At 44.9% G+C, this 144,179-nt stretch overlaps 1 protein-coding gene across 1 annotated transcript; it reads right to left on the reverse strand.

The window, feature by feature from the left end:
- Positions 1 to 29,644: 29,644 nt before the first annotated feature.
- On the reverse strand, positions 29,645 to 108,130 carry TNR (tenascin R). The gene is made up of 21 exons (XM_046683020.1): positions 107,632 to 108,130; positions 104,667 to 105,143; positions 98,392 to 98,655; positions 94,973 to 95,088; positions 92,550 to 92,700; positions 87,132 to 87,401; positions 81,347 to 81,532; positions 69,571 to 69,660; positions 68,208 to 68,471; positions 67,351 to 67,620; positions 66,056 to 66,175; positions 64,996 to 65,142; positions 62,312 to 62,431; positions 59,160 to 59,303; positions 58,327 to 58,457; positions 57,310 to 57,442; positions 41,413 to 41,564; positions 39,879 to 39,975; positions 35,192 to 35,353; positions 30,881 to 31,044; positions 29,645 to 29,956 (listed from the first exon to the last, which is right to left on the reverse strand). Exons 1-21 carry the CDS (start codon positions 108,128 to 108,130, stop codon positions 29,837 to 29,839), a joined length of 4,077 nt encoding a protein of 1,358 aa, XP_046538976.1. The 3' UTR covers positions 29,645 to 29,836.
- Positions 108,131 to 144,179: the final 36,049 nt, after the last annotated feature.

The following is a 144,179-nucleotide window of genomic DNA, read 5'->3' on the forward strand; positions in this document are numbered from 1 at the left end:
TTTTTAAATCATTATTCCAGAGTGTATGCTTTCTATTTATAAAAAAATGTTTACTGTAAATCAGTATGCTGTGTTAAGCTGACAGCAGCTTCATACATCCATGTTTACTGCATTTCTTGACTGCATCGTTTTCTCTTGTGCTTGGTTTAATCTCGTGTTCTTGTGTTCATCATGGCCCCTAGCCATACAAAATCCACTGTGCGTGCTGCCAGTAAGAGGCCATGTCAAATGAATGACCTGGAAACAAAATTAAAAGTGAGTAAGGATTACAAAAGCAGAAAATCAGCGATGGTTATTGCTCCCCAGTCAGGCATGTCCTCTTCCACCATAGCTAAGATCTTGAAAAACAAGAACAAAGTGATGGAAGCTGTTAATGGATCAGCTTCATTGAAGCCAATGAGACTAACAAAAATTTGAGAAAGGCCTATATCAGACATGGAGAAACTTCTGATGACCTGGATTGAAGACCAGGCACAGAAGCGTATTCCTCTCAGCACCATGATGATCACGGGCAAAGCAAAAAGTTTGTTTGTGATATTGAAAGAAAAGGCCGGATTCGACTACAATGTTGAATTTACTGCCATCTCTGAGTGGTTTAAATGATTCAAGAATTGTTATTCATTCCAAAAGGTGAAGGTGAGTGGTGAGTCTGTGAGTGCTGATGTGAAGGCAGCTGAAGAATTTTTAGAAACTCTAGATAATCTGATCTTGGAGGAAAATTAGTTGCCAGAGCAAATATTCAATATAAGTGAAAACTCTCTATTCTGAAAACAAATGCCTGAAGGGACTCATCGATAAGAAGACCAAGTCAATGCCAGGTTTCAAGACTTTTAAGGACAGGAAAACAGTCTTGCTTGGGGGCAATGTTGCAGGCTGCAAATTGAAACCCTTTGTGATCAGTGAGAAACCCAGGGCCTTCAAGGATATCAATAAGCACACACTGCCAGTGTACTGTAGGAGGAATAAGAAGTCATGGATGACCCGGCTTCTCTTCCAAGATGTCGCCTAAATTGCTACCCCACTGAAATGGAGAAATACTGTTTGAGGAAAAATATACCTTTCAAGACTTTGCTTATTGTTGATAATGCTTCTAGACAACCTCCTTTTATTGGTTACCTTCCTTCCAATATCAAAGTGATGTTTCTATCTTGAAACACCATCTCTTTCATCCAACCAATGGATCAAGAAATTATAGTAGCTTTTAAGACCTACTACCTGAGGAGAACCTTGGCCAAGCCTACTGCTGCAACTGAAGAAGACACTGAGAAGACAATGAGGCAATTCTGGAAGGATTACAACATTTGTGACCGCATCAAGAACCTTGTTTGGGCTGGGGGTGATGTCACCAAGGAATGTGTGAATGGGATCTGGAAGAAGGTACTCAAGAGGTTCATCCATGACTTCAAAGGATTTGCCAAGGATGAGGAGGTTGCAAAAATCAACAAGGCTGTGGTTGAGAAGGCAGACAACTTTACCCTGGGTGTGGATGAAGATGACACTGAGGAACTCCTGGAGGTGGCTCCTGAGGAATTGCCCAATGAGGAGTTGTTGAAACTGTAACAGGAATGCATAGCTGAAGAAGAGACAAGAGAAAAGGAAACTGCAGGAGAAGAAAAAGAAGAACTCCCCTCCCCTCTAAGAAAATTCACATGGAAGGTTTAGCTGAAGCTTTTGCAGATCTCAATAAGCTCCTTAAAAGTTTGAAAACATGGACCCCAACACTGAAAGGTTTTCATTAATAGAGAGGAATGTTTGTGGTGCATTATCTGCTTATATGCAAATCTATGATGAAAAAAAGAAACAAACCGTGCAAATCACCATGGACATATTTCTGAAAAGAGCGACACTTCCTTAAGAAGAGCCTCAGGCGGGTCCTTCAGGAGGTATTCCAGAAGAAGGCATTGTTATCATAGGAGATGACAGCTCCATGCATGTTATTGCCCCTGAAGACCTTCCAGTGAGACAAGATGTGAAGGTAGATGACAGTGATATTAATGATCATGACCGTGTGTAGGCCTAGGCTAACGTGTGGGCTTGTGTCTTAGTTTTTAACAAAAAAGCTGAAAAAGTAAAAGAAAATAAAAAATTAAAAAAGCATTTTAAAGAGTTACAGAATGAGGATATAAAGACAGAAAATATTTTTGTACAGCTGTGCAATGTATTTGTGTTTTAATCTAAGTGTTATTAAAAAGAGTCAAAGAGTTAAAAAAGTAAAAATGTTTATAAAGTAAGAAAGTTACAATAAGCTAAGATTAATTAAAATATTTGTAATAAATTTAGTGTAGCCTAAGTGTCCGATGCCGATAAAGTCTACAGTAGTGTACGGTAAGGTCCCAGGCCTTCACATGCACTCACCAATCACTCACTCATTCAGAGCCACTTCTGGTCCTGTATGCTCCATTCATGGTAAGTGCCCTGTACAGGTGTACCATTTTTAAAAGTCTTTTATACTATATTTTTACTGTACCTTTGCTATGTTTAGATATGGTTAGATACACAAATACTTACCATTGTATTACAATTGCCTACGGTATTCAGTATAGTAACATGCTGTGCAGGTTTGTAGCCTAGGAGCGATAGGCTATACCATGCAGCCTAGGTGTGTAGTAGGCTATACCATCCAGGTTTGTGTAAGTATACTCTCTGATGTTTGCATCATGGTGAAATCACCTAAAGACACATTTCTCAGAATGTATCCCCATCATTAAGTGATGCTTGACTGTAATTTCCAAGCTCAGTGATCCTCAGCTATAAAGCAAACCCATTGTGGGGAGAGAAGCCCTCTGGCCTCCTCCATGGGGCTTGGACCAAGGAAAATCAATGCGCCTGTTGCTTGCTGTGAGAAATAAGAGTTTTCATCTCTACAGGATCCTTGTGTCTTCTACCAGCACTCATGAACCAATAATAGGCTAACTTATTAGCTTGTAAGTTGAGTAAAATCAAATCTCATGCTCAAAAAGTACCTGGAAGTAAATCTAATAAAAGACATGTAAAACCTATCAGGAGAAAATTATCATCCTTTATTGAGAGACATTAAAGAAGATATAATAAGTTGATAGATATTCTGTGTTCATTAACTGGAGGGCTCAGCATTGTGAAGAGGTCCATTCTTCCAAACTGATGCATGCAGTCAATGCAATTCCAATAAAATTCCAAAATTTCTTTTGGTTAAACTTGACAAGCTGATCCTAAGATTTATTTGGGAGTGCAAAGAGTCAAGAAGAACCAAACTCTCTTGAAGAAAAAGAGCCATGTGAGAGGTCTCGCCCTACAGAACTCACGTTGTTTTAAAGCCATAATAATTGAGGTGATATAGCCCTGGGGCTGGGATTGACAAAAAGACCTACATTAGCAAGATGGCATGGCAGATCAGTGGGCAAGGATAGACTTTCAGATAAACAGTACTGGGAAAATTTATTATTCATATGAAAAAATGGAAAATCCTGCCTCACTTCATGTATTGTGTTCAATCATACAGAACTCTCATTTTGTAGGTCAAAAAGAGTCAAATATAAGACAATTCATGTAATTCAACCTAATAAAAACTTCCTTCCAGGTAGATTAAAAACCTAAATGTGAAAGATAGAAATTAAGATAGGAGAATATATTCATGCCATCAAGGGAAAGATGATAAATTTGATTACATTGAAACAAGAAACTCTCTTTATTTCAAAGACACCATCAAGGAAGTGGAAAGACAAGCAACAGAGTATAACAAGATATTTTAAATGCACATAACTGACAAAGGCTTCCTATCTAGAATATATAAAAACAACTCCTAAAATCAATAAGTAAATGACAGGCAAACTAATAGAAAAACCATTCAATGTGTTCTGTAGATCTTCCAAATTTGACATATTTTATTGTACAAAATCAAAAAATCACATTTTTAAACATCACTACTGATCTCATCAGAAAAGTTTTTAAGTATTGGGAAGCTGTCAAGCTTAGCATAGTGGATGCAAGTTTTTCAGACTTCTCATTTTTTTCAAGAGCTCAAATTTTATCACTAGTTACAAATACTGTCAATGGATTTCCTTGAAATGACAGGCTTACTTGGCTTATTTTTGAGACGATGCCTGCCAAATACCCAAACCTAAAAGCCATAGTTTGTCTGTCAGTTATTCTTTCAAGTAAAAATGGTGTTTCCACGAAAAAAGCAACTAGTTCAGCTGGCGACTCAAACAATCGCACAAATTCTTTTCCTCAAGACGATTGTTGTACTTGGATGTGCTGCAGGAGGCTTTCAGCATTCTTCCCATTGATTCACATAGAATGAAAAAGACGTGCATGCAGGGTCAAGATATAATAAAATTAATAAGTTTTACTTTTTCGTCAAGGACATTCTTAAGTGGCTTTTTTTTTTTTTACTGTGAGTAAAAAGTACGACAATGAGTATAGTAGTTGCCATTGCCTTTTTTTGTGCTAAAGTGCCTGCAGTTTCACCACCATCGGTGTAAAGTTAATGCAGTGAAAAAGGTAAATATTGTCTTAGCATTTTTGTAAACATAGTTTGGATTTTGTGGGTCCCTTGGAAAGGTCTCATGGACACCTGAGGATCTATGGACCACAGTTTGACAACTGCTGCCCTGGGTGGGCAACAGCAAGGCAATACTGGGAACGCCTAGAGTCCAAGTGTTCAGTTGTCTTCCTTTTCTGTCGCAGGCTCTCTCAGGACCATTCTGGCTGAGTTGGTAATCAAAGACATTTTGATGGGGGCCGTATGATGAAACTCCTTTGACATCACCCATTTGGGTACACAACTGACATGACTTTGGAGATGAATGTGGTGAAGTCAAAGATGGAAAGAGGTAATTTCGACTTTTCTTAAAATTTTTTTTCAAAACTGGAAGTTAATGATAGGTTATTTTTTAGACTGGGTCAAAAATTTCCTGAGGTCTAAATGGCATGAACCTACTTATGTTTTATAGGTTAAGATTCTTTTGGTATCAAGTAACAGAAAACTCAAGTGAAACTGTCTTAAACAACAACAAAAGGATGCATTCATAAATCCAGGTCAGATTGGATTCAGTAGCTTAACAGTGTAATCAGAACCCAGTTTCTTTCAGTGTCTCTGTTTAGCCTCGTGTGGTGTCAGCTTCATTCTGAGCCCGACTTTTTTCAAGGAGAGAAAATGGATGCACTGGTTTCAAGAGTTTCATCCATATATCACATAGTTCAGAGGGAATGAGAGTTTCATTCCTTGAAGCCACCAAAAAATGTTTGCTCTAATCTTCTAGGACTGAATTGGGACTCGTGTTCACCACTGAACTAATAACTGTGGGCCAGAATAGGACTGAGCTGAATTGCTTAGGCTGGAACTCCTGTGCCCTATCCCCAGAGCAGTGATTTTCATGAGGTGATGATTTTGCCCCCAGGTGACATTTTTGGTTGTCGTAACTGGTGTGCGTGTGCAACTAGTATCTAGTGAGTAGAGGCCAAGGATGATTCTAAGCATCCTACAACGCTACAATGCACAGGATAGCGTGATTCTCCTCTCCCCTGCAAAAAAGGGAATTATCTGGCTTCAGCTGTCAAGGTTGAGAAACTTTGCGTTAGAGGAAGTGTTACCGAAACCAAAGTGGGTTCGCCTCCTGCTGAGTTAAATCAGACTCTCCACCAGAAGTAGTTGTCTCACAAAGTCAGGTATATTTGTAGCAAATAGGAGACCATGAGGAATCATTTCCTGAGTCATGGTGTCCCCAAACTAAGGGAAGCAGGGACCTTTTATTTCAGATGGGGAATGAATATTTAAATAGGAGAGGTGGGTATTTGCTTGTGCAGGCTCTGTTGGAAAACATGCTTCCACGTGCACTGCAGTTAAGGCAATGAGGCCTAAGCTCCTCCTGGAGAGATCTTAGCATTGAAAATAAGGCAAAGGTTATAAACGTAGCTCTGGGTGAGTCTTGGTCTGGTTCAGGGTGGTTGGTGACCGCATCTGCTTAACATAACAAAAGGAAAAAAAAACAATTTGGAAAAAGAGTTAAATGCTTCTAAACTCACTCCTGAGTTCTTTGGGGCAATTAATCTGTGACAGAAGGTGTAGATATTAGAATAAAATTGGTGTATTAGCAAGGGAAAAGGGAATGCACGTTGGAGGGGCAAGTATGTCTATTACAGGCATATTTTCCTGTTTCTGGTCTGTTGGAAATCCTTTCCTGTGGAAAACTAACTATCTTCCATTTGGTCTCAATTTCCATTTGGGAAATTGGGAATAATTTTTTCTCTTCATTAGGAATATGAAGGAATTCAATTGTTGTTGATTGTCGTTGAATATCTTACATTAAAAACTGAGTAAGTATAATAGTATCTGAAGTGGAATTCAAAAAACAACAACTCCTGTCTTAGGTAGATACCAAATGTAATTTTGTGATTTATAATAAGAAATATATATGATATTTGGTCTTCTTCCTGTTCCTGGCACAGAGCTCCTAAAATCCTTGGAATTTCCTAAGTGATGAGAGCAAGAGTGATAAAGATGTTTTGTGCTATTCATAGCAAGCCCCTTTCAACCACAACTGAGTTTATGTTAATCTGGTGACGTTTGGAAAGCCCGTAAGGATGGGGGCTGGTTGCCAGGGAAACCACCAGTCTGATTAAAGGGTTGGAACTTTCAGAACTAGGGACCCCCTCCCTCACCCCCGAGGGAGGAGAGAAGGATTCGAGGTTGAATCAATCACCAATGGCCAATGATTTAATCAATCATAGCTATGTAATAAAGCCTTCATAAAAATCCCTGGATATGGGGCTTGGAGAGTGCTCATGTTGGTGAACAAGAATGCATCCACACGTCCAGAGGGTGGCACACCACAAACTCCACAAGGACAGAAGCTCCTGTGCTCAGGACCCTTCCAGAACTTGCCCTATGTATTTCTTCATCTGACTGTTCATTCATATTTTTTAATATTATTTGTAATAAACCAATCATCTAGTAAGTAAATTGTTTTCTCAAGTTCTGTGAGTGGCCCAAGCAAATTAATCGAACCCAGGGCGAGGTGTTGTGGTAACCTCTGATTAATAGGCAGTTGGTCAGAATCACAGGTAACAACCTGGACTTGAGATTGACATCCAAAGTGATGGTGGTGGTGTCTTCCTGACACTCCGGTTAGAAAGTGTCAGAATTGAGTTAAATTGTAGGACACACAGCTGGTGTCACAGAATTGCTAGTGTGGGAAAAACCCCCACACATGTGGTGTCAGAAGTAGTGTGGTAATAGTGTGAGAATAAAGGAGACATACAGAAGTGTTTTTTCTTTACGTAAGATATTATGATTTCCCTGAATTAGCAGGTGTTACCGCACCAGGTTCGTTTTTACCCACTGCTGGGAAAGCCAAACACCATGACGATGAGATTGCAGCAGAGAGAAGGTTTTAATCACAAGGCAGCCATGCGAGGAAGCGAGAGCATGTCTCAGATCTGCTTCCTTGAAAATAGGGACTCAGGGATATTTATGGTGTAGGGGGCAAGGTGGTCTGAAATGCAGAGACAGATGATTGGAGGTGAGGAGAGGTGAGGTAATTGAAGATCTGCGCAAGTGTAGTCAGACTTCACGGCTCTTCCTGGGACGCATGCTCACAAAATGGCGACATTAGTATGGTCTGAGGGTGGAGTTTTTAGCTTCTTGTCATCAAAAGGTCGCTTACTGGACATCTACATGGGCCCAGTTGATGGGTTGGTGGTCTCAACTGGCCTGGAGTGGACAAAGGAGTTCTAATTCCTGAAGAACAGCTCAAACGCCCATTACCATGGTTGCTCAGGATCCAGGGAGATGTTATCTATAGGAACCCAGTGGGAGTCAGATAGCATACTGCCTGAACAGCAAAGTTAATAACGGGTGGGGGAACAGCTAAAAGTGATGATAATCAGTAATTGCAAAAAGGAAATAAAAAAAACCCTTTAGTTCCTAGCTACTTAATCATCAATGGCTAACTGTTTGCCAGTTCCACAGGTATTCTGATTTCCTGGCTTCCAGGTCCCTAGGTGGATGCTGTGGCCAAGCTAACTGTATATATAGAAGGCCTTCCAAATAGTTTTCTCAAACTAGTATATACTATGAAGTGAAAAGCCTAAAAGATTTGCAAAAGTCTATATGACTCTGCTTCTCAGACAGGAAAGAGAGAACTCAGACTACTGAAATCCATCCAGTCCTCTATACACAAGCGTTATTTCTTTCATTTGATTTGACTTCTTATGGAAAGAAGAGGCAAGGAATCTGAAATGGCTCTTCCTTTTGCAATCTGACTTCTTTTAGGTTCTCCTTGAAATAGACCACCTATTTTCCCCTAGAGGTTTCACTCATTCTGGTCAGGCTTTCGCACCACTACTACCAGTCCTCCAAACTGCCTTTGTCAAGGTTAGCTTCTTGTCCTATCTCCTTTCTCAGTGGTATTCAACACAGTTGATCATTCCCGTCTCCTTGACTATTTTCCTTACTTGGCTTTCAGGACACCACACACTCCTGGGTTTTCATCTTTTCTCAGTACTTTCTCCTTTTCAGGCTCCTCTTTTCTTCATCCTCTTAAAGTCCCAACTGTTCACCATAAACCCCAGGAAAACCATTAAAAAAATTTGAAAAATATAGTAAAAGAAATGAAAAGAGAATTGAGGTGGTACACTAGAAAATATTTGCTTAACACAAAAGAAAGCAGGAATGGATTAATAGAGGAGCAAAAACAATATAAGACATATAGAAAAGAATAAAATGGCATAGGTAAATCCTGACTTATCAGTAATTACATTAAATATAAATAGATTAACCACTAATCAAAAGGCAGAAACTGTAAGAATGGATAAAAAACATGATACCACTATATGCAGTCTACAAGAGACATGTTTTAGATTCAGAGAGACAAATAGGCTGAAAGTAAAAAGAAGAAAAGATGTACCATGCTAATAGTAATCTAAAGAGAAGAAATTGTTACTAGAGAGAAAGAAAGATATTTTATCATGATAAAAGGGTCAATCCATCAAGAAGATAGAACAACTATAAACATATATGCACCTAACAATAAAGCCCAAAAACATGATGCAAAATCTAACAGAATTGTAGGAAGAAATAAACAATTCAACCATAGTACTGTAGAATCCAATGCCCCATTTTCAATAATGGATAGAACAACTAAAAAGAAGATCAAGAAGGACATAGAAGACTGGACAACACTATTAACTATCTAGAACTAATGGACATCTATAGAAAATGCCACCCAAACCAGCAGAACACACATTATCTCAAATGCACATGGAACATTCTCCAGGATAGACCTATATTAGGCCATAAAACAAGTCTTAATAAATTTAAAAGGATTTAAGTCATACAAAATATATCCTCTGACTACAGTGGGAATCAGTAACAGAAGGAAATTTGGGAAATTCACATATACATGAAAATTAAACAAAACACTTCTAAATAATCAATAGTTTAAAGAAATAATCAGAAGGGAAATTAGAAAATACTTTGAGATGAATGAAAATGAAAACACAATATACCAAAATTTTTGGGATGTGGCTAAAGGAGTGTTTAGAGGGAAATTTATAGCTATCAATACCTATATGAAACAAGTGAAAGATCTCACATTAATAAGTTAAACTTCACCTTAAAAAACTAGAGAAATAAGGGCAAATAAAACCCAAAGACACTAGAAGTAAGGAAGGAATAAAGATTAAAGCAGAAATAAATGAAATATAGAATGAAAACTAATGCAGAAAAATCAATGAAACCAAATTTTCTTTTTTGAAAAGAGCAACAATATTGACAAACTTTTAGCTAGACTGACCAACAGCCCAAACAAAAGAAAAAAAATGAGAGAGAGAAAATTCAAATTACCTAAATCAGGAATGAAAGAGGGGACATCACTACTGACCTCACAAAAATAAAAAGGATTATAGAAACATATTATAAATAATTATATGCCAACAAATTTGATGGCCTAGATAAAATGGACAAATTTACAAACACACAAACTACTGAAACTGGCTCGAAAAGAAATAGAAAATCTGAATAGACATATAACAAGTAAACAAACTGAATTAGTTGTAAAAAACCTACCCACAAAGAAAATGCCAGGCCCAAATAGCTTCACTGGTAAATTCTACCAACTCTTTAAAGAAGAATTAACAACAACTCTTTACAAACTCTTCCAAAATAAATTGAGGAGGAAACACTTCCCAACTGATTCTATGGGTCCAATACTACCCTGATACCAACACCTAATAAAGGTATCACAAGAAAAAATACTACAGACCAAATTCCTTATGAAGATACATAAAAAGTTCTCAACAAAATGTTAACAAAGTGAATGCAGAAACATAGAAAATTGTTATACGTTATGATTAAATGGGATTTAATCCGTGAATGCAGGGTTAGTTCAACATATGAAAATTCAGCAATGTAGCACACAATATTAGTAGAATAAAGGACATAAACCACAGGATCATCTCGATGGTTGCAGGAAAAGCATTTGACAAAATTGAATACTAAAAGTACAAGCAACCAAAGTAAAATAGATAAATTGAACTTCACCAAAATTAAAAACATTTGTGCTCCAAAGGACACTATCAAGAAAGTGAAACGATAACCCATAGAATGATAGAAAACATTGCAATTAATATATGTGATAAGGGACTGGTATGCAGAAGATATAAAGAACTTACAGGGCTTAGCAATAAAAAGACAAATAACTCAATCAAAAACTGGGCAAAAGATTTAATAGGCATTTCTCCAAAGATAAACAAGTGGCAATAAGCATGTGAAATGATACTCAACATCGTTACTTATTAGGGAAATGCAAATTTCCACAATGAGATATCACTTTATACCTACTACAATGGCTATAATAAAAAAGATGGAACATAACAAGAATTCGTGAGTGTATAGAGAAATTGGAACACTCATACATTGCTTTGTGATACAAAATGGTGCAACTGCTTTGGGAAAATAATTAGCTCTAAGTTAGATTTAGAGCTACCACGTCACTTAGCAGCTCCACTCCTATGCATATTCTTAAGGGAAACAAAAACATCTCCATACAAAAAACTTGCACATGAATTTTCATAGCAGTATTATTTATAACAGCCAAAAAGTGGAAACGATCCATATGTCCCTCAATTGATGAGTAGATGAACAAAAATGTGGTATATCTATACAATAAAATATTATCCAGCCATAACAAGGAATGAAGTACTGACACGTGCTACAATGTGGACGCACATTGAAAATATTATGCTAAGTGAAAGAAGACAGACACAAAGGCCACATATTGTATGATTCCATTTATATGAAATGTCCACAAAGGCAAGTCTGTGGAGACATAAAGTAGATTCGTGGTTGTCAAAGGCTGGAGGAGGGGGAAATTAGGAATAACTGCTAACGGGTATGGAGTTTCTTTGTAGGGTGATGAAAAGTTTTAGAATTAGTGGATTGTGCAACTTTGTGAATATAATAAAAACCACCGCAATGCATACTTTAAAAAGGTGAATTTTCTGGCATATGAATTATATCTCAATTTAAAAAAATCTCATGAAAAAGTCCAGTGTGGGGGGAGCCTTGGAGTCATTCTTGACCCTTAACATCCCACATCCAGTCTGTCAGAAAATCCTGTCTGCTATTCCTTCAAAATATATCCAGAAACAGACCACTTCTCACTGCCTCCGTTGCTACTATCTTGACCCAAGCCACTGTCATCTCTTCCTCAACTGTTGTACTAGCCCCCTCATTGGACTTTCTGCTTCCCTGCTTCCCCCTACTCTGTTCTTAGCATAGAAGCCAGTGTGACCATATCACTCTTCTGCTCAAAAATCTCTCATGTCTTTATACTTCATTTAGAGTAAAAGCCAAAGTTGTTATTATGGCCCATAATCATATATTATTATGACCCATAACCCTCCAGCCTGGTAGCTACTAACTATATGAGGCTATTGAGCACTTGAAATGGAGCTTCAGCCAATAAGGAACTTTTAAGTGAGTGTGGAACAACTTGGACGCATGTATCTCCTATTCCAACTGTGAATTTTATGCAGTTTTAGATTTAGAAATCTAAATGTAGGTTTATTAGTTCGCTGGAGCTGCCGTAACAAAGTACCACAGACTGGTTCAAACAACAGAAATTATTTTCTCACAGTTGTGGATGCGAGAAGCCTGAGATCAAGGTGTCGCAGGGCTGATTTCATCTGAGGCCTCTCTCCTTGTCTTGTAGATGACTGTGACTTCTGGTTTCATCACATGGCCTTCCCTCCGTGTGTGCCTGTGTCCTCACCTCCTCTTCTTAGGAAGACACTGGCTTTATTGGATCAGGGCCCACACGTATGACCTCACTTTATCTTAATCACCTCTTTAAAGACCCTATCTCCAAATACAATCACATTCTGAAGTGCTGGGGCTGAGGGCTTCTACATATGAATTTTAGGGGAACACAGTTCAGCCCATGACACAGGCTAGGTACGTCTGATGGAAATGTAGCATCCCAATTGACATGTGCAGTAAGTGTAAAATATATACCAAAGTTTGAAGATACAGTATAAAAAAAGAATATAATATCTTTCCAACAATTTCTTTTATACTGATTACATGTTGAAAAATAGTATTTTGGATATATTGGAATAAATAAAATACATTACTATACCTATTTTGCCTGTTTTGATGTGGCTATGAGAAAGTTGAAAATTATGCACGTGGCTCGGGTCCTAATTCTCCAGGCCAGCACTACTCTCCACAATGGCCTCCCATTAGCTAGCCGATCTCATTTCCTGCTGCTCTTCCCCGGCCTCTATACCAGCCTCACTGGTGCAGCTAGAACTTGAGTTAGCTCCACCTCGAGGTCCTTGTCCTTGCCATTCTCTCTGCCTGGAACACTTTAGCTCCAGATGTCCCCGTGGCTTGCTCCCCCACCTTCTTCATGGGACATTATTCAAATGTCACTTTCTCACCGAGGCCTTATATATATACTTTAAATTGAAAACGCCTATCTTAATTTGGGTTCTCCTGAAAGCAGACCTTGAGACAACGAGTGCAAGTGGTTATTTTTAGGAGGTGGCCTCAGGAAGTATAACGAGGTAGCAGGGAACTGAAAAAGGGAAGGGATGACCAGCAATGAGAAGTGGATTAATAAGTGGCTCACTGCTGTGGGCACCAGGAGACCTCCTGAGAAACTTTGTAAAACACACGCCTCAGAATTGCCCTGCTCAGGAGCAAGGCAGCTGCGGCATATCCATCATATCTTTTCCCTGTTTATTTGAAGATTGCTGCTGGGGGCATTAATTCCTTAACATTTCTGTAGAAAAACAGTGGAGTTTGAGGTAAAATGTTAGCATCGATGGTAACAGTCATGGAAACTGCAGGTGACCCCAGAGGTGGGTTGAGGAGACAAAGGTAGAGAGCTGATAGCTTCTGCTATACCCCCAACACTCCCTACCCCTTGTTATGGACCGAATGGCATACTTCCCTCCCCACCCCCCCATCCATATGTTGAAGTCTTAACGCACAACGTGACTGTATTTGGAGATAGGGCCCTTAAAGAGGTAATTCAGGTTAAATGAGGTCACAAGAGTGGGATTGTGGTACAACAAGACCGGTGGTCTTCTAAGAAGAGACTCCAGATCCCTCTCTTCTCTCCCCCACCCCTGCCCTGTGCACACAGAGAAACGGCCATGTGAGGGTGCAGTGAGAAGGTGTCTGTCTGCAAGCTAGGAAGAGAGGCCTCATAAGAAATGGAATTTTCCAGCACATTGATCTTGAACTTCTAGCCTCCAGAACTGTGAGAAAATACATTTCTCTTGTTTAAGCCACCCAGACTGGGATGTTTTGTTATGGCGGCCCTAGCAGACTAATACATCCCCCTTATTTATTTATTTATCTTCAGAGGCTTATCATCATCTCACACACTCTACATTACACTCATTTATCTTGTTTGTTGATTTCGCCACCTACTATTAAACAAGGCCCACCAGGGTAGGTATTTTTGTGTCTTTTGTTCTCTGCTATATTCTCAGTGCATAGAACAATGTTTGGAACACATTGAGTGCTCATGGAATGAATGAATGAATCCATGTCTATAACTTCAATTACTATCCGTATCCTTATTGATATTATGTTATATGTTCAGAATCAGCTACACAACTTTCTGGGCTTTGTGCAAAATAAAAATGTGGGACCCCTTCTTCAAAGATTTGAAGGTGGTGACAGCAGAGCATTAAACCAAGCGTGGGGCCCTGTGTGACTGTGTAGGTCACATGACCATGAAGTTGGTCTTGTATGTGACCCCCAAATAACTCTAGTGTGGCCTCTCCTTGAACTTCAGGCCAATATGTACAGCTGCCCTCTTGCTTGGATATCTCAGAGTGCCTTTAGCTGATGTTCAAAATGGAGTTCCTGGCTTCGGCTCTCACTGAGTCTCTCTTCCCGTCCTGGTGGCCACTGCCTGTCCAGTTGTGTCATCCAGAATCCTGTGAACTCGTGTCCCTCATCCACATGTTCAAGTTCTGTCAATTTACCTCCTAAATATCTCTTGAACATGTCTGTCTCCCCAGTTGTACTAAAAGCACCTGGGTCCACGTTATTCTGTTTCTCATCTGAACCAATCCTGAATTTCCCCCCAAATCTTACGCAACCCCTCACCATCTACACTACACCCACAGCCAACTCTTTCAAATGCATACGTGATCATCCCACTCTCTTGTTTAGAATCCTCTTGTGGCTTCCCACCACTCTTACAATAGCTCAGAATTCATGCCTGGCTTGCAAGGCCCTGTCTGATTAGGTCCTGCTCTCCTTCCCAGCTGTATCTCTGTTACCCACTCACCACCAATCTGTGCTCCAGCCACCCTTGCTTTCCACCAGTTCCCTGCACAGTGCAGGCAGACATGGGTATTGAACGACTCTTGGTTGAGTGAGTGAATAAATAAATGATTGCATGAACAAGTGAACGAATGAGGGAATGAATGCTCTAGGTCAGGAATGCCTGGGTTGTGCAGACGAGAAGCTGCATTGAAGGGCACGGTCTTCCTCTCCGTCCTGCAGGGCTCTTTGGCAGTGGGTGCTATGTGAGGAGGCGTGCTCTTGCTTTTGCTGTGCAATCTCATGCCTTGACGGGGAAAATGGCAGCAGAGAGGCTCCAGTGCCCCACCACATCTGTCACAGTCCATATGATACCACCAGAGTGAAAACAACTGGCTCAATGAACTGCAAATTTGTCTGCATCCCCAGAGTGCAAGCAGGAGCTAAAGACTGAGAGTGAATGTGATCATTTCTGTTCCTCTTCTTTTTATAGGTCAGGACCTGGGACAGGTCAGTGGCTTCGAAGGTGGCTCTGAGCCCTTTGTCCCCTATAGCACCAGACAGAATCAGGGCTGGAATGTGACAAGCTGTTTTCCCAGTCTCAGGCCATTGGAGAGGGTTGGGGAGAGGTGAGTGCCCAGCTCCTGGCTCACCCTCCTGGGGTGGGGTGGGGATGGGGGCAGGGCAGGGGTCTTCTCTGAGAGACCAAGCTTCTGTCCATGGGAAGTTTCAGGTCCATTCTGAGGGGCAGAAACACACACCCTTTCCTATATGGGGCTTCTGTGCAAATTTGAGGGCAATGCTGAGTTGAGACACATGGACATCCAGAGTAATTGCCTTTCAAATGAATATTCTTCAATCATTTGTTTCACATTTATGTAGAAGTGGGGCTAAGTCTCTGAACCCATGTAGGGGGAAGGTTAGGGATGGTGCTGATGGCAGCGCTCAGCCTCTCTGTCCCTTGAGTAGTTCAGTTCTGGCCCCAGACACCCTACTCAACAAAACTGAAGCCCATAGCTCCGTAGAAGCCAGACAGCAGCCCCTTCTTTATAAGCCATCATCTATACTATTGAAACATGCCCTTTGGGGGGCCAATGCCTGAACCCCGCAGGTGTGGTCTTCTGGGAGGAGTTTTGATAAATACAGGAACTCAGTGAGGAGTCCTCACCCCACACATCTGAAAGAGTACTACTAAGCATCTCTGTGGTGGCTGCTGAGTGCCTGCTGAGATCTCTCTGCTCTATGTCGCAGGGTAAGGTCGGGGTGGGAGAATGGACTGGAACCAGACCATCCTTAGACAGTCTGTAGTTCTGGCACATACTGGGCTGGCTTTCAACACAGCCTGGTCCTCTTCATCTCTCTCCTCCACAAGAGTCAACCGTGGAGCTGGCCTCAGCCGTGGCTGCTTTCTTCCATTCCTGTGTCCTCTGTTCCTTGTTCTTTGGCTCCTCATCTGCTCTCCCCCCCCACCCTTGCACCCTCCTGCTCTCAGGTAGCCATCAACTCATGCCTGATAGCAAATGGATGTTCTTTCTTTGCCCGGGCATTTTCTCAGCAGAATAAGTTGCTTTAGGAAACTAGGTTGGTGAAATTTCAGGTCAGAACACTGCTGGGAAGGTATTGGAGATTTAAGGATGATTTTCAACATCCTTTACCTTTCACCAAGTTAACATGCTCCCAGTAGTGACAACACCTACTTCAAAGCATTTTCTGAACATGTTGAAGTTTGCCCCTCACAGCAGTCTGTGAAGAAGGAAGGACAGTTATGCTTGCTCCCATTTTAAAGATAAGGACACTAAGCTTCGGAGATGAAAGGACTTACCCAGCGTGCATTGCAGGTAAGTGGCAGAAATAGATTGATCACATATGCCTTTGACTTGAAGTCCAGCATCCCTTCCTCTGCTCCTCGGATAGTCTCAAACATCCTATTTTAGGGATCTATCCTAAATTTTGACATGATAAAAGCTGTGAATTGAGTCTCTTTCATGGACATGAGATAGAATTGATTCAATCCCGTTTACATCAATTCTGTGTTGAGTCCATACAGGGTGCTGGGCTAAATATTGGGAATAGAAATGGAAAACCCACTCTCTGTCTTCAAGGAGCCCACGTACAAGGAGAAGGCTCTTTTCATTGGTACTTTCCCAATTCCCTCCAGTCCTTTGGAAAGAGAATAAGCCCTTTACTCTGCCAAACAGGAGGGCTTGACTCTTCAAAGTGGCTTGGTCTTGGGAGAGAAATAACTGGTCTGGAAATCTGATAATGAGTTGTGGCCCTTAATGGTAGGGGCGCTTTCTGAGCTGCTTCAGTGACTCTTGATCTGGAGGAAGATCCTGTGGTGAAAACGATCACGATGGAGGACACATCTCCTTGGACACCAATGTGAACACCAAATATTCCTTCCTTGCTGTGAACTCTGTGGCAACACACCCCCCTGCAGGAAAGGGACCTCATCAGAGTCTCTTGAGAGACTGACCCAGACCTGTCCCATCTGACCCAGAGAAGCAAATGTGAGGGCTGTGGCTGCCAGTCACACTTGCTTGTTGATCCTCTCCTGATCCCAGATGACCTTCACAATTAACATAACGTTACAGAGATCAACTATGGTAACTGCATTTTCTAGGGACGTCTACTATAAGCATAACTGTTATAAGTAAGATCTACTACAGTGACTACATTTTCTAAGAACTAAACTAGGCCATGTGGCCCAACAGCCACGGCTGGGACAATAGGAAAGAAAAGTCAATATGGTGATTTCTCTGAAAAACCTGGAAGTAAAAATGGCGTCCGTCCTTACATCTCCCTTCCTGTGTTCTGGAAGAGCTTGTTTGGGAGGGTGAACTGAGTAAAGGGGTTTGGTGGTAGGTGTGCTTCTCTGCCACATGCTGAGGCTGCAGTAGACTTCTTCTAGACAGCTATCTATTTTTCCCGTTTGCTGCATTTTTATTCTTGTGACACAATTAAAGTTTTCCTTGGCTGGGGCTCTAGTTAACCGTTTGCTCTCCCTAACACTGTGGAGCACTCTCTTAGGCACGTGACTTTGATATCCACATTCTCCTGGGGAGAATACTGGCCTTCTTTGTTCAGTTGACCAGAATCCTGGACCTAGGCAGAATATGGGGACAAAGCCTTCCCTTCCTCCTGTCTTTGGTGTATAATTTACCCTTGACTTCTCTTTTCTTAAGAAACCTTCAGGACATGTGAGATTGTGAGGTATTTGGGGATGTTAAACAATCAATACCATTTATTATTGTCCATCAGGTGAAGCAACAGAGCCAAAGGTCTAACTTACAAGTGACCCTTGATTGGAGACTTAATTGATTCCAGGAGCGCCGTGAAAAATTGAACCATTGTAAGTCGAGCTCTCATTTTCTGTAAGCACCATCCTACACATTCTACTCCCTCCCTTGGAATCTAATCTCATACCATAAAAATACCCAGAGTAATTCCAACAAAATGAAACTGAGATAAAACACAGACATACGCTTTTCAAACATCTACAGACTACATAAAAAGAAATTCAATAGGAAAATCTGTAGCAGGGCCCTAATTGGGGAGCTCTCTTGTCTTTGGGACCGAAATGGGCTGGATGAAGTTTCTTAAAATGTTACTTCGATGAAGTCTGGATTGAAGTCATCTTCTTTTTGTGATAAATGTCCCTGTCACAGTGGCTTTCAACTGAGGGTGACTTTGTCCCCAAGGGTAAAATTGCATTTGGCAATGTCTGGAGATAGTTTTGGTTGTTACCACTTGGAGGGGGCGGTGGTCCTATTGGAATTCAAAGGGTAGAAGCCAGGGGTGCTGCTAAGTATTCTAGAATGCACAGGACAGTTTCCCTCAAAAGAGAATTCTCTCACCAAAATGTCAATAGTACTGCCGTATTAAAACCCTGCCCCACAGTAAGCATGGGCATTTCAATCTGAATTAAAATTCAGGTCATTTCTCTGGAAAAGGAAAATTGAAATCTAGATTTACACGAACGCCTCTCCAAGTCTTTAAATGGTACATGATAGGGAGGCGAGTAGGGTAGGAGGTCAGGTGGTTCCATCTTGACTTCTCCAGCGATCCTGTGCTCTTCTGTGTCAGTAAGTCAGCTGAGCTGCCTTTCATAGCAAGCCAGGTTGTCATTGTTGCCAATTGTCTCAATTGTGTGTAGCTTTGGTTGTAAATATAAGTTTTGGTCATTACTCTGTGGGTTTTACTTATGGAAAAAAAGTCATAAAAAGTGAGTATGGGTCACAAATCATTCCAGGTATTGCCTGTACACAGACATAATTTACACATTTCCTCACAGTTATTGCTGTTTTTCTTGGATCTTTAAATTTCCTGTACAGCTAGCATATTGAATTTTTGTAATTGCTACTGCATTTCTTGTAATTTATACTCATTTCCTAGAAATCTCTAAAGGGCTGATTGTTTGTCATGAAGAGCAGACCCAGAGCTTTCACACAAACTGTGAATGAGTGCTTAGCAATGATCTCTGATCACAGCAATTCTTACTTAAGATATTAAAGGACATACCAGAACCTTTTTGAATGCCCTTCCTCTCCCCAGCTGCCCCCTCCAACGAAGATTCTATAGTAATCAGTCCTTTGTGAAGGTTCTGTTAGCTTTTTGGATTCAAGAAGCTCCTTAATTGCCACTTTTCTCAGTGTTTGAAATATGTCTGAGTTAAAAAAAATATTGTCAATATTGAAATGACAACCTCATCCTAATTAACTGAATTCTTTTACTGTGTATCTCTTTCCAGTTCCTCACGAACACATAAACAGAAATTTGGAAATTTTACTCTGTTCTATTTTAAAACCTTTGAAGTGAGGGCCCTTATTCACATACTTGTGGCATATCTGGATTGGGGAGTAGGGAGTTTGGTACAAGTGGATGGAAACAGAAAGAGGCAAAAAGAGATTAAGTCTCTTCAAGGAAGGACCAGGCCTTTTGTCTCTGCACATCCAGAGCCAGCACTGGGTCTGGTCCATAGTATGTGCTCATTGAACTCAGATGGTGCGATGAGGGAAGAGGAGCAAGAGACTCAGTTATATGTGGATTTATGAGGCTAATGCACACTCTTTCTATAATTCCTTGAAAGCCTGGGCAATGGAGTGTATCGTACATATCACAGGAGAGGAGATACACAGGACCCAAGGGCCCTTATTCTATGATGATGTCTTCGTGCTGACTAGCAAAGAGGTTGCTGTTGAGGCATGTGTCCCCAGGGCCACTAGGGTCCTTACAGAAGAGAAGATGCTACTGTGTTTAGGTCAAGTTCTTGATAATTGCACTGATTACTAATGCTGCTAATATTTCTCTTGCTTAACAATCCATTTTTAATTTTACCCGTGGCAATCCTTAGTTCCCACAACACAGCAATAATTAAATCTTCGTTCAGATGGTTGTAAATGCACCCAGAGGTCTTAAGCAATGGATGAATTATACTCATTTAAGTTAAGACATAATGTTAGCATTCAGTTACCTCAGGAATAACTACTAATTACTGAAATTCCTTTAAGTTCCACTATATCCTTTTAGTTTCTGCTTCCTACATAACATGCAGGATCAGATTCAGGTGGTTTTATCTGCACCTTACAACGGCCACTCCTCCGGGAACTTGATCCTGGGGTACAGGTTTCCTGGGTGGTTTATTTAAAATAGGATCAGGAAATGTGGCTATTTTTAAAGGATGGTCTCTTGTCCGATATTCCAGAAATCTGTTTCTTAAGAAATGATGAAGAAAGAGGCAAGGAGGCATGGGGGAAGGGCTAAGAAGAGTGTGCTGGCCCTGTTCGTGTAGGGTGCCTTCAGTGGGAGAGTGTCACACAGCGGGAAGCGGGAAGCGGGAAGCTGGGATTCTGTCCCTGTTTCTCACATGGCTTAGGGTTGAGAAGACCCTGCTGGTGCCTAGTAAAGACTAAGATGAATAAAACTTTAAAAAAAAATTTGTTTCCAAGGCTAGGATTCATCCCTTTTTTAAAGTACTCTCTTGGTCTCCCTTTTAATGTGGGAACGGTGGAACAAAGTCTCTCTCTCTTGGCCTTGCGATTTCACAAGGCTCAGCCTGTCCTTGGCTGCCTGTGGGGAGCTCTGTCATCACCCTCCCTCACAGGGCCCCAGGCACCCAGGCCAAGACGAACACTCACCTCTCCTGGCCCTGCTCCCACAGGGTGTGCTGTTTCATGCCCTCCACTCTTATTCATAAGGCTCCCTCCTCACCTTTCCCCCTTGGATATTTCCTGTGGTCATAAGACCCAGCCAGGTCAACCTCCCCCAGTTAGGCTGCTAATGCCCCTCCCTCCTCCAGCAGGGGGAGATCTTGTCTGTGTTTATGGCACCTATCGCGCTCTGTTACAGTGCTTCTCTCTACGTCCTGGCTCCGTGTGCCTGTGGATCTGAACTGGAGGGAAGTTTCCCTCATGACCCTCTGGTTGGCGCTGTTACCTGCTGGGTCTTACCTAATGTTACCTGGAGCTTAGAGATGATCTTACAGTGTGCACTGGGCCCATTTTCAAGGGAGAGAAAGGGAAAATGTTTTCCCAGGTGACCAAGTCTGAGAAGCAGGTAATCATGGGAGCTGGAGACTGACTGAGCCAAGGACAAGTAGGCTCAGCAAGTTAGGCCTGTTACATATTCTCCACCAGTGCCCATAGGTGGCACTAGAGCCTCGAAGATCTGGCTCCCACTGGGCATCCAAGCTTGAGGGAGGCGGGCAGTGAGTCACTCTTTGTGGCCGATCAAGGCTCAAAACCATAAACAAGACCAGTCTGGGTGGTGCTGGGGCATCCAGCGGAGGCTACCACCCATCAGTGACCTTTTCTGATGGTAAAAGCAAAGGCTGAGATGGAGAATTCAAAGTTGGTGGGAGACAGGGAAGGAAGAAAGGGGGAGAAAGAGGTGAAGAGAGAAGGAGCCGTAGGTGGGGAGAAAGAGGGAGGTAGAGAGGAGGTAATGAGAGACCAGGAAAGGGAAGGCAAGGAGGCAGATGGAGCAGCAGGACCATCAGGAATGAGAGCAGCCTACCCAAAGGGTGACGCAGGGAAGACGTTTTGGCAGAAGTGGTGGGTAAACGTTGAGGAGAAGAGGACCAGAAAAAGCAGGCCGGTCATTAAGAAAGGCACGCCCCCACAATTCCCTATAGGACTTGCAAGATGCATACCGTTCCTTCAGGATCTTTTATTAACGTATAGAAAATGTGTTTAAAAAAGGAACTATACAGAGGCTAAAAGCAATCAGGACTAAAAATACTAGTTAACAATGGTTAACAAGCAGAGATTCCGGTCTTCGAGCTACAGCGCCATGAAAGGATGGGGACGTTGGTTTGCCCTCTCTCTTCCTCTGCACGTTTGTATTTTTGTTTTAGTTCATTAAAGTGTGCATCACCTGAAGAGTATGTACTCCATTTTCTTCTTACTTTTTTCTTCCTTCCAGTCCTTCTTTTAAGTAAATGCTTTCCCAAGCATGTTGTAGCTAAAAAGTCAGTAAATTGGTCTTTGTTATTTTTACCTGAAAAGCCTGTTAAAGGTTAAAACAACAAACAGAAATTCGGAGGGATTGGAGGATTTGGTGTTTATGATTTCTCAGAACAACAATCTAGAGACCACCAGGGTGGGTTTCAGCTGCCCGAGCCCCAGGTAACATCTCCCTCAAAGTCACAGTGACTTGCTTAGGGTACCTGGGAATTCCCATGGGCCTGGAGCGTATTTGAGGTTGGAATAATTTGAAGGGTGCGTGTGTGAATGACAGGAAGGAGGAATCTGTGTGTTAACGATAACTCACATAGATTCTGAACCTTGAGTCTGTGGGGCCATGGTGTGAGTCTAGGCCTCAGAGAGGGTGCGGGTGGAGACAGAGGCTTGACAGGGGAACACTTTCTTGGCTGCCATTTTTGCAGAAATCACAGTGTCTGCTACATCTAACACATAGGTGCCCCTGCTGCCCAAGCAGCCCCCGCACGGGAGAGGCCATAACATGCAGCGTTCTCTTTCGGGGACAGCTATTCCTTTACACAGAAATGTCATTCAATTAAGAGAAAGGGGTTCATTTCTGGAGTTTGTGCCTAGCAGCTAAAAATACAAGTTACCAAGTACTGATTTCCTTCTAACCTCCCCAAAGTGGCAAAGAGAGCTGAGATTGTAGCCAACTGTCCTCTGAGACCCCACTTACTGAGGAGGGGGGAGCAGGTAGGGAGAGGAGCAAAGAAACCAGGGAACAAACAAAATTAATTTACCTCCTGTCTTCTTCTAGCCTTAGTCCTCACAAATTTCCACTGCTGTAACCCTGTAGGGGACCAGGAAGGTCTTCATACCCCTGAGATCCTAGAGGGAGGGAGCCCGAATCTGTGTGCAACCTGCTGAGTCAGCCTAAAAATTCATGGGATTTCTGCATTTGATATCATCTGTAATGGTTTGAATTAATTAACAATACAACCCTTTTCCTCCCAAATTCTGGAGTAAGAGTGACATATGCCATGTTTATTCTGTGGCTTCCCTCTCCTCAATCCTGGCTACATTGTCTGCCCCTGAGAAGAACGTATCTAGAATATCCCACTCTTCTACTGTTGGGTGAGAAAGAGGCCGCTGTATTTCCAAAGGAGCGGGGTGGGGGAAATAGTGTTTGTGTCTTGGTCTTTATCTTCCCCTCCCAACCTGCAATGGATCCTTTTCTTCACCTCCCAAATTTAAGAAAAAAAGAATGGAAAGAGCTGCCAAGATGTTTCTTACTCCTGATGATAAGGTTGAAGATCCCTTGGAGTATGTGGCAAAAACTATGCAAGAACTCCCTTTTCTTTGGAGAGGAGAGAAGTGGCATCAGAAGGCTCTTTGGGAGAACATTAGCAAAATCCAAGATGGCGGCCACTTGGCTAAATAAATATAAAGGGCAGAAGCCTCATGAAGTAGAAAAGGCAAGGGCTTTAGAATTAGACAAAGAGCTTCTGATTATGGCTCTACTTAGTAGCTGTGTGACTTTGGACATATTACCTAACCTTTCTGTGCCTCCAGTCTCTTACCAGTAAAATGGTTAAACTTGAGTCAGGGTTGTGGTGTGGATTTAACAAAGAAATATACGTAAAGCTCCTAGTACAGTATCTGGAAAATAGTAGATGTGCAATAAATACCATTTCTATTAGTTTTCATTTGGGGAGAGAAAATTAAAAAGCCTATGCCAGATCTGATGTCAGTTCTGTTACTAATTAGCTGTGTGAACTTGGGCAAGTTACCTAACCTTTCTGGGCCTCAGTTTCCTTGATTATGAAATAAGAGGGTTGGGTTAGATGATCCCCAGAGTCCCTTCCATCTCTGCAGGTGTGTTTCCAATGTTGGCCTTTTGGAGGCAGTGTTGAGCATACTAGTGTTCAATGACAGGATGTTAAAAGCAACACAGGGTCTCCCTGGGGGCTGCTAACCCAGTGATGGGAAGAAAACAGTAGCTCTCATCCATGCATTTACCTCCTGGCCGTGCACCTGGACCCAAACCCTCTCTTGTGGCTTGTGTGTTCCAGGCCTCCAGGGATGCTTGCTCTGCCTCCCCTGAGCCCATGACGCCAATGAGCCAAGGCCAGTGCCTGGGATTGCTGATCCAGGGGGACTGAAAGAGTTACATGTCTCTGAACTGGAAATTCAGCATCAGCCCAGCCTCACAGCCAGACAATGAAGAGCTGTTTTATTAAGTTAACAGAGGGGCAGAGTTTGTTGGAGGAATAAGAGCTGTGTTATTTGGATGCTCTTCAGTAGCCTCATTAAGCTTGGGGAAGGAGGGAGGATTTCCCGTTTGGAGAAAATGCAACACTGTCCAAAGACTGTGAGGTTTGCCAGGGACATTTGGACAAGGGAGTGCTGCAGGTGCAATGAAGTCATGCTTCAGGCAAGGGGTGACCTTGAAAAATTAATCAGAAATGCTGGAGATGACAAGTCAGGCTTGTGACTGTTTGTGAAGAAAAAGCGAGGTCCATGCAGGACCGGTTGAGCAAGCACAGAAAGCCCTTCGGCTTCCCATTCCCATTTCCTGTGCTGTGACAGGCCTCTCGTGCCTTAGTTTCTCCTCAGGTGAAGGGGGTGAACGGACAGGAGCCCTGGTGGAAGGCTGAATTCAAGGAACTAATGTGGACCCTTTCCCCGGGCGCCACCCACCTGGTCTCTGCACATCTACTGTGGAGCCATCTGTAGAAGGTTTGCTTTTAGTCTCTAGTGATCCGTTGTTTTCTTTTTTATATTATTTTGTATTTTGTTTTTTCTTCTTCCCAGCTGTTTTGCAAAGCTTGAAGAACACAAAAGGAACATAAGCAAATCTAGTGTGGGTACAGCTAGGATGAGCCGGAGCCACTCTTTCCAACTGGACCTGAGTCCACACCAACACACCCTGGTAAAGTATACTAGAGTCTTTTCCCTACCCGCTTTTGGAGGTTTTCATCTTGACTTCTCTTTGGCCTGCTGCTGCCAAAATGCTCCAGTACTGCTGAGGGAGACCTTATCACATCCATGTGGGGTTGGGTTATGGGGTTTAGGGAAGCATTTAGTCAAAGATCTTCAGGATCTTGGTCAAAGACCCCTGATGTACAGCCAGAGAAAGGCTACAGGCACAATCCAGAAGCCAGCCCTGTGACTCATCTTCCCTCAGGGCATAGTACGTCTCTGTCATTGTGACCTGGAGGAAAATCCCAGGAAGGTTAGACAGAGCTGAGTCAGAAGCTCCTGGGGTCTGGATCTTTGTGCAAGAGGCAGACTTCCAAACTTTACAGACTCCCCCCAGGCCTCGGAGGTCCCAAGGCCCCCTTCTTGTAGCCTTGGCAAGTTTGAGGCAAGTGAAAACAAATTACCCCACCCTCTGTGGGCTTAGTGAAACTCAACTGAAGTGTGAATCTTTCCAAGCTTCCTTATTAAAGTTTTAAGAGCGGCTAGTGAGATGCAAGTGGAGTGACCCCTTTGGAGGGAAAGAAATGGAAGTCAGGACTTAGGTTAAAGAGGAGGCTGGTGATAAGAAAGTAAGCTGTAGAAAAGTACATATCCTGAGTGAGTGGCTCCACCTTTCCTGAAATTCTGAGGAGAGGTTAAAAAAAAGGAAAAATGTTTTCAAGCCCCAGGAGTATTTACAAATCTTGGCCACCAGTTAGTCTATTTCAACCCTTTCAGCTTGGTGCAGCCACTGTTCTCATAGGTTCTAGAAGACAAAGAGGAACTGAAGCCCTTTCCCAACTGATGTTTTTAGGAGTTCTTTGAAAAGATTCCATAATGACTTTTTGTCCCTTAATCCACAGTTCTGCTCTGGGACTGGATTGTAAGTCTAAATGTGATTAAGTGTGTTTGGTTTGGTATTGAACTCATCGGCAACCTTGGTTCTTCAGGTTTGTCTTGGAAGTAACAGTTTCAGTGTAGAGGGAGCTGGTTGGTTCCCAGGTGGAAGGGGACAGAGTGTGAGGTGTCCTACCGCTTTATGAGTAGTGGAGTGGGGGAGCTCGGAGGTGAAGGGTGGGGTGGATGTGACTATAGTCATTACAGTCATGCACTGCATAAGGACATTTCGGTCAACGATGGACCACATATGTGACAGCGGTCCCATAGATTAGTACCATTAGTACTACACGTATAGGTGTGTAGTAGGCTATACCTTCCAGGTTTGTGTAAGGACACTCTGTGATGTTCATACAACAACAGAATTGCCTAACGATGCATTTCTCAGAATGTATCCTCGTCATTAAGCGACACATGACTGTATTTGTGGAAGTTTGCTCTGCATTTTCTTGCTGCCATTTTTGTTGTTGTTGTCCTTTTACAAATCAATCTCCTGTGCAAATCAGTTGGCCAGTTTTCCTGGGTCCTGGTTTGGTATGAGTTCTCCTGGAAACCTGGAGGGACTTGCTGTCCTCCACCCTATGATCAGGAGGTGGCTGGGGGCTGTGATCGCCACCTCATGGTCACACTTACCAAGTCTCCCTCCTCCAGTGAAATCTGGTCTAAAGGCCAGCAGGAGTTTTCCACAGACTTCTTGTCTCTCCAGCCCGCCCTCTCACCTTCCAGAAATAACCCTGGAGAATGTGAGTGGACAGTGTTGGAAACTATCTTTGTCTGATGGGGAAATGCAAAAAGAAGAAACTGTCTGGGTCTTGGGTCTAGGCAGTGAGTCCAGGGCAGTCATGGGTAGAGGTTTGTTGTGTTTCTAAGTACATATCCTGATGTGTCTGCCGTTAATCTGCCTCTGAGCAGGGTTCTCTTCCATTCCTTTTGAGACCCTGGAGGGAAACTTTGGTGTGCTCAGGGTGAGTGCTTTGTGAATATTGCTTACTGGGTCCCCCGTGGGAAGAGCCCATGTGCTTGGAGGAACAGGATAAACAGTAATCAGTGAGTAAAGTGACAAAGCTCTGAGTCAAGTTGACTATGGGCCTTGGGGAGATAATGGGCACAGTGTCTCTTAAATATGGTGAAAGCTTGTGAGAAAATCACTGTACTTAATAAAAGGAATTTATAAATCTTTTTATAGAAGCTTGGGTGTAGTAATCTTTGAAGTCCCTTTCCTGCTTTAAAATTCTTTAAAATAAATCTAGGCAATGCTGCTGATACTATTTATAAAAATGTTCCATAGGGTAAAACGGTTCCAAGAAAAGGCGGGTTTTGGTTTCCACTTTTACCTGAACTGACGACATGAGGACTCATAATCTTTTCCTGTTTCGGTGCCCTTGATGAGGTGGGCCGTGCTGGCACCACCCAGGTCCCTGGGCTCTGCTTTCATGGACAAAGTGAGTTCAGCCTCTTACTTGGCAGGGTCTTTTCTGTAATGTTTTGTCCTCTGTGTGTGTGTTTTACTTGCGACTTCTAAGTCAGTCTTCCTTCCTTCCTTCCCTTCTTCTTTCCTTCCTTCCTTCCTTCCTTCCTTTCATTCAAGTAAAGCAAGGATTCTGGTTAGTTCTCATTAGTTAATTGTGCTCTCTCAGCAATGCCAATTTCTATGCAGATCTCCAGCTCAGAGACTAGCATTACTGGCTGCCAAAACTGAAAGGGAAGTTAGAAGCCATTGTAGTCTAAGCTTTCATTCAGCAGGTTAGGAAACTGAGGCCCAGAGAAGTGAAGCAACCTCCCCGATGTCACATAGCCAACAAAATGGCAGTGGTGGGCCTACAGCTCAGCCCCCAAGTTCCTCCTCACTCAGTTGTTTCCCACTGTTCACTGGCGTCCCACTCTCTAGCTGAATCTTACTTAATTTAAGGTTTCTTGAAAGGATCGTTTCTGTTTCTTTCTCTTTCTCCTAGTTTTCTTGAAGCCCACAGTGAATTGAGAAGTGAAAATGTCACCTCCATTTTCAGCACCGGGTTTGTCAGTCACATCCACAGCACACCAGTGAACAAGGCCCTGGAGGCCTGCTACAGGGAGAGTGGCTACAGCAACTGGCAGCTGACTTCATCCTCATCGCATCAGAAGTGTGATCGTCCACCCAGGGACCGCCCCTTCCTGGTTATCAGAGCTTGGTTAGATCGTGGATGTTTCCATTAGAAAGGTGCCTGCTCACAGGCTCATCCAGTAACTGCTTGGGAAAGCTACAAGATGCTCCAGTTTGACTAAACACAGGCATTATAGAAGCAGACCTGGGGCTTTGAAGAGAACGAGAGGAAAGGGAGAAGGCTGCTGGGGGAACTGGGCATGGATTTTGGCAGAGCTGCAGAGACAGCTGCAGCCAACGTGATTTGGAGAAGTTGAAGGGCCATGGCTTCTAGAGCCTCCAGCTCTCTTGGGCTTAAAAACCAAATCATGCTAGTGAAGAGAGCACATCTCATAAGATGGAGGGATGCCCACAGTCTGCCACTCTTCACCTTTGGATTTCTAAATGTAATTTCCTCCAGTATTTTTCATTTTTCCTCTCAAACGCAGAATAATAAAAGAAGGTGGAGAAAGGCTTCTCATGATCTCACCTCATTAAGGAGGTCATTCCTGTTTCCCACAGAAGCAAAAAACAGAAAAAAATCCAAAAACCAAAACCCCCAAATCCCACCTCTTCCCAGGGAATGTCAGTAAGGGGATTGGCTGGCTGGTCATATAACTTCTTCTTCTGACGCTTATTAAGCCAGCCACACTAAAGAGAGCCTGGCTGAGACAGAAACGAGGCCTTCAGTCTGTAATTCAGAAAAAAACAACCCATGACAAATAGGACCAGAAATAGAGAAAATGGAGTTAGGTAAAATCCGTGTTCCCCATGGGACCTGCCATCTCAACGGCAGGTGCCCTGGTTTCCACTTCTGCTGTCCTTTCCTCAATGCCTGACCGCAAAGTGCTAAAACTCACAACCATCTTCCCCTCCCATCCCCCAAGAAAGTTGCTGTCTGACCTGAGGGAGGGGGCAGTGATTTATGACCCACAGGGACACAGCCACTGTGTAGCCCAGGGCCAGGCACGGGCAACGAATGCCTTGGGAACTAGAGGCCAAAGCAGAGCTTGGGCTTGTGGGGCCGTGGGAGTCTCAGGGTAGGATGCAAGTAGGCACAGGTCTATTGGGGCTGGAAAAGAGGCCAGTACTCTTGAAAGGTAACAGAGGACACTCGGCTGGTAAGAGTGTCAGACGATGAGAATCTTTGGCCCATGTAAGAGGACTTGGCTTGTTGGGTTGGGGTGAGGATAATCTGTTTCCTCTTAAGGGGAGTTGTTGGCAAAGCTCTCTTGCTGAGGCTTCTTCTCTGTGTCAGTGTGAGAACCTGGCCATCAAAGGCAGTGACAAGAGCACGAACACCTGGATGTGGAGGGCATCTCAGAAGGAGGGCAAGGAAAGAAGGCACGTGCCTGCCACCATGACAATCTGACTCCAGCACTTGCCTTTGAATTTGGCTTTCAAGAAAACTTCCCACTTTCATCCTTGGTGGGAAGAGGGGAAGTTTAAGGATGACTGGGCAGAAGGGAGAATGGAGACCGAGGGTCAGGGCCGGGGGCAGCAGAAACCATGAGCCGCTGTACCTCAACTGATTTCCTGCTACGTCCTGCTTCCTTTAAACACTCTTATTATGTTGCAAAGCACATTACTATTACCCCCCACCCTTTGTTTCATATTATAAAATACAAAAAAATGACAGAAAAGGTCAGTTGGCTTGCAGCCGCCCACTACTCAGAACTGCAAGGACCGCCGTTTCCTCCCCGCCGTGAGACGGTGGTTGTAGGGGCGCATCTTCATTTCCACAAAGGGGATGGAGAACTCGTGGCCTTTCCAATGGTACCAGTTGATCCCCTGGGAAGGAGAAAGGTAAGCACATCAGGTCATCCTTCTCCCTCAATGTAACCCCTAGCTTGCAAAGAAGGGGAATGATGGGAGTGGGGAGTTCAAGGTGTGGATTTTGCCATTTTCCATCAACATGAAGCTTGTGGCCAAGTTCCCAACAAAGTCAAAGGAGCAGAGTCTCTTTCCAGCTTTTCTTTTTAAACATGACTGTGAACTGGGTCTTTATTGGGAATGTGTTGCAGGTCGTTCCTTATTGCCAGCTTCATGTGTTTAGCTTTCGGGATTTGCATGCACCAGCAACCAGTGTTGAATTTCAAAATCCCAACAGTATAGAAGCATTTTGAAGAGAGTAACTGTTTGCTTACTCCTGATGGAAGAGTCAGGTGGTTTCCATCTATGGTGACCAACCATCTTGGTTTGCCCAGGACTAAGGAGTTTCCCTGGCTGCTGGCTTTTCAGTGCTAAAACTGGGAAAGTCCCTGTTGGTCCAATTGGTTAGCCTATCACCCAGCCCAGACTATGGGACTTGTAGTCTCTAAGGGGAATCACAGTCCAGTTTATACTGGTATTTCTGGTTAATCCTTTCGTAGGTCACTTCTTAGGATGAAGTTGAGCCTTCATTGATAATCTCTTCATGGGATCTTCCAGATGAGGAAATGCAATGGAACTTGACTGGTTGTCAAGGGCTTCTTGGGGTGAGTTCTAGCTCTTGAGTCCAGATGCTTTCCTTTTCTTCCTCTGCCTTCTATTCTGTCCTGTCCTATCCCAGAATTTGCATTACTTTCCTTGTCATGCTAGTCCTTTCTCAAGACTCTGAGCATTCCTTTTTAAAAGGGAAATGTAAGACCTACATGTGCATTTAAAACACAAAGCTAAGGGACCGTGGGTTCCACAGCTGTGGATCACTCATAACAGAGGCAGAACTTTACCTACCTGACTGTGCCTGGATTCCCCATATTTCCCATTGAGGTTGGTCCGGTGGCAGTTCTTATACCACCAAGCCCCCTTGTATGACATGGCGCAGTTGGTAACTGCAACATCATTGTCTCTGTCCTCTGTGGAGAAAGGGCGTCCTTGATGGTAGCTGAGGGAGTCCCCTGGAAAAAAGACACATTTGTGAGGCTGTTCTATCTGTCACTCTTTTGTCAGGATTTTCTGACATTGGACCCCCTCCCAACAAACCTGGCCTCCACTTAAGGGACCTTCCACTTGCCTCTCCTGTTTCTACCCAGTTCATCAGCCTGACTATACTGAACTCTTACTCCACCTTACTCCTGGGTTCAACTACTTCTGTGCTTCAATCTCGAACTCATTTGCTCATTCCCCTGACCTTCTGCTGAGAACTCTGTCCACTCAGCTCCACCTCACCGCCCCTGTGCACTGGGACACAGATATTCATGGTTCCTTTTGTCTCTAGCGGAGACAGTGATGAGCCATGGTGACTTGGGCCAGTCTGGGTCACCACCATGTGCCTGGCTTTCTCCGTGGCTCGTCATGCCTGGTCAGCCCACACTCAAAACCCTCCATTTAGAACTTGGTGCCACATGTGAAGAAAGACATCAGAAAACAAGAGTTCCTGTTCACAGGAAACTGGATGATGAAAAAAGTCCTAACCGTGTCAGAGGAGAAGTGGTTGGGAAAACTGGGGCTGTATCTTGGGGAAGAGCAGGCTTGAAGGGGAGACAAGGTTCATGATCATTATCTCCAATATCTGATGGGCAATTGAGTAAAAAAAAATTAAATGAACTCTCTGGTGATGTATGAGAATCAGTAGGTAGAAACTTGTAAGGAGGCATAATTTGGCTAAATATATGAGGAGAAATCACCTAAATATTAGAGCCATTCACAAATGGGATAGACTGCTTGGAGATGTGGTGAGATCTCTAATCTCAGTGGCAAACAGAGGCTGGGTCTTCTCTTCTTGGGATGCTGTGCAGGGGACTCATTTGAATTGAGTATTCGAGATGAGGGGTCAGACTATAATTAATTTATAACTCTTGACCACATTTTTGGCAGGACTTGTGCTTAGAGATGTTGTGAAGGGGCTCATGCTTTTGAGTGAAAGTTATCTTAGATGCTTCTGAGGTTGCTTTAAGCTAGGAGAGACCATAGTTCTGCTTCTGTGACTTCTAAGTCCACACCATAGTGGCCACTTAATGCCTCCAATGCTTCCAAGACAAGTAAACCCTGAGGAGGATGATCTTTATTTTATGGGGATGCCTGATCCCCTCAGCCCAGTTGGGTCCCTAACTCAGCATGTCATTGTCTTTATCCCCTCTTTTTCATCTTACCCTCTTAGTCTCCAAGGAATCAGTTTTGTGTCCATCTAGAGTTAATCTTACTACCTGCAACTCATTTTTTCCCATCTCCCCAGGTCCTAGAGAAGGCAAAAAATATTTCTTACTTTTTCTTTTTTTTAATACTTTTTTTTTTTTTTTTAGCACTTTCATCTCCTCCAATCCTAAGTCATACTCATATTCCTTATCTTAAAAAGGTCTTGGGTTAATCCTACTATCTAGTGACCTTTTCTGTGCCATCAATTCCTTGACTATGTTGCCTCTACCCACATTCCTATCTTCTCATCTCCTGCTTATCCCTCTGTAACCTAGAATTTGCCCTTATTACTCCCCTGGAACAATTGTCTCCAGCTTCCACTCTAATGCGGCCTGCCACTGTTTCATATACGATCCCAATGTTGGTCCTTAGTTCCTTCCCAAATCTTGCTCCCTGTCCCATTTCTACCTCATATATCCACCTCACATATTTAGTACATTAGCTAAGTACTGGTTGTTCCCTCTCAAACTGCTGTTCAGATTTAGACCTTTCTCTTAATTCCTGGCATTAGTCAAGGCTCCTGTTATCTCCTACTAGGATTAATGCAGCAGCTCAAACTGGTCTCTGCTCTTCTCTCAGATTTACTTTATCCTGCTCATGGCTGTCAAATGAATCCTCCTACAACCCCACCTTCATTATCTACTCAGGACCCACCATGGCTCCTACTGCCCACCATATTAATACTGAACTCTTAGTTTTAAGGCCTTTTGGGATCTGGCTCCAGCCTACTCCACCAATCTTCTATTTCTTCTGAGCTCACACCCTGCCGGGGCAGCCAGGCCCTTCACGCCTTCCCTCCCTCCACATTAACTGCTCCTTCCGTGAGTTCTCTTCCAGGCTTTGCCTTCCCTGGAGTGTCTCCCTTACCATCAGGATCCCAGCCAAATGCTGCTGGTTTCATGAAGCCTTCCTCAACCACCCAGACCCCCCCTCCTCTGGACGCCCATTAATCTGGATGTGAGTACCATTTCTTTTGAGGTGAGTTACTACCTAACTGTTTCTTTTCTTTAAATAGATATTTAGTTCTTGCAGAGGCTATGTCTTACGCCTCTTAAGTCCCCACAATTTGTACGAAGAACTTCCAGGATTTGTTCAACAACCTCTTGTTGATAACTTGATTTGGAATTTTCGGTCCTAATCCAATGAGAGTCCTGGTTAGAGATTTGGATTTCTGGAGCCTTGAGAAATGGGGGTAGGAGAAGTGGCTGAACTTGGATGAGATGCCATGGGGATGGACTGTTGCCAGCAGGGCCAGTAAAAATGAGCAACAACTAAAAATAAAGGCCCAGAGAATTGGGCAATAGTGAATGCCAGAAAGAGAGGATGGGCTCTTCCTCCCCAGAGACCTGGTCTAGAAAGAACAACCATTGTGTGGAGTTGCCTGGAGAAGTGGCAGCCTACATAAGCCCAGGTTTTCATCTTTTGAGGAAGATGAACTAAATATGTGAGGTGAGAGGTCATCAGGTTGTAATTAATTTATGATGATTGGCCAAATTTTTGGCAGGATTTGCCTCTGAGACATGAGAGTAGAACTCAATCCAGCAATTCTGACCGCTACAGGGCCTGGTAGCGAGATAGAGCTGCAAAGAGGCAGCAGCCACTGGGTCCAAGGTAAACAGTAAAAAGCAGAGACCTGGAGCAGGTGAAGAGGAAGGTAGGACACGTGAGGAAGTGGGAGGGCCTGCTCTCCTTCTGTGGGAGAAATAAGAGCTGCTTTTCCACAGGCACAATTCTAATCCCATGGAATGGTTAGCATCAGGTTATTTTTGAAACGATTTAGTCTGACATTTTGTTTAATACACTCCATTTCCATGGCTGTTTTATGCCCAAAGTGTGATCAATTGCACCTTTTATTGGGGGTGCTTCAAGCAGGTCTGATTGCCATTGGGAATGACCTCCAATATGAACAATAACAAAGGAAAGTGTGTCTTCCCTTTGGAGTAACAATACCTGGCTGAGAAGAAATAATTGGACAGATGCAGTGTTTGGAAGGGAAACACCTTGATGATCTTCTCAATTCCAAGAGGCATAAAAATGTTACTAAAATTATACACTAGCATTTAGTCCTAAAATTGGAGTTAACGAAAGGACCGATAACTCCATATATCAAAGAGCAGAATATTTGGCAAAGCAGGTTTTATGAAATGTGCTACAATAGAACTCAGGAAACAGACTGACAAAGCCTAAGAAGCAGGCTTGATATTATGTGCCAATAAAACCATTAGTGCAACAGAGCTTAGAGGGAGAGTTGTTCTATTTAGTAGAAATGTCATAAGAATCTATACAGAAAACGTGACTGTGTGTGTGGCTCTTGTGGAGGAATGAAAAGAAGTGTGGCCACTGAGGAACATTTAACTGCTGTTGTCTGGCCCTTGATGGGAGTGTCATGATGACTGCTGATGGTGAGGTGGGGTCGTCTCAGAATATGAGGGATCTGTTTTATCCTCATTAGTTCAAAGATGGTTTTCTGAGATGTCATTGCAGGGGAGATTTCTACCCAGACAATGGATGATTGTGCTCTCATTGGATAAGAGCCCATATTGATTAATCTAGACAAGAAAAATAATCCTTTGCCCTTAAATTGCGCATTTTTTTTTAACTTTAAAAGCACTTTCACTGCATTTATCGCATTTTTTTCTGACTTCTCTGAAGTACAGCAAGCATCATTATCACAGTTTTCCGGATGAGGAAACTGAAGTCCTGAGAATTTGATTTCAGGTCACCTGAGTGGTTAGGACAGCCTTGATGAGAGCTGTGATTCCCGGCCCTCTGCCCTCTTCATTGGTTAGCAGGGAATTCATGAACTCTGTGGGTGCTGCCACTGCCTGGTGCAGCTCGCGCCTACAATGTGGGCATCCTGGTCCTGCCACATGCCCATTGCCCCTGGGGTCTGCTCAGGGGCCAAGGTACCTGCAGTGCCATTGTAGCCTCCTATGCGGAGTTTGTACAGGCTTCTGCTGTCCTCCACGGAGAACTTGTCGTAGTAGGCGAAGGCGGCCTCCTGGCCGTCCCGCATGTCCACGCGCAGCTCGTAGCGGCCCTGCGACGTGATCCTGTGTATGTTGTCCAGCCCTGTGGAGAAGAGCAGAGAATGCAGTCAGCTGGCCGCAGTGGCTTTGGAAATGGGAGGGAAAAGGCAACTGTGGCCTCATAACAGAGGTTATAGAGGGGAGGTGGGATATCCAGATTGCTTTTGCCCTCAGCCCTTCCCAGGTTGTTAGCAAACAGACCCTAGGGGGCTGGCCCCGTGGCCAAGTGGTTAAGTTCACATGCTCCACTTCGGTGGCCCAGGGTTCACTGGTTCAGATCCCGGGCATGGACCTACTCCCTGCTCATCAAGCCATGCCGCGGTGGGATACCACATTGAAGAACTAGAATGACCTACAACTAGGATATAGACCTATGTACTGGAGCTTTGGGGAGGAAAAAAAAAAAAAGGAAGATTGGCAACAGATGTTAGATCATGGCCAATCAGTCTTACCAAAAAACAAAAGTCAAAACCAAAAAACCAAAAAAACCCAGACCCTGCCAGATTCTGAAATTTCGCCTGCAAAAAGGCCAGCCCAGGTCTGTTGATGAATTCCCACCACAGAGAAGGTCAGGGGTGCTAATATCTAGTCTTGACCCAGTAACTGACGAGCCCTGAGCCTCAGGATTCCTGGCCCTGTTGCCCACCGTCTCCTATTCCAAACCATGGTGTGGGGTGAAAATGACAAGAGGCATCATATGGCCATGAGTCCTTTGGTGTGGGTGATAGGAAGCAAGAGGTAGAAACACTGATCAGAGGAGGTGAGGGTGGGCCCTAGGGGTCCAGGATACCTGGACAGCCTACCGTCTCCTGGTAGCCTGTGAAGGGGGTTCTCACTTTCATTACACTGCCTCTCCTCTGCCTCCGGCCCTCCTGAGGCTCCCGTTACCAGGTTGGGGAATACTCTCGCCTGCCTCCTGACTCCACTTCCTTTCTCTCTGATACCTGCTACAGCTAGCACTGCTGCCTCTTCACTGGTCTTTCCAGGTAGTTACCCTCACTCACTCGCTCTCTTTGGCCTCTCAGCTTCCCAGGCCTTGGTCCAATAGATTCTTGTATGTGCAAACCTCTGGGAGTGCAGAGTTCAGGTAGAGCCCAGATTCTCCTTGGTGATATGTTCTCGTATGTATTTTCTTTTTTTTTTTTAAGTAATTTTTTGGGGATTATAAAGGTTTATAACATTGTGTAATTTCAGGTGTACATTATTGTTTTTATCAATTCCCAAATATACTTCATTGTGCTCAGCCCTAATAGTCTAATTTTCATCCATCACCATATCATATGTATTTTCTTGGCTGCTTGCCCTGGCTGGCTGTGCTGGGCAATTTTGACCTATTTGACCAGACTTGGAGCCACTCACCCTGCATTGCTAGTCACCTCTGAGTCCTCCTGGTCTCTGTCTGCCTACAGAACTGGGATCCTCTTGCTTTGCTGTGGCAGCTAATGTCTACTAGAGTATGCCCTGATTTAGAATCAAAGAATTGCAGAGATGGAAGGGAATTTAGAGATGACTTAGGCTAGTCTCTGTTTTGTGGAAAAGGAGGCTGGAACCCACAGAGGTGAAATGATTGGTCGAGGGTCACCTGGATCTTTCTGCTTCCCTATCCTGTTTAAGATTTAAAGCATTACCTTGACTATAAGTCAAAGGCTGTTTGACTGCTGTTTGCTGGGTTGCTGACCCTAGACTTGTGCTTGTGTGGATGAACTGGAGCCTGCTGGTGCCCTGCCCAGATGCCCTGAATTGAATGGTGGCTGCATCCCTCAGCTGATAAAAGTGTTGGCTGCTAATAACTGACAGCTGCTTCCTTATTGGATAATTGCCCTTGACCAAACGGGAGTCACTTCCCTCTGGAAGCTACACTCTCCCTCCCCCAAGCCTTGGGGCAGACTTCCATCAATGCCTGATGTGGGGGGTACAAAAGCCCGGTCCCCTTGCCCTGGTGGGGACCAACTCTGAGTAGCAATTCATGCTCCAAAGCTTCCCTGAGGATCAGACTGAAGTTAGTCTCCCACCAAGACCCTATGTTTGTACTTTCCCCTGCTCTATCCTGCCTTCCCCATTCCTCTTCTCCTGAGAGCACTCCCCCGACAAGTCACTCGAACAAGAATCCTGGTCTCAGGCTTTGCTTCAACTTACGACATAAACCATGGGTCATAATGTCACCCCCAAGCTGAGGATTGCTGCCACAGTACACATCATCAAGCTGTGCCTCTGTTTAAGAGGCCTCACTGGCTCCCTTTTACCTATGGCCGTAAGTCAAGACTTCTCTTCTGCACTTTAGAACCATAATGTGCCCTCATTCAACCCACCTACCATCATTTTCTTCTTTCCCTGACTTGCACCCTTCCTCTGGTTGGATGTTTTCTTCACTGTCCCTTTGCACAGGTCAAATGGATCCCTGCCTCCCCTCCTTTCATGTCCCCTTCCCTCTTGCATTCTTCCTACTCATCCCTCAACGCCTTCTCCATGAAGCTAAACTCTTCCTTGAATATCCATGGCTGTCTTGTTGGTAGCTCATAGGTCGGTACAGAGTTTCCCAGGGCGAGATGGCATTTCTGATGAAATGAGAAATATTTTGGGAATAGGATTAAATAATTTTGGACATATAGGGAAAAAGGTATAACCAAATTCTATCTCTTTCTTAATACATTAAGGAGAACACTTACCCCTGATCCTAATCTTAACTCTCAGTCTCAATTTGGTTCTAGTACTTTGTGGTTTAACACCCAAAACTTTCTAATCTCCATTTTTAACACCACCACCAGCAGCAACAACAACAGACTTGGAGCCTCTGTACTGATCTGTCATTTGATAATTTTAATATTGATTTGTTTTCATTGCATTTATCTTTGAGGTTCCCTTTTATTTACGGTACACGATAGTTCTCAATTTTCATAAAACAATAGATTTGATTAAATAAAACAAGTGATATATAGAAAATTTAAGTGCATGATGGTTCAGATATTTCACAGATATGACAAAAGTTGTGAGAATGTCACACGGTGGCTGAGGTTTGGGAAACGTGAGCACTGTCTGCTGTGGGGGCATTAATTCATGTGCATTACACTTGTCTCCCAAGGTGTCTGCAAACTCTTAGAAGGCAAGGATATTTTCCTATTCACTTGACATCTCTCTCTATGTTTGTGTATGATTTTTTACCTTATTTTTTAATATTTACATCAGCAAACACAGACCTGGGCATCTAATAGGTTCTTAGTAAAGTCTTGTCATTGGTCGACTGATTGATATAAATATCTTAGGGACCTACTATCTCCAGTCACCATAATAGGCAATGGGGTTAAAAGATGAATACGATGTGGTCCTAGCTCTGAAGCAAGTTTACACAGTACAGTCAAGAGAGACAGAAAGGAAAATGGACACTGTGATTGGGGCCACAAAGAGAGAGTAGCCGATTCTCCCACAGGCAAAGGGTGATAAAAATGGGTAGGATATGTTCTATGGAGGAAGAGATGTGTATTTGGGTCTCTGAATATGCACAGAACAGCAAGGTGCATAGGGGAGGGAATTGTCAGCTGGCACAGTGGTCCTCGCAGAGGCGACATTAGTAGTTCTAAGTGTTTGGAGTTTGGTGTTGGGTTGGGTTGAGGTAGTTAGTGGTGGGAGCAGGCTCCAGAGGTATGTTACAGTGGGCCTTGGACCTTAGCTAAGGTGTTTGGCCTTCACCTGGTGGTGACAAGGAGTCATTGAAAAGTTTTACAAGTGGGGTTAGCCGTCACTCAGATTTTGGGTATGAGGAAGATGATTCTAGTGGCCATGTGGACAATGGGTGGTTCTGGCGGTAGGGAGGCTAGTTAGGGGGTTGTTATAGGAGCATCCAGGAGAAAAACGATGAGGCCTGGATGAGTTAGTGACAGGGGAGACAGAGAGGAGACCACAAACATAAAACACAATTATTCGCCTTGCCTCCACCTCCCTTTATAATCACTATGAAAACCTCACCCAGAGGGAGATGCAGGTAAGAATGAATCTCTTGCTTTCTGGGATTGGCTCCACAGCTGTCTGCCTAGGGTGGGTGTGTTTACCTTCTCACACCAATTTGGTTCTCAATCGACACCTCCTGCTTGTGTGAGACCTCAAGGAAATTGCCGGTCACCTCTAATGCCATTTTCATTTTTTCCCTTCCCTTCTCAAGTCAGGTAATAACACTCCTCCAAGGAACTAGAGCAGCGTGACTGCCTCATTTCTCTCCTGACCTGCAGGCTGGCCGGCTGGGCCTGGCTTCTGAGAGCTGACCAGCCGGCCTGTTGCTCCCTGCGTCCCCTCCCCCGCCAGGCAGCTCACTCCCTTTGTAGTTGCCTCATGTCAAGATCCATCAGCATAAGAGACTATTAATGAGGATGGGAAGAGACAGAGCAAAGAGGAAAACAACACAATAAGATAAAAACAGATCAATAGTGGAGCCAAATGGAGCAAGAGGTACTGAAAGCAATTCACGAGCTGTCAACTTCTCAGCGGGGTTTCGGATAATCCCAGAGGGACACAGAGAGGAGGGAGGTGGACAAAAAGCCAGAGCTGCTCTCCAAGGGAAAGCAAAAAGGAGGCATTACCCAGCCAAAACTCATCCTCCAGGTTCCCGAAGCCAACACGGTACTCAGCCCATTTCCGGAAAAAATCTGTTTGGCCATTCTGCCGCCTCTGGAATACCTGTGAAGAGAAGGAGTAAGCCACAAAGAGATGCTAAGGAAAATAAACTCTAATGAGTAAAGTTGCTATAACTGAGTGTGATATCTGCAACGGCAATGACGCTCCCATAAGGAACAGGGCATACAGAGCTGGGGATTTTCACAGCAGCTTTTGCAGGAGATGCTCAGAGCCCTTCTCTTGAAGGGCAGAGGCCCCAGATCAATAGGCCAGGGTGTGATGTTGACACTAATTTGCATCCCTGCAATGTAGAAAGGATTCAGGGTACACATCAAACCCCCAAGCAGTCAAGGGAAATAGGCTTGGCTCACAAATTAATCTTTTTGCACCACGGAATGCACGAGAAAGCAGAAGAATGGGACCAGCCTCAAATCAGCTCGTAACTGTCGTCATCCTATTGCAGGCAAAGGAACTGCATGTCATTCACTTTCCAAGCTAAGTGCTAATTTCATTTAACCTCCAATACATCAGCCTCGGCTTCAATTTCTAATTATGTTTTAAGAAGGAGGCACAAATATGTCAGAAACATAAAAGAAAATGCCTCCCAAGAGTAGCTGTTATGAGCACAGCTACTATTTAACTCCATTCAAAAACTATCCATTTTGCATCGTGAAGAATCCGGCGCTGCGTATTAGTAGCACTGGAAGGGGGATCCACAGGAGGGCAGGCGGAGGGGCTGGCTTTCCACCCCCACCGACTCAGTTAACACTGAGCTGCTCTGGGGCCAGGCTGCCGGAACTCTCCCACCTGCACAGGGGCCAGCACTGATAGGTGGGACCATTGGTGAGGTTGCCCTTTCTCTTCTCTGTGTACTGCCCTATCAGACATGGGAGGGGGGTGGGGACAGGAAATGGTGTCTCTCTTTTCCCAACCACTAGTGTTCCCTGAAGGCTGTGACAGCTCTGGGGAAGAGCCAGGGAGGGGAGGGAAGGATGGGACCAGGGTGGCCTTTGTAACTAAAGGTGACTATCCATGTTCTGGCCCTCATCTGCTCCTCCATATGCAATCTTCCAGTAGAAAGATCCTAATCACCTCCCCACAGAGGCTCACCTCCTCCTGCAGAGGAGTTGCCTGCTCTCTTCCTTTATTATAGCTATGGTCTTCAGCAGGCAAGACCCCTGGGCCTATGTGAGCCCCTAGTCCCCTTCCCTGGCACCCTCCTGCATGAACTGTCCCGGCAGAAGGTGCAGTCTTTCTAGGGCCCCTTCATTGGGCCGGGCCAGTGCAGCCTCACTAAGCTTCTTCTTCCTGGGCCTGGCCAAAGCTAGGGTTGGGCTGCTGAACAAGAGCCCTTAGGGCAATGAAAAGCCCTAAGTTGGACATATTGGGGGTGGATGAAGGGAAGGCCAGAGGATGGTGAAGTCTGGGTCCATAGGTGCTGAGCCAGGTGGACTAGAAGGCCAAGGATGTTTGCATGCATGGGCAGCCGCATGTACTTACAATCCAGCCACCCCCGTCCGTGGTCATGTCACAGTAAACCTGTAACTTCTGGCTTAGCTCTCCATTGAGGAAGATGGTGTAAACCCCACTCAGAGTGTCTCCATTCATCAAATGCTGGGCACAGTCTTGAGGATGCGGGAATATCCGGCCCCCTGCACACAAAAAGAGGCAATTTCCAGAAAGAATCCACTTTCCCACTATGCATCAGAGCCTGTTGGATCAGAGAAGGTTTTAGAGAGCCTCGTGATGCTTCATCAAGAGCTGTAAGAAATCCTCACTGGATCTCAAACTGTGTGTGGGAAGCCTGCATCATCCTGCATCCCCCCTCTTCAACTGAGGCTGGATTTATCATGCAATATACAGTCTCATGGGATCTGAGGACCAAAGAACTGGGTTCACAGTCTGGCTCCTCCACTTACCTATTTGTCCGGCTTCGGGCAAGTGGCCTGAATTCCCTGGGCATCAGTTTTCTCACCAATAAGATGGAGATAATAAACACACTCCCCCACCCCCAACGGTAAAGGCGTGTGATTGCAGTTACTGAGTGGTTACTCAGGCCGCCATTACAGACACGTGGGCCACAATAGATCACTGTAGGGCCCACCTTTCAAGAGGACGAGAGGCCCCTCAGCCGAGCTTTCTGCCTTCTTCACAGCAGCAGTAAGGAATGCCCAAACACGCTCAGCGTTAGCAAGAAGATGGATATCTCTTCCTCATGCAAAACAATCGGACTGGACTAAACAATCAAATGGCCATGTTTCACAGTTCAGTTTAAGTTTAAGGAGAGGGCAGGGGAAATAAATTGCTCCTCATCTTTCAGAGAGAACAGCCCAATTTGTAGAACAGTATCTAATTAGCTGAAAGAGAAGCTTAAACCACGTGTCTTGAAGAGCTTAGCTTCAGGGCAAATTTTAATGCTTAGCAGGCAAGCCAAGAAGCAAAGATCTTGTGGGAGGAGCTTTTCTGGACTGCAGGAGCTCACAGAGCAAGTAAATGGCAGAGCTTGCCACGTGAGGGAAAGCAGCTTAGGTGCTCTGTAAATACCACAATCTTCTGGGTCAATGAAGAGTGTGGTGTGGTTGATGTGGTTCTGCCCCCTGCAACCAACCGTAGCAGAGTCAGGAAGAGAGGCCTGGGAGGGACCTCACGGGTCAGTCCCTACAGTCTCCCCTAGTGGCAGAATCAGCGCACTGCCGGTGTGACGGAGGGCCATTTGGAGAGTCAGTCAGTGGGTCAGAGCAGGTGACAGCATAATGCTACACAAAGAAGGTGACATAAAAATCCTGCTGAATGTCCAGGTCATCTAAGACCCCTGTCACAGATCATCAGTGAAGTAGCCTGTGTCAGGAACAGGTTGTTGGGGCTCAGTAGATTTTACGCAAGGGCCCTCCGGAGATCTGTTAACACCTCCTAGCATGAAGACAGTGCAGCCTGCTGCCACACTATGGTCAAGGGCGTTCCCATTTAAGGTAGTTTAGAACAAAGGCATCGCCTCCTTCAGGCATGGTTACACCAGGGAATAGCAATATATTTCTGTGGAACTTGCATTCTATAAAGTATGCCTTTATTTCCATTCAGTTCTTGCAAGAGACTTGAGAGGAAGGCAGATTGTTACAGATCAAAGACTTATTTTGCAGAGAAGGAAACTGCACTCAGAAAAATCACATGACTTCCTCCGGTCACTTGAGCTCAATTTTCAGACCCAAGTCAAGCGCTTCTTGCACTCTGCTAAGACAGGGAACATAACATATGATACAGTTCATTGGGTCTCCATCTCTCCACAGCAAAGGATTAATGTCTGTATCTATCTTATAAGCATATAAAACCTCAAAGGTTAAAGTTAGCTCAAAAAGTTCTAAATAAGTATCTTTACCCCCCAAAACTGATTTCCTTAATAGCTGCGGAAAAGCTCTTAACTTTCATCTTCAGCATGTCCTGGAGCTCGTTAGGGTCCCTCATCCCACCTGTCCCTAGAGGTCACGATTCCGTTTCAGGGGACAGGTGTGAGCGAGCTCCTTCCCTTCTCCCTGTTGCTTTGGGAGCTCTGTGATTATTTGGTTATTTCCTGGCTTCCAGGTCATTCTCCACCTGGTCTCCGGAGCAACCAGCCTGTCTGCCTTCCTTTCTCGCCTCGTCTCTCACTGCCTGAGTTTCTCATTTCAGAAGATCTGCACAAAATGTTCCTGGTCCTCAGCTCACTCCTACCTTATGCACGAAGAGCCCTTTCTCCTCAATCAACTCAGCCCCAAATTTCCTCCCTCTACCCAACGTGTCCCCAGCGGAATATCTTGCCCCAAACCTCAAAACGACAACTTCAGACAAATACACATACAAAAGCAAACCAAACTTCAGAATAGGTAAATAAATGATATTATACAGCCTTCTTCACATTGATAATCTAGATTATTTAACGTTTAATTATAGGTACTTTTAAAAGACTCAACGTATGAATTGCTTTAAAGGTAGACCTACCCAAGACAAAAATCTGAGATGACCCGCCCTGGAGATGAGAAGGTTTTTAAATATCTGAAGGACTGTTATGTAAAAGAGGGATTCATTTGTTAAAGTCAGAAAATGGGAATAAGATCAGTTTAAGAAAAAAGTGTGACCTAAGGGGTGTCAAAAGTTTGGACGGGATTAAGGTCCCAGACTGCACCCTGGGAGAGGAGGGTCGTGCTTCCTTCCTTCCGGCCCCGGGGTGCGCGCCCACCAAATGCGTGCGGGACCACTGTGTAGCTGCTGTGTGTGCTTGCCTTACTGTTAACAATTGCAAGGCCACCTGGTTGTGTATAGATTTGATTTACTGTAATTTAGTCTGTGGCATTAATGGGAAGACAATCAACAAGGTTTTGGCTGGTGCAGAATACCAGGAGCAGCCATCTGGGATTTTCACATCCTGGGCGTTGGGAGAAGACATGACATTTACCGTGAAACCACGCCTCTCCACCCGCCTCCAGCCCTCAGTGCTGCCAAAGTTTTGCCTCGCACCTCCAGTCCTCGATCAAATTATTATTCCTTCTCACCAGATGAGAGGCTCACTAATTGTTCCCAGATGGGAAACTTTATTAAAATTCTGATTCCTGGGTTCTGCAGTAGACCTGCTGAATCAGAATGTCAGAGGGCGGGTGTTGGGGAATCATGTTTTCCCAAAGCTCCTCGGATGAGTCTGAAGAGCAGCTGGATTTGAACTCCACTGTTTCTCTGGTACATTTTCCTCTTCTCAGAGAGGCCAAGAAGGGGAATTAGTAAGCTAGAGAGTGCCCCCAAGGGGCCCAGTAGTCTGCTTTCTCTGCTAGATGCATATGGCTGAGTGGATAAGTAGACTGAGTGTCTCGGTCCCATTCTCTCTCTCTCTCTTTCTCCTCTTTCCTCCTTTCTTTCCCTTTCTCCCTTTCCTTCTTTCTCCCTGTCCTTCCCTCTCACTTTCTCAGTAGGTATGTTTCGAGTGGGCTGGTCCCCAAATTTAGACTGGGTGAGAGGGGGTAAGAGACTCTATTTATCCTTGAGTTTAAGCCTGTGTTCCAGTTTTTACCGTGAAGTTCTGCCTTGGGGTTGTTGGGTTTGGGCTTAGTTATTAATGGAGAACACCCTGACTCCTGTTCTACTGTGCTCACTGCATGTCTTCAGACATTTTTAGGGGATGGTCAGGACAGATTTCAGGCATCCCTGGCTCTCTGGATGTCATACTCTCTCATATCATCAGAAACTCACCTTTAACCTTAACATAGATCATCCCACTAATTTTTCCCAAGGCAGAAATGTTAGGCCCAAGAGCAAAACTGAGAGGCTTTCTTTCTTTTTCTAGTACAGGCTGTGGTGATCACCAAGTTAAGGGGAAAGCAATGCCAAGTGATCAGTGCCCTCAAATGTCTCACAGTTAAGTGTTTCTAGAGGTAATTGTGAGATCAACAGGACTGGGGCACTCACCAGAAGAATTGCTCAGAAATTGGTTTGTTTTGGGCATCTGGAGGCTGGATGCTGATTAGAGTGAAGTGCGCTACGTGACCAACAGCAAAAACAGATAGTCCCCAGCCGGCTGGGAGTGAAGGAAGAGACTTTCTCTGTCCCTATCCTGACCCTGACTTGCTTTGTATTCTTGGATGCACTCTTTAAAATGGTCAGAGTCAGTGGCTTTGGCGAGTGTCTGCCCACTTCCCACTCTTATGGCCTTAGCATCAGGACCGAAGCCGTGATGTCAGTGTCTGTTTCTGAGAACAGCCTTGGCAGGCCTCTCTGCAACTGCAGAGTGAAGTCTGCTGCTCCATAGAAGCCCAGGTGAGACCACCTCTGGCCACCAGCACTTGGATTTTTCCCCCAGAAGTGAGTTTGTGGTTGGCAGGTTTGTGGGGCACAGTCTGAGGCTGTGGACAGGGCAAAGGTATCAGTTCAGCCCACATGGGCTGTCCAGCCTAACACCTTAGGCTCCTTCACAGCATCTTCCAGTTCATTTGCCTGTTTGTTATTTTGTGTATTCATTCAACAAGCATATAGGAAGTGTCTGTTGGATTCTAATTACTGGGCTAAGAGATGGGAATATAAAGAAGAGAAAGACACAGTCCCCTCTTTCAGGTTGCTCATACTCTGGTAGGAGTAACAGACAAATACACTCCTAAGTTCGAATGCTCTGGAAAAGAGATAAACATAGAGAGCTATCAAGACATGGAAGTGCACATGCAATGAAGCCTGGGGCTGGGAGGGTGGGGGTGAGCAGTGGAGCTGAGATTAGCAAGTGTGAATCAGAAAGTGCTTCTTCTTTAGGAATGATGTAGAAGTTAGCCAAAAAATTGGTGGAAGAAGGGTGTTCCAGGCCTGTGGAAAAGCATGGCCCATTTGGGAAACTGCAGGTTTAGGCAGGAGACAAGAGCAAGAGGTGGGTTGGATGGATGAGGGAGAGCCTTGGGGAGGTAAGAGCAACTGGATCACAGCATTTAAGAAGTTGGACCTTCTCTTGAAAGAAACAGGATGGAGAGTCCATTGATGGACTTTAAGCTCAAGTTTATAGAAAGATCATTCTCACTGTGGTGTGGAGAATAAACTAGGCAGAGGTAAGGCTGGAGGTAAGACCTCATGCAGGAGGTATAGGGGGAATCCAGGAAGGAAAGTGACAACAGTCTTTATGGAGGTAATGGGAATGGAGAATCTGTGGAGAAATAGACAGCATAGATGTCTTCATGTTGAGCAGAGTTGCTGAGGAAGGTCTTTAAGCTCTGCAGACGGCCTGCCTTCTATTCACCAAGCGCAAATGCAACAGGCTTCCAAATCTTCCCTTTGAAGATCAGCTAAAGGCACCCAAATAGCAGAGAAATGTTCTGACAAAATTTGCCTTCCTATTCCTCGGACTCACTTATATCAGGAGACTCAATTCCATGGCAGATTAGTTGGTCACAGACTGGCAGCTGCCAGCCTGACCCTTCTCTGTGGTTCTTGATTCAATATGGCGGAGAGGGCTGGGTGATGGTAATGCCTCCTACCTGCTCTCTCTCTGCCATTCTGGCAACACTTGCATCCATTCTCCATATTTTAACCAGAATGATCTTTTTATAATGCAGATGTGATCCTGTCTCATCCTGTCTCTCACTTGCCGAAAACCCTCTACTGGCTTCTCCAATGTAATGGCTCCAATTAGAATAAAACCTAAATTAGAACAAAATCTAAAATCCTTACCATGGCCTACAAAGCTCTGCATGCTCTGGCTCTGCCTTGTACTCCCCCTTTCTCACTGGCTTTCTTTTAATCTGTTGAACAAGCCAAATTTATTCCTCCCTGGGGGTAAGTAATGACCCTTCCCTGGGCCGGAAATGCCCTCTTTGTGTGATTCAGTCTCGTCATTCAAGTCCGGGCTCAAATGTCTCAGCCTTTTCTGACTGCTCTAGTTGAAGTCAGGGTTAGGATGGGGGTAGGAAGTAGCAGGTGACAATCAGGAAAGTCTTCCTGTCGTAGGAGTTAGCTCTTCACACCCGTTTCTATTCCATTACTCTGTTTATTTATTTTTTTATAGTGTTACCACTATTTGAAATGACCTTACTTCCTTCTTTCGTCTATTTCTCACTGCCTCATCTCCTTGAATGTAAGTTTCAGGGGGGCAGTCATCTGGCTTATCTTGTTCATCCCTCTATCCTCAGCACTTAGAAGAGTGTCTGACCTACAGTAGATGCTCAACTCATATTTTTAAATGATGCCATGTGAGCACTATATCCCCCAATGATTATCCAAAGGGGAATTAAAGTTAGATTTTCTGAAAAAATTTGGGACAACATGATTAAAAATGAGACAGATCAAATTCTGCATATAGTGACATATAAGGTCCTTCTATAAAATTCACAATGTCATCTTGTAACCTATGGCAGATTGTATTACTGTTTGACAAAATTCATTGCCCTCCCTGTAGAGGGATTGCACATCCCTTCCTATTGAATAGTATGAACAACTCCATATAAATAAATTCAACAGCTTAGGCGAAATGGACCAACTCCTTAAAAATCCCCATTTACCAGAAGTCACCCAAGATGAAATGGATGACCTGGGTAGTACTATAACTATTAAAGAAATTGGATCTGTAGTTAAAACCCTTAGAAAAAGAATCTCCAGGTCCAGGTGGCTTCACTGGTAATTCTACAAACATTAAAAAAAAATATATCACCAATACGATCCCTTATACAATTTCTTCCTGAAAATAGAAGAGGAGGGAGCATTTTCTAACTCGGTCAATAAGGTCAGCATTACTCTGATACCAAAACCAGATAAAAACAGTACAAAAAGGAGAGAGGGTAAGTTAGAAGATAGTCTTGAAGTTCTGTTCTTGCTTCTCCCCTGGTCAGTCACAGAGTAATCATTACCTACCCCTTCACATGTACTTGCTTCTTCTCTAATACACACATTACCAGAGAGAGCAGCTGAGAACCCCAAAGGAACATGAGCTCACAGGCCAGAATATCCATTCATTAAACAGTAAGACTACTGTGAAAGAAAGACCACAGGCAGTCTGACATCAATCATCTGAGGAAGAATTATTAGAATAGATGGACCAAGTTTAAATTAAGCATGATAATTTTTTAAATTTAATTAATTTATTTAAGGAGGTAAGGAAAGATATTAACAATATGAAAAAAGAACAGAAATCTTAAGGAATTAAGTAGAAATAGTAGGTATGAACAATGTAAGAGTTGAAAGTAAGAATACAACAGATGGGATGAATGAGGGAGATAGATATGGCTGAAAATAAATAAATGAATTGGATGATCAGACTGAAGTACTCTGAAAAGACTAAAAGTAAAGATAAAGAGAAAAAAAACATAAAGAAAAAGCTAAGCTATTTGGAGGATAGAATACACATTCCAACATCTAATTAACAGAAGTCCTGAAAAGGGAAAATAAAAACAAGAGGAAATGTTTAAAGAAATATGTCTCAGAATTAAAGATAAAACACTTCAGATTTAAAGGACTAATAGAGTGTGAAACTGGAGATGAAAAGATAAATGAACTCCAAGACATATATTGAAGTGTAGATTGTCAAAAAGAAAGAAAAACATTCTAAAAGCTTCTAGAAAGAAAGAGCAGACTGCCTACAGAAGAACAAAGATCAGATTAACATAGACTTCTTAATAGCAATACTCCATATGAGAAGACAATGGAATAAAATTTTAAAATATGAAGGAAACAAATATTTGAACCTAACATTTTATATCTCTGATCAAATTGCAATTCAAATGTGAGGATACGGTAAAAAAAAAAAAAAAGAACAACTTCCTCAGGCATATGAGATTTCAGAAGTTTTGCCTTACAAAATCCTGTACTGAAAATGTAGAGTAAGCACACAGCTAAGAAGTGACAAATGCTGAGATATGAAAAGTAAGGGTGAGTAAACACTTGAGTAATATTTATTATTTTTGTCTTAAACCAAAGGCTATAATAAAAGAAGAGAAAAAAGAAAGCCTATTCATGACAATCCAGAGCCAAAATGTAAACGTGGTTTGTCTGGGTGGAGGTGAAAGGGATGGGTAGTAAGGAGGAGTCCAAAGGGATTTGAAAGCATGCTCAGGTATTCGGATTGTTAGAGGGAAGATATTATGTTGATATGTTTAAGAAATCAAGAGAGATAAATAAAACTGAATATGGATCTTAAATCTAAAAGCTGGTTCTCTTAAAATATTTAAGAGAAATAAATCACTGGCAAGATTGATCAAGAAATGAAGAAGGAAGTTGGAAAAACCAAAATGAAAAAGGGAAAATAGCTATAGATACAGTAGAGAATAAAAAGTCTTTTGAAGATTTTTATGCTACTAAAATCTAAAACTCAGATGAAAGGAATAAATATCTAGAAAGTTATAAAGGGTCAAAACTGGTGCAAGAAGAAACCAAGAATTGGATAAATAATTAGCTAAAAAACTTCTAAGTATTAATCAGACATCTCACATTTCAAAAACAAACAAAGAAACAAAAGAAAACAAACAAACCAACAACAAAATATGCCCAAGTGGTTTTAGGAATGAGTTCTGTCTTAAGTTATTCCAAAAAAGTGGAAAAAAGAGTGAAAGCTGTCCAGTTTTTTTTAATGAAGTTAGTGAAACATGGATTTCAAAACGCAATAAGTGGGGCCAGCCCCATGGCTGAGTGGTTAAATTCATGTCCTCTGCTTTAGTGGCCCAGGGTTTTGCTGGTTTGGATCCTGGGCAAAGACCTAGCACCACTCATCAAGCCATGCTGAAGTGGCGTCCCACATAGCAGAACCAGAAGGACCTACAACTAGAATATACCACTATGTACTGGGGGGCTTTGGGGAGAAGAGGAGAAAAAAAGAGATTGGCAACAGATGTTAGCTCAGGTGCCAATCTTTAAAAAACAAAACAAAACAGAACAAACACAATAGGGAGGTATGTACAAGAAAAAATTATAAATTTCATTTATGATTGTAGATGTGAACAGCAAACAAAATACTAGCTAATCAAATCCAATGGTGCATTAAAAATCATATCCAGGTGAGGTTTCTCCTAGTGATGTAAAAAAAACTATCAAAAAAAATCTATCCATGTAATTCACCTCATCAGTAAGCTAAATAATAAAAATCATGTTATTAATTAAATTGATGAAGAAAAAAGAGATTGATGAAATTTAACAACAAAATTCATGACAAAAACTCTTAGAATAGAAAAAAATTCTGTAACAACACATATTTTGAATTTCAAACCTAAGCAAATAATATTCTTGTTTATTTAAGGTTAGCTAATTATATATTTATTTTATTTTGGAAAAGGTTAAATAACTTTTTTTTAATCAAAAAGGAGTTTAAAAATGAATACTTAGCAAAAATTATGCAACATGAAGCTTTAGTTGCATTCTCTTTAAGAATGGGAACAGGGCAATGTTACCTAATATCTCTGTTACTGTTTAATATAGTTCTGGAGGTCCTAGCTAATGTGATAAGAAAAGAAAAGTAAATAAGAGGTATACGAATTAGAAATACAGAGATAAGACTATTGTTATTTGTAACTGATGTAAAACATTTACCTAAAATATTAACATGAATAAAATAGATAATTAGGATTAATAAGAGAGTTCAGCAGCGTTGCTAGATATGGGATCAATATACAAAAACCCATAGCATTTTTCCATATCAGCAATAACCAACTAGAAAATATTTTTAAAATTAAGTAAAAGTCATCAAGCAATAAAAAATTACAAAGTGTTCAGAAAATAGCCAAGAACATAAAGAATGTTATATAGAAAAACAAAATCCTATTCAAGAATGTAAAGATGATTTGAATAAGTGAAGATACATCATATACTTGTAGAAGAGATGACTTAATATTATAAAGATGTCAGTTCTCCCCAAATTAATTTACAAATTCATTGCAATTCCAATCTAAATTCAAGTTGAAGTTTCTTTCAGGGAAGTCGATAAACTTATTCTGAGATGCCTATGAAAAAATAAAGGCCACCAAACAGCTAAGTCAACTTTGAAAAAGAAAAGTGAGGAAACTTGTTCTACAAGCTATTAAGATATTAAGTCTTAGATATAAAAACTCAATGTACTGTTGGCAAAAGAACAGACAAATAGACTGTGGACTCGAATAGGGAGTTCAGAGTTCAAAGAGAGATACACCTACATATGGGAACTTAATATACAATAAACCACCACCAATCAGTGGAGAATAGATGGATTATTTAGAAAATGATAATGAGGAAATTGGCTCACTATAGAAAGGAAAATAAAACTGTATCCTTACCTAATACCACATAAAAAATAGATTAAGTATAAAAACGTATATCTAGAAAGTTAATAGAAGAACATATAGAAGAATACTTTTGCATCCTGCAGGCAGGGAAAGACTTCTTAAGAAAGACTTCAAAAGCCCAAATAATAAGAGCTAATACTTATCTAGCACAGGAACCCTGGTAGAAAGATGGACAAACTATATGAACAGGCAATTTACAGAAAAAGGAAATTTGAAAGTCTAGCAAGCTTATGAAGAGATGTTTAAACTCAGACTTGTTATTATTCAGAGAAATTCAACTAGAACAATGAAATATCAATTATGCCTATTAGACTGTCAAGAATTACAAAGCTGAATCATGTCAAGCCATTAGGAATGATGCATGTCATTAGGAAATAGGAGACCTACTGCACTGTTGGAGGGAGTCTAGACTAGTACAGCCATTTAGGAGAACAAAACTTAGTTAAACTATGTAAATACATGCCCTATGACCCAGTAATTCTTCTTCTGGGTGTATATCCCAAATGCATTGCCCCACTGATTCATAAGTGGACACATACAAGGTATTTACTGCAGCACCATTTGTAGTGGTGGGAGGATGGAGACAATCCGATGTCTCTCTTTGGGAGAATGGAGAGGTAAAATGTGATGAGTGCATACCATGCAGTATTTTGCAACAGTTGGAAGCAAAAGACTGTACACATGCATAACAACATGGATAGATCTTAAAAACAGTGCTGAGTAAAAAATAGGAGAACTGGGAATGAGTTATGTCATCCAATACGATTTACACACATTTAAAATATGTTATACTCAAAGCAATTTTACAAGGACACATTTTTAAAAGACACAACAAAAGGATACAAATTTAACACATCAAAATGGTTGCACAAAGAAGGTGGAAGAAAAGATGGGGGTAAAAGGAAATGAATGAATAAACACAGAGAGGGACCTTGTGGAGACTGACATTAGCGATATGAGATAAACTGAGCAGTATGATGAGTTCACGCTTCTCATCTGACACCCATCCATCTGCCTGTGTTGGACATGCATGGGAATGTTTTGTTCAAATGGGAGGCTGAGTGCCTACCTCCTTCCCGACAGTCAGGTCCTAAAGAAAGAAGAAGGTGAAATTCTCCTTTGAGGGGTCTGCATGTCTCAATGAAGCAAGAACTTGAGCTGTTTCTAAGTAGCGGACAAGAGAGAAGCCCCTTCAGTTCCCTATCTTGGTGAGAGGGAAGTGTGGCCCATACAAGCAGTGTGGTGTAGACAGACAGCAGTGGACGGCAATCATTGGGCTTTCCTTTCCAACCGAGAACTACGTGGATTTGCATGATCCACCACCTATTGTCCCAGAATCCAACGTTTGCCAATCTTCATTAATATTCATAACCTCAAAACCTGAAGCTTGTATTAGACTCCTGGAGTTTTCCTAAAAAGCCTCAGAGAGCAGCTCAGCCTGGATGTGGATAGCAGGGACTGGAGCAAAGGCAATAAAGAAAACTCATTATCCATCTCTGGGTACCTCAGCAAATGATTGTCTTCACTTAACCTCAAGGTCAAGACAACCTATTTTATAGCGTTCACTGTCTCTGAGGACAAGCTTTAGCGAGTACCTTGTTTGCTTCTTACAGTATTAAAAGAGACAATGAAACCTGCCTCTCAGAAGATCATTTCACCAAGTCCCTGTTGCTCTGTGGGGAATATTTGTTTCCTCATTTATATTCATGTCTCTAAAAGACAAGCAGACCTTGGATGAAATTTCGGGTGACAGTAAATTATAAATAATGTATCCAGAGTTTTTTATTTTCCATACTTCTTGTATTTAATTCTCCCCAGAGTCTTGTGCAAACACCAGAGACAAGAGGACAGGAAGCTATTATCATGATGGAAAGAATGAAATGGGCTTATGTTATATGGCAGTTATGCAACAAGGGGAGATATCTTGATCAAAGGAGGTTTTGAGGTTTTGTGGGGGCCAGTTCTCTTTTCTCTCTCTTTCTCTCTATCTTTTATTTTTATTTTATTTTTTTAACATCCCAACTCTTCCGGATCATTAAGTAGGCATCTGCTTGAAATGAGTTTCTTTTCTTGGCCCATCCAGGATGAGATGAGGGTTTGTCAGTGGATGGTGGCCACTTTGGGGCCCAACTTTAAGCTCTTTTGTTCCATAAGACAAAGCATAAAAAATGCTTAGAACGATCAGCTGAGATCAGCCGGTCCTAAGAACAGGATATACTGCTAAGTGGAAAGCTCAGGCACCGTCAATGAAGTCAGGAAGGATGCTGGTTACTAGAATGAAATTAGCCTCCAAATCCATCAGCCCTGATTTGTCATCATTTAGGATCCCTGGTGTTCTCAGACCTCTTGCTCAGCAGGAATAATTCATGGAGTTCAGAATGGAAGCGCTCCAATCTTTCAAGTAAGTGAGGATACTCTGCTATTTGTTTTTGTTTCTTTCCTTTCTTCTTTTTTTTAGGCAAAAAGGAGTCCACAAAGGGAGCCTGCTGGGTGTGCTATGTGGCTGCTGGTGTGTGTGGGAAGTTAGTGCTAGTCCTGATAGAAGGACAGGGAGAGGATGGGCTGGGATGCGCTGACCGTGAGGGTAGGCTCCACAAATGGTGCAATCAGGCACTGGTGCTGCTGCTGCAACCACTCTTCCCAGAGGAAGCCTGATCTCGGATCTTGGGAGATCTATGGGGGCCAGCAGAGGAGTCCTGGGATGAGAAACACCTGGGGGCCCAGGGCGCTGGAGGCCCCTCCTCCCAGACTCCTCCTTAAGGAGTCTGCCTCATGCTGCCTATCAAGCAAACCCCAATCTTTCTCTTCTTGGCAACATCCTGATCCCCATACTTAGGATGCTGGTACCCTTGTATTCTCTTCCTCTTTAATAAAGCTTGCTTTTGGCTTGGGGAGCAGGGAATGGGAGGGGGGTAGAAAAGATAGGGGAAGGGACGTCGGACAGGCAATGAAGACTCATTAATATTGGCATGCAAATAACTGTAGACTTAGTGCAATTTATTCAAGGAAATTTGCATTTTGGGTGGCAGAAGGAGCCTGAAATTAGAGGGACTTTGGGTATCAGATTCTGCAGGCAGTGCCTCTTTCCTGTGCCATCCCTGCGAGGGATATGGAGAATCCTCTCTTCCTACAGCTTGCTTTCACCAGAAACCCCTCTTCTGTGCTCTGCAGCTGGGATTAAACTATTCAGTTCAACCAACACTGATTATGACTGCTATGTGCCAGGCTTTGTGCAAGGCACTTTCACATGCATAACCTCTGTCCACAAGCTTTTCATTCTGCAACCACTCATTTCAGTGGGTTCTGATAAGTCTCCAAGACAAAGCTGACAGTGTTTGGTATGCATCAGTGACTTAAATCCAAATTTGGGTTTTCCGGTAAAACTCTGCAAAAGCTTCCAAACATGGACATGTCTTTGCCAAGTACCACTGTAGTAGTGGCAAGTCCTCTGCTGGTATCCCAAACTCTACATGGAGCAGCTCGGTCAGTAACTACACTGTACAGGAACATGGGCTCTTCCGCGTTCTCCTTTCCAAGTTGGTATTGGTCATGCCATGGAAGCCCAGTGTCAATTGGAGTCTTGTAAAAACAAATAAACACCTAAAAACATCCTGATGGTCCCTCTGCACTGTCTACCAAACAAAGCCACTACCCTGGTGTCCTCTCCAGACTTCAGGGAATTGTTAACCCTCTGCTTATTGGATCTTGCTGAGCCCCTAGCTGGATTTGGGGTCCCAGACTCAAACTGTTGCACAGCCCCTGGGGCAGCTTCATCTAAGAGAGGCCAGGGTCTCTTTCAGCCCTGGGGCATCTGGAGCAAGACACTGCAGAAACCTCAGCTATATTGTCATACAGCTCACAGCCAGCATCTGTGCATTACTAGCATGGGAATTAAAAGGTCATACTACACTGAGCAAGCATCGAAACCCATGCATTATGGGGACGAAATGATTGGTTTAGACCTAATAAATATGCAAATTGGGAGCTATATTTACATTTCTGTCATCTGTGTCCTTTTTATGGGAAAGAAGGTCTTAATTCAGTAGAAATCTCTAATACATGGATCTTTGGGTGGTGGCTTGGAAAAGAGGACCACAAAAGAACCTTATTTAACCTGTGAATGTGCAGGGCAGGGCTTGAACAAGAAGACGGTAGCACCTCGGTTGAGACAAGACCTCTTGAAAGGGCAGGGAGTGTGAGCATAACTGACTTCAGCCCGATAAAAGAGATGAGTCCTCCTTCCAGTTCCACTTGATAGGAGCATGTCTTGAATTCTTGTCTTGGTTGCAAGACCAAGGTTTATTTTAATTTTTTTAATTAAAAAATTGTTTTTATGATTACTGTGCTCATTGTAGACACTTTGTAAGATATTGAAAAGTATAAAAAGCAGGAAAAAGAGGCCTCATTTGCAATCTCACCACCCTAAACAACCCCTGGCAACATTTGGTGCATTTGATCTGGTGTCCTGCTTTGTCATACAGAACAAGTCTAATGGGGGAGGCCCCTGGGCAGGGGAGGGGAGCTCTGTCACCCCTCTCTGGTGTTGGGGCATGGGCAGGAATCCAATCATCCTGGAGCTCTGAGATGGCAGGCAGGCAGGCGTCTAGGGATGAGCAACGTGCTCACACTTGCCCCACGCACGTGCACGGCCACACCCCTAGAATGTGGGGCAGGGAGAGAATTCAAAGTCTGGACTCCAGACTGTAGAGAGGCACCGTGGGAGGAGGCAGAGAGGACTGCTCACGGCACAGAGCCCAGAGCCAGAACAACCGCAGTCAAATCCCAGCTCTCCTATTTAAGAGCTCCGGGCTCTTGGGTGGGCTGTCTCACTGGTCTGTGGCCCAGTTTCCTCACCCATAAATAGGGATAATAGAACATACCTTGTAGGCTGTCATGAGGATTAAATTCAATAATGCAAGTAATACAGTTAGAGCAGTGCCCGTCACATAGCCCTCAAAGGCTAGATATTAGTTTATTTCCTGTTATACACATCAGGACACTCTTATCCCTTAGGGACATTTCCAAGTATCATCTGCTGATACTTAAATGAGGGAAGGCAGGAGGAGCAGCTGGATTTAGAAGGAGAAGAACTCAGTTCAAGTTCTGACCCAGCCTCTTACTAGCCATAGAAGTCATTTGATTTCCATGCTCCTCAGTTTCATCATCTGTGACATGGGGATGATAAGGCCCTCCTTACCAGTTGTTATAAGGACTGACTTGAGACCATAGGAATGCAAAAGTGCTTTGTGTATGGAGAAGAATCATAGGTTTAATATTGAGTGTTGACTACTGCTATTTTTACTAGGTGACTCTCTGATTACAGACAGCGGAGGAAGACGGGAGGGAACGGAACTTTGCTGGAAAAACACGTGCAGAAAATCTCAACAGGAACCTGATGTCTTTACTTGGTGCGTTTAGTTGGTCCAGGTGGACCAGGGATTAGTGCTGTTGGTTCCTACGGTGGCCTTGGTAGTGAGAGGTTTCCTGGCAGGACCTTGAAAGTGGGAAAGGCAGCAGTGGAGGAAAAAATAATTTTCCTTTGCAGAAAGAGGCAATTGAGTTTCTTTGGTAGGCTCCTCCCTGCTCAAGTCTTAGCAGAGGCTGCCGAGGACACAAACGTCATGCAGGGGAGAAGAAGGGATGGAAGTGGCGGAAAGTCTCTCACCTGTGGTGAAGGCTGTGGAGGTGATGCTGCTCCGCGCGGCGTCCTGGGCTGCCTGCAGGAGCACTGTGTAGTCTGTGCTCTCTGACAGGCCCTCCAGTCGGATCCATGTGTCCTCTGCATCCACAATCAGCTCCTGTGGAATGAGCCGGAGGAAGGCAGATGAAAGGTAGCAACTGGCTCGCAATAGAGGAAGTGGGGAAGGAAGTCCAGATCCCACAGCCAGCTGGGTCAGTACTGCAGTGGTCATTTTCATCCTCTGCAACCCACAATGAGGAGAACCAAGCCAACAAGCCGAGAGGACAGCTCCTCTGTGAGATTTAGGCCAGCTCCTATCTTCCAGATGCACATTGGGATAAACATAGGCACCTGGATTATCGAATCCAGTGGCTTTCGCATTGCACTGGGCCTCCTCGACAGGTGAGGAAGCAGAATCCTAGGCCTACTCCGTCTCCAACAGACTAGCTCTGCTTAAATCTACTCTGAACGTGATTTCACTTTAAAAAAGAATTCCACTGCTAACAAAAGTTTGACAACCAGTGCTCTAGATGGACTGTTTCAACTGATCACATGAAACAGAAATTTGTCATCTCTTTACTGTAGGCCATATAGATGTAGCCTTTATAATGCTTATCAGGAGGAGTAAAAGGCTGTTGAATTTGGTATCCAGCTCATGTTTGCTTGGCCCTGTTAGTGAAAAATCATTCCAATATCATGTACTACTATAGCCTTGGAAATTTCCAAGGTGCTTTGCATCATCATGTTGGAAGCACCACAACCAAGCGAAGTTGCAGGAATAGATACCCCCATTATCTAGAGAGGAAACTAAGGCTCACGGAGGTTTAGTATTTTGCCTCAACTTGTATGAAGAGGAATAGAGGAGCCAGGATTAGCACCCAAGTCTCTGGCTTGCAGACTCCTTCCTCAACAGCATGCTATGTATCCATAGTGAGAAACCCAGCTTGTTCCTTGAGGATTGCTTGATAGGAATGGTCTTTCCCCTTGACAGAAAAATCTCACCTTGCGGCTTCCATCGGTGGATCTGTAGGTCAAGACGTAGTTTTCAATGTCTGCTCTGGGAGGCTGCCAGGAGATCAGGGCACTTTGTCTGGTGACTTCACTGGCTGTTAGGTTTGCAGGAGGGTCCAGGACTGCAAAGAGGAGGCAATGCCAGAGCGCCTGCCCCTCCAGCTCCTCCCCGTTCGATTCCAGGCATGTGTACCTATTTGCCCACTTGTGTGGTCCCTGGGCTGCTCACATGCTGACCCAGCTCTAGCTTGGACAGGAGCATAAAGGGTGCTCCTGGGTCAGAAGACAACTGTTGAGTATCATGATTATTCTTACAGCTATCCCCCTCTTCTCTCATCTGGGCCTCTGGGCCTCGGTGTGACACCTTACAATCTGACACTTTATGTCTGAAACCATGACCTTGTTAAATCTGCATGTCTGTGAGTTCAGTTTTGAACTTATAACATTCTCACATCTATATCTTTGTCTACTGTTCTCCTGGCTGTGACCACATCCAGCACTCTCTCTCCGATATCAAGCCCTTTCATATCCATCAGACTTTTCTGAGCCAGATGCATCACCAGTACTGGCCTCTCTTGGCCTGATTCTACTGCTATCAGCCAGATCCAGGATGAGAGCAGAAAACAGATATGTGTCTGCTGGCCAACAGCTGCAGCTCACTTCCACTGGCATTTGGGCCACAGTCAACTAAAATAAGAATAGCTCATGGCTGCATTGTCCAAAGCCTATAGACTATAATCTAGTCTATCACAAGCAAACTGATCATTTTCGGGATCCACAAAAACCTCCAGGGATACTGGATATGTAGCTGACCATGTACTCACGGGTAGAGAAGTTGGTGCTGATGGTGCCACTGGTGAGAGGCCCATTGGTGGCATACAAAGTGACAGTATAGTGGGTACTAGGAAGCAGGTCAACAAGCTGGAATTCCTCACTGCCTCCATCAACCAGGATGGTCTCTCCAGCAACTGAAATCAGATGAACATGGATAAAGATTGAATAAAGCTATTCAACTTAGGAAAGACTCATCAAATCCAAAGTCATTTCCAAAGATTCAATATTAGAGAATTTTGGAAAAAATATTTTGGAGGTTATTTAGCTTAGCATTTTACTCCATACAAGGATCCCCTTTCACCTAGTTTTGCATTGAGAAAAATATTCTTTATTTTTTTTTCAGAAATCTTTTTTCTTTTTTAAGATTTTTTTATTTTTCCTTTTTTTCCCCAAACCCCCCTGGTACATAGGTGTGTACTTTGAGTTGTGGGTCCTTCCAGTTGTGGCATGTGGGATGCCGCCTCAGTGTGGTCTGATGAGTGGTGCCACATCCGTGGCCAGGATTTGAACCGGCGAAACCCTGGGCTGCCAAAGCGGAGCATGCAAACATAACCACTCGGCCATGGGGCCAGACCCAAGAAAAATATCCTTTATTTGGAGGCCAAAATATCTTTTCTATAACTTCTACTCAGACCTCTGAAGTTATAAAGAATAAGCCAAATCTTTTGTCTACATGACCCCTTCCTTCCCACCACCATTCCTAATCAAGTCCTCTCTCTTCCAGACTGAGAAAATTCAGCCCCCATCCCCTATTACATGTATGTGACAACTCTAAAACCATCTCAATCCTGGCTACCTTTCTCTAGACAAGTAGTAGTTTATCAGTGTCCCTGCTGAAATGCAGAACTCAGGAGAATTGAGAACAATAGTTGAGAAGTACTGCCCAATGAAACAAACAGGGTCAACCTATGCTTATATTTGTGCCAATTATATTAGTCCATTAGGTTTTGAGACAGTCATGTGATATGGTGTCACATGCAAGATTATTACTAATCAAAGACTTTCTTTATAACCACCCAACCCAACCTTATGTAGTTGAGTTTTTGTACCCATAGGCAGAGCTTTCCATTTATTTATATTGCATTTTGCCGTCTTGAGTTTTGGGCCATTGTTTCACTTTATTAAAATTTATTTGAATTTGGATTTTATTGATCACAGTTTTGTTTTATACACATATTTGTGAGCATGTCTTCTCTGGATTCATTCAAGCTACTGATAAAACTGTTCATTAGATCAGGGCCAAGCCCTCTTTGTGCCTTTAGAATATTCTGGAGTCATTCAACATTTAACAAAGTTTACTAGGCACTTCTCCAAACTAGGTAGGGCCAGAAGTGTCAAGTTTCTTGTGGTCTAAAGGCATAGAAGGCATGTGAACAAGTTCAAATCCAAAAGGAGTCTTTGGAAGAGCAAACATAATGACTCTACCTTGTCAATATCCTCCTTTGAAACATCCTGCCATCAGTTAATGCTCCAGTCATGTCAAACTATAGCAGTTCCTCAAACTCTTCATGCTCTCTCATATCTCTGTAAATGCACACAGGCTGCTCTTCTTCTTTTCTCTCCCGTTCTCTTTCTTTAATTTTATCTGAGATGCACCTCCTTTCTTCTCTTCAACATCCTGATCCCAAATCATAGTGGCCCAAAAGACATATCTAAGGTGTTTTGTGCTTGACTATATCATGACACTGCTCCCTTAGAGTTGTAACTATTTACTTGTCTGCATCGTCACTAGATGTGGGTTCTGTGAAGACAAGAGCTCATGTTTTGTCTCTGAATCTTTATAGCCTTATAGAGTATATGGCACATGAGAGGGCATCAAAAGTATTTGTTGAGTGAATGAAAGTTAATTGCTATGATGGACCTGTGTACTTTTGTACCTGTGAGCAGGTGCATCTGACTGCCTTAGGGGAAAAATGGGAGCTTTGACAGAGGAGATAGTGTTGAAACTAAGACTTGAAGGATGGGTTTTCTAGGCAGACAAGTAGAGAGAGAATTTCCTGGTGGAGGAAACAGCATGTGCAAATGCCTGGTGACTTGAGAAGGCATGGTGAGAATTAAGAAGTACAGGATCATCATATGCAAGGAGGGATGGTAGCAGCTGAGGTGGATTGTGTATCAGAGGGGTTAGGATGTATCCAGAGTGATGATATTCATTCTTTGAGGAGGGTCATTCAGTCAACTACAGTTCCATGTAACTCCAAATATGACCCATCATGTATTTTTCCATCTAAGTGATTAGTGGGTTTTTCTAATGCCTTGCTGAAATACAAATGTGCTAGCAGATTTGCCAACAAAAAAAGGACGTAAACTGGTTTTGGTAAAACTTAGTTGTAGTGAACCTGTGCTGTTATGTAGTAATCACTAATTCCTCTTCCAATTTGTTGAATAGTCTGTTTTGGGTTTTACTTTCCCAAGCTTTGACAATCAGTTTGTTTCTTTGCAGCTTACAGAATTGGCTTTCTCTGCCATTTTTGAGAAGTAAGACATCTGCCTGCCTTCTGTCTTCTGGTATCTCTGTTTTCTGGATTCCTGAATATAACTCACAACAATTCTGTGATCATATGTATAATTTAGGCAGGGAAATAATTTTCCTGGGCCTGGTACTTGGACTACTCAATACTATTCTGCTTTGGGCCTCTCTGTTCAACTTCAAATAGCATAAGGTGAACAAGCATGGTGAAGAAGACATTGAAACTCAAGATTTCATCTTGGCTCAAACTTTTGGGCCGGATGTGGGTAGAGAAGACCCGTATCTGCTCCAAGCATGATCCTACAAATTTAGTGTTTTTCTTGCTCTATGAATATCTAGCCAAGTCTGCTTTTCTGCCCATAGCCTTTTGGGCCAGGTCTTAGCTTAATTCTGAGTTTTGTCTTCCTCATGCTACTTCTCTGTTCTTGTATTTGCCCTTGGGTATGTGCCCTTCTTGTAACCTTCTGAGTCAGCTTTCTCAATTCCTATAGTTGATACAGTTTGCAGAGTTTGGGGACATCTTGAGGGCTTCATAGTGAAATTGAAGCAGGAAGATTTCTAATTTGTCCCTCAGATTGACAAAATGTTTTGGTTTTTTTCCTTTCACACTAGTCTTCAGCCTCAGTCTCCACCATTCCCACCTGCCTGATGCATAGGCCTGCAGATACCCACCTGCAAAGTGGGTGAGAACGATGACGTAGTTCTCCACTTCACCCACTGGCGCCTTCCACTGCAGCAGGGCTTCCGTTGGAGTGATATTGGTAGCAATCAGATCCACAGGGTTGTCCATGGCTGAAAGAGAACAGGAGAGTATGGGGAAAGGTGAGAGGAACTGCAGCATGGAACTGTAGTGAACTATCTCCTGTAGATTCACCCACGACTCATGTCTGCTGCTGAACAAAATAATGAAGTGAGTGGAGACCTTTTTCCCTTATCCCCTCTGATTCCCACCAGCCCCTTCCTCCTCTCCCTTTCTGCCTTCCTCTCAAGTACCCAGCTCTCCTCTGATTGCCCCCAGATCTTCCTCTTAATTCATTAACTTCTTATGTACAGAGTACGGTCAGGCGCTGTGGGGGATTCCAAGTTATGGCTGTTGTGTCTTAGACATTTAAGCCTAGATGGAGAACTAAGGAATATAGAAATTGTTATATTTCTTTAGCTAATGAGATAATACACTTCCCAAGATATTTGCACTTTGATAAATGTAAGGGGCATGCCTGTGGAACCATCTGTATTGTTGAACTTCAAGAGGTGTGGTGGGAGCTCCGTGAAGGCAGAAGTGTTCCTGGCACCTAGAACTTAGAAAGTGCTCAATACATATTTGTGCCAGGACTGAATGGGACTCAGCTTTCCTCTGAAGTCGTATGTGATTATTGAATTCTTGCTTTACTACTCACAAAGCTTACTCTGTACTGAGTCCTGGTATCCTTTTTGTGACATAGCGAATCAAGGAGATTCTTCTAGGTTTAAGGCCAAGAGTGCCTGTTGGGGCAACAAGATTTGCTTGTCATAGGACCATGTTTGTATTCTCATTTGCCCATGCTCTGTGCCTTTGTTTTATTACTGTGCTTCCCTTCTATAGAGTTGGGATTTATTCTAGAGATGAACGTTATTACGACAGTTTAGGTATCAGCTCAACCTAAGTGTCATGCAATTTACTTTTGGGGATCAAGATGTGCTGTTGATTTGGCCCTGTTCTCTAATTGAAGATTTTTATTGCTTTCCCATGCCCATCACTTCAAAGCAACAACCATAAAATGTTTTTACAGTTTACATCTGAATTGTATCCATAATCTATGCCTTCAATGAGTTCTTCTGATGTGACCTTAGGAGAAGAAATGAAGAAGAAAAGTCTTATGAGACTATGGTTAGCTTGATCTCCCTGAGATTAAGCATGAGACCCTGAAGGAGTGCTCATTTCCAAAAGTTGTAAGATCATAGACTTCACGTTAGAACAACAACAACAAGCAACAACAAAATAAGACGTTTCTGTGAGCAATCTGGTTACTGGGAGTTTACAAAATAGCTCTGCCTGGACTTGGTTGGGGGTGGTTTGTGTTGGCACACTGGTGAACATCTGCATTAAAGATGCTCGCTGCTTATCACCAAGAACCCAAAGAATGAGCTATTGACCTGAGTTGCTGCTCTCTTTCTCCTTGGGGGTAGGAGGCTCTTCAAGTCCATTTTATTGTCCTCAGTGAGAAAAAGCTTGATTTCTTTGTCATGAATTTCTAAGACTTTCAGGAAGGTGTGAGAGCTTCTTTTGACTCATAGGGTATCACTTCAGGGTCAATTAGTGTTGATACTTTAGTGGTCAGAAATAATTTGATAGAAAGGGTAAGACTGAACCAACAACATGGCTGGGTTATCTGTGGTCTTAGGCCTGGAAGGAGACTAGGGAAGAGTCCAATAGCCTGTGTTGTCTGTAGAAGAAGACTTTTTTTGAGTTTCTGAAGGAATGTTTCTTTGGGTGTGGCCTTAGAGACACTGCTTTTGGGCTTCTGAGAGCATCCACAAAAGCAGTGAGGAATTCCAAGTTACATTTTTCTCATTCAGGAAATACCATTCTCTGAGGAAAGTAAGCAACCTCAGGAAATCCAGGTGTTCTCCTAATGAGACAAGTTGGGTGTTTTCCCACGTGCTATGGGAACTATAGCTTAACTGGGAGGTTAGTTCTGGGGGTTGGGGACAGAAAACTGTGACTGTCCCCTCTGGTGACTTCTACAGCAAATCTTTCCTAGTTCTGCATTGTGGGCTGGCTGAGAGGCTAGAGAAGGAGGGGTGGTGGAGCTGCCGCAGAAGCCCCATCCTCAGCCCCATCCAAGGGGCTCATTGTCCAGAGGAAAGCTGCCACCTTCTTCCTCCCTCAAGCCTGAAGCAAGAGCAAATGCAGCTGCTTGGTGGTTTCTGGCAATATAGGAGAGAGGTTTCCTGACCCTGAGGGTTGTTACTAGAATAACAACCCTTTCCTTCTCTGAGGTGGCATTTCCTTCTGTGAGTTTTAAAAAAAATTACATAGGATGATTCAGGTCTGTTCTGGAATTCACTTCCATGGTGTGTCTTTGAAAGGTCATCTGTCATATTGGAAGTTCCATGAAAATTCCTGACCTAAACCAATAAGAACCCTAGAGGGTGACTCTCTAAACTAGTATTAGAGAGAAATATCAGTGCGGGGAGAAGTTGCAGATGGCTTTGCATGACACAGTGAGTCAGAGGAGTGCCTAGGAGTGGAGCTTCCAAGCCCAGAGCCAGTGTCCTCTGTATCAGCCAGAACAACTTCGCTCTTTGCCTCTTCTGTTTGCTGCAGGTCCTCAGCTGGGGTCCTGACTTGGCCCCCAACAGGGAGGCATGCCTACCTGTGTGCACGAGAGTGCAGATGCGCTCACTCTCCTCCCGGCCCCGCACACTGTTGAGGCTGATTTCGTATTCGGTAGCTGGGTACAGCTTGGTGATGGTGAATTCTGTCACAGTGTTGGGCACCACGGAGCTGTCCAGCCGTCCCACTAAGGAAAAGCAGAAGCCACAGTTAAAGTTGAGCAGATCTCTCATCAAAGCAGCTCATGGCATAGTTCACATAGGAGCTCCTGATGGCACTTTGTCATGAAGCACGGATGGGTGCAAGACTTAACAGTTGGTGGGGAAGGAAGAAAAATGGTGCGTGGACTGACAATGCTCGAGAGAACTTACATGCTGGTCTCACCCCCTCATTTAACAGGTTCCTTGGAGCAAAGTAAAAGAACTATTTATTAGGTGGTTTTCTAACAAGCTGGTCTTTCTAAGGCAGTATAGAGGGCATGGCTGCAAAGAGTGGTCCGTGCAACCCAGAGACATGGTAGCCTGGAAAACTATCCCACCCGCTCACTGGAAGTCAGCACGCCTTTCACTTTGTTAACAATGCCACATGTGCTAGCAAGAACTGGCAGGATGCGGGGGAGATCTGGGCCAACTTCTTCTGACTCAGGACTTGGCTGGAGTGGCAAAAATAGGACCACTGTCACTGTGGTTCCCTCCAAGGCTTCGTCTGGCTCTGCTGGATCTTTAGGCATCCCCCAGGGTTCTAGTCTTAGACTTTACTCTCTCAGGAAAGTGCACATGACCCTGGCTCTTGGCAGATTCTTTTAGAGCTCTTTGTTCCTTACTACATTGCCTAGATAATGGTGACTAGCTACTTCTGCTGGTGAAGGGCCTGCTTTCTGGGTACACGTAATCAAGCCTTTTGTGAGAGGAGTTGGTGAGCGTAGGGTTTCTTGGGTGCTTCTCATCAACCCACTCTCATTCTGTTGGAGCATGCCACAGAGAGGAGGAAAAATGCAGGCATGGGGGTGATATCCTCTGGCGTACGTTAGTTTTCCCATAACAATCTTCACCTAGCTCCAAATCCCATTCATCTTTGAGAAATCAGATAATTTTTATTACCTTGTGTTGGCCGATATGATACTCGGTAGTAATCAAAAGATGCAACAGGAGGGCTCCAGGAGACCATAACTGAGTCCTTGGTCACATTGCTGATTGTGATGTCTTTGGGGGGATCAATTCCTACAAGGATCCAAGTGGTTGTGGGAAAAAGACAGAAAGACAGAAAGTGTGAAAAAGGGATTCTTATCCTTGGCTTTACATGGCCCATGTGCTAATGGTGTCCAAGAGGCCTGTAAGAACTTTCTGTGTACTAGGGCATCCTTAAAACCATGGTGAGGCTGAAGTCTCATCTGAAACCTCATGGATATGGCCAAAGCCATGTTCATTGAGAATGTTTTAAAAACATGAAGTCAATTTGGTAAGATCTGTGCTTGTGTAGCAACTATTACTACCTAAAGGCCAACTGAGAACTTTCCTTTAAGTTTGTGTGTTTTGTTTTGAACCGAGGGCAACATGGTCATTTTCTCTGGGGCAACTTCTCTTGGACAAACCCAACTTGATCTTTCTTATTTTTTTAGCAATCACCTTTGGTTCACTTTGGAAAAACTGCCTATTGACTGTAGAGGGATTTCAGAGCACAAGTCCAGAACAAATCCACTTTCTAAATTGTATTTCGTTTATACTGTATACCTTATTTTTTTGACTGCTGGAGGATCGCAGAGTCAAAACCAGCTGAGTGTTTAATCCGCTTGTCCAGTTTGTGAGTTCTTGTTGGTATGTAGGAAACCACTCAAACACACATGTCCTCACCCACATACATACTCATATTTGTGATTGTATTTGGGAATGATGAGATGAGAATGATCCAATTCATCTCAGAATGCCTGTGTTTTCCAAACACCATGCAAATCAACCCCATTCTCTATGTACCAGGTCCCTACATGGTTCCACGCTAGTCCCATATCTGAGGAAGCATCATTTGTGTTAGTGACCTCACTGGGCAGTGAAGAGATGGCCCTCCAGAATAGGAGCAGATGTCTCCTCACTGCAGAAGTATTTCCTCCGGGAGATTAACTCTCTCCAGGGCTTTTTCCTACACTAGTTATGGGAGGACTTCTGGACCAATATTCAAGCCTTGGCCTTCTCAAGACATTGAGTCCATTCTGCCTTCTAAATGGAAATTTCCCATCTTCTACATTTTGCATAGCTCTGGAAAAGGTGGCTCATAGACCCTCTCTAGCCAAATGAGGCAGTCCCCTATTCCTTGGATGTTTCTCTTTCTAAGTTTCATTGATTTGTCAAAGGCTACTGTGGGAACCCCTTTCACCACCTGCTGTCAAGTCCTCCAGCCTCACCTGTGGTGATGGAGCCCACGATGGGTTCAGAGGTCACCGTGCCATGGACTGCCACCAGGTTCACAATGTACTCAGTGGCTGGTTGTAGGCCCATCAGAACAGCATGCCTCTTGGTGGCATCCAGGGAGACCTCCATCATCTCTTCCTCTTCATCCCGGGGGTTGTAGTTCAGAATGAGTCTGTCTGCTGGCGGAGATGGGTCACTCCAGGTGATGTTCACACTGGAGGAGGTGACATGAGAAAAGTGCAAATGGGAGATGGGGCGGAAGCCTGCAAAATAGAGAAGATGGATGGTTCTGAAACACACAGGAGGTGGTAGGGCCACTGGGCTAGAAGAGCTATCTGACTGAAGGGATCTACTTTTCTTGCTAATAAGGACTGTACCTTCACCTGCTGACCCTGAGCTTCTACCTCCTCACTCTCCAGTCCTGTCCGTTCATCTTTCTCCAAGCCACATTCTGAAAAGTGAATGTCCTCAGCAGGATAAAGCCAGCATTATCTCTGGGAGTTATTCATAATACTGATCCAGGATTTAAAAGCTCTCTCTTGGAAGGAATTTAATACGATCCCATGGATCCTCTGAATGCCCACTGGTTTAGTGCAGGCAGGGGAAGATGGACAGAATCAACCACTATGTCGAGGCTGTAGGAAACCAGACACAAATTTTCAGGCATGTGGGCAGCCTAGCTCATCTCTACCCTTTACTTCCAACCCTTCCTTCTTGGTGTATTCATTACATCCATCTCTTCCTCCTCTAAAGGAAATGGGGCGTTAAAAGAATGGGTTGCCTAGATGGCCTTCCCATGCTAAGATCTGTTGATCCCTGAACCTGGCTGGGATTTCTGCTGCCCTGGTACCTGTGAAGGCATCCACGGTGGACTCCAAGCTCTGCTGCCGACCCCTCTCAGCAGTGATTGAAATGATGTACTCTGCCCCAGGTTCTAGATCTGTCAGTGTGTACGAGGTCATGTCCTTGGGCACAGTGACTTCTGAGGCAATCCCAGAGGATGGAGTAAAGGTAATTCGGTAGTGGTCAATGGGGCCACTGGCCTTAGTCCAGATGAGGGAGATGGAGGTCTCCGAAGAGGCTGTCACCATGAGGTCTCGGGGACTGTCAAGTTCTGTGGATAAACATAAGTGCCCTATTTTACACAAGTTACACAGGAGGGCCAGTATTTATTGGAATTGGACCTTTCTGTGGATTTCTAAGCTATCAGCAGGCCTGCTGACCATGAGGATTAGCTTGTCATTGCTGACACTTATCTCATATTTTGTTAAGCATCTTCCCTTTGAGAGATGGCCATGGGCTTGGCATACAGACCGACAATCTGCAGAAAGACATTAGCAGCCCTAACACCTCTGGAAAATAGCCACCTCTGGGACAAAGCTGGCTGCTGATTTTTAAGCTCTCTGCATTCATTTTCTCCAAGCCTTACTCAGCAAGCCGACCAGGGCAAAACAGGAGCCACCATCAAGGAGGGATATGCCATTCCTGGAAACAATAGCAACCCCTGTTCCTGAGACCATTTTGACTGACCTGGCCATGACTGTGTAGGCAACTAGATCTGAGGACTCCTGGGGACTTATGTCCATGTGGTTCTCCAGAGAGGTTGTCTATGCTAGACTGAGCCTTGTGACAGAGATTGGCTCAAGATTCCCAGCCCAGTGCAGGGTGCTTGTACCTAAGGTACTAGAGTGACTTTGAGATTTATCCAGGGTCTGGAAGCAAAAGTGCTGGATCCAGAGTAGCAAGGGTCTCAAGGGGACTTTTCCATTGCCCTTAGATTTAATGGGCTCCTTCCAAGTCTAGGCCTTCATCCCTGTGGCCTTTCTGAGGGCTTCTGTCATGCACAGTGAGGGATACCACATTCTGCCTGCTGTGTGGTGGTCTAAAAGAAATATGATGTGCTATGACATCAACCTATCTTGGATTGTCCACCTCCGTTCTGCACAGCTGTGGGCAGCCCTTCAGACCACGGACACCATGCACACATCTGTGGGGAAGAGGGTGGGACTCCATCCTGTGTGTCGGATGTTGGAGGTCAGGCAGAAGGCATCAAAGAGCTGCAGGTAGATGTTGTGCCTAGGTGGATAACTGTCACCTGGAACCTGTTATCTAGGGAGCATTGCCTTCTGACCAGTCCTTACAGGACAAGCCTCCATGGCTCCTCGGGCTTACAGAGTATCCGGGTCTTCTTCCTCACCGATCCGCCTACTCACCAGTCCTGGCGTTCATGGTGGCTGGCACACTTTGCTGTGAGTTCATGACGGCAGATATTCCAACTCCATACTCAGTGCCAGGTACCAGATCTGTTGGTTGATGCAGAAACAAACATTATTCCATGTGTGTGTCAGGGGTGGGAAAGGCTGAAAGGAGGGAAGCAAATGACCCTAGACTCCTGTTCAGATCTTGTGTTTAGTCCTTCCTGAATGAACTGATCAGGGCAGAGCCTCCTTCTTGCTGCTGGTCTCCTCAGGCAGACAGTGAGGCTGCCCTTGTCAGTGACCTCCAGAAGGGTGCTTTCCTGTGGAAGGTCTCCCTCTGGTACTTAGAGTCTCAGGTTGGCTACAGCTGGGGAAGGGATTTCTTGCTTAAGCTGTGAATGGGGAGAGTATATAACGGAGAGAAACTATGTGGACAGGGGCCTTTAAAGCATTTCTTAAAGCTTGTGTATAAGGACCAAGCTGCACCTTTTATAGATGGGGACTGAGGCCGTGTGGGGACTCCTGGGTCCCTTCTAGGGAGCAACACTGGAAGGACTTTCTCTCTGAGCACAGGGCTGTCAGGCCTTTAGTGTGGGGCATGCAGAAGCCCTGTTGCTGTGGGATCCCACCAAGATCAGTAATTCAGGCCCCAGGATGTTTAAAGCTAAGGATTCAATTTTAGAATGACTTCTGGGGGACTCTGAGAAGATGCAGAAAATGCAAAAATGGTCCAACTTACAGGTATAAGTCTCTCCGGAGCAATCCTTTGGGACTTCAATGCAAAGGATGGCTGGGAGCCTCCCAGAATATCTGGAATTAACTGGGGTGTCTCCCTACCCTCTCCCACATTAATTTTCAGACTAACTGGTTTGACTGGCGTATTAATTTCTATTGCTGCTGTAACAAATTACCACGACATACTGGCTCTAAACAACACAAATCCTTATTTTACGGTTCAGGAGGTCTGAGGTCTAAAATGGTTCAGCAGGGCTGCATTCTTTCTGGAGGCTTTAGGAGGAAATACATTTCTTTGTCTTTCCCAGCTTCTAGAGGCTGCCTGCATCCCTTGGCTTGCGGCCCCTTAATCCATCTTTAAGGCCAGCAGCATAGCATTTTCCAATCTGTTTTTCTGTCTGACCTCTGCTTCCATCATCCCATCTTCTACTCTGACTCTGATCTCCCTGCATCCTTCTTATAAGGACCCTTATGATTACATTGGCCCCACCTGGATAGCACAGGTAATCTCCCCATCTCAACATCCTTAACTTACTCACATCTACAGTTTCTCTTTTGCTATGTAAGATGACACAGTCACACATGCCAGGGATCAGAATGGGGCTATTTTGGGGGGCCGTTATTCTGAGCATCAAACCAGCATCCAACTCACCCTCACTTATTAGGAGTAGGATTACAGAAAAATGCAACAAGAGCAAATCCTCACCGGTGGGGGCCCCCTGGTCAGTCTGAGTCCTTTTGGTAGGTTCTATGTGGGGCTCCGTGTGGCCCTGTCAGAGCTACGGCCAATGATCACGCTGTTCTGCATTAGGATAACATTTGCTCTTTTCAAAATACATGAAGTGTTTTGACCTCCATCTGCATTAGCTCCCTGTGACTATTGTGACAAATGACCATAGACAGAGTGGCTAAAAACAGCAGAAATTTATTCTCTCAGAGTTCTGGTGTCTAGAGGGCCAAATCAAGGCGTGAGGAGGGCCCTGCTCCTCCTGAAGGCTCTAAGAGGAGATCCTTCCTTCGCCTCTTCTTAGCGTCTGTGGTTGCCAGCAGTCTCTGGTTTCCCTTGACTTGCAGCTGCACTCCAGTCTCGCCTCTGTTGTCCCACGGTGTCTCAGTCAGCTTGGGCTGGTGTAACAAACTGCCGCAGAAGGCGTGGCTTACACAATAAACATCATTCCTCACGGTTCTGAGGCCAAGAAGTCCAAGATCGAGGCACCAGCAGGTTTCACGTCTGGTGAGACTCCATTTCCTGGTTCTTAGATGGCCGTCTTCTCATATGGCGGAAAAAGTGAGAGAACTCTCCGGAGCCTCTTATAAGAGCACTAATCCCACTCACAAGGGCTCCATCCTTACTGACCAAATCATCTCCCAAAGGCCCATCTCCTAATATCATCACATTGGGAATGAGGATTTCAAAATATGAATTTGGGGAGGACACAAACATTCAGTCCATAACACGTGGTATTCTCCCTGTGTGTCTGTGTCTCTTTTTCTTATAAAGACATGGGTCATATTGAATTTGGGGGCCTGCCCTGATCAAGTATGACCTCACCTTAACTTGATTTCATCTGTAAAGACCCTATTTCCAAATAAGGTCACATTCACAGGTTCCAGGTAGACATGATTTTTTGGGTGGGACATTATTCAAACAGGTACACCGTCTTTTTACAAAAGAAACTAAGGAAAAGAGTAAGTCTGTGATCAGCTGGAAATGACACTCTGGCTTCTGGCTTCAGGGTTCAGGGCTTTTAAGGGACTGGAATGTCCCACCCCTCCTCTCAGTTCATCCCCTCCCCAGAGCAGCTGTGAATTCTCTGGGATCCCTGAGGTAAGAGGAAGGATTTTGATAGGAAATGTGCTGAGCAACTTTTCCTTAGCAAACAGCCTGGTTTAATGAAGGGGAATGCTGCGAGAGGCCCCTGTACCCCCTCCTCAGTATGGCATCACTGCAGCCTGTGCAATAAATCCCTCGTGCTTGAGTATGGCAGAACCTACCAGGCCTTACCGACCAGGTTCCCTGGCAGGAATGCATTAGAATCAGGCTACTTTTTCCTTTCTCTCACCAGTTCCATCCACGCCTAACTCTTAGTTCGTTCTTTCTCTAAAGCGCCAATACCAGTAGAGGTGAACTTTGAAGTCTGACAGACTTTGAGGTCGCCATACTTACGTTAATATTCATGCTCGGCCACTTTCTACCTGTGAAACATTGATTACTTAACATCTTTGAGCTTCAGTTTCTGGAAAATGGGAAGAATCACAGGATCTGTCTCAGAGGGTCATTGTGAGGATTAGATGAATCAATGTGTATAAAGCACAGCCTCTGGCCCCTCGTGATAGTAGCCGATATTATTATTCCCTTGCTCAGAGAACTATTCCAAGATTTTGAGTCCTTTTGTTGCGTGCCCCAGGCAGGTGCAGATCAGTCCTCAGGACACCTGTTGTTGGTTTGCTGATGCTTAGCCTGTCAGCTCTGATGAAACCAGTGAGTCAGGGAGTCCAGGTGTCAGCGAGGAGCTGTCCCATGGCTGGCCTGAGTACCTGTTGCTAGATTGAGTGGGTGATTGCAACGCCCCCAGATCCGCCTGAAGCCCGCATTTATCTCCGTCAGGATGTGCTCTGAGTCCCAGGTACATCCTTGGTTGGAGAAATTAGATTACCTTTGGGACATAAACCACTTCTCTCAGGCACCTGATTGAGACCTTCAATTGCCTATAATGAAGTAGGAATTCTCCGACGAAGATGAAAGATGACAGATCGAGGGAGTAAGACAGAAATTATATGTTGCCAAACGGATCTAACATGTAACGTTTTCATCTGAGTTTCTTATTTATGAAGCTTAAATGAAATGTTCAATAATTTACAATGGAATCATCTTCTCCCAGAAAACCGCAGAGCAGAATTTAAAGAGTACCGTCTTCCCAGGCTTTCTGTCTAGGGGATGGGGAAGTGGGACTCGCTTATAAGCTCCTGCCTGCTGCTTGCCTTTGATTTTCAGCAGCTCTTTTCCTGTGCTACAAGTGAAATGTTGCTCTTTGCCAGTAGGTAAAATACAGTTCTGCCGGAAGAGAAAATGTGTATCCAAGGCACATCTAGCACACATATATCAGCACTCCGAGGCCGCCTGGGGAGTTCTCACTTTTTAAAGATCCCACTGCTCTCTATTAATGCTCCCTTTGTCTTTCCATCCAACTCCTGCAAGTGGTAACATATAAGGTGGTAACATATAAAGGCTCAGTTCCCTTTCTTAACAGTAGCTCAGAAAATTCGTCCCTCAGGAGACCACCACTCTCCATCCCTTATAGAACTTCCTTTGTTCAACTTGGAGCTTGATGCTTTTCTCAGCCCTTTCACTGCACACCCATTCTTTTCTGAGCTCCCAAAGCACACAGTTCATTCACTCAATGGGTATCACGGAGGGACTCCATTGTGTCAGGCACAAGGCCATGTCGGGGGGATACTGGGGTGAGCTGAGTGGACATCACTCTTGTCCTTAATGAGATAACAAGACATCTGTACTAAAGAAGGAAATCAATTATTTATTGAGCATCCATAAGAAGCCAAGCACTGAGCTACACGAAATAGGTACTCTAGAAGAAGACAGGGAGGGAAGAAAGGAGGGATAAAAATTGAAGGAGAATTTTTGAGTGACTGATGGTCAAGAGTACTATTGTTAACTATAGTTTCTTAGAGATTTGTCCATGTTATCTCATTTAATGCCCCTGTAGCTCCGCCAGGAGGACATTACTGACAAGCAAACAGAGGCTCAGAGAAGTTCATTCCTTGACCAAAGCCACAAAGCTAATATGTGATAAAACTGGGTGTGGAGCACAAGTCCTTTGTTCTTTCCGACACATCCTAGCATGGTCCCCATCCCTAACGGTCTTACAGGCCAGTTGAGGGGAGTGGAGCAAGCACATTGGAATTCGGCCCTACACCAGGGGCAGATGGTTAAGAAGACCATTTCAGAGGAGGGGTGAGATCAGCATGGGCTAGAGTAAGCCAGAGAAGTCTTTCTAGAAAAGGGGCTTGAGTTTTGAGCCTTGAGAGCCAGCCAAGACCAGAAAAAGTTGGGGGAAGGAGATACAGAGTTCTCTGGGGGTCAGGATGGGGCACGGTGAGCAGGAAGAGAGCAATGAGGCCTGGAGAGTAAGAGGGGCTAGTGAATTCTCACCTGTACTTCAAGGACCGTGGGTGATAAAGGCAGAATGAGTCACTTGCCCCTGTTTAAGAGACCTGTCCTTCATGCTTCCTGCTGCTGGTGGGCAAGGAGTGGGAGGAGGAGGCCCGTGAAGCTGAGATTGCTGTCTCTTGCCAGCAAAAACATGAATAAGACACTTGGGGTCTGCAGGCTGGGTTGAGTTCAGGTGGACATGCAGAAATATGGACTCTTTCCATCTTTAAATCCCTACACTCATCACCCAAATGCCTGTGAAGCTCATGTCTACCAAACTGGGGTTAGGGATTTGCTTGGTCCCAGTGCATCAGGAACCTCCCTTCAAAGGGTGGGAAAAACTGAGGACCCTGTCCCCAAGGAGCTTGTGGTCAATCTCTTAGCTTTAATAGCAATTATGTGATTTTAGTTTTATTGTTAGTTTTTATGGCAGTCTCCTCACTAGACTCTTAGGTCTTTGAGTCAAGAGATTTGATTTTTTCAATGTTTTAATTCAGTATGTAGCATAGTGAAAAAAATCTATTCATACAGCATGGCGGAGCATTGTTGGGAGTGTTGGGAAGACTTCCAAAGAGGATATCTGTGAACGGGGCTTTGAGGGCTCAGGGGACATTGGTTGGGGAAGGGGCATCACAGGCAGAGGGCACAACATGTGCAAAGGCAGATCGGGTAAAATAAGTCATGAAAACCAGGGACCTAATGGAGGGTGCCTCTTAGGGAAATTTGCCAGCAGTAGATTTGGGTCCCAGGGGTTTCATAGATGGGGAGATATTTGGAGACAGAGGATCACCTGGAACCCCTGAAATCATACCAGATAGCAACAGTCTACTTCTTATTGGAATGGACACCTGAGTTCCCAGGCTCCCCATTCTTATCTTCTTGGGTAATGGTAGTTGCTCCTTCAGGTTCCCTGAATGAGTCAGGCGTTGGAGGACATCTCCTTGCTTTTGGAGTATGGATGATATGAGAGCATCAAGAGAAGCAGCTGATTCTGTGCTGACTTTAAGGGAGGGACTGAGCCCACAAACCTCAGGTACAACTTTCTCGTTGCTGATGAGATTAATGAGAAGCACGGCTCATCATCCTTGTCCTACAGGAACATCCGTCTCTGGTCTTTACTGAACAAACACTGCCTGCTGAAGAAGCCAAAGCAGAAGATGAAAATTCCCCACCTGGCTTTCCTCCTGGCCTTGCCCCAGCCCTTTAACACAAATGGGGGGACAGACACCCTTATGTGCCAGCTCTGTGGGGAGGAGGGGTATGGAAGCCTCTGCCCTTTCTTTCTCTCTTCTGCCTGGGTCTCTGCAGCCCATTCCCCACTTTCTGGCCCCTGGAAGGTGGTACCTTGTTCAGAGGGTGTCTTACCAAAGTGACCACTTGGGGTCACTGTGACTTCGCCCAAAGGAGGCAGAGCACGGTCTGGCTCTGGCCCCAGGCCCATTGCCGGATTCCTCCTCTCAGAGGAGCCTGCAGGGCGTTGAAGGTCTGGCACCACGTCTGGTGTTTGTGCCCTGGCACGCCAGGGAGTGCAGACAGGGTGAAGTGAACATCGAGTGCCTTGGTCAGCGCCGAGTTGCCGGCTGGACTCCTCCGGAGTCCCAGATTTCTTCATGGAAAATCCTCCTGTGGACAAGCACATCTCCTGCCTTTGCCCCTCAAGGAGCCCACGTTCTCACCACCAGACCCCCTTCTGACACCTGAGGAGAAAATGTGGGGTTTGGTGTGGGACTCTGTTCCATGTCCACAGCAACCAGAGGCTTTGAAGGGGGCACCTTGCACGGCCTGAGTGAGGTGTGCTTGCAGACGTCAGCTTTGTGCGTGTGAGACTGTGTGTGTGAGCGAGTGGGTGTGTCATGTGTGGCTGGCTGTAGGTCTTTGTTTTCTTGCAATCCTACTTTGTATCGTGATGTCTGTAGGAATCTTCAAGGCCCTGGGTTTCTCAAGCCCTGTTGATGATTTTTCTGATTAGCAGCTTGTTGCTAGAGCAGAGAGAGGCAGCTGGTTGGGACACGGTGTCAGGAGGCACCCAGGCAGGGCTGTGCAGTGGGTGACGGAGGCGATGAATGGGCCCCAGAGGGCGGGGTGAGAGCCCCCTGCTCACATGGCCATATGGGCTACTTTTTTTGCCTTTCTCCCTGGCCACAGAGGCCCTCAAGTGTGGGCTCCTGTTCATGAGGGAAGACCAGCAAGAGGGTGTGGATGGCTGAGGACAAACCCCTCTCCCCTCTGGGCAAAACACTGCAGCCACAGGCCTTTCCGATGACAGGTTAGAGGAGTCACCTCAGACACAGAGGCCAGAGCAATGTCTATAATTTGCATGGGTCCCAGGCAGGGTTTTTTGACCAAATCCCAGTCAAGGAATGAGAATTTCCTTCTTTCCTTCTCTCTCTCCCTCCCTCCCTTCCTCCTTCCTACTCTCCTCCAGGAGTTTTCTATGTGGTTTGTTGTTTTTCATTGCCACCCAGAAAATAGACTGGTGGTGCCTGTCCCTGGTAAGTGCTGCCAAGTTCTAACCTAACCTTGATGAGCCTGTAACGTATACAACACTTGGGGACTCCTTGGGGACTCCGGGCATGGTACACAGGCCAAGCAGACGTCATCTGGGCTGAGAGGCTGAGCCTAAAAAAAGACTTATCATTAAGGACACAGAAGCCACCAGAGTAGAAAAAGAAAACAACCATTGCAGACACTGAGTCTGTTGTTCAGAAACGAATTCTTACTTCAGAGGGAATTCACTGGGCATTGCCTAGAGAGAATCATGGAAAAGAAATGTTTGGTATTTTGTGCCCCAGCCTGGCCTCTGTGTTGCAAAAGGTGAGGTATGTGCACTGGGAAGCTGGGAGGGGAGTGCTTGGGAGAGCCTGCATTCCTCAGGCAAAAGTAAATGGTGCCTGTGGAGACAAGGGCTTGTGCAGGAAAAAGCCAACACAGATGCCATAGGACTTGAAGGGTTAGAGTCAGCTGTGAGAACACGGGGGATGCAAACTTATTCCAGGGAGAGGCCAGGTTGCCACGGATCCAGGTCTGACCTTTGTGGGGATTAAAAACAATGAAAGGTCCATCCTAAGTCCTTACTTATATAGATATCTGTGATTTCATTTAATCCTCACAACAATCCTGCGGGGTAGACATGATGGCCTTCAGACCAGGAAGCCGAAGCACAGGAAATTTAAGAAATTGCCCAAGGATGCATATCTATGAAGTTGGTCTCAAACCCAAGTGGGCAACTTCAGAAGCTATGCTTTAAATGAGCGCTTCTCACCCATTAATGTACACAAATCACCTGGGGTTTTCTAAAACGCAGGCTCTGAGATGGTAGATCTGCGGGGCAGAGGGCTCTGACATCTCTGGGGAGGAGGGTGCCCTTGCTGCTGGTCCCCACACCCCGCTTTGAGAAGCAAGGTTCTCCACTCTGTGCCAAACCTGTTACAGGAAGTTGTCCTAAACCATCCGTTAGTTCACAGCCTCCTCCTCCTCCTCCTCCTTCAGCCTCATCACCAGCCACAGGTGGAGTAGTTTGCTACGTTAGAAGCACTGCCTTAAACTCGCTAGAGACTGATTCGTTAAAGCCTCATCATGACGCTATGAGGGAAGAGGGGTCATTATTCTTCCACAGATGATGAAAGGTTCAGTAGATGGCCCCAAATCACACAGGAAGTGGCCGTGCCTGGATACAGGGTCCAAAGTCCTGGCTCTTAACATGTTCTGCAGAGCAAAGCATTCAGATAAAGCCGGGGCAAGAGAGAATGGGATCTTCTGCTAGAAGTCCCAATTTTTTTTCTTTTTTTAAATTGAGATATAATTGACATATATAATATATTAGTTTCAGGTGCACAACAATGATTTGTTATTTATACATATTACAAAATGACCACCACAATAAGTTTAGTTAACATCTGTCACCACACATAGTTACACATTTTTCTCTTGGGATGAGAATGTTAAGATGCAGTCTCTTAGCAGCTTTCAGAGGTACAATGCAGTATTATTAACTACAGTCCCCACGCTGTACATTCCATCCTCAGGACTTATTTATTTTATAACTGGGAGTTTGTGCCTTTTGACCATCTTCACCCATTTTGCCCACCCCCCCCCCCCCCTCTGGTAACCACCCATCTGTTCTCTGTATCTGAGTTCCCCAATTATTTTTGACTAGGAGACAGGGAGGCTGGCGATGGGGAGGGTCTCTCTGGTGAGGGTGGACCAGCTACAGGTGACCCTGGGATGCCCTTCCCACCCACGGCCAGGGTCTTGTTTTATATATGCAAACAAACAACTTGCTTGAAACCAGAAAAAAGAACAGACTTTGGAGGCTGAAAAACTCTCTTCTTTAGTGTCCAAGTTGGGGAGTGAGAGAGAAAATACAACTCTTTAGAGCTGGGATCAAACTTCTCCCTCCCTCCTTCTGCCTGCCTTTCTTCACGGTCCTTCCTTCTCTTCCCCCAGATGCCACAGCAGGAGAGCCAACCATCCTTGTAATTTGCATCTCAGCAAGCACAGACATACTTGATTTCCTTACATGCCTATAATCCCTTCTTAAGTCACATAAAGCTATTTGTCTTTATAAATCTCCCCAGCGGTGAGCTCCCTGGGACAATTATGTGTAATATATACTTATAGTTTTATTTCATAAGCCCAACTCTAACCAAAAAATTGGCCTGAGTAAGCCCACTCCTCAATAATAATTTTCCATTCCTTGTGAGTCTGCAGCATTTAAGTTTTGACTGGCCTTTACGTTTGACTTCTTTAGTTGGAGCAGCCATGGCTGAGAGGCTTTGGGTGGGACTCAGAACTGCCTTTGAATCACAGCCATGCCCCTTGCTAGCTTTGCGAACGTAGGCAAGTTTCCAAACTCTCTGAGCCTCCATTTCCTCATCCACAGAATGGGGATGCTAACATGCCTCACAAAGTTGTTGTGAAGATTAAATGAGCTGTAACTATGTGAAGGTGCCTGGAATAGGACAGATGATCAACGAGTCTTCTCCTTTCTGGGTAGTGGAAAATAATAGCTAGGATGTGACTGGGTTCTTCCCTCTGTCTCTCCTGATTTTATGGTGCATGCTCTATCTGAACAACTAGCCGTCATCTTTGTAAAATTGCTAATTGCCAGATCAGCCTGCGGCTCCAGGCAGGGATGGGCTGCCCTTAGAATCAGATCCCTCCTGTATCATTTTAGTTTTTTTTGTTTAGCTTAATTTTTGTGAATGTCTCCAGCTCACTGTAAAGGCCTTCATGCCAGCTGGTCTGTTCCTGCTATGTTTAATTCACCCCCAATAACCTGCTTGGTCAGCATATCTCTCCATCTCTTGCTGTGTTTTCAGGAGTGCATCTGTCTGGAAAAAGCATTTATTATATTTACTTTAACTGGCCTCATTTGGCAAGGCTGTCTGGGATTTCAGTTCAGGAGGAAAACAGCTTTGATTACACCGCCCTTGTTTACTGTGTGCACTCTTCGCTGTGTGTCCCTTGTCTAGCAAGACAGCAAATGCTTTTGCAGGAAGCCAAGACGCAAGTTAGACCAAGTGTCTCTCTGTGAGCGCGTTGGCAGCCCCTGGTCCATGGCTGCTTTGCGTAGTCTCCTTCGTCTGAAAACCATGCCCCCCATTTCTAGTCATCTACCTCTCAGTGAAGTCCAGCAGGTAGATTTTCCTGGATAGCTGTGTCTAAGGCCCCAGGAAGAGCACTGGCTGGATCCCACAGTGCCATGGGGACAGGGAATGCTCCCCAGCCAAGTGTCATGGTGACCTAGGGCATTGTCTTAGCCCAGACCACCGTTATCTCTCTGTTTGACTCTATCACAGCCTCCTGACCAATCTCTGCCTCTGGCCTTGCCTTCCTCCCATCCATTCTCCACACTGCAGCTGCACAAATCTAGTCATTACATCACCTTATTTAAAATTCTTCAATGATTCCTCATTGCTCTCAAGAATGAACTCAAACTCTTTATAGGGTGTATGAGGCATGACCAGACTCTCACCTTTTCACTGGCCTTTTGTAGTCTATGCCCTAGTCGTAGTGAACTTTTGCAGTTTCTTTCATTCATTCATTCATTCAACCATTGATTATCTAGGAAGATGTACATGCTAGACGCCATGCTGGACACTGGGGTGTCAGTGATGAGCAATAACCAATATGATCCACCTTTCACAGAGTTTTAGGTCTAGGGTGGAGATGACAATCAAATAATCCCACCCACAAGTGTCCAGTGGTAGCTTGAGGAGTGCTATGAAGTGAGTGGCAACCAGCGAGGTGAGGCTGCCCGACAAGATGACCTGACCTCATCTGGGAACCAGACGGGCTCCCTGAGAAGTGGCAAGTGAACTGAGATCTGAAAAGGAGGCAGACACAACTGGGTGAAGAGGGAGGTGGGAGCGCCCGACAGGCAGTGAGAGCAGCATGTGCCAAGCCTTGTGGCAGGAGGAAAAGGTGTTTGAGGAGCCGAGAGAAGCAGACCTGTGGGTCTGGAGCACAGGGAGCACAGGGGATGTGGGAGGGAGGGGAGATGGGAGAAGATGGCAGGGGAGCCAGGACTGCAGTGTGGGCTGCGCTGAGGGTAACGGTTTCTCCCAGGAGCAATGGAAGTCCCCCAGATGTGTGCACAATGGGACAGCATAAATGGAAAAGATCACTCTTGGGTGAAGAGGAGGTTAGAAGAGGGCAGGAGAGAATGTGGGGAGGTTACTCAGAAGTGAGGACAGGACATGATCGTAGCTTAGACCAGGTGGTGGCAGTACAATGAAGGCAGTAGACAAACGTGGTAGGTACTTGAGAGACTCAATCAGTGGGGTTTGGCAATGGCTGGATGTGGGGTGGATGGGCTGGGGAGAGAGCTGTCAGGGTTTGCACTCAGGAACTGAGGTGCCCCAGGAGCCAGGGCTCACTCACCTGTGAGGGTGGCTCTGGAGGTTGGGCCGATGCTCTTGGGAACCAGCAGCTCGTGGTACTGCTCGCCTGCCAGGGTGCTGTACACAACCTTGTACCCCTGAACCTCCGCTTCACTGTTGTCCCACTCAAGGTCAAGGCTGGTTGCCGTGCGGGAACCAACCCGCAGGTTCTTGGGGGCGTCGATCTCTAAAAACAGTCAGACATCACCAACATCACACAGGACAATGTGCATTTGTCGTGCATCTTGAACCTTAATAGGCTTTGGGGCAAGGGCTCACACCTCCTGACCCTCCACCCTACATGAGTGAGCCCCGGGGCTGCCACTGAGCTGTGGGTCAGCCAGGCTGGTCAGGACTCAGTTCCTGCGCAGGTTGGAGAGTTTGACTTGGAGTTAAATACGAACACACTTCACACTTTCCCTATTTCCATTCAGGAGTTCCAGTGGTGTTCTAGAAATTTTAAAATGAACTAGTTAGTATCATAAACTTGAAACTAAGTGAGGGAAACCCGAATAGGAGAAAATCACAGACGGCGTCCAAAGGATTAAGATGGAATAGAGTAATGTCAAATTGACTACCAAGCAGAAAGAAGAGAGCTGACTGTGAAACGCTGAAGTGTAAGCTGTCGTCCCCTGGATTCACCTGTGGAACACTGTTGAAAGTTCTGCAGGTTAGAAAATTAAGTCTGTACAGAGGATGTAATGGAGTGCAAAGAATGTGGGCCTGGGAGTCCGGCCTCGGTTTGAGCCTCAGCTCTGCCACTTATTGTAATGGGACCATGGGCAAGTCCTTTCACATCCCTGGGACTCGATGGACACATCTGTAAAATGGGCAAATAATACTGACACTTCAGCTTGTTGTATAGCTTAGACACAATGCATATGAAGTGTGTGGCGTGGTTCCTGGTGCAAAAATAGGTGCCCAAGCCCTGGGCTGGCTTCCTGTTGCCTCTGAAGTTCTTCCTGAGTTCCAACAACTTGCCACCCCCAATGCTTGCTCTCTGGGGTTCCAAGAATTCCCATGCAATGAAAAGAACACTGACATTGGGGTCTCTCTCACAATCCTGGGGGCTAATTTTCTCTCCCAGGACTGATTATCTCCTCAGGCTTATTTGGGCAGAAACAACATAAACAACTGGCAGGGGAATAAGGTGCTGTCTTGAAAAACTGCCACTAAGAAGTTCTAAATAGGTCTTGTCTTTGACACTTGAATTTAAGTCTGGAGTGGCCCGGCCATTTGTTCTGAGAAAACCTCATGAGGACTGCTTTAATTTGCAAATGCCAGGCATGTACCCACCAATTGTTCTTTTCAGAAGATGGGGATGCTGTGAATCAATCTGAGTGCAGCTGCTTCAGAGTGAGAAGTGTTCTGTTTAGTGATGTAAATTGGATGAATCTTTTAGCAGATTTATGTCTCTGCAGCTTACTTTTCTGAGAAGTGTTTCCTTACTCGATGTGGCTGTAGCATGCCGGATACTGTGCGTTCTTGACGTGCTGTGTGTTGTGTGTGTTATTTTTCCAGCAGTTGGAGGGAGAGAGGAGCATGGATGCAGAGGCAGGCAGGAGGAGTGTCCGGGACTGCAGGCCAATACAGTGCATGCAAGAGGAGAGGCTGGGCCAAGGGGCTGGGCTGAGCTTGGGGTGTGCAGCCTGAATGGAACTGGAGCAAAAAGAAGTTAGGATGAGGGTTCAGACTGAGTCTTGTACTACCTAGTGCCCTTCACAGTGGAAAATCCCAGACCTTGGAAACTATGGTTTTTCTTTTCTTTTTTTGGCCTTAAGGGCTATGCCCTGTGGATAGGGGGCAGTGTTTTCTCTGAAGGGACCAGATATTGCAATGTCAGTGATACCAAAAGGAGGTCAGTCCTGGGAATGAGGGTTTGGGTGGTGAGTCTTAGGACTGGGGTGGGGTAAAATGGTTTGCTCCCCTGGGTCTTGAAGCCTGCCCTCTAGGAGAGGCCACCGAAGGCCACTCCTGTAGGTGGCTGTGTGTCTCTGCAACATGTCAGCGAGCCAGGGGCAAGGCAGTCCACTATAGACCGTCCTACATGTCATCCATTTCACTTCTCGGGAGAGTACTCACGATTGAAATGATCCTGCATGCTTCTTTTCTTCTTGCTTGTCCAGTTTTCCTCACTGGAAAGTAACTCACATGAACTGAGATCTTGTCTAGCTTGTTTTTTCTGTGCCTAGAGTGGTGCTTGTCACCTACTGGGTGTTTAGTAAGTACATGGGAAGTGACGGAATGCTTATTGTCAGTTCTTTGTCTTGTCAGTTACCTCAAAACCCTTAGAAAAGTCTTGCTAAATATTTCAGCTGTGGGGCTCTGAGGATGCTTAGGGCAAGGTGATGAGGAAAAGGAACAGCTTTGACCAAGGGTAGCTGGTCGCAGCTCGGGTGGCAAGTGCCATGCAGGTTGAACTTGAGAGAATCCCAGAGTGGAATCACTGCCGAGCAGGCTGGGCCTCCAACTCTTGTGACTTGGGTCTTTGTATGGGTGTCCTGGGACCGCCATAACAAAGCATCATAGACTGCGTGGCTTAAACTACAGAAATGTCTTGTCTCCTGGACCAGAAGTCTGAGATCCAGGTGTCAGCAGTGTGGCTTCCTTCTGAGGGCTGTGAGGGAGAATCTGTTCCATGCCTCTCTCTGGTGGTTTGCTGACAACCTTTGGTGTTCCTTGGCTTGTAGGAAGATCACCCCAATCTCTGCTTTCATCTTCACATGGCGTTCTCTGAATGTGTGTCTGTCTCTGTGTCTAAATTTCCCCTTTTTATAAAGACATAGTCATATTGGATTAGGGCCCACCCTAATGACTTCATCTTAACTTGATCAACTGCAAAGACCCTATTTCCAAATAAGGTCACATGCACAGGTACTGGGGGTTAAGACTTCAACATCTTTTAAGGGACACAACTCAACTCATAACAGCATTCAAGAGAGGTCTGGGGCATTCAGGTTCAAGCAGCAGCCTCTCGTTGGCAAATGCCCTGGAGGCTGCGTTCGGTGCCTTGAGGGATGTGCTCAGAGAGAAGGCCTCCGCTGGAGAGAAACAGTCCCAGGAATTCCCTGTGAGGGCACTGAAACCAGAGCCACTGAGAGCAGGGAGACTCTAGAGATTGGCCTCCCGGTTTCCCTGCGCCGGCTTCTCTCTAACCATTGGCCTTGGTATGTTTCCATCAAGGCCCTTTCCTTTTTCCGAGCGGCTCTAAGACCCAGCAAATATCCCACTCACCATGCAGGAAGCAAATCTGTTTTAATTGCCTATGCAATTAGTGGGCTCCTAGTGTCGAAGCCATCACCTGGAAAAGCACTTTGGCTAATTTGAATTTAAGCGGAGTTCTGAAATGACCGAGGGCCCTACCGTGAGGGTCCGGGCACCCTCTCATCATTCAGCCAGCACCTGCCAACCCCAGGCCCTGAGAGCTTGTCTGCAAAGCTGTTCACATCTCCTCGGCCCCATGTCTCTCCAGCCCCCTTGAGCGGAGGGATGCAAGTTGGAGGTGCAGGCTGGGGCTGCACTGAGATGGCAGCCTCCAAACAGCTGCTGATCGGCCAGGCACCCGGACACAGAGAATCATGCAACAGTGAACTGAAACTGGGGGCGGGGAGGGGGAGCTTCGAGGAGGCAGAATGTAATTGTCTTGATTGGAATTTTCCTGGGCCACCAGCCAATCCTGCTTCCATCTTGTCGACATAAACATCAAGAATTTGCTTTTCATCATGCTGCTCAAGAGCTCTCTTCTCCTTTTCTGCCTCTTCAAACTCCTTATCTGAGCAAAGCACAAAGAAACCACTTTTCAAACAAAAACTGTCTTGAAATTCAGAACAGAATGCAGGACTCGTGGCCCACAGGAAACCCCACAATCCGAACAGGAAGTGTTGGGGGGCGGGGGGACGGGAGGAAAGGCTGACCTTGAATTCACCAAGAAGGGACAGGTGTGAGGGCCCTCCTCCTGCTCAGCCCCGAGTTTGGCTTAAGCAAGGGAGAAGAAGGGAAGAGAAATGGGCAGAATTTGGTTCTTTTTTGGTTTTGTTTTTGCTTTTGCTTTTGTTTTGTGCTGAGGAAGATTAATTCTTCTGACCTCTGATTCTTCTTTTAAGGTTCATATGCAGTCACCAGGGATCCCAAGATGTGTTTAGTAAAAAATCTGACCCCCTGGATGGGGTGGAGTCTAGCACAGGGGCTGGAGAGAAACCCTAAGATCTCTTTGGGAATCAAACCTGCCTTCTCCATTTCCTCAATGTCCACACTTGTTTCCTTTTAACAAAGAAGGTTTTCCCCCCTGCTGATGTTTCCTTCTGCGCAGAGGGAACCTATTATAAGAGTCCTAGCCTCTCTCTTTCTTACACTGGGGAAGACGGGCTCACCTCAGTGATGAGTTTTGCAGCAGGACCTGGGCACTGCCCTTCTGCTCCCTTCTCTCACGGGAGTCGGCCGACCCCTTGGACCAGGCCTCCACTTGCTCCTCCGGCTCTAAGTCCTAACCTTGGTAGTCCCCCAACTTCTGCCACGTGGGGGACTTGCCCAGGTCCACAGAGGCTGTCAGTTTGCAAGTCCATCTGGCTCTAACACTAAGCTACGTGCTCCAATCCAGGGGGTATTTTGGCCTTTATCTATCTTGCTCTTTGCCTTATGTATCAATTGATTTTCAACACAGGTCGGGGACAATGGTGCTGTGTATCAAACCTCCCTGGAGCCCCTCGGCTGCTTACTCCATCCTGCAACAGGCTCTTAGGGCACAACCCACGGTAGGATGCTTGCATTAGTGATTCTCCTTTAACTTTACCCCATCAGAAGATGCTGATTCTTAGATCTTACAGATGCTGGTCGTTTCCTTTGATCCCTGGGACAACTTGAAGGTGGCAGAGACATTTCTTGACACACAACCTCCCCAGGGCAGAGGGGCTGAGACTGAGGATCTGGGTTAGACAGAGGCTCCCTATCTGATCACAGACCCATGGACCCAGGGAGAGTGCCAGGAAGCCTGTCTTTGTCTGGGGTCTCTTCTAGGTGCCCACTAGCTGGCCAGCCTGATGGGCTCCGGGAGAGTCAGGGAGCAGGTCACCGCGAGGTCTGGCCTTTCCCGGCTGTTGGTGAAGCCCTTTGAGAGTCCCGACAGCCTTGGGAAGGGGGTGAGTGGTCATCTAGGCAAGGCAGGCGGCACTGATATGGCTTTATCCAGCCTACTGTCTGCGAGCCAGGCCTCACATTAGCCTTCTTGCTCGGGCTTACAAATGGCAGAATGAGTCACAGAACCTCAGGCAGAAGGTCTTCTTTCAGTTGTATGGGTTGGGCTTCATACAGCTCCAAAGGACACCATCATGCTAATGTAGTCATTATGGATTATAGAATTATTACAACAATTTCCAGCAAACAGCAATAAAGTGTCTCAAGGATGGGGCACATTTCCTGAACTCTCACAGATTTACCATTTGGGCTAGTAATATGGATGCTTAAATGACTTCAAGATAAACTTTTCATTTTACAAATGAGAACTCGAGAGCCATGGGGAAGAGACTTATATCAGGTGCCAGATTTGGCTGGTAGCAGAGGTAGGACGGGAGCCCATGCTCCTAATTCCTGGGGCACTGCCCTCCTCTATATTGCAATGTCATTTCACAGGAGGCCCCGATACCTGTCGCTTCCTTCTTGCAGCATCGATGATAACATGGATGCCCAAGCACAAGTCAACTTGCTTCCTTAATGGCCCTCTTGCATGACGATACCACCAGCTGGCCCACCTCCTCCCCACTCATTCTGCTCCTCTCCCCAACCAGCCTTACCTGTTGTAAACTGGGTGGTCGTGGACTCGCTCTCGTTGGTCCCGCGGACTGCGCTGACCCACACCTCGTACCGGGAGCCGGGCCGCAGGGCCTGCACTGAGTATTGGCTCAAGGGAGGCTGCAGCCGGAAGGTGGTCTTCCCGCCTTCCCCGCCCACCAAGCCATACTTCAAGAGAATGAAGTCAACTTTGGCTCGAGGGGGCGTCCACTCCACGAAGGCCACAGTGTCGGAGACATCACGAACCAGGATCTGCGTGGGCCCATCAATGACTGAGTAAGAAGGACCAAATAGAAAAAAAAGCTTGAGAAATGAGCATATAATATCAGCTCTCTCCTTTCCTCCTTATGTTAGCCTGCTCAGTTAGAGACAGGATGAGAATTATTATCCCATTTTACAGTTGGGAAAATGAGATACAGGAAGATGAAATCTTTCCTGAGCACAGACAGTTTGGCATTGGGGGAACCAACACAGGAATTCAGTTCGTCTGAATCTTCTCTCACCAGGCTGTGGCTTCTCAGTGCTGGCATTTCCAAGTCTGGGCAGAGGAAGGACACTTCCTGGCTTGAGAAGGCCAGCACTGCTTCTGTCTGGAGGTAATGGGACAGAGAACTGTGTGCCCTGCTGCCCAGCTCTCACCTTCTTTGAGCCCTGAGGAAAGATCTAGGAAATTATCAGCCCTATATAAGCATCTGAGATTTCCAACTTTGTTGCTAAAGAGGACTTCATGAGTATCCAAAAGATGTCCTTGCTTAGCCATACTAACAACTCGGTCAACCCAGCTGCTAAGACAGCACCAAAACCCAACAGATATTTGGGACACGAAACATGCCTTCCGGGGAAGTTTGTTTTTCTGGGAAAAAAAAATGGACCTCAGTTTTGGAACAACCTCTTGTGGGCTGTTTTTTCCCACCTGTTCTTGCATATTTCTGAGCCAGAAGGGCACTGCAGTCACTCATAGTCGCTCAAGTTTACTCAGCCTATGTCCCTCGTGAGTACTGGCCTCTGGCACTTAGCAGCTGAGGGGAACACCATTGTGGGATGGCATTACCCTGGAAAAGCAGGTTGGTTCCTAGGCAGCCCACCATCCATGGTTCCAGCACCCATTTAGGGTCCTGTTCATATTGAACGAGATGATGGTGGGGGTGGGGGAAGCTGAGAGAATGTAGAAGGGAAATAGAAAAACAAAAGGCTTAGTGAGGAGAACAGAAAATAGTGTTCTCAACTCCTCATGGTATGTCTGCATGGCCAACATGCCCTTCTTTGAATTACTCATTATCTTCTAAAAGAGTAGGCCCAGCTTTTGTGTTTGCATTTGTTATGTGACCACAGCCCTCTGGCTGGAGCTGGTTAATATTAATATTCTTCAGGGATTTCGAATTGGAACAGGAGACCCTGTTTCTTTGGTTAGCTGGTTTTGGACCATGTAAGAGCCAGAACAAGTGTGGCCACGTTCTACCATATACACACATAAATAGAAAATATCTGATCTGGAGAGAGAGAGAAGGAGAGAGGGAAAGTGGGAGAGACAAAAGGGGAGAGGGAGTTTTATAACAAACACATATTTGGTCTTCCTCCCCTTCCTGGCTAGAGCTCCTAAAACCCCTGGAATTTCCTAAGTGATAAAGTTGTCCTGTGTTATGTTAATGAGGTAAAAGTGAGGGCTGGTTGCCAGGGCCCCCAACCATGTGATTAGTAACTTTTAGTCCCACCCTCTGTCTCTGGTCAATCAATCAATCAGGCCTTCGTGATGAAGCCTCCATAAAAATTTGAAAGAACTGGGTTCAGAGAGCATCCAGGTTGGGGAACCAGAATGCTTTCACATGCTGCTGTGCTGGGCCCAAGCTCCCCAGGGACAGAAGCTTCCTTTGTTATGGACTTCACCCTGTGTATTTCTTCGCCTGGCTGTTGATTCCTATCCTTTAATGTCCTTTGTAATAAACCAGTAATCTAGTGAGCAAACAGGTTTCCTGAGTTCTGTGAGGTGCTCCAGCAAATTAATCAAACCCAAAGAGGGAGTCATGGGAACCTCCAATCTGTAGCTGGTCAGTCAGAAGCACAGATGACAACCTGGACTCGCAATGGGCACCTGAAGTAGAGGGCAGTCTTGTAGGACTGAGCCTCAATCTGTGGACTCTGATGCTATTTCTGGGTAGATAGTGTCAGAATTGAGTTGAATTGTAGGACCCCCAGCTGATGTCACAGAGAATTGCTTGGTGTGAGGAACACCCCCCGCCTCCCCCCGCCTGGCTCCGCCGACAGGAATTGGGTGCAGAATTTTAGGAGCGAAATATACAGAGAAGCAGAAATGAATCCCTACGTGGAACTTCTAGATGATATAGAGAGTAACTTGATTCCTGATTTTCCATTTTCTGGTTCAGGTCTTTCGCGAGACCCAGATGCATTTCTGGCCCTGGCGTTGCATGAGATAATCTATATCCTTCCAGTAAATTCTCTTTTCTTGCTTCAGTTAGTTTAAGAAAGTTTCTCTTCCTTGTTACCAGACAGTCTTGACTTAAGACTGGTTTTTTAAACTAACGTGCACTGGACTACTTCCCGCTCTGTCTCTGGATGGGAGTACCTCCCTCAAGATTGTCTCAGGCTGACCTTGAGCCTCGAAATCTTTGAGACTTGGGCCTTTCCCTGGTTACCTCACCCTCTTTCTTGGTCTAGCCCACTCCTGTTTTCTATTAAGCAGTTTAGGATTTTTGGTCCGGCACCAGCCACAATGAAAATCACCAGACCATTTTGATGCCACCTGGACTGGAGTTAAAATGAAGTTCTGTTTTTCATATTTGGGGTAACAATGTGATTTAACAGAACACATCCAGATGTTTTCTTTTCAACATGCTGTATTTAGTGGTTTCAGATAACTTGGGTCTTTTTCATTTGATTTAACTTAATAATGAAATGGGGGAAATGGTCTCCTAGCTGCTGTATAAACATAATGCCTGGAATATAGCAGACACTCAGTAAATGGGTGTCGAGTAAGTGAAATGAATGGATGATCCTCCATATTCATGAGAAAGAAGAGGAAGCATTTCAATGAATTGGAGCTTCTTGAAAAAAATAGAAGACGTCACAGAAACTTCAATGACCACGCAAGTCTTTTGTCCTTCAAGTCTTTAAATCCAAAAAGCGCTAATCGTAATGGATTGACCATATTAGAATGTGATTGTGTAGCACAGAGGGCTCTAGCTGTAAGGGGTCTTGTGATGTGCATTCCCAAAATGCCTGCCTGGAAGAAGCTACTCGGAGTACCTGATGAAGACTCAGAGCTTTGCATGAGGGGCATGGTGTAGGTCACACCTTAGCAGAAGGAAATAATTAAATAATCATTTTCTAAAAACAGCAGACAGAGTTGGGAGCCAACCGTGTTTTCTGTAGCCACCCTTGGATTCTACTGTTTAGTTGGCCACTTAGTAGCGATGTCCCACTCCACTCAAGGAGACATCAGCTTGCTTTCAACTGAGCCCCTAATTTCTAAACAAACACAAGTCCTACTCAAAAAGTAAACTGGAATAAATACTTTTCTTTCCATTTCTTCATGACTCGGTACCCAATGCCAAAATATTAACTAGGATAGTTTGCTTAATTGAAAAAAATTCTGCTCAGCTTTACCACAAATTTCTAGATCTGGAACTTTTAATTTTAATCTTAAAGCATTTTCAAACCAAAAAGTACTGCAAATTTCGTAAAGATGTGGTTTGAGTAGAAGGCTAAGGCAGAGTTGGATGATCTTCTCTGTGTTCTCAACACTTGGGAAGAAAAACCTTCTACAGCTATAATGTTCTCTGCCCTCTTATGAACCATCTCTTCCTTCTAGCCTTTTGTTTTCTACTAATACTTTCTTAATAACAAATCATAGGAATAACTGGAGACCTGAAACATTCCACATCAAATGAGGAGAATCTGCACATGTTACCAGCTGTCAGCTCTTCATGTTCCAGCAGAACCTTGGGGAATGGAGCTGTGGAAGGACTCTGGCCACTGGCATCTGGAGAGATTCCTATGGAGCACTTTTAGGCTTTATGGCTATGGAGTTTCTTCTGAAACATATTTGGATTAGAACAGTGGTTTTAAAGCCTTTTTGTGGGGGTGTAACACTCTTTTTAAAGAATAAAATCTTAAATGACTGTACAAAATATAAAAGAGTAAAATGGAGCTGCCTTGGTTGGAGGGTGTGATGGACATGGAGTGGGAGTAACTAGAGGCCTGGCTCTCCACTGCATCCTTGCCTCGAAGTGCTGCCATGGAACCCTGGTACTCTAATGGAACATAATCTAATGCCACATCGTTTTAAACCAATGTTTTCTAGACTGAGCCTACCCCTCCGAATCTGATGCTGTTTAGTTTGGTTCCAATTAGCAAAGTATGAATCACTAACACATAAACATGGTCTCATTACACAGTGTTGTGGTTCCCTTTTCTGACCAACTCGGCCTTTGTCCTGGACTCATGACTGGCTTTCTTAGGTGTCAGTTTCTGTTTGTGAAAAACAAAGCTGTACTCATATTCACCTATCTCACTTTCTGTTACTAACAGGGAAAGTTGTTTAACCTTCGAGTCTCAGCTCTCCCAGGAATAAAATGAGAACCAAAAATGATGCCAGACACTATTTACAACTTTTGAGAAATTCTTAGTGAGGGCACACTCATATGTATCATAATTGCTAATTTATGGCATTGAGGTTGAATATCTTTTGTTAGTTAAGGCAAAACACAATGCAGTTAATGAACCAAACCTAAAAATATAATGATCTTGCATGAGATTAACAGTAGGGATGAAATAATAATCAATTTACATCATTGCCTTGAACAGTGACCAAACCCACACTTACTGGTTTTGAATGACTTATTTCCTACCACTCTCACTTCTAGGTGTGTTCTCTGAGTATATGTGTATGCACAAGGTATAGAGCCCTCACTTTCACCAACACAGTGCTAGTCACCTTGTGTGCTTTATCTAATTTAATCCTCATGTCAACTCAACGAAGAGGGTATTATTGTTCATCACTGTGCTAAAATGAATTGAGGGTTTGGGAAGCGTTGGATGACTTTCTCCAAATTTCACAAAAGGTAAGAGTGGGTCAACTCTTGATGCTTTCAAAGCTCAAGATACTAGTAGCTGACAATCAGGCCTCTTAATGAATACGATCAGAGGAAATACACTGGAAATCTTAACAAAGAATTTTCCCTGTAGAATACTCTCCCAGATTTCTTGCTTGCAAGGACAAGCAATAACGAAGAAGTTCAGCTAAGCATCTGGTAGAGCAGTTTCACCTCCAGGTACCAAGATGGTTCTCAGCTCTGAGAGAAATCCTAACACTTCCTTGTCTCTCTACTTCTTGGGCAAGCCTGCACTTTTTTTTTTGAGTGACCTAATGGGTAGCCATCAGGAAAAGGATGAGAGGCACTCACCAGTAGAGACGCTGGCCGAGGTAGGAAGGCTCCGGGCTTGCTCTTTCAGAGCCACCACGTTGACAATGTATTCCTCCCCAGGCTTTAGTCCCGTCTGGTTGAAGGATGTAACATCACTGGGGAGCTGGGCAATCACTCCTCCTTCATTGTTCTGGAGAGCAGGAGGAAGGGAGAAGCAGAGAAAGCAAAAGAGAAAATCACTGGGAGAGAAATCTGATGAGAGGAAGATAAAAGTATGGAACACTGTGAATTAAAAATGGGGACTACGTCTATTCCCTCCATACTGATGACTGAGTGCTGGGGGCTGGGAACAACTCCCAGCAGACTTAATAAGAACGCCACCACTCTATGAGGATTTGGCAAATGGGAAAGCAATTTTCAAGAACATTTCTTTGGCCTCGCCTGAGTCTATTGAGTTTGCCAATAAAAATTAGTCATGAGGTGATGTAGATCGGCTCTTGCCAAAGATTAAATATTTGATGGTTACAGTTAACATCCATCAATTTTTTTGGCGTTTATCAAGATGAGCATACCCTTGGCTATTTAGAAGACTATACTTGTGTGTGAATGTGCATAAACATCTCTATGTACACACAGAACATATTTCAAACTAAGACATTCCCAGTTTTTTAAAGAGCGAAGCTTTTATTTTGCTATGTCTGGTGTTTCTCATGGTGTTACACTGGGTGCAAATCTGTCAATGTCTTGTTTACCCTTCACCCAGATGAGTTAGGAATCAGCAACACAACCAACTAGGAAGTACAAAAAAGAAAAAGGGAAGCATGGAGCAAAGAATAATACAAAGGAGAGGGGAAAGAGACAAATTGGTGGAAAAGGAAAGGAAAAAGATCAACTTGATGATGTTGGGTCCAGAATTTATTATCTATCTGCCTGTCTGCCTATTATTATACATTTTCTATGTGTGTCCCTGGAAATGGAGGAGACAAGAGGGCTTTTTTTATGGCACTGCCCTTCTCCCTATTCTTTGGTCTTTGTTAATGTCACCTGGAGCATCCTATATTTAATTTATACCCATACTCTTATAAATCAATGTGACAGATGCCCCCCAGTGGCCTCAACCTACAGATCACACAGTTATTCCATGTGTTAGACCTTGGCATGCCCCGGCCAGCCCCTCCCTTACTTAGAATTTTACATATTGGATGTAAAACCGGCAAACCTGTCATAGTCTTTTTCTGTCTGAGCAGCAGGGTGACACGATCCTCTCCGCCCCATTATAAATTCAGTTGCCCACCATACTTTCCTGTCCATTTTAATGCAGATAAGACACATAAGAGAACATTTGTCTAGAATGTCTGCTTAGGTGTATTTAGCTTGCTATGACGTGACTACATCCACTTAAGAGAGTGGGGCATCCTGGTTTAGTGGACAGAGCCCTGGAATAGGAAGTGGAGACCCTGGTTCTTGTTTTAAGCCTGCCACCAACTAGCTGTCCAATATCATTTCAGTTCTCTGAGTCTTAGTCTCTATAAACCAAACAAACTAGACGTAAAATGAAGGGTCATACTCTGTGAACTTGAAGGTCTTTTGTAGCTCCAACAGTCCATGCCTCTAAGAATTTTGAAGTATAAGAGTGGTGAAGTCACAGTCTTGTTAGCCAAAAATGTGTCATCTGTCATTAGGTCTGATGAGTGACTGAAAAAATGTTCTTTGATATTGAAAGATGAAGACAGGAGGAAGGAGTAAGATTCAACATTATACCCCCATGAGTGCTATAGTTAGGGAGACATCAGTAGGGTCAACAAATCCTGGAAAACTACAACTGGTCAGGCACTTCTGGCAACTTGGAAAAATTAGTTTTAGGATCAATAAAACAAAATACTACTTGAAAGAATAGAAATGAATCTTAGGACACTGTTTAACTCAAAGACGAATAATATAATTTGATTAAGAAATTTTTCTCAATTGATAGGTTATAAAAGGTGTTTTTGTGTCACGCCTCTAACATTTAGAGATTAGGCCATGCAAGCTGACTTTTGGTGCATGTGTCTGCACAGAATGGAGCTGTGGGCTGACAGTGTGACTGATTCAATTTGGCGTTTCTTGCGTCCTAGAGAGAAGCCCCAACTTTTTGAAGGTCTGGTTTTCAGACCTGCTAAAATCACAGCTTGCTAAACCCTAGAGATTTCTGAGCAGAGGACTAGGGCTGGTGGCTGCTTCCTGCATCCTCCTGTCATCCAAGGCCAGCGTGCTAGGCTCAGGGTCACTCTTGTTAGTGAGTGCTCACCACAGCTTTGTGAAAGAAACGTTCTGCAGTCCAGACACCCACAAAATGCCCCTTTGTGTCCATAATGGCACAGAGGGAGATATTGGGTGGGGCCTTCCTTGCTGCTCCTGATTCCAAGTTGAGGGTATGGATGCTCTAAACAAGGCTGTTTAGCAGTCTGACAGGTGGGTGTTACCTTTGGAATGAAGCTGATCTCCCACCCATCAAAGGAGAATGAGAAGGGCTCCCACTGCACCTCCACGGTAGTCTCTGTGATCGTCTTGAATCGCAGCCCTTGAGGAGTGGAGAGATCTGGAACACAGCAATGTGGGTGACCATGTCACGGCTACCCCCAGCAGGGACAGAGAGCATCATCTGGGGCTTTGTCTGGGTGTGCTTCCTCGCGTGGCGTCATGGGTGTGGTGGCATGTGGTGGGCTTTCCCAATCTGATTACAAACACAGTGGGTCCCAAGCACAGGATCAGCCCATGCCACTGTGGCCCTGGTGCTCAGCGTTGGTGAAGATATGAGTAAACTTAACAAACATAATCTCATAAATACTTTCTTGTGCTTTCTAATATACAATGTTATTATTAAAATACAAATGTCACTCTTTTCTTTCCTTAATAATGTGGTCAATCTTGGCATTTAATATAATGCCTTTTCTAGAGAACTTGAACACTATCTGTGGAGGCTCTAAGGATTCCTGAGAGGGGATATAATGACTAACGTCCCCATTTCACACCCAGAAAAAGGGAGGCACAGAGAGGGCTGGCTAAAGATAGGGGTGAGCCAAGTTCAGATGAAGACTAGAATGCTTTTCTTGACCATCTGATGTGCAGCGAGAGCATTTTGTTTAACTAAAATCACCAAGTGTAGGATGACGTGAAATTTCCATTTCATGCACATGAGCCAAGCAAAGGTATACGCCAAGGACAACAGCAGGGCCTGGGGTTGTTGCTCTCGCTTCACTATCTCCTTCTTTTCTCCAGGTGTTCCCTCATGATTTCTCTCTTCTCTCCCTCGCTCACCTTTTATCTCACTTGTTTTTGTTCCTCTCTTAATCTCCCTCTTTTTCTACCGTGCCCCTCCCCTGCCCCCCCGCCCCAACGCACGTACACACACGCAGGCACTGGTTTAGCGAGGTGGAAGTATGCTCGTCCTAATGGAGTTCCAGTTACCAGCCCTGAAATACGACAGCACGACTTTTCCCAGTTCTCCAGGGAGCCTGCTCCCATTTTAGCTTTGCCTCGCATGGGATGTTCCCATTGGAAAACGGACAGATTCTCATCCTTCCTGTTTGGAAGCTTCCTCATGCTTCTTGGCTGCAAGGCAGGGCTGATTCTAAACCCACTTGAAGGCATGTCAGGTGAGTTTACACGATTTTGTCCTTGTCACCTGGGAGCTTGCCTGAGGGGATGCCCCGAATTGGCATAATAAATGCCACAGGAGATGGAAACCTCATCACTGCCTGTGCACGTGGATCAGAGAGGAGACGCTTGGGAGTCAGGCCAGGCACTCGCTGTGGTGACTCATCCTGGAGCAAGGTGGGGAAAGCAGCAGATGGTGACTGGCCTCTCTACACGATCACTGCAGATATTTAAAACTAGTTCTCAGGCATGAGAGGAATTAGAAAAGGGTCAAATATAAACAGAGATAATTATAGGAATATTAACAGGGTCAGCATTCATAGTGGGAGTCCAATATTATAACAGGATCTTTGTCACCTGAAAAGCAAGGGGACAAGATGACTTCTTAAATCCTTTCTCCTCTGACTGCCCCTATCCTTGCGTCCTTCAAAGCACAGTTCAAGTCCTTGGTACTCCGTGAAGACTTCGAGGTCAACTCTTCCTCCCCCTTCTCTGAACTTTCATGGTATTTGTTACCCAAATACCATCTTGTCATTTGAAACCTATATAAAATGGGCTCAGAACTCTTATCCTGCATTTGATGATAAGTCCTGTTTTACCAACCCAGGGGCTAATGTTTCATGGTCACCTCTTGTTTGAGTTTCCTGTTACTACTGAAATCTCTGTGTGATATAATAAACAATAAATATTTGGTCTTTGCCCTGGCTCCTGGTACACAGCTCCTAAAACCCTTGGGATCTCTACAGTGATAAAAGTGTCTTTTGTATGATTATGTGGTAACCGGTGGCTAGAGGCCCCTAGATAGCTGGTCTCCAGAAAGACCAAGGTATGATTAGAGGTTTGGAACTTTCAGCCCCACCTCCAAACCTCCAGGGAGGGATGAGGGGCTGGAGATTGAGTTAATCACCAATGGCCAGTGATTTAATCAATCATGCCTACATAATGAGACCTCCATAAAAACCCTGGACAATGGGGTTCAGAGAGCTTCCCAGTTGCTGGCCACATGGAGGTGCTGGAAGGGTGGTGCACCCGGAGAGGGCATGGAAGCTCCATGCCCTTCTCCCACACTTTGCCCTGTGCATATCTTCCATGGGGCTCTTCCTGAGTTGTATCCTTTATAATAAACTGGTAATAGTATATAACGACTCTCCTGAGTTCTGTGAGTCATTCTAATGAATTATCAAATGTAAAAAGGACTTGTGAGAACCCCTTGAATTTATAGCTGGTTGGTCACAAGTATTGGTGACAACCTGGGACTTGTGATGGGCACCTGAAGTAGGGGCAGTCCTGTGAGACCGAGGGCTTAACCTGTGGATCTGATGTCAATTCCAGGTAGATAGTGTCAGAACTGAATTGAATCATAGATCACCAAGCTGGTGTCAGAGACTTGGAGAAGTGGTGTTGGAAAAGACGATTTAAGAATTCAGAGGTGTATAAAAAACCCCAAAAAGCACTGCCTTCCTTATCTCTTTCTTATTCTACTCCTTGATGTAGTCAATGTTAACAGGTAGTATGGAATCTTTCAAAAATCTTCTATGCTTAAATAAACATACAAAATATAAATACATAGCTATAGGAGGTTTTTCCTGTTACAAGTGAAAAAGAACAACTGGCATTTCTTATGGAGAGCAGTTTAACTTGCTCCTTATCTGTATCTCAGTCTCTCTCTTTCTCCCCATTGAGTCTTTCTAAACTATGCTCTAGAAACTCAACTTTTACAATGAAAATGAACTATAAAGATACTTTGCTAAACAAAAGACCATAAAGAAATTAAGCCACCTCTCTTTGAGGAGAGGTGGGTCTTGTCAGTTGTGGTTTTAAATAAGATTTTTTTTTCTCACTCTGCTATACACTTACCCTCTGTAACAAAACAGTTAGCACTTGTTTATTAAACATCCTGTATCACATCTCTGCGTCTTGAACCTCTAACTAGATTCAAAGTCTCTAAGTCTCACACTTTCCTTGACTTCTCGTTAGACTCTAGCTTATAATAAGTCAGAACTCAATAATTACAGTATTTTTTGTCCTTCTGCTTCCATTATTGGTAGGAGCTGCCTGAATTTGGAAGCCCTCTTAATCAGAAATGCCTTTTTCCTAAGTGGGTCACCTTGGAACCCTATCCCTCAAGAGCAATGATTACTACAGGCATCCCTGAAGAATTAAGAAAAGACACTACCATCGTGAATGCACATGATCTCATGTAGGAGAAAAGGAGAATGAAGCAGGATGGGGAAATGGTACGTACGGGTGGCCACCTTGGCAGTGATGGGAAGGCTGAGGATGTTGCTAATGACAGCGTAGACGCTGATGTTGTAGGTGAGACCTGGCTCCAGCTCCGTGATGGTGACACCACTCCAATCTCCAGGCACCCGCTGCTGGAGCTGGAGGCCCCCCAGGGCCGTCGGCTGGTAAGAGATCACATATTCCGTCACTGCCATCGGCCCGTCCCATTCCAGCTCAATGGACCTGTCGCTGATACCAGCCACTCGCAAGTCCTCTGGAGGGGCAACTACCGGGAGGCAATACACAGATAGCATGAACTCAGAGGACTGCCTTCCCCATCCTGGACTCAACTTTCTTCCTCACATCTCACCCCACATGCCCTGTGTGTATGTTCTGCTCTGCTCAGTGGCTTGGAGTGGTTTGTAACTCCCTTTGTGGGCAGGTTCTTGTCTTTTCTGTGCTTATTATTTCCTTCTCCACAGGGCCATGAGTTAGTGGCATGCTGGAGTTGTCTCCTAGTGGCTCATGAAAGTTGATTGTCGAATTTTCAGAAGTTTTGCCAAACAGTTGTTAAACATAGCCATTATTACAGATTAAATTTTTATAAACTTATCATTAAGTGAATTAGATTAAAAGCAAAGGTAATAAATACTCAAAATTCAGCACTTTCAAATTATTTCACTACAATTTACTATTATCTATGTCCTTAAGGTAATGTACATGTGTTGTATCTCTCTGGTGGAAACGTTACATAATCGCGTTCCACTGCACAGCTATTCCCAACTCCACAGTTAGTGGTGTTGTATGGGTAGTTGAAATTGGCCACGGAGGGAGTATTTACACCATAGAAATTGGCAAATGCTACAAATTAAGGCTTTTTATTTTTTTCCTCAGAGAGCCAGTTGTTAGATATTTAACAGCACACTACTGGCCAAAATTTTTGGTAGTTTAATAAGTTATTGTCACCAGGTTACTCTGGGAGCCAATATTTGATTTGGCAAGCAGGAATAAAGGCTTATTTCCTGGTTATTTTGCAAAATATAGGAAGCCACAACAGTAAGTCCTGGATATCATGGACTGATGAAGACCTTCAATAACTTTTATTATGTCATTTTCCCTTTTAAAAGGAGATCATTTAAGTTTTGAAAGAAATGTAACTAGTATTAAACCAATTTTTATTAGCCTTAACCCTGAGGATGATGATAAAGAAGAATTTCTGAGGGCTTTGGTTTGCTGTCTTGTCCTACTTCTCAAATGTTGCTCAGAATCACCAAAGATTAAACCTCATTGAAATAGCCTTTCATGTATGCTTCCCTTGGGAAGTGAAGATTTACCAGTAGCCTGGGTATTAAGTTATTGAACCTTTAAGACCAATTAGGAGGCTAACTCCAGTGTGCCTGTAATTGGACCTGTCCATAGATTAAATCAAAGATCAGACCAATATTTAAATAGTCATAATTAACATAAATTTATATGTAGAGGAGGCTTTGGTAATTTTAAGAGTCATCATTGGTTTTGAATTTCTCCTCTGAGTATTCTCACCCGTTCACTTTTACAAGAGCACAGGACTGAGCCAGCTGCTACTCACAGGACCGTGTGAGTGGAGAGCACCTGCCCAGTTGGCTGTGCTCATGCGTGCACCCTCAAATCCTCAGCAGAGGCAGAAATGAGGAGCCTTTTAACTGATCCCAGACTCACTGGATGGAAATTAGGAACAAATATTTGCAGTGCTGGGCATTTGTTTTGGTTGCTTTTGTGCAAAATTATTCATTGTATACAACAATCTAGATAGCAGAGCTTCCTCTGATTGAAGATGGCAAGTGTTAACCAAAACAAAAAATTAAAAATTTATTTGTTTAAATTTATAAAACTAAATAAATGTAAATGAAATTTAAATAAACTTTCAAATGATAATTTATAAGCTTATACCATTTCTAATTCTGGCATTATTAAAGCTCTGAAGTGCTCTAAGATCTCTGGGACAGCCTGTCTAATGCACGCAGAATGACTCCTAGGCCGAGGGAAGAAGAGTTGATATATAGAACTTATCAATATTTTGCGTGACTATATTGAGTATTTATTATGCACCAGGCACAATGCTAAACACTCTTACATGGACGATCTCATTTCATCCTGTCACTAACACTACGGACAGGCAATATTATTACCCCTATGCAAAGACGAAATTGGTTCACACAGTCAGCACGCACAGAAGACAGGATTTGAACTCAGGCAGAAGGACTCTAGAACCTCTTAGGCAGTAAACAAGATCGCTTTACATTTACACAGCATTTCACAGTCTGTAACACATGTTCAGACACACCATTTAACTAGAATTTTAACAATTCTTTAGTAGCAGCTTTATGAAGTAGACCAGGTAGATATAAATATCCCAGCTTTATGAATGGGGAAACTGAGTCCCAGGTAAAGGGACTTAGTAAAAGTCAGAGAGTTGGGCCATAGTAGAACCGATGCTCAAACCCAGATCTTCTACGCTTTGTGTTCTGTCCCCGACAATTTGTAGGACACGTTACGTATTGCGCCGGATGCCTTCTTTCATTTATACACAGCTCTCAAAAGTAACTGACATTAGAGAATAATTCAGGCTATCTTGTAGGATGTGAATCCCAGACTGGTGCTTATCCTAGAGGTAAGAGACTTCTTTTAAAAAAGGTTTTCCAGGGCCTGCCTCTTGTGATCCAATACATTGATTCCAAGTTTCCTCTGTGGGACTTCTGTCATAGTGACAGAAATGGCCATTCCAAATTTGAAATCACCAACAACTAGGGCAGCTGGGACTAGCCAGTGCATTCCTTTTCAGTTCCTTCTTCCAGAAAATGAAGCTAATAATGACAACGGAGGATGATCCAAGAAGAGCATTTTGGGATTTTAAAGTAAGAAAGACGTGCAGAAGAACTCTTTATCTTGGTGCTTTAGCTTGAGACCTTAGCCTGCTCGTAAATACTGCTTTCCCTTCTGATGAGAAAACAGCAATGGTTTTGTTCATGGTGAAAGTACTTTTGGAAGTGATTGTGGCTCAATGGAAGAGACCATCACCCCTCTCCCTGTGACTTAGCAGCACCTGTGCACATTGGGTGTCAGTAATTCTTATAAAATGAAATGATATTGAACTATAAAGCAAACTATAAAAGAGCCATATGCCTTGAGTCAATGAATTTTGGACAGGTGCCAAGTATTCTTAGTCTTACTTCCTTTGGGCTTCCAATTTTGAACCTTGGGGAAAAGCAGGCGGTTAAAAAGTGGCTTGAAGAATTGGAGTTGCTTAGCTGCAAAGATGCCGTGCTGTTTACTTTTGAGATCTTGCATCAGTTTTGTACACATGCCATGAGAGCAGTCAGAATGAGTTCCATGAAGTGTCTTGCTCCAAGGAGCGAGTGATTTCAGGTGCCAAAGGTCGTGCTGGGGCCAGTGCTGGCAGAGGCAGAGGCTGACGTGGATGAATCTCCGCAGGTCCCAGTCCGGGGAACAGCTTTCTGGATTGTTTCCAGCCCTGCTCTGGTGGTTCTTTTATCCTGCTGACTCATAGGGAGTTTGGGCCAGCTCACTGGCAGGCTCCCCCACCAAGCGCCTTCACTGGGGGCACATGCGGACAAATGGTTTAACATGCTTCTCTACTCCACCTCCAACACCTAATTTTTTTTATCATTTGACAGGGCTCAGCTTTCATATCAAAAGACTATTTCTTTGTGTATGTGGATTTTAAAATTTTTATTTTTCCATTCCACTCTACTTAGCATCGCAGAGAGGATTAAAGAGTGCTAGAAGTTGGTAGGAGATCAGGTTCTTATTCTTGCTCTGCCATTAATTAGCGGTCTGGCTCTGGAAAAAATCTCTCTGTCTCTCTCGACTGCTGCTTTTTAAATTTGTAAAATGAGAAGCCCAGAGTAGCTTGTTTCTAAGGCCTGTTTTAAGTGTTCATATTCATGAATTTTTTGTTCTATTATATTTACACAGCCAGAGAACAGAGGCAGAAAGGTTGAGATTTTTGTCTCATGGCATACTCTGCGCAAAGATCAAGGCGAGGAGTCAAATATAGTGGCCTTGTGACATTATTCAATTGCATTCAAGCTCTAGGATCCTAAGGGACCTCAGAATGAAATCCAAACAATGGGCAGCTCTTTTCCATGCCCTTGCCAAGAGAAAAGAATGACCTCCGGGGAAGTATATTTTGTGGCTCTCCATATTTTCCCCTTCCTTACTCTTCCTTCTCCTCTCCTCACTCCTGTTGGCAAGGGGAGCAATAGTGCTGTAGTGTGTGCACCTGGCCAGAAATGTCAAACGGTGGGTAAATAGTCCCCTCTCCTACGGCTTTCCCACAAAGAGCAAGCAAAGTAGCACTTTAGATAATGACCTAGATACTTCTCTGGAAGAGACCCCTGGCACTTGGTTTGAAAGGCTGGCGCTCAGAGCAGCACCTCCTGCAGTGAGTAGTGGCTCCAGGGTTGCTATAGAAACAGATGGAGATTATGCAACTGTCCTTCCTCACATGCTTTGGGAACCTGTAAAGGAATTTATCTGGGCCTCTAGAAGTCTTTCTCAAACAGCGTGGACATAATGTGTTGGAAATAATATGTGCTCACGGTTTGGACTCCACCAGTTGTAGTTATGCTAGCAGCTGCTGAGTCTTCCCTGAGTGACCAGGAGAGTTTGTCTCCAGTTCAGTTTGGACCCTGGATCAGATCAAGACTCTGTTTGTAAGTGAACCCATCCCTGTAGAAAAGCAAGGTCAAGAACAGGACAGGTATGTCCAGCCCAACAAAGATCAATTCTATTAAGAAGCGTGTGGACTGTGGAATAGCCATATGCAGCAATGGTCCAACTGACCCTTAGCATCCTCTCACGGGCCTTCAGGTAGCCTCGTCCTGTCGGTGGGAACCAGGACCATGCTTCAGCCTCCCCAGCAACTGCCTAGTGACTTTGGATTCAGAAACAAGGCTTCACTTCTGCTTAGTATAACGACTATTTACATTTTTAGAAAGATATTTCAATTCAGTTCACAAAAATAGGAGGCCAAATGAAATAACTGAATATGGAAAAAAATGAGGAATATGAAAATATGTTGTTTTTCTTTTCATTATAGCCATTGATCTCTTAAAAGAATTTAAGTTGAAGTCACAGATGCAGGAACCTTGTCTAGCTGGTCTGCTATAAAGTGAGAATCATTGCTGATGCTGAAGAACAAAAGGCTGATGACGCTGGCTTCCCAGGATCTCCCCTGTAAACTGATGTCAGAAGGCTGATCAGAAAATTCTTAGAATCAATCCATCAGATGGTTTAAAAATGTTTATTTGCTGTTATTTCTAATTTTAAAGCTTCTCAGTGGGCACTCTGAGCCCACTGTTACACACTGAACTGTAAACGGAAAACATCAATTGCTTAATCTGTACCATTTAAAACACAAACAAATGTATCAGCAAGAGTCACTTGATTTAGTTAGAAGAGGATGAGCAGTTATAGTGAGATGATGAAAATAATCTGATTTTAGGCAAAAAAAAAAAAACTCCAATGAGATATTGGTGTTTTTCCCTGCTGCTGGATTTAGATCTTCATTTTAAGACATCACCTTTGTATCGGTTTCCATGGTATAGACTACATATGGGGTTGGTTCCAATTTGCTATATGTCATCTGGAACAAAGGGAGCCCTAGCCTTTTAATATTCTGTCGTAGTTGTTAGAATGGGAGTTGGTGCTTGATGCCGTTAGTACTTTATTTCTGTTTAAATTTAATTCCTTGCCTATAAATGCTTTTATCCACGTGGACACTAGATCATCTAATAAATTAATGACACCTTGCAATCTGTAAGCTCCAGAATAACCAGAGTGCCTGGTTCGTCTGGTTATCTCATTCATTGTAAAAGGATGTGTCCCTGGAATATGACAACAGGCAAGGCGGATATTTCGTAGCAGGTGGAGCTCTTGGAAGCCCTCTGAGTGGGAGAGTGGCACTGCCTAGGGTGGTCCCAAGGCCTGACTCTCTGCCCTCCCCCACCTGTGGGACGGTGGAATGCTGTCACCACTGCTTTTCTTCTAGTCTCAGGGGTAAAATCCAACTTTCAGCCTGAACTTGACTTTTTCTGGTTCCTGCCCTTTTCCCCCTTAACTCTGCCTCGACAGTTGTGATTGACTCAAGAAATCTGCGCTCTTGGAAAGCAAATGAGAACAACTCACATGGGAATTAGTTTGCCTAAAATTCACCTTCCTCCCATCTCTCTTCCCAACTCCAGTCAGTTTGCTGGACCACCCTTGCCAAGCGCCCCACGGAGCTCCCCTTCCTACCTGCCGAGCAGTCAGGGCCCTGGTAGCCCTCTTCACAGACGCACAGTCCCTCCTGGCAGTCTCCTCGCCCACTGCAGGCATTTGGACATCTCCGCTGGCCACAGTCCTCACCGACGTAGCCCTCCTGGCATAAGCAGGTACCATTGACACATCTCCCCTTCCCCGAACAGTCCCCAGGGCACCTCAGCTCGCTGCAGTCCTCGCCTGTGTAGGCCTCTTCACAGACACACTCCCCGTCCACACAGAGCCCCCGGGAGCTGCAGTCTGCCGGGCACCGGAGTTCGGAGCAGTCATCCCCACTGTATTCGCTGTCACAGATGCACTGGCCATCCACACACACGCCCCGACTGGAGCAACCCAGGGGGCAGTAGGGCTCTGAGCAGTTCTTGCCAAACCAGCCTTCATGGCAGATGCAGCCACAGGACTCGAGGCTAAAGTTGCCGTGGCCACTGCAGTGAGGGATATAGTCCAGTTGTCCTGGAACATTTAAGGAGAAGGTCAGAGGGCAGCATGGCACCTCTTGTAAATGGTGCATGGGGAAGGGTGGGCACGGACCTCTCCTCACTCTCTGATCAGGTTTGTGTCGATGAGAGTTACGTTCAACCTACTTTGGTAGGTAATCAATTTCATAAATATTTTCACCTAATATGGGTTGTCTGTGCCTAGCATAATGCTGGGGCAAGGATGAGTGACAGCTGGGCACGTGTCCTTCAGGAGCTCACCTTCAGTGTCGTAGCTTGAGTTCCCTACCAGTGGACCTGAGATGAGGATTCAGGTGAAAGGGACTTATTAGAAAATGCTCCCAGGAAAAACTGATTGGGGAGAGGGGAAGGTTGGGGAGGGAAGGAGCCCAAGCCAGGGTGCGTTGCCAGGCAAAGTCCCAGTGAGGGTAACTTGGGTTCAGTCCTGCAGAGTGCTCTGATCACAGTGCGGGTCACACCTCACCATGGGTTAAGCGCTGTCCCTGGGGGGTGTAAATGTTCTGGCTCTCTCGTTCTCTCTTTGGGCAGGCCAAGGAGGTTGAAGGCCTGAGGACAGTCCCTGACAAAGACACCCAGGTGCTGTGGGGACTGACGTGGATCCTTCAGTCAGTAGATTCAATGCTGAGCCTGCTCCGCAGGGCAAGGTCATATGCTCTGCAGACCCACGCTAGGCCCTCTCCGTCCTGCTGTCTATCTCACTCTGCTCGTTCATCACAGCCAAGTGCCAGGCTCACGTCAAAGGCTTCCCAGAACCTCAGTCTCACTTAGTTGCTGTTTGCTGGGATCTTTTTAGGATTCTATGCATATCTCTGTCCTAGCTGTTCCCAGGCTATTACCACAGTGGCTAATTTATCTGTCTAGCATGAATCAAACAAATTTATTAAACAAACACAAACCTAGCACCTGCTTGGCATCCTTCTCTGCACTTGGCCCTGGGGATATGAAATCAAGTAAGTTAGATCTTTGTTAAATTCTGTCATTTCACGCAACCCCCAGGGCCGGAAAGGATACTACGCTGACACAGCTTAACATAGCTCTTGCTGGTAGACTTTTCCACGTCTGCCAGAGAGCCTGGCTGGAGGCTGGTAAAAAGCCTACTCACAAGAGCCACCCAGCGTCCTGGACAGCAAAGAGTCCATGTCCAAGGACACCTGTGACTTCCCCGCATTGCCTCGCTCCATTGTAAAGGTAAACTGACCTGACTGCTCTCACTGAGGAACAGAGGACTGAACAACTGGCCTTTCTCTTCTCTCCTTCAGATTATTTATTTATAGTTTTGGTGGTGAGGAGGAGAAAGAGGTGAGAAAACCCATGAAATATTTCACGACTCAAACACTGCCCCTAATCTTGTTGTGTCTCAGGATGAATGTGTCTGACATCCTTCTGGACGTGTGTGCCATCCAGGCCCTGTTAAAATGTCATCCTGCCACCTCCTGCTTTCATCTCTGTGAAAGCCCTGAGATATTGGACCCTACAGAGGTGAAAGCTTAAACCCAGGAGAGTAGGACAAATTCCTCTTCTTATTAAAGAATGAATGGCGCGGCTCTAAGGTAGCTTTGGGTGAGGGAAGTGGGGCCCATAAGGGGACGAACACAATTTCTGCTCACTGGGGGTCAGCTAGTAATAGCTACTGCTTATATGGTGCTTACTGGAAGCCACACTTCCATCCAAACAGATGCTTTCATATTTAACAATTCCTTGCCCTTCTGGTCTATCACTATTTGTCGATGGGGAAAGGAAGGCACGGGTTATGCAACTTACTTAAGTCACAAAGTAGTAAATAGCAGAGCCAGGATTTGAACTCAGGAAGTCTGGCTCTGAAGACTTCTCTCAGAGGGGCAAAAACAGTAATTCCTAAGTGTTACTAGTCAGGGGGTGGGTGAGGCTAGAAGTGCATCTCCTGGTCATTCAGCCTTTTGGGGGATGGAATAAGCCCTGTGAATGTGTGTGAGGACGTGTGTGCATGTGCGTGTGAGCAGATGTGCACTGGTGGAGGGGGCAGGGGCTAAAGCTTCCATCTTGCCAGAGAAGACGGGGACAGGTCCTCCGAGACCTTAATGACTATCATTTACTCAATGGGAGAGAGGCCGTGATTGAGGGAATCGAGCGCCTGCATTCTCTAGTCCCTCAGGTTAACACGGGTAGATATCATTTCGACAGCCTGTGAAAACCAAAGACGAATGAAGACAGACATCAAATTCCCTGCTCACCACAGAAGTTGCCGTGCTGAAGCGATGTACCATTACCTGACACATCCCCCCAAAATCAGGTTAATGTATTTCAAACTGGCTAAGCAGTGGAGAGTCCCTGCCCGGATCCCCTGGGAAGGACCGCGTTTAGATCTTAGAGACATAGTAACGGAGCTACGGACGAGGGCACTCTTTCTCCCCAGGTTTCGCAGGGGGTGGCTGCTCCCTTGCTCTCTCTCTTCCCTCTCCCTCTCTGCTCAGCCCTCTCCTCCCCCTCCCTCCAGAAGACTCTACCTGTGGCAGCGCTTCCTTGGCAACAGTTGCTGTCGCACTGGTCCCGCAGCAGCGACACCTCCCTCTCCAGCATCTCAATCCGGCTCAGCAGCTCCTGCAGCACCTGGGCGGAGCTGGCACACGGGCAGGCCTTTTTGGGGAGGTTGATCCTGTGGGTGAAGGTGACCTGGCTCTCGTGGTCTGAGGTGTGGCCCGTGTACTCTGCCAGCGCCTCGTCTTCGGCACTCACCTCCTGCTCGGCCGAGGCCTCCAGCCCCGAGGAGCAGAGGCTGTCCAGGGGCACGTTAATGTTGTACACGTGGTTGAAGACCACAGGCTGCTCTTTGCCCGATGTGTTGTAGTTGGCACCACCTCCTTCCTCCACCACTGCCTGTCTCTGGACCCTTTCCGTGGTGACCTCCAGCTGACACTCTGTCGGCTTGAGCATGGAGCCCAGAAGGATCAGGTTGACACCAATGAGCATGTTCTTCAGGACTACTGTTTCCCCGTCTGCCCCCATTCTCTCAGCCAGAGCTCCAGGTTCAAGACCAGCCTGCAGCACACAGCATGGAGTTGCGGGAATCTGCAAGAGAAACCAAGGAACGAGAAGATCTCTGAGACCTGCAGCTCGGCACCACACAGGGCACAATCCTACAGAGCTACAGAATAGGCACAAAAGGTTTTCAAGGGGGAGGTTGGGAAGGGACAACGACTACCACGGTCATAAAAGCCCGGAGCTTTGTTTCCTGGAGGAATCGATTCCTGGAGATGGACACTGCTTCTTCGGAAGAACATTTTGATTTCCCAAAAGGCTTATCTAGAACACATATCTCGTCCCCATGGTGGGCAAGTGGTTCCAGTGAAGAGGATACACGAGGACCTGGGCCAGGGGCTCTGTGGATGGGCCAGTCCTCCGAGGAGAACTCAGTGCATCTTTTCACCGCTGGGTGAGAATTATGATGAAGGATGGAGCCTTTGGCGTACCCTCATATTTCTCCAGATATTTATTCTGAAGGGCCTCTGCCAGCCACTTCAGAATAACTTATTAACTCCTCTAAGCTCGTCTATTCCATACAAGTTGACTTTAGAATAACCGACCAGGCAGATAATATAGTTCCAGGTAATTGTGGTTGTTAATAATCCTTGGGTACATTTGTGATTATCTGGGACCGTATGCTCTGAACTTTCTTTTAATCTTCTCATTAGTATAGACCCAGTGCTTTGTGACCACAGGGTGCCTTTCTCCTGAGGTACTGTTTAAATTGCTAAAATAATGAATTAGCTCCTCTGCTGGTTACCTAGTCACCGAGAACCACGGAGAACGATAAATTTACTGTAATGTAAATCAGTTTTGCAGAAATTATACTTCTTTTTCACTCTCTATGTAAAAGAGAAAAGAGGCTTACAAACCTTGGTTCTAAAGGTGGTGTTAGAGCTACTAAGAAGATTAAGGACTAAGAGAGGGAGTGAGAGAAACTACGAGTCTGAGAGGAAGGCAACAAGTGAGAGCTAACATTTATTGAAGGTGTGCTGTGTCCACACTGTGCTGCGCCCCTCACGCAGAATCTTACTTGACCTGCAGAACAACCCTCGACGGGGCGTTATGATTATCCCCATCTTATAATGGAGGAAATTCTGCCTAGAGAGTGTAAGATTTGAAGGCAGGCCTGACTGATCCAACACCTGTGTTCTTAACTCCTGTGCTCCAGGGCCTTTCTTGAAAAGCGTGTTCAATTTTCTGTTGTCTCTGATGGAGACTGTGTAATTCTAAGATCTTCCCAGGAATACTGAGGTTGGAAAGTTTTGTTGGGGCCAGATCCAATCTTCCTTCCTCCATGAAGCGTTCTTCTCTCCCCTTTTTCCTCCTGTCCCTCATCTGTTCTCCCCGGTGCAGGCTGTGTGAATGCCCCGCGCCCCACGAGCCCCTGCTGACAGCATTTGCCACGCTGGGCCATGGTTTCCTGTGCCTGCTCTGCTCCACCCGGACTGCTAAGTCAATTCACATCAGACCACCTTCATCTGCCGTGTGTGATGAGTGCCTAGGACAGCACAGGTGCCCTATCTGTGCTTGTACAATAAATGGCTGGGTGGATGCGTGGAAGGACGAATAAACAAATGAATTAATGGGGCCGGCCCAGTGGCACAGTGGTTAAGTTCGCACATTCTGCTTCTCAGTGGCCTGTGTTTCCCCAGTTCGGATCCTCGGTGTGGACATGGCACCGCTTGGCAAAAGCCATGCTGTGGTAGACATCCCATGTATAAAAAAGTAGAGGAAGGTGGGCACGGATGTTAGCTCAGGGCCAGTCTTCCTCAGCAAAAAGAGGAGGATTGGCAGTACTTAGCTCAGGGCTAATCTTCCTCAAAAAAAAAAAAAAAGTTCATTCTTTAGACAGAAAGAGAAGATGAAGACATTCATATGAAAAGAGTAAATATTACAAAACAACAACAGCAAATGAATTAATGAGCAAATGCTCAGTGAGCCAAAGGTTGAATCATTCTCCAACTCATTTAACTTCTTTTCATTATCCTCAAGTTATTCACTATTGTCTTCAATTTTAGTTCAACTGGATAACGTCTGAGTATTGATTTTTTTTTTTTTTTTTTGGCAGGGAAAGATTCTCCCTGAGCTAACATCTGTTTCCAATCTTCTTCTTTTTTTTTCCTCCCCAAAGCCCCAGTACATAGTTGCATATCCTAGCTGTAAGTCATTCTAGTTCTTCTATGTGAGCTGCCACCACAGCATGGCTACTGACAGACAGGGTGTGTGTTCAGCGACCAAGAACCGAACCCAGGCTGCCGAAGATGTGAGAGAGCCAAACTTTAACCAGTAGGCCATTAGGGCTGACTCTGAGGTTTGGTTTTTATTAGGAGTAATCTGTATTAGTGACTAGTATAAAAGGCTGATTTATTACTCAGCCTTTATACCATATATTGGAGCATAATCTGTGCCTGCTCCCAATATGAAAAGGAAGCAGTGAAACAGAACAGTTAAGATCATGGACTCTGGAGTCAGGCTGCCTGGGTTCAAACCCAGCTCCTTACTTTCTAGCTGTGGGTAGATCAGTTAACCACTCTGTGTCTCAATTTTTCCATCTAGAAAGTGGGGATCACAACAGTACCAACCTTATAGAATTGTGGTGATGCTGAGTTATTATTTGTATAATACTACCTAGTACCTGGCATTGACTGAAATAAATAACTATGGTTTTTAGACAAATAGAATAATTGCTCTGCTTCTTCTCTTATCCAAGGGCTGCCCTGAAATCACTAGACCATGTGAGAAGTCTCATCCGTTAGTGGACAAGAGGAAAGCCAAACCTTAGCATACCCTTGTCCAAAGAAGGGTGGGGTTCTTGGAGTGATGTGGGAGGTGGCAATCTGTTGGTCACATCTGGATGACGTATGTCAACCTTGGGGATAGGTGGAGTGACATGTCTGAACCAAACTGCCCTCGAAACTGTAAGCTCTCGCTATACCCCTTCATCCGCCTCAGGGGCTCCCTGCCTTCCCTCTTTCAGGTGTTCTAGGCACTGCATCCTTGGAGCACCATGCTGCCCTTCCATCACTGAAAGCTTCCCAGGAAGGGCTCTCTCTCAGTCATTTACACTTACATTCAAGGCTAGGGAGCCTCAGCATCGCTCTTCCTAAAGTTGGTTTGTCTGATTCATGTTGATATTGCTGAAAAACATTTTTCTTCTGGAAATTGTGAAATTATTACATGATACCCATAACACTTAACATGGCTTTTTGCACATAGTCAACACTCAATAAATAACTGAAAGAATAAACAATGTTACAAATGAAAAGGAAGACAAATGACAGGAAAATTAAGAGGGAAAAATGTTAGATTCTACACTTTGGTCCAAAGCAACAACTACAAAATTATATATGGAAATGAAGGTACAGCTTTAGGTGTGAAAAACACTTAAGATTTTGGTCAATAACCAAACTTACCATGAGTCAGTCTACAGTGTGATTTTTGTAGCCTCCGAAATCTTATTTAAACTTAGGTTTTATTAATTGAAAAGCAGAATAAAAGATGAGCAGGCGGCTGTTTTGCTCTGTACCGCACTGATCATTGATCGCTTCTAGGTGGCTAGGTTGTTGAAGGGACTCGAAATCTTGTCATATGAGAGGGAGGAATTTACCTCCCTCTGGGTCCAGGGAAGTGAAGACTCAGGAGGTACATTTATTCCTTTATCATTCATTCCTCTGACAGATATTTATTGATCACCTACTATATGCTAGTTTCTTTATTTATAGAAGTTAATGAATGTGTGTGTGTGTGTCTGTGTGTGTGTGGGCACAAGGAGGGGAGGATGGATGATAAATAAATAAATACCCAAAATAATTATGTATATCATATAATGCACATTATATGGTATTTAATATATGACAATGTAACATACATTTGTGCGTTTTTGTGGCAGGAAGTGGTAACGACTGTGGAGAAAAATAAAAGAAGATCACGGGTGGGGAGTTAGGGAGGGGAAGTCACATTCCTATTCTACAGAGCACGGTCAGGGAAGGCTTCTCTGAGCAAGTGACAGCTGAGCAGAGACGGAGAGAAGTGGAGCAGGGAGTCCAGCAGATGGCTGAGGAGGTGCGTTCCAGGCACGGGGAGCAGCAAGTGTGAGGGCTCCGAGGCAGGAGCCGGCCTGGTGAGTTTGAGTGACAGGGAGACTGCGGCCAGGCAGGTGAGGGAGCAGAGGGAGGGAGCGGAGGTCAGAACAGTGGGGGCCAGATCAGCTATGGCCTTGTAAACCACCATAAGGACTTTGGCTTTTACTGTGGATGTATGGTCACGTCTCTCAAACGCATCCACATCCCAAACATTTATTATAATCTAGTCCCTGTCCTTGAGAAACTCGCAGTCTCGTGAAGGAGATGGAAACTGTTGACCTTAAACAAATAGCCAGTTATTTCTCCAGCAAAAATGGGTTTCTTTGGGATCAGCAAAGAATTGCAATTTCGGGGTCTGCAACCATGCTAAGCCGTGCAAGTCCCCAGCAGCAAAGAGAGGAGAAACTCTTTTCCAGAGGGGAAGAGGAACTTGGGAGGGCCATTATAAACAAAGAGTCCATTGGAGGAATTGAGAGTTCTGTGTGTACTGGCTTTATTGACGGAGCTGTGACAGTCTCTCACTGGCTGCGCTTCCTGCCAGGCAAGAAGAGCAAGTCTTTCTTCTTCCTGTTGGACTCTGCTATCAATGTAGGGCGTGAGTACTCCCCCTTTTGGCCTCCTGAATCCAATTTAATGAGGTTTCTGTTTATTCATTTTCACAAAACACAACTAAATATAATGACAATGCAATGTGATAACTACCATGACCAACAAATACACAAAATGCCCTGAGGAGGCTGGGGGTGCTACCAGCAACGCTGCCCTGGGCAGCATGGAAAGCTCCCAGAGGGGGTGGGGGAGCCATCAGTGCCATTTGCCCAGTATTTCTGGCCTGGCTTTCCAGACACATGGAAGGACTACATTTTCCGTTGGGTAGGTGAGGTCATGCTACAAGTACTGGCCCATGAGCTGTGAGAGGAAGTGCTGTGTGTCACTTCTGGGTTGCGGCATTAATTGCTGATGGGAGACCCTCCAGAGCTTTCTCCCTTCAATGGTGACTGGTGATGTAAGGCTGCTCTCTCAGAGTGGGTCCCTGAGTAGCCACGATAAACAGGGTGTCCCTGCTGCCCCACAGTGGATATGTGCTGTGTGAGAGAGAAATAATCCTCTGACTTTGGAGGCACAGATTTTGATATTGCTTTTTCCTGCAGCATAACCTAGTCTATCAGGAGATAATACCGAGTTGGATTTTAATGGACTACTCTTTAGGTAGAGAAAGCAGAAGTTCATTGTACACAAAAGAAATTGCATTTGCTCAACCTCTGATATGTGCAAGAACATGGCTTATTCCACGAATGCAAGTATTTGGAAGACTGCTAAATGCCAAGGGATTGGACTTTTATATGGTAAAAGGTCCAAGGGTGGAAGTTTCCACCAATGAGGCAATCTACAGGGAAAGAGATTCTGGCTTCATATAAAGAATGCTTTTCTAATTGTCAGAGCTACTGGGTTGTCATGATAGGTAATGAGTTCCTGGTCACTGGAGGTGTTCAGGCACCAGTTGAAGGACTCCTTAGTGAGGATGCTGAAGAGGGGCTTTCCACTATCACATGAGAGACTGGACTGGAATGAACGTTAACGTCTTCTCTTTCTGATACTTTATGAATTCATGGTCTTATGCGACCTTTGAGGAGTCTACTCACTAGAACACCGTATGAGCTTCCCAGAAAGGCTGCAACAAATCAGCACTAACTGGGGAACTTAAGACAGCAGAGCTTAACTCTTTCACACTGATGGAGACCAGCCGTCCAAATTCAAGGTGTCATCAAGGCTGGTCCCTCTGAGGGATAATCTATTCCATGCCTCTCTCTGAGCTTCTGGTGATGACAGGGAATCCTTGGCGTACAGCTGCGTCACCCCAGGCTTTGCCTCCATCTTCACATTGCATTTTCTCTGTCTCTGTGTCTTCACATGGCTATCTTCTTTCAAGGACATCAGTCATATTGGATTAGGGGCCCATCACTCCAGTATGACCTCATCTTAACTAATTGCATCTGCAATGACCCTATTTCCCAATAAGGTCACCTTCTGAGATACTAGGGTTAGAATTTCAACGTATCTTCTTTGCAGGACACAATTCAATCCATAACAAACACCCCCAGCTAATTGGGCATTTACCACGAGCCAAGCTAAGCTAAGCATTCTCCTTGTATTAATTTACTCATTCCTTACTACAATCCTATAAGCTAGGAAGGAGTGATATTTAGGAGTCAAGATGTTTACCAACTAGTATGGCTCAGGCAATAACCAATCAGAAGAGGGGATAATCAATCAGACCCACTGTAAACAGCCAGTAGGGCTCTGTGGTGATTTTACTATGATGCTAAGTCTTCTTTTTATTTCCATTAATTGAGAACAGGAAAACGAGCTTCAGGAAAGGCCAAGGAATTTGACCAAGATTGCACAGCTAATGAGCAGAGGAGAAGGATGAGCCCAGATCTTGCTGACTATATTCTTAACTGCTTTTTTTCGGCCAGCTTTAATTAGTGGCCACATACCATTCTCATGAAAAGACTTAGAGCTCTTGCAAATCAACACTCTCCTCTCCCGGGATCAGATTTAGGACTTCTTGACAGCGATGACTTTTAGCTTAGTGTTTTCTCTACCAATCTAGGCTACTACCCCAGAAATTGCTTCTGTCTCTCCCCCTGGAGAGAAGGCTTATCTGATGGCTCCTTATTTAAAAGTGCCCAGCCTCCACTGTGTACCAAAGAATCAAGAGCAATTCTAAACCAGTAAACCTTGATCCTAGAGGAGTTGGGGACACTATTTAAACTTGCCCTTTCCCAGGACAATTCCCCAACGAGCCAGCAGTTAAAGAAAGCCAGGGCCTGCACAGACAGACTCCCTCTGACTTCATTGGCTCCTCTGAGCTCCCTGTGGTGCGTCCCCACTTGCTCAGTTATAAGCCATTGTCAACCACACCACAGAGATGCTTTGCTTTTGCCTCTCCACTTCCATTTGGCTTAGGTTGCTTTTCTGGGGATGGGCAGAGAGAGAGGGTGGGATGAACGGCATGAAGGCCTTCATTTTTCTCATCCATCTGAAGCCCACTGAAGGGGAAAGGAGAATGAAACTAAGGTGTACTTAATGCCTACTTAATAAACGTGCCCTTAGTTTTTCTAAGCTCATGTTACTTATTTCAAAGCGGCTTTTCTTTCCTGTGACCCTGAAAGCTTCTCTTACTGACTTCGTTCTCTACCCCCGCCTTCTACTCCTTTGTATCACAAAGAATGCTGGCTGTTCTGCAGGCTGTCCAGTCTCTTTCTGCGGGGTTTTTCAGTGACGCTGGTGGGCAAATTTCTGCAGCTTCCTAGGAGGAAGGCCTGGTCTAATCCTGTGGCCTATCCAGGAGTGCCTCATCTGCTATTTTTATGTCTGTCTCTGTGGAGGGGTCTCCCCTGCTCTGAGACCTGTGTGCGAGGGCTGGTGGGAGGTGGTGGCTGCACCTCTAAGCTAGATGAAAGGCTCTGTCATCAAAGGCAACCTAGGAGACTTGAGGGGACCGGTAGCCTCCTTTCCCTTGTCACTATCTTCCCATCCCTCAGATGGGTCATCCAACTAAAGCTAGTAAGACTCCAGGACCAGAACCAAAACGGGCTGGTCAAAGGGGTGAGAAGGAGGAAAAGGAGGGGGAACAGAGAGGGAAGGAAAAGCAGAGAAGACAGAGAAGAGGAAAAGCAGAGAGCCAAGCTGATGAGAGGAACAGACAGGAATTCTACAGGTAGCAAGAGAAAATATAAACCCAAGGGACAGATAAAATACCCAGGATTCATTGATACCCTAACAGTCGTGAGCAGACAGATAGCTAAAGACCCTACAAATGAGAGTGCAAGGGAGTTGCAGTAATTCGATAGATTGATACTCAAGAAATTCACGTGATGCCATTGATTCATTTCCTCCACTCCAGCTTCCGTATCAATACAGTGATCATGGCGGCACCAAAGATAATTTGTAAGATGCCTGCCAGAGCAGAATGGTCCTCCACGGTGAGTTGGGGCTGTGTTACTGAGGTGCCCACTGCTCTCCTGGGAGGCCTACTCGGAGACGTGGGTCACCCCACTCAGCTGAAGTTCTCTCCTCCAGCTAAAGTTGTTCTTAAGTGGCTTTTCTTTCCCTCATCCTCTTCCACCCGCCCTCTCCTGGCTTGATTTCTGCACATTGAAGAGCTTTTGGTTATAGAGAAATATTGTGCTAGCTGTCACCTTTTCCCAGCCTCGGAGGAGAAGGGAGAGCAGAACTGGTCTCAGGAAGGTGGGTGTGGGGTGGGAGGCAGGAGGCGGCGAAGAGGAAGAGAAACAGTCAGGAGTCATTCACATTGAAACTATGCCTTTGTGTTTTTTCCTTTTTATTTCCTCCTAGAGTCAGAGGAGGGATGGAAGAAATAAACAGGAGCAGAAGGACCTCAGGAAACAAAAGGGAGAGAAAAAAATGAGTGTGTAGGTTGTTGGGCAGGTATGAAGAGGTGGTGGTCTCCCCGGGTGGGCGGCCAGTGCTCTCTTTGGATTTTCCAGCTTCTGCCAACTGTGGTCTCCACTCTGTCCCTGGGGGTGATTTATAAGCCAGAACTATATCTGTGAAAAAAAAATGACGCTTTTTTTTTTTCAGTTAGAATTAGTTTAAAAATAGTTTCCTCCCTGCCGTTGGGATGCTCTGTCACTTGGAGAAAGAGGGTAATTATGAGAGACGAGGGTGTAATGCGATTACAGCCGGCCCCATTGTGTCAGGAGAGGCAGCATCAGGGCTGCTCGTCGCCGTCAGCACTGGGCCTTTATTGGGCCTGTCAGATTTCTTTAAAGAACCTGAGGGCAGAAACCTCCCCACAGACAGGGCTCTATGGCTGGCCCAGAGCTGTCAGGAAGGAGGGGAGTGATGTGGAAGGAGGCAGAGGCCAGGTTGGGGCGTCCATCGCCTCCCACCAGGCCTGGCCGCCCAACCCTCCTGAGCCGAGTTCACTTCCACGCGCCCCCATGTGGGAGTCTGCCGGAAGGGGCTCAGGGCTCGGAATCTGATGGAATCATATTCATTTTCTGCATGTGGTCAGCCCAGCATGTCTGTGGCTTTGTGTCGGTGCGGATTAGCGAGACCACATGGCTGGGAGGTGGAATCAGGCTTCCCGTCTTGCCCTCTGGTTCTGTCTTGTACTGTCCACGAGACTTCTGATTGACCTGACCTCTCAGAGCAACCCCTTCTTCATCTGGAAAATGGGGTCCTGAATATCAATCAAGGGAATAATACCCAGGGAGTAATAAAATGTCATGATTGGAAGTGAGTGTGAGGTCATCTGGCGTTGAATTCCCTCTTTACAACACAGCTGGCAAGGCTGGGCGCATTTTCCGCTGGGGGAGGGCGCCTGCTTCCTTCTGGGCAGCTAAGGCTGATAGAAAGTCTGCCTTCCAGGTTTCCCCACAGCTTTTGGTAAATAGGAATCCCCTTTAGGAGAGAATTTATCCAATTTTTATAGATCTCAAAGAATTCTTAACATGTGTAGAGCAATTGGCAGTATATATATACATATACACACAATTTTTGTATTATAGATTTTTTTATTATATTATATATATGTCTTAAAATATAACCCCATTTAATCCTCACAACGGTCCAGGGGATTATTACCATTCTATAGATGAGGCTTAAAGCAGGGGAGTTCTTTGCCCGATTACATCCAGTAAGTCAGAGTCAAACTAAATCCTGAGTCATATTTCCAGACTCTCAGCTCAGTCGTAGATGCCATCAGCTGCCTCTATCCTTTGGAAGTAGGTGGGATATAAATAATGACTTTCTAATTAATCTCCATCATTTTGGCCAAGAATTCTTCCAAGAGTCTGACCTTTTGCTATCATTGATATCTATTTTTTGTCTCTGTTTCCTGAGCTGAGAGAACAGCATGTCACCATTTGCCATTCAATTATTCTTCTTGAAGAATCATCATATTACTTTTCATCTCTTTCTTCTTTACATTTAATAAAACTGCAAAGAAAATTCCCTTGTAAGAAAGATTGCCAGTCAGACTGCAGCCCAAATTGATGGTTTCTATTTCCTGCCCAAGATACCTCTCAGAACAGATTGAGAAATTGGCTCAGAATACAAAAAGTCATCTCTACCCTCATGGGGCTTAAAATCTAGTTGAGAAGCCTAGACTAATACACATGAAATTGAAGGACAAGGCAAGGCAGTCCATCTCTGTTATTAAACCGAAGATCACTCTTTTTACGTCTAATAGGCACTCCTAACACTGAACAGAGATAAGTATGGGAGAAGTGACTGGAGAAGGCCACCTCAAGAGGTGATGTCCCAGTCCAGATGGAGGGGTGATGTAAGAAAGCTGGATACGAATTGTGGGGAGCAGGTGGAGAGAGAGAGGAAAGGGCACAGCATGAGCAGTTAGTTGGAGCCCCAAGGCCAAATGCAAGGAAGTTCTGCCTCTGAAGGGACCATCTTCAGTCTTCACAAAGGCTTAAAATCAATTACAACTAGATTATGACAATAAGACACACATACCTTGTTTGTGCCTATGACATAAGGGAGCTAGTCATATATCAGCAGTGCATCCATGGCTGGATGTCCACGGACCAGTGCATCTAGGAGACCAACGTGGGGCCATGCCAATTTATAAATGTGGGCTCTGAACATCTAGTTGATTATAACTCTAAATGTAGGGATTGTTTGCTTGATTTTAGGGCATTGAAACCCTTTAGAAACAAACAAATCTTAGAAGTAGTCACTTTTAAAAATTATGTTCACCCACATCCAGAATACCAGTTAATTCATCTGCTCTAAAAATACCTAATGACAGATTCAAATATCAAATTCATGCTGTTCCCAATGATAGGAGATAACTATATTGGAGCTGATCCTTCCAACAGGAACTGACTAATTGCTTTCATATTGGATATCCATTAATTTCTTCAGATGACTTGTATGTTGGAGGTGACAACTTATGAAAGTCCAGCTCTAGAGGTCTAAAGGAGTTATTTACTTCATTGTGTAAATTATGTCTTTTAGAGCGTGAAATAGCAACTCCTTGACTCAAAGGCTACACACAAGTGAATTATGTTTTCTAGTGCATGAGCTAGCAGTTATTTTCTAACTAAAATTTGAAGAAGCGCTGAGAGTATAGTATATGGAGCACATCTTGCTTAATGAAATTCGGTTACACACTGGTTGCATGCCCGGAACTGGACTGGGTTCCCTTCGAGATGTCAGAGGTGAGCTGGAGAAATCTCAGGTAGCTCCTTGTGTAACTGGAAGGAAGGTATTCGCATAACAAGAATAAATAGCAGACCATGCTGAGCACCATATCAGAGGTCTGGAGAAATTCTTCTGGGAGCCTGGCAGCAGGAAGCATTTCAACTGCAAGACTCGCTAGAGAAGGATCAATGGAAAAGGTGGCCTTTGAGCTGGCCTTGAAGAATTAGAAAGATTTTGAAAGGGGGAGGCAGGGGAAAGGCAGTTGAATCGAGTGAGGAGTAGAGAAAGAGGAAAATCATACCTGAGGAAGAGCAGGGTTCCCGGGGTGTTTGTGTGTGTTCAGGGATGGAGGGTACTAAGAAGCTGTCAGGGAGCCTTGATTGCTGTTGCTAGAAATTTGCTCTGTATTCTGTGGGCCTGTGGAGCCATCAAGGCTTTTCAAGCAGGGTGTAACATGATTAAGAAACCCTTAACATCTGGGGTTACAATTGGCCAAAGATGAATTCTAATCTGAAAAACTCGAAAGATTCCTTTTGCTTGTTTTTTATCTTATTTTGCAATTATTTAGTCGGTAAGGCCCGATTAGCCTTCCTCATGACTTCAGAGAGTGGTTTTCAGGGTCCATAATTTCTTAAATTCCTTTTCTTTCACTCTCTGTCTTGACAAAACACATTTTGCTCTCCATTAAATTCTATTGCATCGTCTTTGTTCACTATTGTTAAAAGAGGGCTCCAAGGGAATTCAAATGTTATTTTATTAACTGCTAAATTCGGGATATGTATTGTAAAATATTGGACTTCTAAATGTTTTCAATCTGAATAAAGACAAGAATTGACCATCTAGCTACAAGCAGCTTCCTTTCTGACACACCAAGAATGCAGATGACACTGAGTGAGCTCCGAGCATGGCCAGGCTGCTGGGACTTTGGTAAGCAAAGCAGGTTTTGAGGGTTCCCAAAGTCCCTGTGGGATCATAGAGGGTACACAGGAGCCCACAAGAGGATGCAGGATGTCTCTGGAGGGTTGGGGCTTACATCTGAAATAATTCGTTCTCGGCACCCTGTTCTCTTTGACCTGAGCTCTCCTTCCTCTCCAGCCCTTGTGCGCACACTCTCTCTCCACACACAGTTCTGGAGCTCCACCACTTACCTCTCCACACCCTCGTTCCACCCTTCTCCTCGTTTGGGGCTTAAGCATGGTAACAGCTCAGCATCTACTAACTCCAGATGGTCTGGGTCTGACGACCTCCCTGCCTGACCCATGGCTGTCCAGTGCTCGTCCCTGCAGGTAGCCACAGGGACCTGGCTTCCTGGCAAGGGCTCTTTACCCTAGACATTTCTCCCTGTCCCCAACTCTGCTTAAGCCTTACCTGTCCTCTGCGCCTCATTCCCTTAGTAGTCAAATGCCAAAGTAATACAAGATACAGTGTTGGCAATAAATTAATGCCTTCTGGAAACCTATTTGGAACAGGTAGGCCTTAAACCATAAATAACAGTGACATTTTCATTTTAACAACAGCCTTCAGCTAACCTAACAGTGGACATGGTTCAGTGTGGTTTCGTGCTGTAGCAGAGAATAAGATTCATTGCCTGTAAAAGTCTTCAACATTTTGTCTCACATTGATCTTTCTGCCTTTCCCCTGTTGAAAAGCACAAAAATGAGTCAGAGTAACAGAACACCTGCATTTGCAGAGCTCATGGTTCCCAAGATGCTTTCATAAACATACTCGTGGTTGATGCTTCTACGAATTTTGTGGAGTACGTAAGGTGGGTATATTGCCCCACTTTACAGATGAGCAAACTGAGGCTTATTTCTATGAATAACATGCCATAAAGCTGCTATTAAAGAAATCAAGTTTTCTGAGCGTCATCTGTGCTACTTCTGAGAAATTTACATTGTAGAAAGGAATTTGGCTCGCATCTTCTTGGGTTTGTTTTCCTCGCAGGGAAACTGGAAAAGTACAGTGACATTAAAAAAAATAAAGACACAGGTTTATTTATTTCTCAGCAAGGATTTGTTCTCTAAATTTTAAAAAAGGTTTGAGCCTTCTACTTTCTCTTCGGCCATTTGTTGTGCGTTAATGAGCAGCTAGCTGGGGTAGGGGCAGGGGGCTCACCAACACCGACTCTCAGCTGCAGGGCTGGGGGTGGGGTGGGGTCTGGCCGCCAAGGGGAAGGGGAGGTTGAGTGGAGAAGCCCAAGCCGGTCAGTGCAGAGGGAGCCTTTCTTTGCTCCTCTCCATGGAGTTACTCAACAACTCTCCTACTCGAGGGTGGAGGACCATACCCCAAGAGGCTCTCCGATTTTCCTAGCAACACCTCAAAACTGGATCCTTTCCATGGAGTTTGTAACAGGAAAACCTATCTCTTTGATCCTAGTTTGCATTACCAAACAGGACTCCTGCAGGGAGAGTTTCCCCTGCTGAGCACCACACCAGCCTGGTTCACTAAATGGGAAGCCCGAAGCAGGTGAACTGTTCCCCAGGCCAGCTCTGAGAACCTCCCACGCCATATCCATCAGGGGCTATGTTTGAAGATAATTACGAGGTGGGCAGTGGAATATTATAGCTTCATTAGTCTAGACTCACAAATGTGTCTAGAATGATCCAAGCTTCTGACCTGTAAGATGAGCCTACAATATTAAGTCAACAATGAATATTTATTGTCTTTCTCCAAAATAACAACATCTCCGGGCTTTTCCTAGAAGATTGAAGTTGGGAGACTGGTGGCTGGGTTTGTTCAAACCTGCTGCATTTGATAAGGAATCCTCACCATCTTCAGCTAAGCTGGTCACGTGTAACCACACACCCCAGGATTTGTGCATTCTACCCACTGCAATATGAGGACTGTGCTATGAAGGAAAGGAAGGGCCTTCTCTGACTGACCAGATGCATTCCAGGCACAGGCCAGGCGCTCTTCCAAGGGCTTTACATATTAACTCATTTAATCCTCACGGCAACTGTACAAGCTACTAGGATTGTACCCATTTTACAGATGAGGAAATTGAGTCACAGAGAGGTTAAGTGACTTGCTTAAAATCACAAAGCCTTTAAATGAGGGGACCAAGATTCGAACATTTTTGAATGTCAAGGGATGTATCCAGTGCATGGAGACGCCTTCAGATGAGAAGGAATTTGTGACAGTTATCTCCCTCTCTGAGCTCAAGCAGAACTTGTTATTACACTTATTACAATAGTTGTCTGCAGAGCTTTTGCCCTCTCTGCCCCCAACAACAGAGGGTCCCTAGGTTGCAGGTCTGTAATCTAGTTATCTTTTGTCCTGGCATACAGCACAGATCCTAAAGTCTAGTAGGTTCTCTCTCTCAAAATACGTACATACAAGTATGTGTGATGTGGTTTCATCCATCCTGACCTACTCAGGTGTCTGCATGTTCCCACAAATTGGTTTTTCCTGCTTCCAAAGTTTCTGAAATTTTCCTTTCCTCAGTGTTATCCAGGAGAACTGCTGCTGGGAGGGTGTGAGGTGACTCTGAGGGGCCTGGGGACACACTGTCCTGCTGGTCATCAGCACAATTTATGTTCGGGTAATAAATGTCCTGCCTACCCCCTTTCCAGTCCCTCTTGTTGAGGCTTCAGGATTACAGGTCTTCCCCTTCACGTTTTATCACTGCTGCCTGCCACATTGTTTCTTCTTATTTGACCTTGGGACCTGTCAGACGGTTCCTACCCCCTAATTGTCTTTACCTGCTGCATGTCCATCTTCACAGAAAAGCCGGTGTCTCTGATTCTTCAGGCCCTGTCAGTCTCAAGGATTTACTTGCTTCTTCTCAGAAATGAAGGAGTGATTTGTGGCCTTCCTTGCCCTTGGATTTGATAGGGGTTGTTGGCAGTGAGCCGGGTCATAGATGGTCCCCTCCAGAGGGCTACTTCAGGGAGATTTGAGAGAGGGGTCATTGCCTGGTGGGCAGGGCCCTGCCTTGAAGACACATCATTTCCCTGGGTCTCCTGGCATTTTCATTTACCGGCTTTATGAGCTTGAGCAAGTCATATAACTGCTCTGAGTTTCAGTTTCCTTAGGTGTGAAGTAGGAAATATGTATGAGAATCGAGTCGATATGAAAATATTGTATAAACTATGAAGTGGCGCATAACTGATGGGAAGGTATCAGTATCGCTAACACGAAAAATAAAGAAGCACGTTCTTTCCATTTCTGCACAGGTCAGAGGTTTGTTATGAGGCAGCCAGCCATGCGATTATCTTTCCTCCTCAACCTTCCCTCAGCCCCAGCGTTTAGAGGGGGCACAAGCAGGATGGCGATTTGCCACTGTGTGCTACATTAATGATGGTCGGATTGAGCAGAAGTGAGGATGCTCAGGTAGTTATGAGTGAGAAATCCCATGGTGGCACTTGGGGTGCATCTTCTTGACCCCCAAGTATAGAGAAGGACCATCATTTCACGCAGATGATCATCAACCCTTAGAGAATGGTCTGCTTTCCAGAGTGAGGTTGATTAGAATGTAAAAAGAGAACTCAATCTCCTAGTAATCACAAGGGTTCCTAAATTATTCTTTGGTTGTTCCTGGGCTCAGTTTGATCCCTGAAACTGGATTCGAAGAAACAGAGGGGCACCAGAGGTCAAAGCTATTCACCGGGCTATAGCAGCTGGACTTGAGGCCTGGGAGCCCAGCTTCAGGGGCCAAGGTGGAGCTGTCCTGGGCTAGACTGGAGCATGACGCTGGGCAAGACTGAGGTGGATAATGTGGCATATCCTGGGTGCAGCCAGGGTCAACTAAAGTCACAGAGCTGGATTAAAGCCATGAGGGTCAGAACCAAAAGGAGAGGAGACACATCAACAGAACCAGGACGCAAATCCCACTGTCCCAGGTGGAAAGGTGGGTATGCACCAGCCAAACCCTATGAGCCTTGGGAGTCAGAATACCCACACCAATGCCCAAAGCTCAACCAACAGCTCTATATTTTTTAGCGTTTTTCTGTGTTTAGAAAAACAATGCATACTCATCATGAACTAACCAGAACATACAGAAAGGTTGTATTCTCAATAACCTGATCCAGCAAAACTCCCTACTGATTTTGGTGCATTTTTTCCCAATTTTATGTTTATTTACTCAATTGAGATTGCGCAATATTTGGAAGAGACATTCCTTGGGTTTGCTATCTTTGGGGAAGCACTGCGCAGTGACACTGCCCCTGCTCAGGCAGGCCTGGAAGGCAGGGCTAAGGGTGGCCCAGGTCCCCATCAGCTGTCAGACCGCAGGGTCGTGCAGGTAAGGCAGGTGCAGGCTTGGCCAGGCAGTGATGGAGAGCTGGGCAGATGGCAACCAGAGAGCAGCTTCTGTGTTTTTCCCCCTGCCCCTGGCACCAAGCACACTTCTCTGTCAGTTGGGAGCCTGGGCAAGTGTTGACAGGGTGACTAGCTTCTTCTGCACAGTTCTCATTAACACGTGTGCAGAAGTGTGTCTGAACGCGTAGCTGTTGTGGGGGACATTCTGTTTCGGTCCTGATCAGAATAATGAACCAGATCTACCAGAGAGAGAGTTGTGGTAGGGGAGGGCCGGCTCCCCTCTTCGCTCTGTGATTTATGACCAATCTGAACAGCAAGGCCCTCAGGCAGGGAGACCTGAAGCTCTGGAGAAGAGAAGTTTCTCAGGGGTGGGAGCGACTGGAGCAGGAGACAGAGCGGACAGGATGGGTGGGGGATGGACGTTCCTGGGTTCCCACGCGCTACCCTGTACAGGCTAGGTTCCTTCAGAGGGGTTAAGAAGGGCTAGTGGCCAAGTTCAAGTTTGAGTGGAAGACAGAAGCTGCTGACTAAGATGCAGTGTGTGCCCCGAAAGAGCTTCAAGTACTCGGAGACCAAGCAAGGAATACCAGTTCAGAGACCCTGGAGGGGGACACAAACCCAGCACTCTGGGAGCGTGGCATCTACCAGCATCCCTGTGGGTCCGGGTGGATGGATTCTCACCCGGAGAGACTCTGAGAGTAATTCTTATCCCCAGCGCTACAACTACCTCAGGGCTCAGGTTTGTGGATGTTGTTGTGAGCTTACCAAGTCATTTTCTAAGATCTTGAATTAGGGATACTTGAAGTGGGAGATAAGATGGTGCGTAGACGTGGGGCTTGGGAATCCCATAAGCCTGAAGTCAGGTCTGCTGTGCCCTAGCTGTGTAATCATGGGCAAGTGACAGATTTTCTCTAAGCCTCAGTTCCCTCATCTATAAAATGGAAGTAACAATGGGTTGTTTTAAGCATTTAATAGATGGTACGTATGAAGCATTTAACACAGGGCCTAGCTCAAAGTAAGTGTTCTAGACAACATGTTCGTCCGACTGGTAGTGTTTCCAAGGTGCTGTGTGGGACTCTGCTTGAATGAGTTCTGAATCAGCTCTTACTATCTGAGGCATTTTGATTCAAGTTTCCTGGGTAATTCATGATCATGGAACAGAATTCATTTATATCAAAACCTGTGATGTCAGTTCCAGAGGCAGTGTCCTGATTAGCTGTGAAAATGGCCTTCAGTGACAAGGACCTGGCAGACTGAAAGGACAGCTGGCAGCAGTGGGATGTGTCTGCATCCTTTCTGCCTATGCATTGCCCACTGCCATTGCACTTGAATTTGCAAAGCCTGTTTTCAGCACCCCCGTGGACTGGGACCTGGGAACACAGAGCCCACTTGGCCTTTCTTCCAGGGGTAAGACCCCCTGGCAGTGTTGAGATTAAGCAGTTGTTAGAATGCTGGGAGCTGCGGCTTTTGTGGCCTTGCATCCCTGGGGTGAGTTAGGACCCCTGCCTGGGTGGGCCTCAGCCTCTGCCTCCTGCAAGGCCAGGGTTATTCAAACCATGACTTACCACTGTGCTCTTTTGGGGTCTCAAATCAATCTGGAGCTGGCCTTTACCCCAGAGAGAGCTGCCTCGGGAGCCTGCAGAGATCACTGAAGCTCAGCCTCCAGAAAGCGCAGCGGTTGTGTTTTCTAACTTAATTATCTGGAGGGAAGACGTCTTTGGAGTTGTGGACTCCCTGTCTAGACTGGAGAGGAAACTTTTCTAGCCTCACAGGGATGTGCTGAAGGAATCGGCAGACCTCTACGGATAAAATTGGTAACACAATGTCTAAGTTGCCTTTGAGGGGGCCTCACTTCCTGCCCCTCTGGGTGCTCGGATGTTGTTTGCCCGCTGCCTTCATCTCCCAGGGCCCAGGAGCCCTCGGCATGTCACAGAGTGGTCCTCACTGCTTTCTACTCAGGCCTCTGAACTTGCATGACTCACAGAGATGGGTTAATAGCGCGGGCGCCCTTCTCTCCCACTAGCACAACATCAGCAGAGGCTGCAGAGTTTCCCTGGGCAGAACTGAAAAGTTACAGCGTTGACCTGACTCATCTCTGAATCCCCGTGGTCAGATACAAATCACACAGCCTTCGCTGTTTATGCCGGAACATTCTGACTCAAGAAAGTACTGTCTCGTCATGGATCATTTAGAAAAGGGGTGTTCAAACACTTTTTACTCTATTGACAGTAGAAATATTTTTCATTTTGTAACCCAATATGTAGTACATAAATCACACACATACATGTAATTGAAACCAAAATTTCACAAAACACTCCTTCCTGTTTTGAATGCATTCTAATCTGCTCTATTACATTTTATTCTACTCTCTTCATTAGGAAAAAATACAGGTTGTAAGTCACTAAACTGGTTTTATGCTGCACTGACACATCACAACCCACAATTTGGAAATCATTGCTATAGAGCCGCACCCTCCAATAAAAGCATTAATGCAAGTTACCAATGTCAGCCACACATGTCATTTACAATTTTCTATAGCCCACACTAAAAAGGTAAGAACAAACAAGTGGAATTAATCTTAATGATACAATTTATATAGCTAAAATATTATCATTTCAGCATGCATCAACATCAAAAATTACTGTTATTTTACTGTTTTTCATACTAAGTCTTTGAACCCCAGTGTGTATTTCACGCTCACAGCACATCTCAGTTTGGACCAGCCACATTCCAAGTGTTCCGTCGTCACATGGGGCTGGTGACTCCTCTTTGCGCCGGGGCAGCTTTAGAGGATTCTTCAGGGAAGAAGAATCAAGCGTTTCTCGTGATGTTTACAGGTGGGCGAGGTACTGACAACGTGGTGTTTGAAGCTACCTTCCTCAGGCATGTTGCCTCCAGCACCAAGAAATACATTGTAGCAGAATGGACTTGGGGTTGGAGTCTGGATTTACTGTTAGAAATCCTATCTTTCTTGAGGCTTTGAGGAAGAGTCAAGGGGAAGGTTAAGGCAACACCATTCTACTTCCTTAAGGAAACCTTAAGATGTAGAAGTTAGCTGAATTCAACAATTAATGAGCACCTGCTATCAACAGTAAACCCATGTCCCAGCATCTAAGGGGTTTGGGGGGGCCTCTCTTCCTCAGAGCTAGAAGCTAATTTGGTTAGGGATCGTCCCCACTTAGGTCTTAGTGGCCTTTCCTCTACCTCTGTCTGTAACAGGGGCTTGCTTCTCCCCGCACGCCTACTGCTGACCAGCGTCTCCAGCAGGGAGCAACTCCATGGAGACCTGGCTGAGAGAACTGACGGAAACCAGGATGGTGTGTTTCAAATCTGACCAAGTTTGTTGTTGTTGATGATGATAGTGCTTGCAGCTAACATTTGCATCAGACATTAAAATCAAAGCTTGTTTACAATCAGGTCATCTGATTTACTTTTCACAGCAACCCTGGAAGTTAAAATTTTTATTATCATCTCCATTTTTTACACAAGGAAACTAAGGTTCAGGAAGGTTAAGGAAATTGTTCAAGATCAAACATTCGTTTAAAGCAACTCATATTTTCTGAGCACCTACCAGGCACAATATTATAAGCTGAGCATATAACAAGCAATAAAGTTCCAGCTATCAGTTGAATTTGGGCTCAAATGAAAATCTCTTTAGTCCAAATTTCAAGCCTTTTATGCCATACCACACTATTCTCATTTGATGTAAGTGGAAATGCTCACCATCTACTATTAGTTTATTCTTGGCTTGACTTGACTCATCTGTCTATCATCTACCATCAATTCCTTAAACAATTAATTGGATATTCAGGGATAGATATGATTCTGTTTTCTGTATTTACCAATTCCCTTTAAATTATTTAGGACCTGAAAGATTAGATAACTCTCACATGGATTTTGAGTTACCTGCTTATACTAATATTGGTCCAAATAAAGCAGAAAGCTGAATCTAGGATTCAAGAGTCTCATCTTTCCTTCAGAAAATCCTCAAAAGCATATTTTCATGGTGCTCTAGAACAGTCTATGACATGAGCTGTTAGTAGAAGTAAGCAAAGAAAGAAAAAAATAATGTTTCTTGTATCAAATAAATTTAGAAATCACCTAATTAAACAGACAGATTTCTTTACAAAAGAAATTTTCAGACATGCTAATCTGATTTGTAAACCATCAAGAAAGATATAGATAAAGATGTAAATATGGGTGTAGAGTAGATATGGAGATGAAGATACAGATTATAAAGATAGAATGAGAGAGAGAGAGAGAGAAATGGGAGGCAGTATCACATAGTGGTTAAAAGAATGGGTTCTAGATTTGGACTAGTAGATTGAGCTTTGACTCCAATAGTTGCTTGTTGTGTGATCTCTCTGCCTCAGTTTCCTCGTCTGTAAAATGTACCCTACAATAAGGTTGTTGTGAGGATTAACTTAATTAATACATGCAAAGCATTTAGAACCTGTGACATGATAACTATTAGATGAAAACGTTAGCTATATTTAGCATGCAGCATTTCCCAAATGCAGGATCAAAGGCTCCTCTTTTAAAAGCATCTTATGCGATTAATATTACATAAGATACTCTCCGTAAAGTGCTTCTCGAGAACTTAGAGTGCAAATTGAAACTAGTGGAGAAACTGGGCAGGAGCTGGGAGCCATCTTCTGGAAGATGGGAGGAGAGTGTTGTATGATGTCGCTGGTTGAGGAAAGATGTTGCCACTGGAGGAACTGGGTTGTCATCATTGTAGTTTCATCTCCAAGAAGATACAGGTTGGTAGCTCAAGAGCCTGGGGCCCAGGGACAGCAAATAAATGGCATGTGTGTCACTGCTTCTGCCTTCTTCCCTCATGGCAGACATTGCTAATTGATCATGACGCTCTCTCCTGTGAACCTTCTCCACACAGCACCTCATGCAACTCTACAAGAAGGATAGAGTCTGCATGTGAGATAAAAGCTACTTTATAGCCCTGGGTCGGTTGTCATCTGGTGGTGAAGAAATTAGCAGTACTCCACCACAGATGGTTGCTGGGACCCCAGTGTGTGGGTTGGACAACTCGTTCTACTGTCATCAAATTTTCTGCCAGCTTTGTTTAGAGTTGGCTCTGTTTATAGCCTGAGGAAGTTAAATAACAACAGAAGTTGTGGTAGTCATAGTAATAATAAAAGTTAGAAAGACGTTAGTGGGGAGGTGGCTGAACGGCAACTTGGACAACCTTTAGGAATTAACTTCTGAAGAAGGAATTAAGTCAGGGTTCCTGAAGCAAGAATTAGAAGAAGTCATAGTGAGAATGTTTGTTACCTCATATCTCAGGCTAGAAGGGTCATTCTAATAGTTGAGATTATGTTATGTCGAAAAATAGTTTCCTATACTCCCCACTCCCACCCTTGTGTACTTCCAATGAGTACAGACTCCAAATGATGGAATCAGCAGAATTTAGAGCTCACCTTAGACGTTTCTATTTGACAGGTAAGGAAGTCCTTTCAATTCTTAGTGATAGATCTGAGATTGGGATGCAGGTCTCCTGACTTCTGGCTCCAAGCTCTTCCCACTGTAGAAGAAGCATCTCCCCTCGATACTGCCCCCTAGTATTCCTTTATACCCACAGAGTACCAAGATTTTCATTGGAGTCCTTCAAATATCTTCTCCACTTCCTTTTCACTGTCTTTAGATAAAAGTTGTTTATATCTACCGTATAGAGAAGAGGGCCCAGTGAAACATCATTGCTTAAAGGGAAATTATCACTACAATAATGGGTTCTTTCATATTTAGGAGTGAAAAAAATGTCATTTTCTATGAGAAGGGAAATTTTGTCTTAGTGCCACTCCAAGTATTCTGGATTCTCTCTTGGACGCAATTTGGGACCCTTTATATGCATGTCCATATATGGACTAAGGGAGATATTTGCCTCATCATCTGCTTTTTCTCATAAGAAGACCTATTCCAGGAACTGAATCATTCACAGCTCCGCACAGAGCCCAAGGAGCAGCCCGCATTCTGCATAATCATCTGCATGACATTCAGCATCGGGCATCCTCAAAACTGCCTTTTCATTTAGGGACTGTACCAAAGGGACATTTAGGGAGGAATGAATCAATTGGGAGAAAAGTCAGAACTTGAACCTTTTCCTTGGAAATTTTGCATACTAATTCATTATTTAAGTGCTTGTTTTTAAAGCTATGTGGAGCTGACAAAATAGACGTTTTCTCATATGTTTGTTTAACAAGTAATATCAAATATCTACCATGTGTGGAGAGCACTGTGTTTGGTATTGAGGGTAATGTAAAATAGATGTAAGATCACACACTGCTCTGTAGAAGATTAAATTCTAACTAAGGTGATACCACAGACGACATTCTCCCTTCTCCTCTTCCCTTCCTCTCATTGGGGGATGAACTAGCATCCACCCAGTGCTTTAGGTCCTAGGAGGGTCTAGAATAAAAATAATTTAATCCCCTTGGGCACCTCTCCTCCCAGGTGGCCAGGAGAGCTTCTGCTGACAGTGAAGTTTCTCTTGTGCCAGGGCCAGGCTTCAGGCAGAGCGGGACAGAACCAATGCCCTTCAGCACAGCCACAGGGGGAAATGAAGAGCATGGTGGTGGTCTTCTAAAGGGCAGGGTCCAAAGCTGAGGAACGTCAAAGTTTACCTCCATGAAAGACCATTACTTCATAGGTAACCTAGTAAGGGCATCAGCCAGTCTTCGGCTCTCACTGAGGACCCACATCTCCTTGTTTGTGGACCATAACCTCTCTCTCTGTCTGCAGGCTACCGATGGAGGTGAGAACACCAACGCCTTCTGCCAAAGCTTGAATCATTGTTGCCCCAACTGGTAAGATACAAGGAGGAATGTGGGCGAGCTGCCTCCTGCATGGAGAGGGGATGGGGTAACTGACCGGGAGTCTTGGCGCAGGGGCTGCGCGTCCCCAGTGAAGGAGGCAATCACAGAGAACTGCCAAGACCAGCCCAGAAGGGGCTAAATTAGCAGCAACTTCCACACTTGAGGTAGATCCTACAGTAAGTATGGACATCGTGTTCCTGAGTGCTTGGTCTGGTGAAAGCTCACAGTCAAGGGCAACCCAGAGATAGCCTGGCTGGTCCTATTTTCTAGGCATTGCAGGAGAAGGGGCTGGAACATCTATGGTGACAAGCTGAAGCAGGGAGCTCTGCTCCTAGAGGGCACAGAAGAAGACCCTAGGCTTGGGAAACAGGAATCCAAAACTTCCCCTGGTAGCAAAAGTCACTCCTAAGGGTGGACAATGGAGGCTCCACGAAACTCCCGGCTTTCATTTTCCTTTCACTCCTTTCTTTAGCCCTCTCTTGATTTCCCTCTTTTTCTTATTCCCTCTTCTTTTCTCCTCTCTTTTCTTTCCTTCCTCCTTTCATTTTCTTTTTCTTCCGTCCTTGGTTGTTCTTTCCTTCCTCTCCTTCTCTCAGTCCTTCCACTCTTCCATTTGTTCCCCTCGCTGAGTATTTGCTGTTATTTTAAGGTCCGTGGTATTATATTAGCGGTCTGGGGTCCTCTGCTCTTCAGATAACTGCAACCTAACTGTAGCTGAGACTGTGAGACTCCACCCAGTATGCATTCTCCTCTTCTCTCTTGGTGGCGGATACGTGAGATTATTTGGGGCCATATTATATCCAACTAAAAGACTACATTTTCCAGTCTTTCTTGTAGGAGCGGCCAAGTAATCAAGGTTGGGCCCATGAGATGCAAGCAGAGTATTGTGTGGGGAAGTTGCATATAGGAAGCTGACCAGCTGAGAACTGCAGCCTTTTTGCCCTTCCACCTTCCTCCTTCCTGTTGACTGGAGCATGGACATGATGGCTGGAGCTGCAGAAGCCATCTTGGACCATGCAGTGAACTTGAGCATGGAAACTACACAATAAGAGGAATGGAGAGATGATAGAAGGAGTCTAGGTTCATGGCGACACTGTGTGTCTACTGTACCAGCTCTGGACTTGATGTCTCTGGACTTATTATACAAGAGAGAAATAAATTTCTATGTTGTTTAAGCCATCATTATTTGCGGTCTCTCTTACTACAGCTGAATTCAGTCCTAAACCATCCACTAACCTCATCAAAAACTGTTTCCCATGCTCCATTATTCCCTCCTGGGTCATTGACTCTTCTGTCTTTACTATCAGGTGGGACACTGAGACTTTGAGGGCTGGGCGCTGTCATGTTAGATGGCTCAGCATAAGCAATGGAGCGCCCCGACTCTCTTCTCCATTCAACAAACCCTTCTCAGGCATAATGTAGGACTGTGGGGAGTTTGAAGCTGTAGCAGCTGAAGGTTTGAGTCCCTTGTGCCCCCAGCAGAGTCTCCTACAGAAGTGTCATATGGGGAAGCAAAGGCAATCTGTCTGAGGCTGTCAGCTGTCCAGAAGCCTGGACAAGGCAGCAATTTAGGAGGTGCCTTCAGACATCAAATGTAAGAGAAGCCTTCATCAAGCGAATTTTGCTGGCTGTGTTGTATGTACATTCACAAAGTAATTTACAGTTCCCTTGGAAACATGAAATAGTTTGGGTCTAAATTTAGCGTGTTCATTCTGAGCTGTTGTAATGAGCTCAAAGAATATTCAGAGTGAAGGAACAGAATGAAGAGATGCAGGACAATTCACCCATCAATCTAAGCACCAACCCATCCACTGGGTCACAGAGACCATAGTTGCTCCCACAGGGGGTCAATACCCTGCAGCCCTCACAGTCAAGAGGCTGAGGGGAGGGCACCACTTCTTTGTCTGCTCTAGGCACTCTGGTCCTAGTGCGTTGGGTTTTGGTTTACTCCCTTGCCTTCGCAGTTGTGTGAGGCCCCATGACTTTTGCCATCTGTTTTCTGTTAAATTTTCTTGCAAAGTGTCTCAGTGTGTGGTTCCAGAGAACCAGCATGTGAAACTCTCAGGATGCAGCCAGATTGAATTTTCAAGATTCATCCACACGCTGGTTTCCCAGGAAGATTCTGGCAGCCTGTGAGGTAACGAACATCCATTTTCGGAGAGCAGGTGTGAGATGGAGCACTGGAGGAGGCGTGAAGACTCCAGATAAGCTCTACCTTTTATGTTGACAACATATGGGGTGTTGACTGTCTCTGGGAACACTGTTCCTTCCCTGGGCTGATAATTCATCATCTCTTGCCTGAATTGGAATATGAGTCCCCCAACTGATCTTTCCCCGCTTCCTCTGTGTCTCCCTCCCAGCCATCCTCCGTACTGCCAGGGAGGTGATCTGGCTCAGAGGATACTCCATTCCCCCCTGCACTGTAGCTGCGCACCGACATCCCCTGCTGGACTGTAACACTCTAACATCGGTGTCATTTGCCCAACAGTTGGCATGTGGCCTATATTAACTCAAAACAAATTTATTGGGCTCCTGGGTGAATAACACCACCATACCTCTGTGTACAACCTTGAAATGTCTCCCTGTCATCTATATTCCAAGCTCGTTAACTTGGCATTGAAGGTGCTCCACGGTATGACTCTATTAGGGCTCCAACCTCATGTCTTACCTCTCCTGGCCTCTTGATTTGTGCTTAGGAAGATGTTTCTACCGATTCTGGTTTCTCCCAGGTTCTGGCACGTAGCAGGGAGTTTCCGAATTCTCTGCATTTGGCCTTGCTGTCCTTCTGCCTAAAATGCTCTCAACAATTCTTCCTTCGTCCTTACTTCCTCACCTCTCTCTCGCCACCAAAGCACCCTACCCAGCTAACTCCTCCTTAATTTTAAGACTCTAATTATCACCTCTTCCAGGAAGCTTTCTACTATCTTCCTCAGTTTGGGGCAATAATTGTGTCTCTTTTTCATTCCCACAGCTTCCTGTCATCCACTTTTTACATTGCCTTGTGAATGTATTTTTATATTTCTGTCTTCTCTGCTAGACCACGAGCTCCTTAAGGGCAAGGGCTGAGTTTTCATTCTGTTCACTAGTACATATTTACTATCTGGTGTGTCTTAGGCACTGGGGGACACTGCAATGAACAAAATACCTCTCAAGGAACTTACACTCTAGTGGTGGAAGAGAGAAAAGAGATATAGAAATATAATAAATCAGTCATGATAAGTGCTATAAAGAAAGTTCCCATAGAGTCCATAGGGATAGTAAAGCAGTGCTAGGAGGTCTAAGGACACCTCTGGTGAGAAAATATTTAAGCAGTCACTTGAAGGAAGTGAGGGAACAAGCCGTGTAGATAGCTGGAGGAGAAACATTTTAGTCAGAGAGGCCAGCAAGTGCAAAGGCCCTGAGGTGGGATTATATTCGAGATTTTCCAAGGATAGTAAGAAGGCAAGTGAACAAGAAGGACAGTGACGTGAGATAAAGTCAGAGGTGTCTGAGAGCAGTGCCAATTATGTAGGACCTTGGAAGCCATGGTAAGGACCGCAGGTTTTTCTCTGAGTAGGATGGGATATCACTGGAGGGTTTTGAGCAGAGAAGTGACATGATGTGACTTATGTGACATTTTGGAGATGGAACTAATGGGGTTTGCTGATAGATTGATATGGTAGGTGAGAGAAAGGAAGAGTGACAGATGACACCAAGATTTTTGGTCTGTGCAGAGGAATGGCATTGCCATTAACTAGGATGAGAGAGACCAGGGAGGACCCAGTTTAGAGCATGGAGTAATTAGAGGTTGGATTGGGGGTCTAATATAGTTTGACACAGGTATTAGAACTCCAAGAGGTCATAATGAGGAAGAAGTTGCATATATGAGTCTGGATTTCAAGGAAGAAGTTGGGCTCAAGATTTAAATTTGAAAGTTGTTAGTGAATATTCATGGAAATGGATGGAGTGAGCGTAAGAGGAGAACAAAAAGGATTCCAAGGATTGATCCCTATGCTGCACCGACATTTAGAGATTCAATTGGTGATGAGGAACCAGCGTGGATGAATGAGAAGGAGCACCTACCGAGGCACGAGAAGAACCAAGAGAGCGTGGATTCATCAACACCAAGTGAAGACGTGTTTCAAGGAGGAGGGAAGATTCAATTGTGTTAAGAGCTGGGAATCAATCCAATAAGACGAGGACTGAGAACTGACCATGGGGTTTGGCAATGTGGAAGTCATAAGTGACTTCAGAGCAGCATAAATAGATGATGCAGAATACAGAGGATATTTGGTGGATTGATATTCCTGAGTAAGCAAGAGGGGATGGGATCCAGTATTCACACAGAGAGAGCTGGCTTTAGATAAGAGCCTAGTCACTGGAGGGAAGGCAGAGTTAAAGCGAGAGGGTTGACAGATGGGAAAGTGGGAGTGGACAGAATTCCTCTTCTGATGGCTTCCATTTCTCAAGAGAGTAGGAAGCCAGGTCATTAGCTGAGAATGAAGGTGAGGGCATATGTCTTATGCATCTCTGGGTCCCCAGCAATTTATGTGGTGCCTGACACGTGCTTGGCATTAACACATGGTGCGTGAATTGAAGCTCTGTCTAATGACTTGACATTTCCTGGTCATCTAGTTTTGTGCTGTTTATGTGGTCGGAACCCTTGCTGGAACTGTACAAGAAGAGAAGATGGGATACCATGGGAGAAACAGAATGCTTTTTGATTAAAAGTTTGTGCGCATATTTATATATTATATATAATATATATCTACCTACACACATATAAATTACATACATGTGTTACATATACATACTTAACAAGAATTAAACCAATTTAAATAGACATTAACAATTCTTATGATTAGATATTAGATATTATCTATTAGATATTAGGTATTAGATAAACCCATCTTAGATCAATGCTCTTTCCTGTTATAGATTTGGATAACATTTCGCCAGCTGTAGAAATACACTTACTATCAAAAGATCATGGGAAGTCAGGTCCCTGGGAGGCCAGTGGAGGAGCTGGATGGGAGAAGGGGCCTCAGGGAAGCCCCTTGGGCTGCATTAGAGAAATCAGTGCAGCCCCTCCACCTGACCTGGGTAGGACCCATTCTTCCTTCTGAGCTGATGATTTCCAACCAGCTACTTCTCAGTGTCTGGGTCCAAATACGCCTAAGATGCTATCGTACTGCCAAAGAAGAACACGAAGAAGGGCTTTCGAAAAAATCTAAAAACTGAGGAGATGGGGGTTAGATAAGCAAGGAAAGGGAGTGTGAACTGCTGAAAAACAGAATTTAAAAGTCACGTCTAAGAGCGACATATTTTGCATTTGGAAGTCTTCCCAGCCCGGAACTAGCTGCAGCGAGAACACGGGGACGAAGCTGACATCTGTTGGATGACAGAGGGCTCTCGGGGACTGCTGTGGCTTCAGTCTGCAGAGGCGCGCCATGCGTTTCCTCTCCAGAGCCAGGGTTCAGAGGAATCCATGAGATAAGCAGGGCAGTAAATTTTAGTTTGCCTCACTGACCTACCTTTTTTACATCTTATTTTTCTCTTGGCTTTTTTCCCCTCTTCCTTCTCCTTCTTCCACCAGTTCATAGAATTCACTGTGAATAGAACAGAATTCGCAGGCAGCAGGACATGTAAACTAGCCTCGTAAATTAGGACAAGCCGATTCCCATCAGTTTGACTGTTAGAACTGTGAAAGTGGTGGGAGACTTCACCAGAAATGAGATGAAAGTGAATGAAGATAGAGCGGCCCCAGGGTCACGCCTGAGGAGAGCCTGTGAGACGGGAGAGGGATGTGTTGAAGCATTGAGGTTGAATCCTAGGGCTCTGAAATCATATTGGCTGGATTATTAGAACACTGAGAGTGAGAAGGTGGTCTCAGAGCCGACCAGAGAGGTGAAGAGAGATTGTGTTTGGAATCCCTGAACGTAGCTGGAGGCGTCGTCCATCAGATAGACGCACACAGCACGACTGGAGGGAAGAGGCGAAGGCTTTCGCTGCACCATGCTGCCTGCCGTGCCTCAGCCGGGAGCTTTGCTGTTTCCAGTCATTAAAGCACAATAAATATGAAAAGTCCTGTCAATTGCCCAAGACCATATTTATTCAAATCAGCCAGAACAGGTTTCTAAAACTAAATGTCAACATATCAGAAAGATGAAAGGGATCTGAGAAAAAGAAGTCTTGAAACAGCTCTGAAATAGGTTATCACACTCTGAGACAATTGATGTAATTCCAGGCTCTGCAAATTTACCCATGCTGTGTACTTTGCTGGAAAAGACCCATACCTTTCCCAGTCCTTGATGTCACTTTGGTTTCAGAAGGCTATAATAAGTGGGAAATGAGTTGTAAAGATAGTAACATACTCGCCCATGCATATTTACAACACAGTCCTGCAGGCAACTTGTAGCTCGATGGAACATTTACTCTATAGCATAATTTTTCAGTAATATTACATGCATTAATAAAGGGAATTTAGAAGAAGCCCCATAAAGTCATTTGACTTCTTTGCCAATTGGCAGAGTAATAAAATGCCTTTACATTTATGCTGCGGTAGAAAAGCTGTGCCCTTTTGCTTGATTAAGTTAAGTCCCTTCAGTGTTTACAACTAGATATTTGTGTGTCACTTTATTGCCATCTTATTTTAATTTGAACTATGGATTTCCTATCTCTGGACGACACTGTCCTTATAGTTTTGGAGACGGGAACTCTTACTCTGTTTACCAGGAGGATCGGGGACATGAACGCTGGCCTAGAATGTTCTATTTCTACCAGGTGCTCATGACATTTAAGTTATACTCCAGGACTCCCAGTCAACGCTTAGCAAGTGTTTACTGATCACCTACTACATGCTTGGCACTGTGGTAGGGAATGAGGGGGATATTACAGCAAGATTGGAATCTGGGGTAAGAAGTTTCAAAAAAGCTTTGCTTTGTTGAGCCCGGAGGGGAGGGTGAGACACTCCTAATGTACGTTTCAGCTTCCATAGATGATCACTACATTTCTCTGCCAGAGCCAAGGAGAATTGTTTTGGTTCCAAGAAAGGGTAGGGAAAAGGAGAGATGGGAACCACAAGAAGGGAGCATCATGAGAAAGGATGATGGGGTCTGAGAAGAAAGGAATGCAAAAGGATGGATTCTGAGGTTGATCGTTCCATGATTTGAGATGTGATTTCCTTCTTCGCAGCTTTCAAAACCTGCAGGAAATTTTACTGTCCCTACAAATGTTCTGTTTTGGGGTTAATTTTGGGGGACAGGGCCTCTTCAGAGGAATCTACTAGAGGACTGTATTTCTAGTCTACATGAGCTTGAGGTAGAAGGGTTCATGAAACCATAGGCCATCCCATGGGAGAGCTTCAGGCTTCATCTGGCCATGGACTTGGGGGTCTTTGTCCATTAAATCTAGCTCTCTCAAGGTATGGAGGCACCAGAATCAGACCCTCTAGTCAAAATACTTACAATCTGATAGGGAACTCTAAACCAGCTTACAAAGCCAACGTGTCTGCTGGAGATGGAATGTAATTAAGTGGTGAACTGAGAGTCAGGCTGGTCCGAGGGAGAACGTGGAGCCATGGGAGAGGAAGGAGGGCTTTAAGGAGTCTCTTGATTTTCTGACCAAGGAATCTAAGACCTTTTTAAAGGAGGAAGTGAGATTTAATGGGGGTCTTAGAGGATTTAAGGATTTGGATCGGGGATTTAGGTGTACGTCAAAAGAGAGGCACACATAGACGGGTGCAAGGTGGGGAACATGGAGTATAGCTGGCCCCCCACTGGGTGCCTTACCCCTTGGCAGAGTTTCCTGGGCCCTGATGCCTGTGAATGTGTCGTAGGTCCTGACTCAAATCTATCCTTCACACATCACATCCAAGAAACAACAAAGAGTGTGGTTTATCCACTCATTCATCCGAGAAATAGATGGCGGGTAGCATTCTTATTGCTAGAACTACAGTGATCAGGAATGCAGACGCAATCTCTGCCACCCTGTCCCGTGGGAGAGACAGAGGCCGAGCATGTGAACAACTCTAAATTAAATCAGTGACCTGGAGGAACACAACAGGATACTGAGATGGAGAATATTGCTGGGCAGGCAGAAGCTACTTAAGAAAAGGTGTTCAGGGAAGACCTCACTGAGGAGGTGATATTTAAACTGGGATCTGAAGAGTGAGAAACAAAGTCAGGCAGAGAGTGTCGGGGTGGAGAGGAACGCTCAGGGAGCAGTGAGAGCACTTGCAAGGGTCCTGAGTCGGGAAAGAACTTGGCACCTCTGAAGACTCTTGAAGACCGAGATGGCTGATGCAGTTAGTAAAGGGGCGAGAGGCAGGACATAGAGCAAATTGGGTCAGATCATGTAAGGTCTTATAAGCCCAACAAAGGAGTTTAGATTCTATTCTGATTGCAATGAGAATTTATCAAAAGATTTCAAGCACAAATTTTAAAGCTGTTCAAGGATTTTTTCATTTCTTGGTTTCTATCTATAAAAATTTTCAATAACAAATTCTCAATACTGTACTGGTTGTACATGCCCCAGCCACGGTGCTACAGAAAATGGTAGGAACCTGCTAAGGTCTACTCATTACAGGCCCCTGAGCAGCCAACGGATGGATAGTAACATTTAGTCATTGCCGACTGGTAATTACAATATATATTTAAAAAAGAAATAACTACATTTTCTGCTTCAAGCTCTCACTTATGAAACAGAGAACCAATATCTCCCAAATTGTATGTCAGAGATGCAGTCCATAGTTCCCAGAGCCGATAGAAAGCTCCCCGAGGTTAATAATTCGTGCACGACCCATGACTGCACTTGTCTGTTAGATCTGCTTTCATTAGGTGTTCTCCTTTATTGCGTTTTCACAGTGCCCATCGGTAGCTTCTGTGCACCCCCGTTTGAAATAGGCTGCTTGCTTTTAAAATGTTCTGGACAATATAATCTCATCTGAACCATTATGGGAACACATGGTTCCTGTGTGTCTGGCTTTTTAAATCTTTTCACGCTGATCTCTAACACTGTGATGCGATGTTGGTCTCAAACTTGTCCAGGTCTAGAGCGTTGTGGCTCTCACCTACTCACGGAACGATCTGCCCCTCCCACTCTTCGATGCAGACCTCTCTGGTCCTAAAAGGAGGGTCTCTAACTCAGGGCATTTTGAAAGAAGGCATCACGCATACTTTGAAATGAGTGAAGTCCTGGGTCTGTGTGCAGCCGGGGAAGAATGACATCTCCACCTCTCTGGGGCTGACCCCAGCACCCAGGGAACCGCTGGATCAGGCCTGGAGCTCAGGGTCTGCCCTGTCTGCACCACATCCTTGGGTCAGAAACTGGGCTCCATCACTTCTTTCTCCTGAGGCACATTCTTCCAGCCACAAGATGGCTATGAATTTTCCTTTATTTTATCTTTCTGGGATGATAGAGAAATTCCTGAATTAAGGGCTGCTTTGTAATTACTGGTGACATAGTCTAACTTATGGCTCTAGTCCTCTACCTGCTTCTGAAACCAATTGGAAACAATATTACTGTTAAGAAATATATAATATGTATAGATCTGTAGAGAGATATGCACATACACCCAAATTATTAATAGTGGTCACCTCTGGATGGCAGGATTTTAATTATTTTTCCTTTTGCTTATCTGTATTTTCTAACGTTTTGGCCATGGAAATGTTATTCAGGTTAAAATAACTCAAATTATTTATGTAATATAAAAAAAAAAAAAAGCAAAGAAAAAATTCGCTTGCTCTTGGTGCCCAGAGCCGGAGATCTGGCAGTCACAGTGATCTGGGAAAGGAGAGAAATGACAGCCCTTAAGACATCCCGTAGGACTAGCCACCTCCCGCGCTACTCAGGGGGTGAGGGTGCCCCAGACTCTTCCTGTGTGTCTGTGTGTGTTTGTGTGTGTGTTCCAGAGGCCCAAAACCTCCCCATGCTGCTCCCTGCGACACAAACCAAGGAAGACTCCACTCGGGTTTCCATTATCTTCTGGAAGTAGTGGCGGCATGGAGGCAGTGTGGGGTGGCTGCGGGGAGCGGGAGGAGTGGGGAGGCCTGGCTCCTTCTCAGGGCCCCACACCAGCAGTGAGTCCAGGTCCTCTCCTTTGCTGGTCTCCCCCTGCTTCTCTGTACATTGTCCTCTTCTTTTTCCCTGACTTCCTCTCCCCTCCTCCTCCTCCTCTGTTTATTTTATTCCTGCTCCTTCTTTGGAGGTGTTGGGAGGGCTTGGTTCTTACCCCGTTCATCACTGCCTTCTTCCCACCCTCTGTTTACGGTGGACCCTTTCAGCACACAGTCCCTTCTGCTTCTGACTCTCAACGATCAAAGTCAAACTTTGGAAGGTAGAAAATATTTTCTCCATAAAACAGCAATCAACAAGCCCCAGTGCTTTTGCTGATCAAAACCGCTGGGACTGTGGTTTCTGCTGTGACTTACAATGCCTATTTGGAGACACAATCAGCTTCTCTGTTTTCTCTGTTTTCTGTGAGTTGGTTGTGCTTTTTTTTTTTTGATTTTGTATCCTCTCCACTTCTGGGCAAGGAGTGGCTTCTGAAACAATGAAAGCCTTCGCTCCGTGTGGGGAGGGAGGCATGTGGTGCTCAAGAAGGGAAAATCCCTCAGTTAATATCATCAAATTTTATTCTAACACATGTAAGATGGGACCAATTATGTACCTATCTCTTAAGGTTGTTACGAGGATTTAATGAGCTAATCCAAGAGAACCTTCAACACTCTGCCTGGTGCTTAATAAAAGCTCAATAAATGTTACCTATTATTATTATTACTATCACCGTCATGCTGCTCATTACTTCCCGCTGGGAGAAGACAGCAGATGCCTGGATTCATCTTCCCCAGGTGTGAACGGAGGGGGTTTGGAGCCCCATCAAGCTCTGGGGACCTGCACCTGTGCCATCTCCCCATACCTGGCTCCCCCCCCCCCCCCCCCCCCCCCCCCCCACCAAGGTGGGCTCCTGAGCCCTGGCATGGCGGCTCTAGCTTTACCTATCACACCCTGTTTGCAGGAGCCTTCAGGGGTTTGCTGGCTTTCCAGCTTGGTGGTCACTGTGCTCTCCTTATCCACCTCTGACCAGGCCAAGGTGGATGGTCCCATGGGACACACGGAGACCCAGGTGTGCTGGCCTGGCTTGGGGACAGCAGGGGCAATTGAAAGCCGCTGGAGGAGGCTGACCCTCACGGACCCTCCTGGGCAGGAAGCAGGTAAGTCTGGATTCAAGCTTCTTGATGTTCACTTTGGTGAGCCCTTTGGTGAGCCCTTTGGTGTCCACCAGCGAACCATAGTCTAGGACGGAGCCTGGAGCTATTCTTGTCCCTAACGCAGGTAGGGGAGCAAGGGGAGGGAGTGGGCTGTGGCTCCCAGCTGTCCTGCTTCCCTCCGTGCCAAGAGCAGCCTAGGTCTGTCACTGCACCCACACCAGGGATGGTCCAGGAACTGCTGACGCTGCTTGGGCTCCTTTTAGCCCTTCCTTGGGGCTGGCTCCCATCTAAGGGGATTACTTTTCCTTAGGGTCCTGTCGTCTGACCCAGTGATCAGTGTGCTTGTCTTGCCACCTGCTGACACACTGAAGTGACAGCAGATCATGGGAGGTTCTGCAAAGACCCTGAGCTGTTTTTTATCTGGAATAGTAGAGACCACTGGAGTTGTAGAAAACACTGCATGGAAATTGCTGCCTGCCCAAGCAGCCTGATTGGATGACATCCACAGACCTCCACAGAACCAGCTGGCAAGCCCTCCATTTCCCCAGGGAGCTCTGCTACCCACCCGCCCCCTTGCTCTCACACATAGGCACACACATGCACAGGCATGCGGGTACACATACAGGAATGCACACACTTTCAAGCGCAAATACACAGTGTGCACATACACAGGGACACACATGCCCACAGCAGTGTCCAGGGCACCCACACACCTTGCATACCTCAGGGTGGGTGGTCCTGCAGGATGTCTTAAGGGCCATAATTTCTCCCCTTTTCCCTCTTCTTCCCTTGCTCCTCTACAAATGCTAGATTCTTGCAAATATTGAGTAGTTGTGCAGACCAGTTAGGAGACATCTGCATTTTGTGCTGGATCAGTTGCTAAATGAACTGCACTGAAGACCGGCTACACATGGCTGCCATCTGTCCTGAGAAGGCATTCGTGAAGGTTAACGTAAAGAAGGGACAAAACCGATGGAGCTATAAGGAAATGTTGAGGCTTCACTAAGGTGTCAGAGGAAACAGGGCATCCACCGGCCTGGGTGCCCCCTGACCTGGGCTGAATTTTAGGGGGGTCCTCTCCCACCTGCTCATGTAGGAGAGAGGGCCTCCGAGTTCAGAGGGCTAGGCAAATCCTTTTTATTTGAGATTTGGGAGCCTCCGTCCTCAAGGCTTCCTTCTTTGTAACCCAGAGTCTCCATTTTCCTGCTCAACACGGATCAGCTTCATCTGCAGCCTCATCAGCGACCTTCTGCATGTTCATGCTTTGCTTTTGCAACACTTGCCTGCCCACCCACGCTGGCTCACTGGTCCCATCATGCCTCCATTTTCTCCTGGGCTCACTCCCTCCTGGCTTAGCCCCTGACCTGCCGTGTAAACCACTCTCCTGTCAGGAGGGCCAGCTCCCTTACCCTCTTGTCCAGCTACCCATCTCCTGGAATAACCTCAACACTCCATTGACGAAACCCTCTGCCTCACC

This window comes from Equus quagga, chromosome 13, assembly GCF_021613505.1.
Source record: "Equus quagga isolate Etosha38 chromosome 13, UCLA_HA_Equagga_1.0, whole genome shotgun sequence".
In the NCBI taxonomy this organism is placed as follows: Eukaryota; Metazoa; Chordata; class Mammalia; order Perissodactyla; family Equidae; genus Equus; species Equus quagga.

Bases quoted from the DNA above. Each gene is read 5' to 3' on its own strand.
- TNR (XM_046683020.1), bottom strand. From the start codon at position 108,130: ATGGGGGCAGACGGGGAAACAGTAGTCCTGAAGAACATGCTCATTGGT. The intron at 65,143-66,055 runs GTAATAAAAATT...GCTTTTCCTTAG, and splicing joins ATCATATCGGCCAACACAAG to TGGGACGGCTGGACAGCTCC. The intron at 58,458-59,159 runs GTGAGTACATGG...TCCTCTTTGCAG, and splicing joins CAGCACCAACTTCTCTACCC to TCCTGGACCCTCCTGCAAAC.